This window comes from Dasypus novemcinctus, chromosome 18 (assembly GCF_030445035.2).
Source record: "Dasypus novemcinctus isolate mDasNov1 chromosome 18, mDasNov1.1.hap2, whole genome shotgun sequence".
Classification (NCBI taxonomy): Eukaryota; Metazoa; Chordata; class Mammalia; order Cingulata; family Dasypodidae; genus Dasypus; species Dasypus novemcinctus.
This window is the reverse complement of record NC_080690.1, coordinates 2,309,238-2,420,527: the sequence shown is the minus strand read 5'-3', so window position 1 is coordinate 2,420,527 and position 111,290 is coordinate 2,309,238. Positions and strand designations below refer to the sequence as shown.

The 111,290-nt window shown below is 51.9% G+C and overlaps 1 protein-coding gene across 2 annotated transcripts; it reads right to left on the bottom strand.

Moving 5' to 3' along the window:
- Positions 1-8,029: 8,029 nt before the first annotated feature.
- KLHDC4 (kelch domain containing 4) lies at positions 8,030-83,438 on the bottom strand. Of its 2 annotated transcripts, none has more exons than XM_058279603.2 (12): positions 83,251-83,438; positions 78,473-78,564; positions 75,590-75,668; positions 74,737-74,835; positions 57,953-58,089; positions 35,009-35,101; positions 32,265-32,424; positions 12,249-12,324; positions 11,258-11,466; positions 9,451-9,850; positions 8,710-8,829; positions 8,030-8,246 (listed from the first exon to the last, which is right to left on the bottom strand). In XM_058279603.2, the coding sequence occupies exons 1-12, from the start codon at positions 83,347-83,349 to the stop codon at positions 8,173-8,175; spliced, it is 1,638 nt and encodes a 545-aa protein (XP_058135586.1). In that variant the 5' UTR covers positions 83,350-83,438; the 3' UTR covers positions 8,030-8,172. The 2 variants fall into 2 exon arrangements, with proteins under 2 accessions (XP_058135586.1, XP_058135587.1); XM_058279604.2 differs by having other exon boundaries at positions 75,613-75,668; positions 83,251-83,389.
- Positions 83,439-111,290: the final 27,852 nt, after the last annotated feature.

Below are 111,290 nucleotides of genomic sequence, written 5' to 3'. Positions count from 1 at the left end.
CACACAGACCCCGAGTTCTGCCGTCTGTACCAGCGCTGCCCACCTCCAACCAAAAGCACCAGGCATGCCGGAATGTCCACGCGGCCTGCGAGCCGATGGCGGGGACGCGGCCACGGCGTGCGCGCAGGCTGCGGGCCGGCCGCCGGGGCTCGCGCTGGGGAAGTCCTCGGGGCCGGGCACGGCCCGTCTCGGGGACTCTGCCTTGCTTTGCTTATGTTTAGCTGTTTCTCTGCTACCTTTCAAGCAGATTTCTTTACTACACTGCACTGGATTGCTATATTTTTAACCAGAAATAAACGAAAGATTAGAGCATGTTCCAGTTAAATTCAGTTTTTTTTTTTCATTATCCATCCAACTCCCTGTTCTCCCTGCAATTTGGGCTTTTCTGGGAGGCAGGGGACATGGGCAAGGGGGGAGCGTTAGGTTACACAAATGCGTTTCTGCTACTGCTGCTTTCTAAAAGGGATATTCATCTTTTTACGTCTTACTCTTGTGTTCATTCTTTTTTTAACCTTGAGTGGTAGCTGCAGACCTGAAATGAAGCAAATAAAGAGCTCTGTTCCTTGTAGCTCCAAGAGCCATCCATGTTGGGAGATGGGGTTTGTAATCACGTTTGCAACTCTGTGTGAAGATAATAGAACATTCCAGCACGCGTGACACCGCACCACCCACCGCTGCAGGTTACTTATGCCCAAACGGAGGCGAGACCGAGGCGTGTGAGCGCCACAGCACAAAGTGTGTGTCGCTGGCCGCAGGCACGAGTGGTCCCCGACCGGGGGTCACCTCCCCACACCTGGCTACTGCCAGGGAACACGGCTGCGAGGGCCCAGGCCGGGCCCCGGCGTCCCCCCCGGGACAGGGCAGGGTGACCCTGGCTCCGTGCACGCAGAGCGGTGCGGCGAGACTGGAACTGGGTCTGGAAGACACTAGGGAGCAGGAGCTCAGCTGGCTTCCCGGCGGCGTCGCGCAGGTCGCCCTGGCAGGCCCCGCGGGCGGGGCTCGCTTCCCCCGTGTGCACGGCCCGGTCCAGCCAGGCCTGCGCGCCCCGCGGCTCCTGGTGGGCAGAGCAGGCAGCTGTCCATGGCGTGGGGCCTCTTAACATCTTAATACCCGAAGCAATCTCAAGAGTCGTTCTCTTCCCCAGCAGTGTCTTCCAGGCTCACGGTGTGAAAACTGCGGTACGGAGACATTCAGTGACCTGCAGCCCGCAGCCCAGCGTCTGGGAGGCGGACGGGTGTGAACTACGCTTGCCGCCCACTCGTTTCCTCGCACCATGTCCTAAAAGGCGGACAGCCCCTCCACTATCTGTGGGTTCCGTTAGGAAATGCCCTGAGAACTCTCTGCTCCTTGTGGTTTGTTTCCTGCATATGAGATACACAGATAATTTCAGGCGATGAAAAGTTCCCCTTGTCCATTCTCTTGAGAAGTCCGTAATTGTTGACACACGGTCCTGAGATTTAGGTCTGTGTGCACAATGCCAGCCAGAACCACGGCTAAGTGCAACGGCGTGGCCGTAGGAAAGTGGTGCAGCCCCACACACGCACGGCCAGCTGCGCAGCTCACGAGGGGCCCCCAGCGGCACAGGGCCTTTCTACAAGTCCACGGCTGCCTGGTACAACCGAGAAGATGGCCTCCTCTTCAACTCCACTCAGTGGGCGATGAGTAAACAGAAGGGCCACCTCTGACAGCGGCTGCTCCTGGCTTCCCCAGAGGCCTGAAGCTGGCCTGGGCAGGGTCCTGTCCTCGGGGCCCTGACTGTCCACCCGGGGCATGGCCGCCGTCCTTAAAACCCGAGCTGCCGAGGCCCCTGGGCAATGTCTGGACGCCCAAGATGTGAGGGGCCCGCCAGGGTGGTGGCCACGCGGGGAGTGCTGGTCACGTCTGGGTTCCGGAGCCTGTCGCAGTGCGCAGTGTCACTGCTCTGGCAGGGCCTTCCCGCTCCAAGTGGCTCTCGCTTGGACCCATGGGGATGGGCGAGCCCCAGGACCCACCCCCAGCCGAGTGGCCTCGGACGCCCGTGGCACCAGCCCTTCTTCCAGAATGGCCGCTGACCTCCCCACGTGCGTGGAAGCTGCTGCTTTCATTTCAAATAGGCAATAAAACACCTTCCGAGCTGCACGGCTGAGGGGCAACCTGCTCTTTTCTAGATTAAGCTGTTTCTTCACCTCTTTCTAGGTCTTGTCTTCCAGCTTCTCTTCCCGCTGGTCTCAGAAACTTAACCTAAAGGTGTCTACCGGATGTCAAGGCTTCCGCCGCCAGGCAACTGCCCCGGGGCTCCCGCTTGAGCACAGCACACGCCGCGCAACGAAGGCCCTACATTGCTGCCAGCGAACAGACTGTGATGGGATCACTTCTGTGTCTTACCTTCCACCTCTCCTGGGGCAACAGGCTTCCGATTCAGTTAAGCATGAACGTGGCAGTAACAGGAGTGAGATTTCAAATACAGTAAGAGGTTGGAACTCAAACTGCGGGGGGCTCGGGCGCCTCAGCGGTGCTGCGTCTCCCCTGGCCGGCCGCCTGCGAGGTTGTGCTGTCGGCGACTGAAGAGGATGCTCTGACCCCCAAGTGCCAACAGGTGTTGCTAACTCAGCCTTAAAAGAAGCCGAAGCGCAGGTGCCTTTGCTTAAAAAAACAGAACAAACAACGACGATGCTGTATTCTTCCAATGTCCATATGCCTGGAAAACGCACAATAAGAAGTAGATGGCATGTCTTAAAGGTACGAAAACGTAACGTAAATCCCCAAACATTTGGAGAACCAGCCTGTCCCCCTCCAAGTAACTGGGCAGGTTTGAGGAGCACCTGGCACCTGAAGTGAGCTCTGGAGGGAGGGTCTCGTGGTAGCTTGAGGGAGGTCAGTGCTGCCACGACTCCCCAGGTTGGACAAGAACCTGGAGGCTTCATGGATGGGTGAGATCCCCAAGGGCCACCGGGGCGATTCTTTGGAGGACAGTTAAACGTTCTCCAAAACTTTCGCCCCATGCTGGGACAAACACAGCATTCAGAGTTTCTGCACAAGCCCCCAGAGGGCAGGGCTGGGGTCCATGTGGGCAGGCGCGCTCCGTTCGGCTTGCTCCTGAGCCCGAGGTGGGCGGCCCACGGCTGAGCACCACCGCGTAGGCCTGGACTCGCTCAGGCGTCCGGGCAGTGCCATGGCTGCGGCCCACGGGTGTCCGGGGACGGCAGAGGAGGGCGAGGTGGCCGGGGCAAGGCTGCTCTGACCTGTGACCTCTACACAGCCAACCTTCCCGCGGGCCGTCTAAGATCAAAACGGTGTGTTCCAGTCAAAACGTCACTGCCTTCCCCGCATACGGGGTCGCCGGGCCAGTCACGCCGCACGCCGGGGGGCAGTGGGCAGCAGCCAGGGCGGGGTGCAGAGGGCTTCCGGGGCCTCGAAGCGCTTTTCCTGTGGGTGGGGCAGCCACAGCGCCCAGCCCCGGCCCGTGGCCCTCCTACCACAAGGGCCGGGCCGCTCCCAGGGGGCCACGCAGCCCGCCGGCTGCACGGCGGCATCAGCGCGTCGGAGGCCATGCCCCACAGCAGGATGCGCACTCAGCCCGAGATTCCCTCCAGGAAGTTCCCAGCTGACCCTTTGCAGCCTGTGACCTCCCGCCCCCCGAGCCTGAGGGAGGCGCAGCAGGAGCCAGGAGGGCGCGTTTGCCCGCCTGCCGGGGATCGGAGGGGCCCCGCGAGCCAGCCCAGCCTGTGCCGACCTGCGCCTCGGGGTCCCTCCAGGCCGTCCCCGTCAGTCAGGGGCTGGGAGCGCCTGCAGCCCTGGGCGGCGCCTCCTGGCTCACCAGCGCTCGCTCCAGGACCTCAGCCGCCGCCGTGGCTCCCCGGGGGAGCGCCCACCCTTGCGCACCCAGGCGGCCCTGCTCCTGACCCCCTGGTGCCTGCCGTGGGCCGAGCGGAGCCCGACTCTTCAGCTGGCCTCTGCTCAGTTGGACCATCTGCCCATTTCCAAGGAAGCACCCAACGCGGCCCCACTGTGTACAGGCACGGCACACTCGCCGCCTGGGTGGGGATGTGGCCCGCCGTCCCCATCGAGACAGGAAACCACTCGCTAACGCGGATGCCTCTTGTGAGTTCTCACAAAACATGGTCTTAATCTGAATCTTCTTTTTACAAATTTTTTTTGCTAGTGCATGTCAACTGTTTGCTAGCAGTGCGATTACTTTGCATTAGTGAAAAAAGAATGTTGAATGTTTTCTGATTTTTCTTAATGATGAAGTGGCTAAAGCATTACCTTAGCTTTTTTGTTGTTTTAGCTGGAAAAAAACTGGGTTACTTACAAAATGGAAATAATTTTTTAATGAATATAGCTGTTTAAGTCATACTTCACTATGAGAACATAAGGGACACTGTTGCAAGCCAAGGAAAATTTTGCTCTTTTTAGTAATAAAAGTTTCTTTGGAAACTTTGAATAACTTGTATCATTTCATTATAGATCATTTTTTTAAAAATTCAAGGTCCTCCTACTGCCGAAATTATGAGGGGTAAAGGCAATTTCTCTGGCGGCCCTGAGCGCATGCTGGCCAGCAGCGCCTCCTTGGAGCGCCAGGAGGGCCGCGGTGTCCAAGCACCGAGGGGCCGTGCTCCCAGCCTCTCCCGAGCCGGTGTCTTCGCCCTCACCGCGGGGTGGTGGGGCCCCCTCCCAGGCCCGGGCGCTTCCCTGAAACCCTACGAGGGGACCTGGGGGCTGCGCACTCCCCCAGCACTGTGTGCCGCACAGCCTCGACCACGCGCAGCTGCCAAGACGTAGGAGGATGGGTTTACATCCGGGCCTCTGAGCCGCGGCTTCGACTCTCTGCGTCACGGCTGACGCGTCCCATGCGCACTTGGCCTTCCTCTTCCAGTCCAGGCTTTTCTTTGGCCCACGCTCCCGAGAAGGCCCGGGACAGCTGTGGCTTTCCACGTGCCCCCTCCTTGGGGAGAAGAACCCCGTCCCTGCCTCGGGGTGCTGGAGGGCAGCCGCGGGAAGCCCACTCCCCCATGCCCCCAGGGCTGGCCCTGGTGCGGGTTCAGAGCGGGCACTGGCCCCGACCCAGTGGGTCCACCAGCACCCAGTGCAGCACATCCAGTGGGAGGGTCGGGGGCAGTCGCTGAACCCAGGAGCCCGAGCCGCCTGTCCCAGCGCCCGTGGTACCCGCCTCGCCAACTTCCGGCCGGTGTCTCTTGGGGAGGGGGCAGCGCTACCGAGATATTTGTGAGCTGGAAATGGTGACTGTGAGCGGTGACTAATAACTCACTCTACAAGCAGCGATTATTTTAAGTACTCAGCCCGGCTGGGTGGAGAAGGCGCCCTGCTCTCCCGCAGCCCTGGCAACACGCACAGCTTTGCTTCCTGATGTAAAACACCCAGGCAGCGGCACTGCCCACAAGCTCCCCCGCGGTGCCCGGAGCCGAGATGCCCGCGAGCTGAAGGCTTGGCCGCTCTTGCCCGTGCTGGGCACGCTGCTCTCCGACAGGAGCCTCGGCAGTGCGGTGCCCCTTCCTCGCCACGACACGCTGGAGCGGCGTTTCCTAGGCGTGCTCTCTGCCTCGGGCTGGCTGGCGCCTTGTCCGATTTGGGAGGGCTCCTTGGGGCACACGCTCACCCCAACCGGGAACACGTTGGCAGTTATCTTTCACGACAGGAACCCTCAGGCCCCTTCTTCCAACGTTTGGGCTCTCAATCTGTTTTTAGTTGTCATTTAGCCACTGACTTCTGGTCGTACCAACTCAGTAAAAAATCTGAAACTGAATTGCAGCAGCCACCACCACTGCACTACAAAGGGGAAACGACTGAACAGACCTCCTCGCTGAAGAGCAGTGCCCTCGCTCTCTGCTGAGTCCCCAACCCCGAGAACCCCAAGCCTTTGGACAAGACCCCAGCAGCCTGCGACCTGCAGCTCAGCCTTTCCCAGAGGCAGAGGGAGCCTGGCGTCAGGAGCGGCCACCGCACAGCCTCACAGCGCCCACCTGGGCGCCGCAGGCCTGGCCAGGCCAGTGCGCGGACCTCCTCACCTGCACGTCGATGGGACCAGGAGCCAGGCCAGAGTGCGGCGGCCCGGGCCAGGACCCCCCTCCCCGACGCCGAAGCCAGCCTCCAGTGTTCCAGCTTCAGCGAGGCCCGGGACGGAGGCTACTTATTGGTCACTCGTTGCCGTGGTGACGGCGGGCACCCAGGACCTGCAGTTCAGCGGCTCCTGGGCCTGGGGGTCCCACGTGATCTCATCGCTCCACCCTCCACATTGGTGGCGTTTCTATCATGGCAACCGGACGGCGAAAGCAGCTCATATATTTAATCCTCGGTTCTGGTTTTTGCTCAAACAGCACCTTCGGCAAGAACCGAGGAAGTGGGAGCAAAACAGACTTGTTTGTACAGGAAGTTCCTTCTTCTCAAGTTTCCAACTTAGTTTATTCAAAAATACCTTAATCCTTCAAAGCTCACCTGCTCACGGGCTCCTCTGAAAGAACCAGTTTCTGGAGACGAGCAAGCACGTTGGAGCCCACGCGCCCTCGAGCACTTCCTCCTGGAGCGTCGGCCTGAGAAGGCACCTGCCGCACAGCCTGGAGACCTTCAGCAGGCCAGGCAGCAGGGGAGGGTCTCGGCTGGGGCTGCCTGGAGGCCTGGGCATCCCCGGTGCCGGGTGGCATGTGCCGACTGCCTCGCCAGCTGCACTGAGGCTGGACCTCTCCAGAAAGACCGCCCCGGCCCTTCAGGCGAGGTGCCAGAGCTGGAGCGCCTGTCCCCGAGCACTGACCATGCGTCCGTGTACGTCCCTGTTGGGGCTACCGGGCCTCTTCCCTGCCTCCCACCAGGCTCTGGGAAGGACCCAGCACCGCGCTTAGGGGACCACCACGTGGGCAGATGTGGGCACGTGTCCCAAGGGGTATGATTCCCCAGCCGCCGAAGGGTCCCCATTGCCAACGAGCGGTCACGAGCCCGACTCTCCCCAGCTCAGTTAAAAACTGCCCCCAAGTGAGCGAGGGGCAGTGGGTGGGACCCTCAGGGGGCGGCCCCCTGTGAGGCTCAAGCGTGGCGTCTCCGCCAGAGGAGCTGGGGCTTCCCGCTGCCTGGGAGCAGGACGGGACGCTTCCCAGACGACCGAGAGCCGCGCTGAGGACCATGAGCCGCGGGCTTGGGCAAGCGCTTTGGCTGCGAGCAACGCCGCCTTTCCCGACTGAGCTGGTGCTCTGGGGAGGGAAGGGCTGCTTCCGGGGCCACCTGGCCGCTGGCCGGAGCGCCCCCAGGCCACGCCCCCCTGGCTGTCAGGCGTCTCTCTCCTTTCTCCCGGGGACACTTTCCTATTTCTTGAACGCCAAGGGAACGCGTGGAAGACCTGGGGTTCTATCTAGGAATTCCTAGAAATCCCCTCGTTCTCACTGGCTGCTAAGACGAAAGGAAGAAAGTGGTCCAAGTGGGACCCCAATGATGCACAAAGAACCGACCCCGTCACCCGTCTCAGGCAGGCACCAGCCGGTTGCAGTGAGCAGACGAGATGTCCACCAACCACAGCAGGCCCCCGCTGCGTGAGGTCGGAGGGGCGCCTGCCCTGCCAGTCTCCACGCAGCAATCCCAGGCCCAGCGGGGAGAGGTGTAGACGACCCACGGCCTCCGCCCGAGGGCGGCCGACGGGCTCCCCGGGAGCGCGACGCTAGAGGTGACGGGAAGTAGAGCGGCCGGCTTCTGCCAGCCTCGACGCCCCGGGGACGCCCCCTGAGGATGGGTGGTCATTGCGACACCTGCCTGTGAGACCTCGTTCTGTCCAAGGCAGGACGCCGCACAGGGCACAGCGCCCTCATTTTCTCGAACAGGAGGATCCTTCCTGCAGAACTAAACACGCGGTCTCGGCCCCTGCTGACCTCAGCAGAGGCCCTGGCAGGGACGACGCTGCCCTGCCCCAGCCTTGGGGGAGCCCCCGGAGGGGCAGGGGCGCCGAGCCCGGGAGCTGCTGGGTGCTTCGGGCTGCACACACAAAGATCTTTGCAGCTACCTCGTTACAAGTCCAATTTACTTTAAATAACACCCAGTGATGCTGAGGGAATTCAAGTGTACTTTCTCTTTTAATTATTTTTGTCTCAGCATAGCATCTGAGACTGAACTGTCAGAAACCGCCCTTGCCATGGCGCGGGCCGCTCTCAGCAGCGTCTCCTCCTCGGTGCCGGGCCCCGCGCTCCCGGGCGAGCGTCACCAGCGCGGCTGTGCCCGGGAAGGTGGCTGGTGGACGTCTCCTCGGGCTCCTCTGGGGGGGGGCTGCCCCTCTTAACACGGGGAGGAAGAGCAAAGAAGTCAGGCCCCGGGGGGGGGGGGCCTCCAGCACTCGCGCTTCCCCTGCAGAGCTGGGAGGGAGGCCGTGTCCCCAGCGCCAGCCAGGGCCGGCCTCGCTTCCTGAGGGCTCCGCGCCCACACCCCTGCAGGGAGCACGCCGCCAGCGCACTCCAGCCACAAGTGTCTCCTAAGGTTCGAGCTGGCCTAGGAGGCAGTCAAAAATTAACTCAAATTTAACCAAGTTTTAAAGCTGTCCATGACCGATACAGGCTGGACCTTGGGACGGGCACGCGTGCGTGCTTGGAGGGGGAGCAGGCCGCGCGGCCCCGGGCAGCCCTCCCTGAGCCCTGTGGTCGCTCCAGCCCCCAGCCGGGCCTGCCAGGCTCCCCCAGGCGGCTCCCCAGCGGCTTCCCGCAGAGGGGGCCGGCACCAGCCCCTCCTCGCGTGCTCGGTCACCTGTGTCCTCCCCGCTCTCCTCTCCGGTGCTGTCCTCCTCGCTGTCCTCCTCGCCTCCTGCGCCCTCCATGTTGTCGCTGTCGTCCTCCGAGTCTGTCTCCTCCAACCACTCCTGGGTTTCTTTAAAAGCAAAAACAGGCACAGATGGGTTTCCCAGGACGCCCGGGAATTTGGGGGGACCGCACACGGACCTCGGCTCCCGCTGCCTGGGCGGGCCCCCTCAGGAAGCCCCGAGCACGCAGGGACCTTTGAAGAAAACCAGCCCCTGAACTTCAGAGCGGAGGTGGGGGGGTCCCGAGCCTGACCACACAGCCCCAGGCGCCCCTTTGTCGGGAGCGCGCGGGGCTCTGTCCTGCACAGAGCCGCCCCGGTGCTGTCGTGAGCAGCGGGCGAGCCGCGCACGGCGTCAGGACCGCTCCCTGGCACGGGGGTTCCTCCACTTCCCCTCTCAGACCTTAAGGGTGGGGGCTGCCTGCGTCCGAGGCAGGCTGGTGTGTCCACAAAACGTAAAACGTGAGAGCAAGGACTGGGGACAAAGATGCAGAGCCCTGGACGTCCCTCCGCCAGGGCCCCTGACCGCGCAGGGGCGCAGGTGCTGTGCCCGTCCTTTCCAGGACCGGAAGCCCATTCTCCCTTAGCCCAACTACGGAGGCAAGGAGGCCAGAGCCCGGGAACTGCCAGGCTCTTCCGCTGGGGAGGCACTCGAGGGGCAGGGCCGCCTGGGACCCCAGCCCAGCTTACTCGGGTCCATCTCCACCAGCGCCTTCCAGGCCTCCATCTTGTGCAGGTCGAGGCAGTAGAAGTCGCTGAGCGTGAACTGGCGCTTGCCGGCCTCAAACATGCCCCCGTACAGGTAGAGCAGCCCGTGCTTCACGGCCAGGAGGGCGCTGGAGCGGGGGCTGGGCTCCGGCACGGGCGCACCGGCCTCCTCGGAGCCGCCCTCGCCGTGGCTCTGTGGGCCCCCCGTGGGGCCGGGGGCTGGGAGCGCTTGTCTGATGGTGACCACAGTCCCGTCCTCCGCCACCACCTCCGTGACCACCTCCAGGGGCTGCGCAGCACCGGGGTCCTCGCACTCCTGCGGGCCGGCCCCCGGGGGCTCGTCCTTGCCCCGCCTGCGCCTCCTCTTCTCTGACCTGGGTCCCTGAAAACAGAGGAGAGAGCAGGCGCCAGTCCCGCCAGCCGGCCGAGGCTGCAGGGCAGGGCCCCCGCGAGCACGCGCACCGGCCAGCGCGCAGGGAGGCCTGGTGCTCTGGGCTGGCTGCAGCGGCCGTCACAGGAGCGGAAGGAGTGCCACGAGGGGAGTCACGAGCCCTTCCCAGGACCGCGCTGTGCCCTCCCTGCTCTGCCCTGGAAGACCTGTCTGGGAAAACCAAACGAACCACAGAGGGCCAACGCAGCCAGGAGACACCAGCATGCGTCACGGGGACTCGCGCCGTCAGCCTGGTGGGAGCCAGATGTGTTGGCGAGTCCAAGCTCCCGGCAGACGTCTGCCCGGGGTGGGGGCCTCCCTTACCCGGAGAGGGACAGGGTCGCCTCTGCCTCCCCCAGGCAGGGCGGCGCCCACCGTGGCGCACTTGTGGTCTCTACCACGCTCCCTGGCAGAGTCACCGGGCGTCCCTACAGCTCCGCCACCCTTTCCTCCTGCTGGCAGAGCGCCAGGCTCAAGGAACGCCTGCGTGGGTCCCCCCACGCTCTGCGACGCGCGCTCCATTTCCAGAGCACCACTGCCGCCCAGGGTCAGGCGCCAAGGCGTGGCGTCTCGGCTGCGACCTGCACCTGCGCCGTTGAGCCAGGAGCGCCCTCCGGGTCCTCATAACTCTGAGACCCGACGCCGACACAGAGCCGTCTGCCCGGCGTGGCTCTCCGAGCGCAGCCTCGGAACAGACCCCTCCAGGCCTCTGCTTCGTGTCCTCTCTCAAAAGCCAGTCCCTGGAGAGGCTCGTGAGCCTGGCAGAGGCCGCCCCTCCTGCGCCCCTTCCTGGGGGGCATTGGGCGAGGCGGCAGGCCGCCCCCGGCATGCCTGAGGACCGACCTTGGCGTGTGCAGCTGGTGGCACTCGCCCAGACAGCCCACGCCCTGCCGCCTGCAGAGTGTGCCGTGGCAGCAGGACAGGGCACACGCGGCCTACCTTCCGGAACCCCCACTCTACATACGACGGTAAACGGGGACAGGACCAGTCGCAAGTTGAAGCAATAAAAACGAAGCGGTGCCAGTACCCCCACAAACCCTCTACTGCCCTGGACACAGGGATGTACGGCAGCGTCCGAGGCCAGCGTCAGCCAGCACCAGGAGGGCTGGGGGCCTCCCGGCAGGGGTCCCCTGGGCCCGGGTGTCTGGGGAGGGAGGGTGCCACGGAGGCCAAAGCCATGCAGGTTCAGGGACACCCTGAGAGCGCCCCGCCTCCACGGGAGCCAATGCACTCCCCGGACCAGCTCACCCGCCCGAAGAGCCCCCCCGAGAGTGAAAGGAAGGGTGCCCAGGCCACACCCACGGGCGACGTGCCCGATCACCCATGGCCAAGGGCCTCGGCTCGAGACATGTGCTCTACCTTCAGCTGTCCTGCAAACCAGCGGTTCCTGGTGGCATCGTAGAAGTGCAGGTCGTTGAAGAACTCGCCCTCCAGGCTCTCGTCGTCTTCCTCGTCACAGACGCCCCCGAAGAGCAGCACCTGCTGGCCAGGGGTCACGGCCACGGAGAAGCCCGTCCGAGGCGTGGGCTTGACTCCAGAAGGGTTGATGCGCGCCCACGCCCACCTGCCTGTCGGGAGAAGCAGGGAATGCGGGGAGGGCCGGGGAGAGGGCCAGCGGCCACAGTGCGCAGAGCCACCGCCAGTGCTTCCAGCCCGTTGTCGCGGCTGCTCCTTTGGCAAAGCCCCAGAGAGACAAGCAGTCACCCTGTTTGCAGGAAGCAAGTGCTGTCCTCGGGTCCGAGCTAGACAAAAGCCTCCAGGAAGCTGGAGGCGCTGAATCGGGTCCTGGAACCTACTCCAACCCGGAGACACGCGCCTCCTCTCCCAGCGGTATGCCGCGTGCCCCGGCCGCCCTCTGCCCCCGCCTGTCCCGGCTCCCGCCCTTGTTGGCTGGTGGGCTGCCAGCCCTGGCCCCGACGACATTCCCGGTACAGCTGCTGAAACGCACCTGGGGGAGCCCCTGGCTGCCGGAGCCGTGCAGGGCCACCAGGGCCCCTGGCCCACGGTGCCCGCTGCCGTCCACCAGGACTCCAGCCAGTGTCTTCTCCACTCCCCTCCCCTGCGCCGTGGGAGCCCCTGTGGCTGGAGGTGCTGCCCCTTCGCCCCCGAGGTTGTCCGCAAAGCGGATGTCGTGCGCCAAGCTCACGTGCATTTTAAGTCTGCCCCCGGCCGTCTGCACCCGCAGCTCACCCACGAGGGCCTCGCCACCGTGCGCGATGGCACCTCGACCTTGTGGGGCCACAGCTCTGGGCCCAGACCCCACGTGCCCAGGGAAGGTGTGGGGAGAAAACAGCCTGGCTCTCGGCGCCGCACAGGCCGCCTGAGCCGTGGGGCTCTGTCCAGCACGTACCTGCGTGGCCGTCCTCACACCTGAGCTGGAACATGTCTGTGTGCACCGTGCCCCGGTCCACATCCTTCCTGACTCTCTGCAAAGGGGGAGGGAGGGGTCAGGGCCACCTGCACACCTGTGCGCCGGGGCCCCCAGCCCTGCTTTGCGTCTCGCTCCTCAGGAGCTTGCCTTGGGTGGCAGCCTCAGAGAAGCTGACACTGCAGGCACGCCCTGCTCCCCCTCCACCCTGACCTGCTAATGGGCATGACGTCCACTCGGCACAGGCTAGAAAACGCCTGCAGCCTCGCGGTGCCACGCTGCTGGGAACGCCCCCTCAGCCTCGCAGGCCCCTGCAGGGAGCAGCTCTAGGCAGGAGGGGTTCATAACTACACTGCAGAGGCCCACCCTTCAGCCTGGCCCCTCTCGTTCTGCATTCCAAAGGCGGGAGCCAGGCTTCTGGGCGGGACCCCACGTGGCTGTGCGCAGCGGCCAGCAGCGCCCCGGCCTCTGGAGCACGGCCAGCCTGCAGCCTGGGTCTTCTCCCGGCCAGCTGGACGCTGTTTCCTGAAGCCAGCACCCCCCAGCGCTCCCGCCACACTCCTTTCTTGAAGTTCCACATGCCAAGAAAACTTGGAGGGATTTCTCTAAGTTTTAATTTCTTCTTCATTTTCTGTACTCTAAGTTCCCCTTCTATTCCTAAAACTAACAAGTTCTACATCTACAGACACATGCAGAGACAGCACGGAGTCCCACAGAACCCGCGCCAGGCCCTCTGCAAGCACCTTTTGTGGGGTGCAAGGGTCTCCACCAAGGAACCAGTTCTGATACGCAGCACTCAGACCCCCCATTTCCACCCAACGTCCGTTTTCTGTCCCAGGACCCCTCTGGGATCCCCCCTGACATTTTGTCGTCAGGCTCTTCAGCTCCCCTGGGCTGGGTCACTTCTCGGCTGCTCCTTGGCTGTTCTGGGAGAGCCGGCCAGGCGTCATGTAGGACGCCCCGCAGGTGGGGCCTGTCGCCGTTTCCCACTCGCTTGCACTGGAGTGATGGACCGGGAGCACAGAACGCGCCCCTCACCACCGGCACTGTAGATGCCGACACGGGCCTCCTGGCCGGGGTCCTGAGGGTCTCCCCCTCCCACACTGCACTCCCTGGAAGGAAGTCCCAGGCAACGCCCACCGAGGAGCGGGCGGCGCGTCTGCGTAGCCTACCTGGGGCCCCTCGGCACAGGACGCAGTCTGCTCCTGCGTGTAGTTCTATGTTCGATCACTTATTCCCACCAGGATGGACTCAGGAATAGTTCATGCTGTGAGTCACAATCCAACACCACTTTATTTTCTTGCTCAAACGGTCTTGGCCACGGGGGCTCCTAGGTTGGGCTCCGCATCCTTGTTCTCTCTTTTGAGCACTCCCTCAGTTTCTGCTCCAGGCTCTGAATATTTCCTGCCCTTCCCTGGACTTGGCCATTTCTCTGCAGGGCCCGGCTCCTTTCACTGGGCCAAGACCAGGGCGATGGGGGCGCTCGGTGCTCGCTGGGCATCGCTGCTTCTAGGTCCCCTCAGTGGACAGAGCAAGCAGATGGCATTCTCCTAAAAATGAGCAAGCACCCTACCTCCCAGCATATACAAAAACCAACTCAAAATGGATTAAAGACCTAAATATAAGAACTAGAAGAAAACACAGGGAAGCATCTTCAGGACCTGTGTTAGGCAGTGGTTTCTTAGACTTCACACCCAAAGCACAAGCAACAAAAGAAACAATAAATGAGACTCTATCAAAATCAACAACTGCCATGCCTCGAAGGGCTTTATCATGAGTAAAAGACACCCTACTGACTTCAGGAGAAAATATCTGGAAACCACATACTAATAAAAGCTTAATATCCAGAATATATAAATTCTTCTACTTAACAAAAAAACCCAGTTTAAAAATGGGCAAAAAACCTGCACAGACATCTCTCCAAAGAAGATATGCAAATGGCCAGAAAGGACATGAAAAATGCTCAACATCATTAGCCCCCAGGGAAAGGCAAATCAAAACCACAATGAGACACCAACCCCTCCACACTCACTAGAACGGCTGCTGTTTTAAAAACGGACAATAACAAGCGTGGAGGGTGTGGAGGAACAGGACGCTCAGGCCTCGCTGGCAGGACTGTAAAGTGGAGCAGCTGCCGTGAAGGACAGTTAGGCAGTTCCTCAAAGTTAGGTAAAGAGCTACCATATGACCCTGCAATCCCACTTCTAAGTACACCCCCAAAGTACGGAAAACGAGGGCATGAACAGGTATTTGCACACGTTATTCACAACTGCCCAGAGCTGGAGGCAGCCCAAATGTCCACCAACTGATGGACGATCAGGGAAGGGTGGTTCGTACACACGACGGAGCAGCATTCAGCCGTCACAAGGACGTGACAACATGATGATCCTTGGGGACGCGAGGTAGAAGCAATTAGAAAAAGGGAACGCAGACCCTCAGAACCCGAACACAGGTAGTTAGGGGACAAGGAGGGCATCAAGGAAGGGAAGGTAGAGCTTCAAACGTGCAGGGGTCCTACGTGGAAGGGGAAACTGTTTCCTAACAGAGGGTGGGGATGGTAGCACAGCACTGGGAACACAACTAACACCGAAGCGTCTATTGGAATGTGGTTAAAAGGGGAAATGGCAGATTGTATATATGGCAACAGAATAAAATTATTTTTAAAAACCCATGGAACTGCCCTACACAGTGAACCCTAAGTTAAACCATGGACTTTAACTAATAGTACAATTATAAAAATGTGCTGTCATCAATTCTAACAAAGGTTCCACACCAATGCAAGGTGCTGGTGGAGGGTGGGGGGTGTGGGGGGGTATGGGAACCTGGAATACGGGCATGACTGTTCTGGAAACCCACTTCTCTAATTAAAAAAAACAAAACATGCATTTTGTTTACTGTAAGAGGGAAGAAAGCGCTATTTCCCTTTGGGAAAATGACACACTCTAAACATCAACAGATACTTCAGGTTTCCATCTGGGCCTGATGATCCCAAAACCAAGAGTGATACACGTTCAACACCTAGTTGTGGGGGCAGCCTGAATCTCAGGGGCGTAAGGGGCGGGTCCAGGTCCCCTTCCATTCTCTTCTAGAACACCTGTGCAGCTGGAGCGGGACCCCTGCTCTGCAGCCCGCCGTGGAGACGGGCCCATGCCCCAGCTCCAGCAGGTCAACCCAGGACAGACCCAGTGTCACGGGGCCTGAAATCTCCCAAGGCCTCGTCGCTGGAGGGTCCTTGGGGGAGCACAACCTCTCGAAATTCGAATGGAGCCGAGCTCCTGGCCGCGTTGCTATACCTGCCTTCTTTCACAATTTTGCCAGTTTTTCCTCCTAACAACCAGCAGGTCAAGGGAAGGACGGGTTCTTGTACGCAGAAACACTGAATGTTTCCACACAGGATCTTGAGAGCCAGGCTGCCGAGCACGTCCCACGCCACATCCCGCGCCACATCCCGCGCCACATCCCGCGCCCACTGGCCCAGAAGTCCAGTGACGGTGCCCACTGCCAGCTGAACGGGAAACAGGGATGCTGCATGCACCTCTAACTACAGCTAACCAGTTACCAGGTCCGACCCCCAACAGCTAACCAGAGCTAACCAGTCACCAGACCTGCAGCCCGAACCGCGCACTAGCTGGAGCTGGACGCCAGTCTGCACCCTAACGGCCCTCTACTCCTTTAACAGCACAGTTCCTTTTCTGAAGTGTTGTGACATCCCCCGAATCCAATTCACCTATCTTCAAAGGGAGTAACGAAAAGCAACTTCCTTCATTCTTTAATTTGGTGCTACCTGTGCTACAAATGCTTTCTTTTAATGCAGATCATGCTACCTTTAAATGCACACAGCAGGTCTTTTCATAAGATGGATTCAACTGTTCTGGAAGAGGAAACAGAACCTGCAGGAGTGCCTGGAAGCATTAAAGCTCCTTCTGCAGCCCCAGGCTCTGACCGCAGCCCCCTCTCCTCCTCTAGGAGCTGGCGCAGAGCTGGCGCCCGTGCCACCCGGCCCTTAACTCAGACTTGCTTTACAGAAAAGCAGCTGGCGCTGATGGCAGGTTTTGGTCTAACAGTGTGCTTACTGAACTCAAAGCCACCTGAGAGAGAGATGTGCCAAGTGTTAGAATGCCAGTTTGAAAAACAACCAAACTGCATCTGAAATTTCCTGCAGAGTCTGACGAGACACGAGCAGTCCCGGGAAGGGCCCAGAACAGCTGACGTTACAGGCCAAGTGAGCTCTTGCCAGGTCAGCAGCGTGGAGCTGTCCCCTCGGCCTGCACACGAGTGCTGTGGACACATGCCTCAACCCACGCTTCAGCCCAGCTGGCCTTGCACGTCGAGCTGGGCTCATGTCGAGGGCAAGTAGGAGAGAAAACTGTTTGGGCACTGGAGACCACGTGCCATCGATACGCAGCCACGTTCCCGCTGGCAAGACTTTCGCAGGAGCTAAGACCTGCGCCTCGCCCGCTGTGGACTTCTGAGGTGCCCCTCTGGGTAAGCATCAGCACCCAGGACCGTCCCAAGTTTATTCCCAGAGAGGCATGCGGGTCTGCATGAAGCAGCTACGTACTGTGGAAACAAAATGAAGAAGGCTGGAAGGGACACGCCACCTCCAAGGAACTGCTCTCCGAGGGCCCGTTACACCAGCCTCGGTCAACACCTCCAAGCCAGAGCGCGCAGTAGGACAGGAATGGCCGGGCCCGGCTGGCCGTCCTCTGCGGAGATGTTCTGGCAGCTTCTCAGGGGTCTGCACAGGGTGGGCGTCTGTGTGGCTGTGGATGAGGGCTTGGGGACAGGGTGGAGGCGGCATGGCCCGAGCGGCCTGCGGCCAGCCCTTCAGTCCAGGGAGCCCCTAAGCGGCAGCCACACCGTTCCCCGCAGAGCTTGCTTCAGCGTCCTGCTGGCAGGCTGGGGTGGAGGCGGCCTCCAGCCTCCCCTCTCCGCCCACCGCTGCCGGCCAGCAGCTTCCAGCGGTCCTTGCGGCTCGGGGAAAGAGGGCTTTGCCCTCCAGTGGTCAGGATCTCCCCAGGGACCGTCCACACGCTCAGGCCAGCTCAGGACCAGGTGTGCGCAGCTGCAGGGCTGCAGGCGGGGAGCTGGTGCCAGCGCCTCCTCTCTGCAGCGGCAGCCCAGCCGAGCCATTTTCAAAACGCAGAACGCAGCCCCGGGTCCTCGTGACCCCGAGCTCTGTGGCTCAGGCGGCCCGGGGCGGTGCCCGGCCCGCCCTTAAGGATGAGAAGCAAGGGGCAAGGGCACCGGGCTCCAGCGGCCCCGCTGTGTTCCAGGGCTCGTCAGCAACGCCGCTCAGGCACCTCCACCACTCGGGCAGGGGCAGCCGTGGATGAGGGGCCAGCAGCATCCCGGTGGCGGCCGCTCATCAGCAGGACCATCTGGAAGGCAGCGCGCAAGAGGGCCGCAGCGCAGCGCTTGCCACATGGGTGCTGGTATCTGCACGCTGCTTGGCGTGCCTGCTGCCAAGTATCTCTAGCATCACCGCTGGCTAAGGAAGGTGAAGAACACTCCAGAAAAACAGAGTGCAAAGGGATCCAGCAGGATGGCGTCAGTGTGAGTGGGCACTCACCATCTCTCTTGCAAAAAACGGCCGAGAGGGGGCAAGTTCCTGCCTAGGTGAGTTGTTTGGGAACCCACAGAGCAGAAGGGTTCAGGGCACTGATCTGGAGGGAAACGGACAGAGAGAGAAAAAGCCCAAGGGGAAACCCTGGTGCTGGAGTTGGTAGGCGTACCTTTGGGCTGTCGATGTGCCAGCTGGGCCCTGAGCTGCGGCAGAGTTGCAACACAACTCTCCAGTTCATTGGTCTCACCCAGGACAACTAACAAGGAGATGAAGACTGCCACACCAAGGAACTGAAAGAGTCCACAACTACAAGCAGGAGAGGCCCACCCACCAGCCGTGTGGGGTCGAAGCCCCCTCCCAATGAGAGGTGGAGTGGGCATCACCATCCCAGAATACTCAGGATTGGGGAATAAAATATGGACTAGAGTGGACTTACTGGTATTCTACCATAGAATTATTGGTATTCTAGCAATGGAAGAAATTATATCATGATGTGTAGACAATGGCCACTGGAGTTCTGCTGAAGGCAGGGAGAGGGGAAAAAGAGGTGTAATTTGGGAGCATTTTCAGGATTTGGAGTTGTCCTGAATGACACTGCAATGACAGATACAGGCCATTATATATCCTGATGTAACCTACAGAATGGAGTGGGAGAGAGTGTAGCCTACAGTGTAAACTGTAATCCATGCTTGGTGGCAACGCTCCAAGTGTATTCATCAACTGCAGTGAATCTACCACACTAATGAGGGATGTTAATGTGAGAAAGGGTGGGAGGTGTGGGGAGTGGGGCATATGAGAATCCCTTATATTCTTTTGTGTAATGTTTTGTGTAATCTACACATCTTTTAAAAGAATAAAAAACATACTTAAAAAAAGAATAGTCTAGAAAGTATTTCTGGACATGACCTTAGCTACAGGGTGGGACCAAGCCAGTGCACTTTGCACCCCAGCTGGGAACTTCCGCCAGGCATGTGTGCTCTCGGGAGTGGGGGTTCACCCGGCCTGCTCACTGGTTCACCCCTAAATGAAGGCTGTGATTTTGGGGGACCAAGCCTGGAGCCGAGTCCTATACCCCCGCACACCGGTCCTTCCTGATGGCCCAGGAAATGCTGCACCCCACCCCGACGGCATGGGGCAGCGTCGAGGTGCTCCACCACGAGCCTCGTAGCCGAGACCTTTCAAACCTGGAAACGGTCTGCCTCACCATCTGAAGGGCCCCGCAGGTGCCAGCAGGCGCGGCCCTGGACAGGCGTGCAGGCCGCACGGTCCAACTCCGCAGGGGCTTGGCTTTGTCCCCTGCATGGCGGAGAGCATGGATTTCAGGGCCAGTGATTTCGGCATTCGTGACCGAGGGACTCAGTGACCAGAGTGACAGGTGAGCTGAGGCCTGGGTGGCAGGACGCAGGCGTGAACAGTGCCGCGTGCGAATCACAAACCCCTCGCTCAACCACACTGAACTGTGGACGGACAGGCAACTCCCGAGTGCAGGGTTCAACTGGGAAAGCGGACCCCATCCTCAGTGGTTCCCGGCCCTGGCTGACCAGGACTGTCCCCCGCTGACAGTCTGAGGGTGGATGGCCCCAGAATGTTGCTCTTAACATCACCCCACCCCTAGGGTGTGGACCCGGCACAGGAGGGGACTTGCTGGGTCGCTGCAGTGGGGCGTGGCCAGTGCGGGTCTTAGTCCTCTTCCTGGTCCTCTGTGAACAGGATGAACATGGGGAGGAGGCGCGAGATGCGCACGCAGCTCAGAGAGGAAGCCACGGAACCACGGAGCCAAAGGCAACGCGACCCGGAGGGGGAGGCTGGGACGAGCAGAGGCCGTGGTGAGCCCTGCCAGGGCCGAGGGCCCAGGACTGCCCGGCCGGTTTCGGGGAGAGCAACACTGACAGTGTCCAGACATGGACACAGCTGCAGGCTCAGAACCGCGAGGTAAACCCCGAGGTAAAGCCGACCTATCCCGGGTGCCCTGCACCCCGGTGGCTAGCAGGCTCGCGCACCACGGACGCAGACGACCAGAGCGCAACCCCAACCACCCTTCCGGGGCCGGCTCACACGCCTCGTCTCCTGTAGAAAACCTTCCTGGCCCCCACGGGAGCCTGCGTCCTCCTCCCCGGGAGACCTGACACCACGTCGCCGGGGAAGAGCAGCCGATGCATCGAGAAGGACCCAGGTCAGAGCGAGAACCCCAGGGACCCAGTTAGGGTGGGCGGAAGGTGGCGTCTCTTTAGGACGGTGCCCGCAGGAAGGGCCAACACGGCGTGACATACGTGGGACGTGCTGGGGAGTCACTGGCGGTGCTCCTGGAATGGGAGAGCGCAGGCTCCAGGGCTGTCAGCCGAGAGGAAGCAGGGCGGGCGAGCAGCCAGGTTCCAGGCCACGCGCCAGGCTGCCAATCACCATGAATACAACGTGACGTGAACGTACTGTGAAGGCGCCTCCCGGGACCACCCGGCACGTGGGGTCGAGTTCCTGCCCGAGTCACCCTGACCACGGGCACTGCGAGGCCCAGACACGTGGGCCTGGCCCCCGGGGGCAAGGGAGGCTCCAGCAGGGCGGACGGGGGTGTGGAGAGCAGAAGGCACTGGAAGCGGTCCCCACTGGGCGGGGGGGGCCGGAGGCCTGCCCTGGACAACACTCTGAGCAGGGACGCAGGGGCATGAGTGCAAGGCCACCCGTTGCCACTCCTGGGAGCAGGGGAGGGCTCCGCACAACCAAGGCGGCGCAGAGTGGGTGCAGGCTGGTCCTGGGCGGCTGCTGAGGCCCGAAGGAGCGCGCACGTTGACCCGGGGTGGTGGCCACCGCCAGAGGCGCCAGCAGAATGGGGCGCCAGCAGAATGGGGCACCCGACGCTCTCTCAAAGGTTCCCACTGGCTCGCCTTGAGAAAAAACCATGAGGGTTGAGGACAGAGGCAGGGCCAGTGTGGGGAGCAGCCAGCCAGGGGGGCCACGGACCAGCCACAGCTGTGCACATGGTGGGAGGAAGGGGCTGCCGTGGCAGTGTCCAGGGTGGGTGCCAAGAGGCACACATCAGGAAGGGCCCGGAAGGTCACTCCCCCGAGGCACCTACTTCCCAGTGGACTCTGAGATGCAGGGTCGCCAGTCACAAGGCAGAGGAGGGAGGGGATGTTGGTCCCAGGAAATAAGAAGAGGGCCTGGAAGAGCACCCAGGAGGAGAGCCCCACCCTGGCTGTGAACCTCATGCACCCATGCCAGGCCAGCACCTCCCTGGCCAGCTCCCCGCACAGCTGCAGCTGAGGAAGACGCAGAGAGCTGGAGTGAGCCGAGCCCAGGGTCTCCCCAGCGCATAAAGGGGAGACGGGTGATGTGATGAGGAGGCGGAGGAAGCAGAAGGAGGCGTGCGCCTCCAGTCCAAGGTCCAGAGAAACCTCGTGACGTCCCAGGAGCGCCTCCAGCGGGCCATGAGCTGCTCCACACACTTGCCCACCGACCTCAACTGCCCATGTTAATATTCACAACATCCACAGCTCGGCTCTTCCACCAATTCTGGAAAGTCCCCGTGAATCCAGACTCGCTCTCGCCACCTGAACGTGCCACAGGTGTGAGGTGGCCCCTGGATCAGGTGGACTCAGACGACCAGAAGGGCTGAAGGGTGGCCTGGCAGCTGGCGGGAGAGCAGCAGCTGTCCAGAACCACGCCCTGAGCACGTGGTGTCGGCCTGAGGTCCCCCGCCGCCCCCCTGCTGTGCCGAGCAACCTCGAAGTGCAGGCGTTGGAGCAGGGACACCTCAGCACGCAGCGCAGCCGCTGCTCCCAGCACCCTCCAACAGCCGACGTGTCGGGACGAGGCCGACCAGCTCTAAGCCCCGGCAGGAGACGACTGCAGAAAAGAGCTGGTCTCCTCTTTCCAGAACAATGGCTGTTCAACCCTGGGTCAGCTCTCTTCATTTCCACAAGCTACTGCATCTACCGGACCTCCAGCAAGGTCTGCCCTGGGTGGGGTGGGCGCGGCACAGGCGGGAGAGGATGTGGAGACCCCTGATGGGGGTCTGCGGGTCATTTGGGGATGTTGAAACCAGCCCCAAGAACGCGCCAAAACGTTTCCAAATGGAGAGCTTCCCTCCCCAGCTCCACTCTGTCTCCCTGCTCATTATTCAGAGAAAGAACATCACATCGTCTTCTGGTGCCATATGCCAGGAAACGGTGCTTCTTCATGGAAGTCCTAAAAAAAAGAGTAAAACTGCAATCCAGCAGTCACTGTGTTCATTTGTAACTACCTGAAGCAACCGCAAAAGCCTCCTGTTTAACACTGCCCCCAGAGAGCCAGGGAACTTGATCCTGGACGCCCACCGGTGAAAAGCCACCCGCCAGGAGCGCCCGGCTGAGGACACCCACTGCTCCCGGCGGCCGCGCAGCCCCGACCCAGGCCGCTGCTCCCAGGGACGGAACGGGAAAGCGCGGGCCTGATGGACGACGATGTCCACCTCCCACGTGAGCCCTGACCCAACAGGGAGAAGAGCAGCCCATCTGCCTCCCCGCTGCCCCGCAGCCTCTCCTGTCACCCAGACACCAACACGAAGCCATTGGCCACCAAGTTGAGCTGAAGGGCCATGGCAGGCGGCGCCCCCACATGAGCCTCCAGAGCAGGAGACGTGCAGTCGCACTGGGCGCGGGGACCCACCACTGCATGCTCGCCATTCAGCTCACCTCCCTTCCCACCCCTCTCAAACCCCAACCCTTGCACGGGGGTTAAGTATCTTTTAGAGTCTCAGAAAAGGAGAGGAGGAAAGGATGGGAGAGAAAATCAGGGCAGGAAAAAGGAAAAAAAAAATTTATACACATATATATTTGAAGAAATAACGGCTGAAAATAATACACATTTGGTTGGTGGAAGATAAATTTTGAGATTCAAGAAGGTCAATGAATGCCAAGCATGGTAAGTGAGAAACCCGCAGCTGGGCCTGTCACAAACTGCTGAAAACCCAGGGCGCTGACAGTCGACAGCAGCGAGGAAGGGCAGTGCCCACGAGGACCTCGCAGGAGCCCTGAGCGCAGGGACGGGGGAAGCTGCCGCCACCTCGACACGTCCAGGAGAAGCTCGCTCAGGACGATGGAGGTAAAGGTGAGCGAGAACAGGACGATGGGTCCTGAGGAGTCTTGCACTTGAGGAAATGGCAAAGAAAGCCCTTCAGGGAGAAAGAAAATGACACCCAGAGAGAAGGTGACTGTCGAGAAGGCGTGAAGAGATCAGGAACGGCTGACATCAGGTGAACAGGAAGTGTCGTTTTCCTTTAGAATGTCTTTAAAACACTTATGATATTATGTTATATAAACAGTGTACCACAATTTTTAAGAACTGGAAAAAAAAGATGTGATCTAATAACATGTTTGTGGGATTTACAATATATGTAGACGCAGCTCCTGTAAATACCTGAGTATAAAGGATGGTGATGTGTGTACTCAGATAAGTGCAAGGTTTCCACATTTTACACGACACTTAATTTACAATCCTATAATATTAAAACTCTAAGTAGTCTGAAGAGTTACAGATGTATACTGAAATATCTAGGACAATCGTTAAAAAATAATGCAAAAAGGGGGAAGCCAAGATGGAGGAGAGTAAGGGGCTCCTGGAATCAGCGCACGCTAGGGCAGGGAGTCATCGCCAGAGCCACCTAGAGCACCTGTTTGGGGCCCAGGAGACCAAAAGAGCATCCTGTCACATCCTTCAAGTGGGAGGGACTGCCCATTGCAGAGAGGATTTGTGAGTAGAGCACTCAATGCCGCGGAAGCCGGTACCTGCGGTGCAAACTGCCTCGGGAACTATTCCGTGGCTGGGGTTAGAAACTCCATTTCCCATAAACCATGGAGTAAGAGGCAGCTGTCCAACGACCTCAGCTTCTGATTAGTGGACTCGGTCTACACGAACTTGTTTGCTGAGTGCCTCTGAGTCCTTCTCCACCTCTGCCCCCCATAGGACAGGAGGGGGCTGGTGTCCCCGCAGCCTCTCCGGGCAACTGCAGGTGCTTTTGGCTGAACAAACTTGACTGCTGGGCACCTGTGGCTCCACCCCCACCCCCAACAGGACAAGAGACAGTGTCTGTCCAGCCTCTCTGGGTAACTGCAGGTGCTTCTGGCCCACACAGCCTGGACTGGTGGGAACTTGTGGATCCACCCCACTCCACAATAGGACAGGAGGGGCTGGTGTCTCCACAGCCTCTCCAGATAACTGTCGGCACTTTTGGGCTATAGGGACTGAACCGTGGGGTGCCTGTGGATCCACCCCATGCCCTAAAAGGAGAGGAGGGGCTGGTGTCTCCTCAGCCTCTCCAGGCAAAGGCAGGTATTCTTGGCCTAACAAGACTGAACTGTTGGGCAATGGTTGTTCTGTTTCCTCCCCCAAAGGGCAGAAGGGACAGTACTCCCTCAGTCTTTCAGGGAAACGGCAGGAGTATCTGGCCCACACAGATTAGATTCTTGAGCACTCCAGAGGGCCCATTCCCACCCCCAGCAGGAAGGGACTCTGGTGCTACATCGGTTTACCTGGGAAAGTGGTCATTTTTAACTCACAAGGCATAGACTGCTGCCCACAACTACAGCTCCATCCCTGCCCCAGGTAGGGGGAGACGGGGTCTGAAGCTTCACCAGTCTCTCCAGGCAACTACAGTCAGTCTTGTGCCCAACTTGGATTATTACACACAGCTGCAGCTCTGTCCCTACCCCTGGCAGAGGAGAAAGGGGGGAGAAGCTTCATCAGTTCCTGGAGCAATGTGGGCAGCTTCAGCCTCCACAGCTCACAGCACCAGCTACATCCTTGACTCCTACTACACAACGAGCAAGGGAGAAAAGAAAGCCCTAAACTAAAGGGAGAAACTGCATCCAGAATAAAGGCATCTAGTAATCCAGATGTCAAAACACCAATAAAAAATTACAATCCACACCAAGAAATAGGAATATATATGGCCCAGTTAAAAGGAACAAGATAAGCCTCCAGATGGCATAAAGGAGTTGAGACAACTTATCAAAGATGTTCAAACAAAGCTCCTTAATAAATTCAATGAGATGGCTCAAGAGATTAAGGATAGTAAGAAGAATGTGAAAGCATACATAGAAAAATAGCAGACCTTATGGGAATGAAAGGTGCAAAAAAAGGAATTAAAAATACACTGGAGGCATATAACAGCAGACTTGAAGAAGCAGAAAAAAGGACCAGTGAGCCTGAAGACATGGCCTCGGAAAATGAACATACAAAGGAACAGATAAAGAATGGAAAAAAATGAAACAGGGTTGTAGGGATCTAAATGAAAACAAGAGACGTGCAAAACATACATGTCATGGGTGTCCCAGAAGGAGAAGAGAAGGGAAAAGGGTCAGAAGGAATATTTGAAGAAATAATGGTGGAAAATTTCCCAACCCTATTGAAGGACACAGAAAGCTGTGTCTAAGAAGTACAGCATACTGCCATCCAAGTAAATCTGAACAGACCAACTCCAAGACACGTACTAATCAGAATGTCAAATGCCGAAGAGAAAGAGAGAATTCTGAGAGCCACAAGAAAAGTAATGCTTAACATATAAGGGATACCTAATAGGATTAAGTGCCAATTTCTCATCAGAAACCATGGAGGCAAGACGACAGTGATACATGTTTAAGATACTGGAAAAGAAAAACTGCCAGCCCAGAATTTTACATTCGGCAAGATTATCTTTCAAAAATGAGGGTGAGATTAGAATATTCACAGATAAACAGAAACAGAGAGTTTATAACAGAAAGACCAGTTTTGCAGGAAATGCTAAAGGGAGTGTTACAGCCTGCCAAGAAAATACAGGAGAGAGAAGCTTGGAAGAGAGTCTAGAAATGAAAACTGTATCAGTAACAGTAACTACGAATGTCAAGAGTGGTGAAACTAAAATGACAGATAAAACCCAAAGATCAAAATGAATGAAATAAGAACTGCCTTTACAGTAATAACAATGAATGTTAATAGATTAAACTCCCCAATCAAAAGACACAGACTGGCAGAATAGATAAGAAAATGTGAACCATCTATATGCTGTCTGCAAGAGACTCAACTTAGACCCAAGATTACCAACAGACTGAACTTTCAGTCTTTACTTAAAGGGTTTGGTTCAGTAACCAAAAAGAAGCTGGGGAAGCTATACTTATATCAGATGAAATAAGACTTTAAAAGCAAAACTGTTATTAGAAACAAGGAAGGAGATTACATATAAATAAAAGAGATGATACACCAGGAAGAAATAACAATCATAAATGTTATGCACCTAACCAGAATGCTCCAAGATACATGAGGCAAACACTGGCAAAACTGAAGGGTGAAACAGACATCTCTACAGTATGAGTTGGAGACTTCAATACACCATTCTCAGCATTGGACAGAATATCTGGGTAGAGAATCAATAAAGAAACACAGAGCTTGAATAATATAATAGACTAAACCAAACAGACATAAATATACAGAACAATGCACCCCAAAAAAGCAGGATACACATTCTTTTCAAATGCTTGATGTTGTGTTACAAAGCAGATCTCAATAAGTTCAACAAAATTGAAATTATACAAAGCACTTTCTTGATCATAATGGAATAAAGCTGGAAATCAACAAGTAGCAGAAAAAGGGAAAATTAACATACATATGGAGATTTAAACAACACACTCTTAAATAATCAGTGGGTCAAAGAAGAAATTTCAAGAGAAATCAATAAATATCTTGAGACAAATGACAATGAGACCAAAACATATCAGAATCTATGGGATGCAGCAAAAGCAGTGTTGAGAGGAAAATTTATAGCCCTCAATGCTTACATTAAAAAAGAGCTAAAATCAATGACCTAACTTCACAGCTGCAGGAACCAGAAAAAGAACAGCAAACTAATTCCAAAGCAAATAGAAGGAATGAAATAACAAAGATCAGAGGAGAAATGAATAAAATTGAGGGGAAAAAAAAGAAAGAAAATTAACAAAACCAAACGTTGGTTAATCAAGACTAACAAAATTGACAAAACTTTAGCTAGACTAAGAAAAATAAGAGAGAAGATGCAAATAAATGAAATAAAAAATGAAAAGAGGAACATTATTACTGACCCCACAGAAATAAGACAAATCAGTAGAGGATGCTATGAACAATTTTATGCCAAAACCTAGATAATATAGATGAAATGGAAAAAGTCCTAAAAACTTACAAACTACATTGACCCTAGAAGAAAGAGAAGACTTCAACAAACCAATTACAAGTAAAGAGATTGAAACAGTCATCAAACAGCTCCCTAAAATGAAAAGCCCAGGACCAGACGGTTTCACGGGTGAGTTCTACCAAGCATTCAAAGATGATTTAATACCAATCTTACTCAAGCTCTTCCAAAAAATTGACCAAGAAGGAACACTACACCAAACTCATTCTATGAAGCCACTATCACCCTAATACCAAAGCCAGATAAAGACATTACGAAAAAAGAAAATTACAGACCCATTTCTCTAATGAATATAGATGCAAAAATCCTCAATAAAATACTTGCTAATCAGGAAACGGATGTGGCTCAAGTGACAGGGCTTCCACCTACCATATGGGAAGACCTGGGTTCGATCCCTGGGACCTTTCCGGGTGAAAATGAAGAGAAAGCATGCGTGCGTGGTGAGCCAAGTGCCTGTGAGACTGTGCCTGCATGGTGAGCCAGTGCCCACTCAAGTGAGTCACGCAGCAAGATGATGACGCAACAAAAGAGAGACGAAGGGGAGAGTCAAGGTGAAGCGCAGCAGAAACCAGCAACTGAGGTGGCACAGCTGACAGGGAACCTCTCTCCATGTCGGGGTTCCCTGGGATCAAATCCCAGTGAATCCTAGAGGAAGAAAGATGACAAGAGAAAACAAAAAGAGAAACAGATACAGAAGATCACACAGCAAATGGACACAGACAGCAAAAACAGCAGGGGAGCGGAAGGGGAAGAGGAAGGAGGGAATAAATAAATAAAATAAATCTTTAAAAATAAAATAAAATACTTGCTAATCGAATCCAACAACACATTAAAAGAATTATTCATCATGAGCAAGTGGGTTTTACACTAGGCATGCAAGGATGGTTCAACACAAGAAAATCGATCAGCATAATACACATTAATAAATCAAGAAAAATAGCATGATTTTATCGACTGATGCAGAAAAGACATCTGACAAAATACAGCATCCTTTCTTGATAAAAATACAACAAAAGATAGGAATTGAAGGAAACTTTCTCAACATGATAAAGGCCACATATGAAAAACCAACAGCTAACATTGTCCTCAATGATGAAAAGACTGAAACTTTCCCATTGAGATCAGGGACAAACAAGGATGCCCACTGTCACCACTGTTGTTCAATATAGTGCTAGAGGTTCTATCTAGAGCAATCAGGCAAGAAAAAGAAATAAAAAGCATCCAAATAGGAGAGGTAGAAGTAAAACTTTCACTATTCACAGATGATATGATCCTATACCTAGAAAGTCCCAAAAAACTACAACAAAGCTGCTAGAGCTAATAAAGGATTTCAGTAGTCAGGATACAAGATCAAAACACAAAAATTAGTGGTGTTTATACACAATTGTAATGTGCAATCTGAGGGGGAAATCAGGAAAAAAATTCAATTTACAATAGCAACTAAAAGAATCAAATATTTAGGAATAAACTTAACCAAGGATGTAAAGCACTAGTATTCAGAAAACTGTAATAGATTGCTAAAAGAAATTTAAAAAGATCTAAATAATTAGAAGAACATCCCATGTTCATGGATTGGAAGATTAAACAGCATTTAGATGTCAATTCTACCCAAATTGATATACAGATTCAATGCAATCCCAATAAAAATTCCACCAGCATTTTTTAAACAAATGGAAAACAACACAATTATCAAATTTATCAAGTAAGGGTAAGAATCCCTGAATAGCCAGAAACATCTTAAAAAAGAAAAGTGAAGTTGGAGGACTCTCATTTCCAGACTTTAAATCATATTACCTAGCTACAGTGGTAAAAACAGCATGGAATTGCCATAAAGATAGATACACAGACCAATGGAACTGAACTGACGGTTCAGAAACAACCTTCACATCTATGACCAAGTGATTTTTGACATGCCTGTCAAACCCACCCAGCTGAGACATAAGTTTATTCAATAAATGGTGCTGAGAGAACTGGATATCCATAGCCAAAAGAAAGAAAGAAGACCCCTATCTCACACCTTACACAAAAATTAACTAAAAATGAATCAAAGAGGGAAGTGAATTTGGCTCAACTGATAGAGCATCTGCCTACCATATGGGAGGTCCAGGGTTCAAACCCAGGGCCTCCTGACCCGTGTGGTGAGCTGGCCCACACGCAGTGCTGATGTGCGCAAGGAGTGCCATGCTACACAGGGGTGTCCCTCACATAGGGGAGCCCCACACGTAAGGAATGTGCTAGGGACTGAATAACACAGTGAACCCGGAGGTGGATAAGAATAGTGGTCAGGGGTAAAATGCAAGAGTGTCCTTCTGTGAGCTAGAGCAGATGTACATCACTATTGCAGGGTCATGGGAGTGTGGAGAAGCATGGGAAAAATACAGCTGCAGAGACCTATGAACTATGTTTAACAACAATCCTGTAATATTCATGCATCTATGCCAAAGATGTACTGTGCTGAAAATGGGGGTGTATGAAAAAAGTGTGCCAAATGTACACTATGGAGTGGTAATAGTCTGATGATATTATCTCATAATCTGTAACAACTATTCCACCATGGTGTGAGGTGTTGGTGTACAGTTCACATTCTACACATATGCATGACTGTTTTGTAAGTTCTGTAATAAAAACATATTTTTTAAAAATAGGGTGGGTTGGGAGAAAATAAACCAAATATAAGATAGGGACTATAGTTACTAGTAATATTTTGATGATGTTCTTGCATAGTTTGTAACAAATGTTTCATAACAATGTGAAGTGTTGGTGGAGGGGTGATATATGAGCCCCCTGTATGTTATACATGTTTATTTTGTAAATTCACAATATTTATCATACACTTATCATTTATGCATGTTCAAGTATGAATGATATACTTCAATAAAAAAATACATTAAAAAAATAATGCAAAAAGAAAATCGAAAAAGAACTTGAAAAAACATTCAAATAGTCCAAAAGAAGAAAGGCAGGAAGAGCACAAGAACAGAGAAGAGGGGAAACAACAAGCACAGAACAAAACAGGAGATCACAGCCCAAGTCCATCCCTGCGAGTGAGTGTTCTGACTTCCCTCTCCAGATGTCAGGCCGGACAGAAAAGCAGGCCCAATGATGAGCTTTCTCCAAGAAATCTACGTAGACATAAAGAGCGTGAAAGCAGATGGGCAAAAATGCTAACCCAGGCCAAAAAAGGAGACAGCCCTGAGGTGGCTGGAGCGGCCGTGCTCACAGCAGAGAAACTGACGCCAAGGCCAGGAACATTTCCAAGGGAAGAGCACAGAAGGGCAAATCCCCAGGAGGCAGATCCACTCCTAGAAACTGAGATTCAAAAAACATGAAGCAGAGACTCAAGAATTTCAGGGAGAAACAGACAATTCCAAAACCATGCATGCAGATCTGAGCACCCCTCTTACAACCTGCACTGAAACAGCTGGGGAAACTGCAGCAAGAACGCAGATGGGTGCTTTGACTATGGTACCAGAGTGGGCACCCCAGACATGGCACCCAGAGCTGCGGCACACATCACACGTGCTGCTCTCAGGGCCATGGGGTTTTCACCAACACAGCTGAGTCATCAAACAAAACTCGGTAAACTGAAAAGGACTAGACTCACCCAGAGCAGGCTCCCTAGACACAGTGGACTTAAATCAGAAGTCACTAGCAATAAGACAGCCAAGAACATCTCAAACGTTTGAAAATTAAACACTCATAAAAAAGGCACAGTTCAAAGAAACCACAAGGGAAATTAGGAATTCGAATTGAAGATAAAATCTGTAACATGCAACCAAAGGAGTTTTTAAAGAGAAATACCTATATTCAAAAAGATCTAAGATTGGTTCAACTTAAGGAAAAAAAAAGAATAAAGGGGAAGGATGGAAATAATAAAATCAACAAACTAGAAAACAGAAAATCAATAGGAAAAGTTATGAACAAACCCAATACATGATGGAAAAAAGCCAGAACAGCTTCTGCCTCTCGAGGGGGTGGGGCTGAGGCATAGCTGGGAGGAGGAGTGAGAATGGGGCGTTGATTACACCTGTGTGTGCACGGTCAAAACCAGCAGGTAGAGACATAAAAGATGTGCATCACTGTACATAAACTTTACATTTAAAAAATTCACACTTGGGAGTGGATGTGACTCAAGTGGTTGAGCGCCTGCTTCCCACAAGTTCCGGGTTCAGTCCCCAGTGCCTCCTAAAAACAACCAAAAACAAACAAGGGAACAAACAAAACCAACTCAGGAGAGATGGTGTGGCTCAGTGGTTGAGTGTTGGCTTTACACACATGAGGTCCTGGGTTCAATCCCTGCTCCCGTACTTTAAAAAAAAAAAATCAACCTTGAACTCCAATGATATGTGTATTTTAGTATTTTTCAGGGGAAGTATACAGATGTCTGCAATTCTCTTTGAAGTACACCAAAAAAGACAACTGATAGGCAAATAGTGGTATAGATAAAGGAAGAGATACAGGATAAAACAAGTATAGTAAAGTGTTAATGGCAGAAACGCTTCCCAAGGGGCAACCCCTGGACTAGTGTGGCAGCAGGGGGGCAATAAAAAGCCCGTGCACGGGACACCATGAAACAATCAACTAAAAATGAACACCAGAGCCCACGTGGTGAGGATAAGTGTTCCCTGTCAAATTCTTTCAGGTCAGCTGTGTGCTTGAAAAATTCCAAAATAAAAGGATAGGAAGACCCCACAATGAGATGCCATTTCACACTGCCCAGAGTCACCAAAGCTTCAGAGTCAGTAAAATCCAGTGCCAACAAGGAGGTGTCAACGGGAACTCTCAGGCAGCGCTGACGAGTGTGGGCTGGCATGCCTCGGGTGCTCCACGAGCATGCACAGGCACCAGCAGACACGGTGCCGACGAGTATGCACTGGCACGCCCCGGGCGCTCCACCAGCCTGTGCGGGCACAGCAGTCGCACACGAGACGGCTGCTATCAGCAGTGCTGGCAGGTTCAGAAGCCAGGGGCCTATCAGCAGCTGGAGCAGCACATTGCCGCATGGTCAGACAAGGATGCCCAGGGGCAGCTAGTGTGTGTGGCTGAAGGAGGCCTCAGTCCTTCTGCCATGTCTGAGTGGATACAGATTAGAACATACTCCGGCCTCAAAGTCTTAGGACGTTCCTACAGGAGCTGCCTAACACTCTCTGCCCAGTTCTAACACGGCCCCAGAATTTAGTAACAAGAATTGCTTACACTAAACAAACGTGGTCGTATCTGGCAGTTTCCACCCATTTCACCATCCCTGACCCCAACCCCTCACCTGCTTCGAGTAGCCTCCGTAGACGATGATGCTGCCCTGTGGGGTGACCGACACCTGGCAGCCTGACCGTGGGCTGGGCCCTGTTCCTGCCGGAGACAGTTTCATCCAGGTGAGTGTGTCCAGGCTGAAGGCATGCACGTCGTTGTAATAGACGTAGTCTCTGGGCAGAAACCACAGGAAAAGGGAGTGATCCAAAAAGGTGGACCTTAAAAACATGACTATTTGAAGGTCAATTTTCTACCCTTTTCACTAAGTTATTGTAATTCATATTAAAGGACTGCGAGCATTTGTGCTTGCATTTGAAAGTTAGAAATAATGCTAGCTCAACAAAGCACAGCCGTTAACCTGGATCTGGAACCTTATCTGAAAGTAATACCCTAATTCCTTACATAGGTCACAAGTAAGGAGCTTGCAAATAACTACCTCTTAGACTACTAAGCATCTAACTTTAAGACTAGCTGTGAATTACAGATATAACTGAACAATGAAAATCGAGATATTTACAGCTTGGCAAGACATGTTATGAGACCCTAGGCTGAGTTGGAGAGGAAAGAAAGGAGAGATGAGCTACAAGGAACTAGAAAGCCCGTGGCAGAGCAGATGTCTACGGAGCTGGAGGACACATGACACAAAGCTCGGGCCAACGAATGCAAGCCATGGCCAAGGGGCCTGGCCTGAGGCGTCCCCCAGGGCCCTGGGTACTTAAGTGGCAGCAGAGTAAGGGGCAGAGTGGCGGTTTTGCCCACATCCCATGGAGAAACCGCGGCTCACTGGAAGGCCATGTCCTGACAGGTAGGTTTCACGAGGACTAAGGCATACGCCAAGGGGCTGGGGTCAGAGCAATAACGGCCACTGAAGAGCAAGGGCCACCGGCTGTTCAAAAGGAGCCAAAACAGATTTTATAAGAAACATGGAGGCAGTGAGGAACTTCATCAGAAGTCTGAAGTCATTTTTTTTCATACTGCAAGTTAGTTACTCTAAACTGCAGGTGTGAAATCGTCATTGCTAGCACAGGACTGGCACAGAGCTGTCCTTTGCGACACCACCCAGCACTGCAGGGAACGGCAGGTGTTCGCTTGGCGTGCTCCGCGTCATCCGGCTTGAAGGAACGGCCGACGGCAAGCGGCAAAGGGAACTCCCGACGGCCACGCCTCGGGGGGAGGACGGCTCCTAACGGGAAAACGGAGAGCTCGGGGGCTAGCTGTCTCTATAGGACTTCACAACAGTCCACTGCTGTCTCAGGGTTTCAGAAACTCAGTAAAGAAATCCTATTTTACAAGATAAATAGTAGCTGCTTCAAGGAAAGCTGGTATTGAAAAGTCAAACTTATTAATAAATGTTTTAGTATTTTAATTTTTTCTGTGTACTTGAAATACTAAATAAATATTTTTGAAAAATGATAACCAATACCAAGAGCTCTGAAAACAGGTTCTGCCTTTGAAGAAGCTGCAATTTAGGATTACTCTACACTTGACTCCACGTATGAACTTTAAGTTCAATGATGGGAGGCACTGTGTCGGCCTCCCTCACAGCCCCACACACTGCAGGCTGGATTAAGGAAGGGAAAAGTTCATTAAGCCCCACATCTCCATTTTGAAAATAATTACCTTTGTTAGAAAAGAAGAGAGAGGAGAGGGAGGGGGAGGGGAGGGGGCCTGAAGAATTTACATCTCCTTTCCCAAACTGACAAAAATGTTCTGTATCATGAAATCTAAATTGGGCCCCATCTACCCCACCCTGCCTTGTCCTGAGATGGGGAACAGGTGAAGGCCACGCAGCATTTGCAGGGACCCCCGAAGCACCACTGCCTTCTTTACATAAATGTGTGACGGGTATTTTCATGAGCCAGTAATTACCAAAAGAACATCTGTGCAAATGAGTTCAGAATAGGACAAACATGTGTGTGCTGCCACCACACTGAGTAAACAATGACAAAGTGCTTTTTTAAAGGACTAGGAGCAGAAGAAGAGATCCGAGTTCTGAGGAGGCCCCAGGGGAGGAGGCCAGACGAGGGCACTTGACAGCCGGACTTCAGCACGCTCAAGAGCCTCGAAGACTTACTTACACCGTCACCGTAGGGTGACAGCGACAGCCTGCCCGCCTAGGTCTGGCTTCCTTGGACTGAACTGAGGATGCCGAAGAGGGTCTTACACAGACATCAGCCTCAGAACAAGGCGAGAAGCTGCTACTTGCCCGGGGAATGCGCACAGCTTGAAAGAGTTTACAAACACGACACCAGAGAGAAGCCGAGCCGCCTCCTGAGCACCAGGGCGGCACACAGGCTCGCTGCTCTCTGCGCAGAGGGACGTCTAACTACTGCAGACCAGCGTGCTCAGAGCAGCGGCAGCGCCCGGGAACCTGCTAGACGTGCCAGTTCCCAGGCCCCACGCCCAGCTCACCAGTCAGCAAGCCCAGGGCATGGGACAGGCAGGGCTTTAACGAGCCCTCCGGGATCCTGGACTGGCTAAAGGTTGACAGCCCTGTTTAAGAGATGGTAGGTTACAGCTGCGGGGCCCTGGGCACAGTGAGGCATGGGGCCCCTGCTGGACAATTCCTAAGAATTTCAAGGTGGTGACGTGGAGCAGTAAGCCAAGGAGGCTCTCCTGCAGTGACGCGGGTGTCTGCCCTGGGCCCTGGCCTGGGGGTGGGCAGGCTGTCCTTGTGTACTCAGAACGGTTCTTCCCATGAAAAGCCTGCTCCTCTCTGCTCCAGGAAAGAAAGAGGCCTCTATCCTTGGTACCAACCTTGTACTCTCATGGAAACCACCAAAGACAATTAACTGTCTCTTCCAGGCAACCATCCGATGTCCACTCCGACTGGAAGGGCCCCCTGTTGATCTAAAGTGAAAATAGGATTGGGGGAAAAAGCTGTGAACGCACTTAATATCTAGGTTTAAAAAAAAAGGCAACATGACAAAGGGCATTTATGAGAAGCCACTGCGATGTCACACTCGATGATGAAGACCAAAAGCCTGTCAGCCGCCCGGGAAGCGGCCACTGCCCAGACCTCACCTGCTGGCGCTGCTCGACGGCTGCCCTCCACCCCGCCCACTACCTCCTGTCGGGTGGCACCATCTCTGCTGGGGGACACGTCAGGGTGAAGGAAAAGGCCCAGCCACCTGCCCCTGGTGCTGGCGGGGGTTCGCAGGTGCAGAGTCCCTTGCCCCAGGAGATAAACACCACACTCGAGCAGTAAAGGCTAGCTTCTCTGCTCCAGCGTGAGGTGCAGAGCTGTCACCCATCGACTCTGGCCCGGGGTAGTTTTGGCCACCCAGGGATTTCTTCCCTTGCTCTTTGGCCTCTTTGTGCTATGTAAGCAACAAAGAGACAATCTGCCTCCTGGACTCTGCATTCTGTGCAAGTATCAAAGTGGCCATCTGCTGGAAGCCCCGGTGTCTCAATGCACCGCGGCAGCACCGCCGCCCCCACCTCTCTATGGCCAGGAGCAAGACAAGGAGGCCCCCTGCCACCACTATTACCAGCACTGTCCTGGAAGTTAAAAGAAACCAAAGACCTCCAATTAGAAACGAAGAAATAAAATCTTCCTTATTTGCAGGCGGCATGATCCTATATAGAGAAAATTCCAAAGAATCCAAAAGAAAGCTTCTAGAACTGACAAATTCAGCAAAGTTGCCGGGTTGAAGATAAACACACAGAAGTCAGCTGGGTTTCTATACACAGGTAATGAACAATCTGAAAAGGAAATCAAGAAAACAATTCCATTTACAATAGCACCTAAAATAAGAAAACACCCAGGAAGAAATTTAACCAAGAAAGAGACTTGTACACTGAAAACTACAAAACATTGCTGAAAGAAATTAAAGACCACCTAAATAAATGGAAACACATCTCATATCCATGGAATGGAAAACTTAATCTTTTCAAGATGTCACTACTACATAAAGTGAGCTACAAAGTCAGTGTAATCTCTATCAAAACTCCAGCAGAGGACGTGGACGCGGCTCAGGTGACAGGGCTTCCACCACCACATGGGAGGATGCAGGCTCAATCCCCGGGGCCTCCTGGTGGAAAAGAAAAAGAAAGTGTGCCTCGGCGGCAAGCCAAGTGCCCGCATGGTGAGCCAGTGCCCACAAGTGGGTCACGCAGCAAGATGACGACGCAACAGAAGAGAGACAAGGGGAGAGTCAAGACGAAGCACAGCAGAAACCAGGAACTGAGTGAGGTCCAACTGACAGGGAACCTCCCTCCCTATCAAGAGTCTCCAGGATCGAATCCCGGTGAATCCTAGAGGAGAAAAACAAGAAGACAAGACAAAAAGAGAGACAGATACTGAAGAGCACACAGCAAATGAACGCAGACAGCAAAAAACAGCAGAGTGGGGGGAGGAGGAGAAAAAGAAAAAAAAAATTCCAGCAGCCTTTTTTACACAAATAGAAAAGCTGATTCTCAAATTAAAATGCAATAGCGAGGGGCCCCAAATAGCAGAAACAATCTCGAAAGAGATGAGAGTTGGAGGACTCCCACATCCCGATTTCAAAACTTACTTCAAAGCTACAGTAACTAAAACAGTGTGGTACTAACATAGGCTAGGCATATAGACCAATGGACCAGAACTGAGTGTCCAGAGGTGAGTCCACACATCTGTGGGCAGCTGCTTCTCAACAAGGGGGCCAAGTCCATCCAGTGGAGAAAGAACAGCCTTCAACAAACGCACTGGAAAAACTGGACATCCACACACAAAAGAATGAATGTGGACCCCTACCTCTGACCATATACAAAATTAATTCAAAATGGACTGACAACCTAAATATAAGAGCTAATACTGTAATACTCTCATAGGAAAATATAGTAAAATACCTTCAGGACCTTGGAGTAGGCAAAGGATTTTAGATTTTATACCAAAGCATGAGTAACAAAAGAAAAAATAGATAAAATGGACTTCATCAAAATTGAAAAGTTTTTGTAACTCAAAGAACACTATTAAGAAAGTGAAAAAACTACAAAATGGGAGAAAATATCTGGAAACCATATATCTGATAAGGGTTTAATATCCAGCACATATAAAGAACTTCTACCAAAACAATGAAAAGACAACTCAATTAAAAAATGGGCCAAGGATTTGAATACATGTTTCTCCAAAGAACATATTCAAATGGCCAACAGGTACATGAAAACATGCTCAACATCATTAGCCAATAGAGTACTGCACATTAAAACTATGATGAGATACCACTGCATACCCACTAGGTGGATATTATTAATACTTAAAATAACAAGGGGTGGGAGGGAGGGGCAACATACGAACATGGGAGCGTGTCAAAAGTTCGTTGAGAACTAAATGTTGAGTAAAACGTATCAAAGTATAAGTAGGAGGGTTACCTGGTTAGGACGCTCAGGGGGTATGGTCTGATGCGGGACGGACTCCGGAGGGAATAGCTGAAGGCTCATTTTGCCAAGGTGGGTTCTACCATTGGGTGGGGTGGACCCATATCCTGGGGAAGACTAATGCCGTCGAATAGAGAGAACTGTATCTCTCGTGAGAAAGGACGGCTCCCAGGGCATTAGATTGGCAGGCGTTGTGGGCCCTAAGGGGAGGGGAAAATGGATGTGCAATGGATGGAACAAAGGTAAATAAGGGGGCAAAAGAGGAGTTATGTGAGAGTACACGAGGATGAATATAAAACAGCTAATATTACACCAAAAACATATAGGGGACGACAGACTAATAATGAAAACCATAAGACAAAACATAGGATAACTAAAAAATTTAGAAAACTGTACAACCTAAAGTATGGACCACATAGTAAGCACAAATGTCACCTTGTTTGAAAACTATAGTTTCGGAATCTGTACATCAGTTTCAGGAAATATGATATGAATAAGTTAAAAGATTATTGCTGTGGAAGGGAAAAGGTTTTATGGCGGATCTGGGGAAATACTGTATATTGTATATATGAATTTCGGTGATCTAAGACTCTTCTGAAGCTGACATTATGTTGGGATTCATTTTACGGGAAGTTTTGGATCACAGAGTGGTTCAACAATGGCAGCGGAGGAATACTGATATGGGATGTTATTGACAAGATATATATGGTTGACAGGGAGTTATACAGGGCATATGCCCAGGGTATATGGTAATGTCTATATATACTCATAGTGGAAACAATTAAAAACAACAGCTGGGGGGGTACTGGGCTCCTGGCCGGGGGGTCACTGTTGTGGGCCCTGGGAGAGCAGCGGCAATCCTCCAGGTGCAACGGCAAGAACCAGGAAGGAAGGAGGGCCCAACAGTGGGCTCTTGATACTAATGGCTACACTTTTGAGCCTATACACCTGCAATAAGAACAAGGCCTAGAGTAGCACTGTGCCTGGCGGTTTCCTCCTGACAGCCTTCATGTTACTCAAATGTGGCCACTCTCACAGCCAAACTCAGCGTGTAGATGTGATGCATTTCCCCCAGCGTGGGACACGACACCCGGGGATGAGCCTCCCTGGCACCGAGGGATCACTACCACATACCAGCTGAAGAAGCAACTAGAAAATGACCTTGAATTAAAGATTCAATGCGGAACAGCAGAATATACCTGTCTACATATAATAACATGACTTCGGGAGGCGGTTTGACCTAATGTAAGGGGGAAATGGAAAGGAGAAATGAGATTATAAGGCTGTGAGTCTCTAAAAAAGAGTCTGGAGGTTGTCAGAAGAATACCCCTATGTACAACTGAACAGAGTCTAAGAGACAGATAAGGTAGATACAACTCCAGGTATTGGTTCTTTTGAGGGATAAAGAGACCCACGGGTTCTATGGTCATGGCAGAAGGGATTCACTGCCATGACAGATGGCCCTTCTTTGGAGCTGGTGTTTCTGCGTGATGGAATTGGACTCAGAGGGGATCTCTTTTCACAAGACTTGCATGCTACTTTATTGGAATTGTAGTAGGTGCTGGGTTTAAGATATATGTAGGGGATTTGAATCTCTGGACTGACAATATGACACCCAGGCCCAGAGCCTCAACAGACTTCAGCTCCTACACTTTGATTTATTGGACTTACCCCACTCAGCTAACATGGAGTTGAAGAAGGTCAAGCACCACAACATGGAGCCTAGAGTGTCTACAACTAGAAGCGGGAGGAGTGCATCCAGTACCCATGTGGAATCTAAGCCCTCACTTGACATAGGTGTGCAATGGACACAACCAATCCAATGTCCACAGAGAAAATGTGGAATGGGTGTGGGAACGGTAGCCATGGGGGCTGCTGGGTGTGGGGAAAGGGAGGAAGAGATGAGATGTGGAGGCGTTTTCGGGACGTGGAGTTGTCCTGGATAGTGCTTCACGGACAATTACGGAACACTGTAGATCCCCCCAGGGCCCACTGGATGGAACGTGAGAGAGTCTGGGCTATGATGTGGACCATTGACTATGGGGATGCTCAGAGATGAACTTACCAGGTGCAATGGATGTGTCATGATGATGGGAGACAGTGTTCCTGTGGGGGGAGTGGGGGGCGGGGGCGGTGGGGTTGAATGGGACCTCATATTTTTTTTTTAATGTAATTAAAAAAAAATAATAAATAATTTAAAAAAAAAACAAACAAAAAAAAATAACAAGGGTTGGCAAGATTGTGGAGAAATAAGAACGTCTATACATTGCTGATGAGACCATAAAATGATGCAGCCACTGTGGACAGCAGTTTGGTGGTTCCTTGGAAAGTTAAATTACCATATGACTGGCAATTCCACCCTTAGGTATATTTCAAAAAGAACTGAAGACAGACTCAAGCAGATATTTGGATATCAATGTTCATCGCAGCATTATTCACAATAACCAAAAGATAGAAGCAATCGAGTGTCCATCAACAGATGAAGGGATAAACAAATGTGGTCTAGCCATACAAGGGAACAGCACGACAGGCTTGGAATGTGACAACACAGACGAACCCTGAAGACATCAGGTTGAAGGACATTATCTAGATACAAAAGGACAAACATTGTATGAGTTCTCTAATAGGAAATAATTAGAATAAGCAAATTCAATGACACAGAAAGCAGAATAGTGTTGGAATGGGGAGTTATAGCTAAACAAGTCTGAGTTTTGGTTTAGGATGTTGAAATTGCCTGGAAATAGTGGTGAAAGTTAGAGGATTTTCAGATTTCTTAATGTCAAAGAACTGTCCACTTAAAATGGTTTAAATGACTTTTAGGTTGTCTATTTTTAATTTTTAAATAAAAAATAAATTAAGTTGTAAATTAAACCGCCTGTTTTTAAAGCACCAGTTTCTGTTCTATAAGCAGTAGTTGGGTACCATTTAATCTGGTCCACCAGCTACCAAAAATACTGATAGAGTCGACCTAGTCACTATTTTCAAAATTACACTATGGTCCTCCCTCAATCCAAAGAAGCCAGGTTGAATTAAAACAGGTAGGTTCAAACCAACATTTAAAAATTCCATGTTTTCCAACATGAAAGTTCAAATTATTTAACATTACAGTAAAAAAGATCATGCAAATCTTATCACTAATTTAGATAGCTACAAAGGCATACTAACTACTAACCAATGACCCAAATTAGAGCCATACAAATAAATCACTCTCTTCACATACCAGGTTATCCCCCAAAGTCCTAACATACAAATCATTTTCTCATCTTCTAATAATTCTAGCCGGACAGACAGCATTCTTAACCCTTCTCAGTTTAATATTCAGTCTGACAAAGTATATAAAAGAATTAAGCTCACACGTACTCTCCAGAAGGATATAATGAAGAAATCCTTCAGACTCAGCTCCAGATGTCACTTTATTCCCTCTCCCCCACCCCCACCATTTCATGTAACATTAACCAGGTGTGCAATTAAACTGAGGGGCATACTGAAGGGCAGAATTCCCCCCCAACCGTGTAGGGAAAGCTAAGGTGCTGAGAGCTGTGTGTGCCTGAGAACTTGGAAATGGAGAGCTCCTTGCTTCTGGGGTCAGAAGCCACAAAGCTTTCTTCCTATCACGCTCTGGATCCAGACTCATTTTGTCCTTATGTTTACTCTCTTCCTTCTGGAAGAGCAAAACGACCACCTCGCGCCATGGTGAGGCCTTCTTGCACCCTCTTCACTGGGTACGCCTGCTCCTTTCTGGACACTGCTCGCCCAGGGCAGCAATGAGCTGTGGACGGCCCCGAAAGGTGGAAGCAAAAGAAACCCATGATCTTGGCACCATGGAGGGGCCAAGGTATTCTCTGCTGTGATGTGTCGTGAAGTGCCCAACGTCACCTATGACCGGCGCTAGCCAGAGCTGAGGAGGAGGCCAAGGGGCACCACCAGGGGCAGCCCACATTCAGGAGGGGACTCGAGGACAACCGGCCCAGCCTTTCCGACAAGCCAGCACTTGTTAAAAACACTGCTCAGTTAAAAGAAATGCAAGGAATAAAATGAGCAGATGCAATGCATTGTCCTACTTGAGTTCTGTATAAATCAGACAAACCAATGGATTGTGGTGAATATGGTTTGGATGTAATGAGAAAAAAAAGGACTGTAATGGGACAACAAAAATTAGTGACCGAAAATGTTTTCAAAAAGAAATAAGGGAAGCGGATGTGTCTCAGGCGATGGAGCTCCCGCCTACCACATGGGAGATCTGGGTTTGGTTCTCAGTGTCTCCTGGAGAAGATGTGCAAGACAGCAAGCTTACATGATGGGCTGATGCGATGCGCTGACGCAGCAAGATGACGCAACCAAGAGACTCAGCGAGGAAACACAACGAGAGACACAACAGAGCAGGGAGCGGAGGTGGCTCAGGCGATGAGGCACCTCCCTCTCACAGGAGAGGTCCCGGGTTCAGTTCTGGGTGCCTCCCAAAAAGAGAAGCCCAGCACCCAACAAACAGACACAGTGAATGCAAGACAGCAACGGGGTGGGGAGAAAGAAATTTTTTAAATCTTAAAAAAAAAAAAAACTAGTGCACTAGGCTGTTGGCAGTGGCCAGTGGTGGGGTTGCTTTTTATGTATAGTTTCTAATTTTCTACACTGTGCCTGTACTGCATCTGTAAAAAATTTTTAAATGCACACAAACCAAGAAGGAAATCGAGAGGAAAGAGCACATGGTGGCTAATATTAGTCTTACCCCCTAGAGTAAATCTTACTCATGTCAGTACATGCCAGGTAGTAACAAGCTAAGCACAAACCAGCCTGAAACGGCTTCCCTCTTGCTCTCCAATTATGAACTTGTTTCCCAAGGTTGTGTGACAAGTTCTCATGGTTTGACATCACCTACTTTTCATCCTAGTGCATCGAGAGCTAGGTGAGTGTGAAAAACGAGCCATAACCAAGCTCAAGTCCCCACATAAAACAGTCCACATCTGACGTGCAATGGTAAGACATCAAATATGACCAAATAAGTCACGTCACTGATGACGGAGCTACTACTGTGTCCCCATTTTGCAAAGTCCTGAGATTCCACAGAACAGAGTGTCTGAAAATCCAATAGTCAGCGGAGCCGAGATTTGAACCAATATTATTTGATCCCAAGCCCCTCTTGTAAAGCTAACCCATTCTCTTGCCCTTAAATAGTGGGATTATGTCAAATTTTATCATTAATAGCACAATAAATATCTATAATCTTTCATCTTTTTATGGTACTGCCTTCAGGTCATAATGAGGTCAAAGGGTATAATACTTTTATGACTCTTAAATATATTATCAGATTACTCTTCAGAAAGACTGGCAAAAAATCTTCACATGATGCAGAAAATACCATAAAGGCTCATTATAAATTTCTACAGAAACCTCACACCACACACAAAAACCAACTCAAAATGGATCATAAACCAAAGCATAAAAGCAAAACTAAAATACTTCTAGGAAGAAAATGGGCAAATCTTTATGACCTTGGATTAAAGTTATATAGGACATAATAAACTTGATTTCATCAAAGTAAAAACTTCAAAACACATCACTAAAAAATAAAAGGAAAAAGTAAGTAAAAGGCAAGCCAAAGACTTGGAGAAAAAATTTGCAAACATACACATAGGACATAGGACTTGTATCCAGAATATTTAAAGAATAAAGCTAATGTGAGATAATTATCCTTATAAGATAAACAGCCCAATAAAAATATGGGGAAAAGATTTGAACAGAAATGTTACAAAGATATAAAAATGGCCAATAAAGACACAAAGAAGATGCTCAACATCATTAGTCTTCAGGGAAACTCAAAACACCATATACCACTACAGTATCTCAATAAAAAGACACCAAGGGTGGACAAGGACACACAGAGCTGGTGCTCACGCACTCATAGGCGGTGAGAATGTAAAAAGGTGCACACACAGCAGCAGTTTCTTATACTACAGTCAGGAGAAGTGAAAACACAGCTCCATGCAGAGACCCGTGTCCGTGTCTGCTCCCAGCTCTACTGAGCACCACGAAAAGCCTTCCACGGGTGAAGGGTGAACACCTGTGGTGCAGCCACACAGCAGGCGCATCCCCGTGAGAAGGCGCTGCCCACTGGTGCGCGCCTAAGTCTAAACCATTGGCTGCCCGGCAACGGTAGGCTGGAGCAAGTGCTGCGCAGCCTGCACGGGAGGCTCTGCAGAGGCAGACTTCAGCAGCGGCACGGTCACCTGTGGCCAGGCAGGGCAGTGCCCACAGAGGAGTGGAGGGCACTCCTGGGGCTGGTGGAGTGTTGCACACCTCGAGTGTGGCCGTGACCGTGGTGCAGACGTGTTGAAACTCCTCTACCTGCGCATCTGAAAGGTGTACAATCTTATTGAGTGTAATTATACCTTAATAAAATTGTCATTAAAATACATAGCAATATAAAAACAAAGAAAAACTTGCAAAATTAAAACCTTAAGAATATAGATCACCATGTCAGTTGGCCCTTCTTTGAAGTTTGTGTTTCTGTGTGATGGAGCTGGATTCAGGTGTGATCTTTGTTCACAAGCCTCTCCTGTTACTTTTACCAGAACTGTAGCTGGTGCTGGGGTTTAATGTATACCCAGGTGACCTGAATCTCTGGACTGACCATATGATAGCCAGGCCCTGAACCTCAACAGACTTCAGCTCCTACACTCTGGTTTATTGAACTTACCTGACTCAGCTAACATGGAGTTTAAGAAGGTCAACCACCACACCAGGGAGCCAAGAGTGCCTACAACTGAAAGCAGGAGGATTGCATCCAGCATCCATGTGGAATCTAAGCCCCCTCTTGACATAGAGGTGGAGTGGACACAACCATTCCAAGGTCCACAGGATGGAGGAATAGAACATGGATAAGAGTGGATTTACTGATATTCTATTCATGAACTACTGTGATTAGTAATCGAAGAAAATGTGGCATTGGTGTGGAGAAAGTGGCCATGGTGGCTGCTGGGGGCGGGGAATGGGAGGAAGAGATGAGATGTGGAGGCGTTTTCGGAACTTGGAGTTGTCCTGGGTGATGCTGCAGGGACAGTTACCTGACATTGTATGTCCTCCCATGGCCCACTGGATGGAACGTGGGAGAGTATGGGCTATGATGTGGACCATTGACCATGAGGTGCAGTGGTGCTCTGAGATGTATTCACCAAATCCAATGAATGTCACATGATGATGCAAGAGATTGTTGCTATGGGGCGAGGAGTGGGGTGAAGGGGGTGGGGGGTATATGGGGACCTAATATTTTTTTAATGTAATATTAAAAAATATATACATATATAGACCAAACTGAAAATAAAATAAAACAACCTCACTATTAAAGAATTGCAAATAAAAACAGAGATATCATTTTCTTTTATCAATTTGACAAAGATGAAAAAACTGGGTTCTCTCAATAAGAGTAACTCACAGCACAGGAAAATGCTCATAAACCAGTACGTGAAACAGGCAAGTTACAGAGTAAATCACTACATGATTCTAAACTTTGGGGGTACAGTGCTTGGACTAAGGTTTTTATTCTTTTCTGGATTTTCCAAATTCTCCAACAAACACGCTTCTCCTTTCTCTGGTTCTGAGCTTAGGAGGCTCTGGAACGTGGCGGCACGTGCTACAGGCAGGTGGGCCCAGCAAGCAGGGAGCTGTATGCCGGGGCCGACAGGGACGCTTCCCAGAAACATACCTGTACCAGGGCCCATGCGGTCCCTTGCCTTCCCGCACCGCAAAGCAAGCCTGCACCCCTACACAGAGACCAGCGCCCCTGAGGGCATCCCTGCCTGGCCCCCGAGCTTCAGGCCCACGTCCTGCAGGGTGCACAGGCTCTGGCAACCAACCCCACAATCCAGTCACTGTGTTCACGGGATACAGAGTGTCCCTTCGCTGGTTTTCGAGCACGCCGGGCAGCTTTCCCCAAGGCCAGGTGAAAACCCATCAGCAGGCGGCAGCCTCCCCTCAGCACATTCCAGAAGGACATCTAAACTCACCGGCCCAGGCCCTCTTACTCCACTCTAGAACGCACCCCCATCTTCTCACCGCCCCCCAAGGCTGGGTCATGCTGTTCTCTCTCGTCTGATGACCTCCGAATGACCGTCGTCCTCGCCCGTGACAAGCCAGCCAGCTGGACACCCCACCCCCACCCCCACCCCCGTGAGCGTGGCCTTGGTGGCAGCAGCCTCACAAATGGGGTGCCGACTGTGACTCCGGCTTGCTAACCCCTCTCCTCCTAGCAAGGGCAGTGTTCCAGTTAAACCTCCTTCATCCTATATTTAGATGCAACCCACAAGAGCAATTATCCCACCTAAATTTCACCTTGCTAGACTGGGTTCCAGAAAGTAAACTTGGTTGATAAATTCAACATCTAGAATTTCCTGTGGCACCCCTAACTCGGTACCATCCGTGAATTTAATTTTCTCATCCAAACTCATGATAAGACACCACCTGGACAAGGCTAAGAGGACATCCGCAGCACGCCTGACGCCCACCGCCCAGGCTCGAGGCACCCAGAAAACCCACCTGGCTTAACCACTCAGCACCAAGCCACATGTCCACTCTCAACAGTCTGCTGCTCTCCACAGGAGGCAGCCCTCTCAAGCCAGCTGGTGTCACATCAAAGATAAAGTGGACAGCAGAACATCTCAACCTTCTCCGTGCCAGGTGCTGAGGGGACAGACGCACGCTGCACACGTCGCACAGTAGAGAAATCACAGGCAAGAAGCCAACGCCCCACTTGAGAAAATCCCTGCAACTAACACTGCACAAGAACAATCATGGGGAAAGATTTTCATGTAACAACTAAACTGGTGTGTTTGCCTCAAAAAAGGAGAACCCACCAAATGCTACTGAGGTCGGTCTCCCGGGGTGACCTGTGAAAACAGAGCCAGTGAGCCCACCGTGCTCGAGTTGTCCCCCGAGGCCTGCTCCCCACTCCTGGAAGGGCCCGGCCAGCCACTCGGCAGGAACCCGACCCGGCTCATTCGGTCCTCCCGGCCGAGTCAGGCACGGAGCTCTCCCTTCGCTTTCCATGGCGGCAGCCAAGGACCACTGTGTTTTCTAACTAAAAAGAAAAACGTCGCCATAAGAGATTCTACATACCCCTTTAGAGAAATAAAATCACTAAAACAAAAACTGGAACAGTTTATGTCTGAATCTCTAGCCACTGTCACTCCTAAATACGGAGTCTCAAAATATTAGCATGTCCCTTGCAACCAGAAGTCTTTATTCAGCACAAAACCATGTGCAGCTGTGGGAGTCAGAGCCTCTTAGCAATTCGAGTTGTGTGCAGAACGACATCCCCATGGGGCAGGCAGCCACCCCAAGACCGCTCCCCAGAGCGGCTCAGCGTCCCCCAACAGGCTCTGTGGCAACGTTTGGGGAAATGTTTGGGGCGCAAACAGAATGCCCCTGTTAACCACATGTCACACACACTCCCCCGAGTGACCTTAACATTTCTGCCTCACAGAACTACACAGTGGGGGACCACTCCTGGTCTCCCACCCCAGGGGCCAGAGACGGTCACACGGAAGGGAGGACTTCGCTCTTAACCCTGAGGCTCAAACGACTGGGAGCGACTCCTCTGTGGAGGAGGAAAGCTCTCAGCCAAGGACGTGCCAGCAGGCCCCGAGGGAGCTGTGGGCAAGGGGCACCTTCCCTCTAGCAGCAGCCTCGTTCCAGGCACAGACCAGCCGAGAAGCCGCCTCGGTGGACAGGCCACCTCGTCCTGACATGCACAGAGAGGCAGCCGGGTCCAGAACCCAGGCAGACTACCACGTGGAGAAGCATGTGGTTCTCTTCTCCTTTTACCTCTACTAAATTAACCACCATCCGTGGAGCCTCCCGGCTGAAGGGCGCTGTGCGGGGAGCGCAGTCACTGCTCACCACGGCCTCGAGGTCCAGGCGTGCCATGCCCCCTTCCACCTGAAACGCCAGGACAGCTGGGTCAGCAGTCATGCCACGCGGTCCGTGGGCAGGCTGTGCAGAGCCCCCACCGCCACCACCAGGTACCCGAGCCGACACGAGCCAGAGGCCGCAGCGCGCCCAAGCCTGGCCGTGCCCCGACCGCTCTCCCACTCCCACGTACCCTTTGTCCAAGTCACTTTCTGCCCCTCCTCCCTCTGCCCAGGCAAATGAGAAGTCTGCAGCCCGCAAACTGACCCACAGAGGCCCGCACGCCTCCTTGCCCAGTGACGTGCGGGTGCTGGCCCTTTACCGGTGGTTGCCACTGTCCTGTTAATGACACGACATCAACGTGCAGTCCAGGGATCTTGCCGTCATTTGGCCGACCAGGTCATTTTAGAGATGAGGACACTGAGTCTGGAGAGCAGAGCTGGTAAAAACAGCTCAGCGTCCACACACACCCAAGGGACACCCCAAAACGCAGTGTTCCCATGCCTTCCGACAATGAGGCATCGTCTTATTCAGCTGTCTCAGCACTGAAGGGCATGCTGAATCATTTTGCTCATGGTTCTTCTAAGACAGGAACTTGTGCTTAGACCTGCTTTAAAATACACACACCAAGTAATGGGGTTCAGTCAGAGACCAAACGTTGACCCCTTTTTCAAACTGGAGAAAGCAGCACAAACACATGTACACATACACACATATATACACATTTACACACACACTTTTTCTCACCCAGACTGTTTTTATCGATAGTTTACTAAGTGCTTCTATGCATATAAAAATCTACTTGTGATACCCCAGTGTTCACAGCAGCATTGTTATCAGGAAGAGGTGGCAGCAATGAAGCGCCCACCCACTCAGAGCAGGTGGCTGAAATGTGGTGTGCCCACTGGACAGAACGTCAGCCATAATAAGGACCACAGTGCTGATGCGTGTTACAACATGGTGAACCTCAAAACAGTATGCTGAGGCAGAGGCCAGGCACAATGGTCACACAGTCATGTGACTCCACTCACATGACAGTCTAGTAAAGGGAAATCCAAGGCAGAAAGCAGGCTCACAGCTGCAGGGGCTGGGGAAGGAGGGAGTGGGGAGGGATGCTAACAGGGACCAGGTTTCTTCTGAGTGTTGGAAAGTTCTAAAAGTGCGCAGCGTGGACAGCTGGCACCCCCGTGCACATGCCAGCAGTCAACGAGCGGGACGCTGAAAGGGTGCCATTCCACTGTGTGAACTACAGCCCCGATGCGGTATGGAAACCCTCCCGGGGGTCCTGGAAGCAGCCTGGCCTCCGCCTGCGGGTTGCGAGCCACAGCACTGCCCAGGACGGCACCAGCCTCAGGACGACGTGGAGAAGGGCTGCCCAGACCCTCGCCTCCCCAGGGGCGCTTCCAGGCGCTAGTGGGAGGAGAGCGGGCTGGGTTCTGGACGTGCTGCAGTTGAACTGTGCAGGCTGACCCCACACTCACTCCCCAGACGGCCTTCAGAGGTGAGGCAGCCCATGGGAGGGAAGGACAGTGGGACGGGGGACAGTCGGACGGGGCTCCACTCCCCACGGGGCCAACGGGCAGTGCCTGCCCCTCGCTCACTCAGCTGTTGTGCATCACAGGAGATACAGCGCTGGGAGAGGGGTGCCAGGGCACATGCCTGCCCACCTTGGGGGGCTTCTCAGGCGCCCCAGCATCTCTCCACAGGCACGGGGGGTGGTTCTTGGGCCCGCACTCTCTGGGCTCCTCCTGTGCCTTCTTCACGGGTGAAACCAGCCTCCTTCATGTTCCCTGACTCAACGTCACCACAGCCCCCCTGCCCAGCCCCTCCCTCACCGCAACCCCCCTGCCCGGCCCCTCCCTCACCACAGCCCCCTGCCCAGCCCCTCCCTCGCTGCCGCCCCACCTTCATAAAGGAAAGATCTTTGCAAAAGCCAGCTGCGAGCCTTCCTCGCTCTTCCCAGCGCTCCTCTGGTTCTGCCTGCACTGGCTGACATCACCTAGACCTCCCACCCGCAGCCACCCACCTGAATACACGGAGGGAAGGGATGATTCTTCCCCGTCTTCTCCCCAGCCCCTGCCACGCTGAGTGGGTGGATCAGATGGTCAAGTGCTGACCCTGCCTTTGGCATTTAACTTCCTTCAAACTTACACAAGCGCACACACTGAAAACAAAGAAGTGAAATAAATGCTGTTTGTATACAGAATCTATATTTGCAAAATCAGGGCAGTTTGGCAGGCCCCTCCCACTCAAGACAAAGACTGAAGCAAATCTCAAAGGAGCTGCGACTGGCCACAGGCGGGGCCTGCACAAGGCTGAGGCAGCGCCCCACCTTCCCTCCACACCGTCGTCTTGACATCAGCAATGCTACGACTTCCTGCTCACCTTCATGTGGTGGGGACGTCACGTAAATGCCTCCGGTGCGAGACCGGTGAGCGGAAAGGAGAGGACACTGCCACACAGCCAGAGGATGGAACACGGACTAAGCCCCAGGACGGCCAGCACCAGCAGCCAGCCTCCAGGAGAAAGCAGGCCTTGCCGAGACCTCCATCTCGGCGCCGCATATATAAGGTGTACGCATACGTATGCACACCCCGTCATGTTATGAGGTTTACTGTAGGAATTAGTTCATGCAACCATGGGGCCTGGCAAGTTGGAACTCCATAGGGCAGACTCTGCAAGTTGGGAACGCTGATAAAGGTTTCAAGGAATTCCCCAGGAGAAGCTGCTGCTGAAGAAGAGATGGAAATTGTCTCCCCAGGGAGATCCAGCAGCCGTGCGCCTGCTGCTGCCCGGGAGCCGGCCGAGAGCATCGTGTCCAGGGGCACCAGGCCATCACCATGTAGACCAGCGCCACGTGAGGCCTCTCGCCACCGCCAGACTGCTTTGACTCAGCCAACACCCCAACAGCTCTTTCCAGAGCCACTCGCTCTTCCAGGAGCACTGGCACACTTTCCTTCCCCTACTGCAGGTAAGTGCTACTTTTCTGCCCCAATGAAATAACTGCCTTTGCTGCATTTTCTTATTTTGATCTTGTTAGAAATGGTGTAGCACTAGTACTTGTGCATGCTGCCGCCCCTTTGAAGACCATTTCAAGCAGGCTCGTACATGGGAAGTTTCAAAGCCCTTTATTCCCCCAGTAAAATCCACTTATCGTTACACTCTGTGAAATGTTTTAGTAAAGTTCCCTGAGCCCTCTAACAGGCATTGTCATTGTTACCCCAGTAATGAAGTATCTGACATATTATTAATAACAAAATAGTAAGGAAACAAAGGTCGGTTTCGGTTTCACCTATGCATCTCAGGCCAGTACTGGCTCTTTTTCCGGTGCCTGAGCCTGGATTTGCACAGTTTTATAGGAAAGAAGAAAAGGACAGGAAGGCAGCACCGACTTCCAATCATCTCACTTCCTCAATCAACTTATGCTCGGCATCGACAGCCGATCTAATCGCTGGGCGTTCAATTTGAAATTGGCCATTGGTTTCTAATCTGACCTGATTGTGGATTCACATTTGAGTTCCGGGCAGTACTGTGAGGTCGAAGGACACCTGCCCACAGAAAACGAGAAAGCTGAGCGGGAAGAGCTGTTCCCTGCTGCAGCCACCCCATCTCAGGAGATCAAAATTTGTCTCCCAATTATTACATAAGCAATAATACCACGTTCGCATTTCACGCGAGGCTTCACAATGGCTTCTGGAGCAATGAAGGTGTTCTAACATTCTTTGTGGTGATGAACGCACAACACCGCGACTTTACCAAGCAGACACTGTGGATGAACTGTATGAAATGTATCTCAATAAAACTACTTTAAATAAAATACCGTGATACACGGGCACGTGTCCCTGGAGTCAGCAGCACACAAGGAGGGACTGTCATGGACAGAAAGCGCCACAGAGGCCTCCGGCCTGATGGACCCTGCACCGGTGCTGCCCTCACCCTGTCGGGACCAGCCTCCACGGCCACCCGCAAACTGTGTGGCAGCCCTCGAGGCGGGGATCTGACCCAGCCTGCTCGCTCCCCCCAGGCCACTGTCTCCAGACGAGGCTTCAGTGTGTATGTAGTCAAGGCCAAAGCAACGAACTCACGGGCACAGCACACCAGGCGCTCCCCTTCAGCGCCGTGCCAAGGCGCCCACGCTACAAGCTCTTGCCCCGGTGCGGCACAGCACAACTAGGCTTACCGTGGCGGGGTTAGCACTGTCGCACCAAGAGGCAGCATCTTCCTGCGTATTCAAGAATTGGCTGTTTGTGTTTATTAAACATTTAGAAACTTAGCTTCAACTGGAACATCAACAGAGAAAACTCACATATTTTAAATCACCAGATAAAGAGAAGGAACCCCTCTTACCCTCCCAGGAGAAAAACTTTTAAAAGCCAAGAAAGGCACTAAAGACCAAGGGATGCCCGTTTAACTCCATCTCCACCAGCCTATGCTGATGTTGAAACTTTCTCAAGCTCAGTCTCAACTGTAAAAGCAGCGACCCTCCTGAGAGGTGAGCACAGAGCGCCTGGCCGATCACGCTGATAGCGCCAGTCCACTAGCACACTGAACTCTTCCCGCACTTCTCGGACGACACACGCTCGCGCTGCACAGTCCTCACGGGCTCGGCCACATGACCTGGCTGAACAACCTCCTCCAGAAATGGTGAAAAACCCCTTCATTTTGGTCAACTCTCCTGACCTTTTGAGATTAAAAAAACAAATAAACCAACAAAAACTCAGAAGGGCGTCGGGCAGCAGCGCGTGACCCAGCTTCAAAAGGGCGCCCTACTCCTTCGACACCGTCGGCTGCGCTGAGACCCACAGCGCTCGCCAGCCGAACCGCGTGGCACCTTCCTTTTCAGTAATTAGTAAACTACAAAAGCAGTGTCAACAGCTTTGAATTGTTACCTTAAGAATCGAAGAGGCATTTGCCATGGTTTCTAACCTCTATGAGGGAGGCGGCTGGGCGTGTCCCTGTCAGCAGACACCAGGAGGCGAGCACTCACAGTGAACCTGCCATTGTCACCGGCCACACAGGCTCTCCAGGCCTCCGACTGTGGGAGGAGCCATCCAGGTCAAGATGAGGGGTGGGGGCTAATTAAAATGCAGGCTCCAAGCCCCACTTCAGAATCAGACGTGTGCCAGGGTGGGGAGGGCAGGAAAGTGCATTTCGCGGCGCCCCCGCGGAGTTCCGTGAGAACCCCTTTACTGCTGATAGCCTCACCTGGCCTCTACCGTCCCCTCTTACCCACCTATTCCTTCAGGAGCCCCTTCCCAAGTAGAGATGTGGCCAGAGTCAACCACGTGGAACCGGCAGCTGCCCACAAGGCCGTCCCATCGAGGACGCTCCCCGAGGCACCAACTGCCAGTCTTATGTCTGCTGCAGCTGGGACGTGCACCTGGCGAGACTTGGCACCAGATGAGGGAAGCCAGCGGCCCAGGAGACTCTGGCTGGCAGGGGGCTGGCACGCTAGAGTGGACAGAGGACCAGCACCGTGGGGGGCGACCACCAGGCGGGAGGGAGAGCCCCAAAACACCGACGGCCTTTGACTTAGCAGTTTTACTTCTAGGCATTTTGTAACTAGAAAATAATGTAAACTAGGCAAATGTAAACTAGAAAATAATGCAGCCCAATCAGAATCCCCTGGCAGATGTGGTGAAAGGAGGAAACGCTGGCTTGTGCATGCGGCAATGGGACTGCACTACGCAGTGAAGCCCAAGTTAAGCCGTGGGTTATGCTTAGTAGTTCCATCCTAACAGTTGCTTCTGTCAACTGTAATAAACATCCCACACCAATGCAAGGTGTTAATAACAGGGTGGGACATGGGGATCCTGCATTTTATGCATGACTGGGCTATAAACCCATGATTTCTCTGACAAAAAATAGTAAATGTAAAAAACAAAAATCCCTTGGGGATTTTTAAAGAATAGAACTTGACAAAGTGATTCTAAAGTTTGTGTGGGAAAATAAGTACTTGAAAAAACAAATAAATATTTTAAATAAATAAGAAAAGTCCTCTAGCTATCAAACTGAAACACAGAGCAAAAGTAATAAAAATGGAGTGAGGCTAGAACAGGTGCAAGACATCCAAGATTCAGAAGAAACCCTCAAACAGAGGCGTTACAAATAATTACTTAGGAGATGATAAAAGTGGTATTTTACGAATGAGAAAGGAGAGACAGACAAGCCCTTGAATGATACTAGGGAAAAATAAGACCAACTCTCTAGACACAGAAAATATTCCAGATGCATTCAAGAGCTAGATGTGTGAATGCATTTCAGCACACGCACCATATAAAACAGATTTTTTTTTTCTAATCTTCATGTAGGAAAGTTTCCGAAGCAAGGCATCCATCACACCAAAAGGCCCCTGGGAAAGGATGGAGCTGGCTGAACCAGCAAACGACATGAGTCAGGAGTAGGCACGGGCGGGAGAAGCAGCACGCAAAGCCAGGCTAACGTCCAAACCAGGGCAGCCCTCTACGGAGTTAGGGCCTGAGCACAGGGCGGCCAGAGGCCAGCCGCCCTTGGTGGACTTGGAAAGAGGAGGGCTGCACAGAGTCGGGGGAGTGGGCAAGCAGACCGTGACCCTAAATTCCAAGTTCAGGAAATAGTCCCTCTGTTTTGTACAAAAATACAGACAGACCGATCAAGATGCTGAACAACACGTGCCTGAAAGGACAAGCCCACAACTGCGGGTACACAGATGCACGCAGCTGCATCGTGTGTGCACGTGCAGGTGTGTGAGAATGTGCTGTGGTGCTGAGGGTGCGCAGGCATGTGGGGGGGAAGGACAGCTGTGCAGGGACGCTGTGTGTATACAGGTGTGTGGGTGTGTGCAGGTACACTGTGTGTGCAAGTGTGTGTGTGGGTGCAGGTGTGGGCAGGTGTGTGCAGGTGCGCCGTGCATGCGCGTGCGTGAGCATTCCTGCTGGGAAGGTAAGCAAATGCACGAACAGGAGCCGCTGGCCCCACCGTGCACAGGTCTTCCCTGAGGAGGACAGGCTGTGGCTGGGGGTGGGGCCCTTCTACTCTACTTCAGGATGTAATTTTTAGCGCTGCATATATACGAAGGCATTTAAGACACTTTTTATAAACTTTAGAAAGCAAACAAGCAAGAGGGGGGTGGGGGAGGAGGAGGAAGGGCAAGGGGGAAGGCCGAGTACCAAGGGTTATGCAGCAACTCCTCCGAACTTTCTAAATCACAAAATTGGGAACAAAGTTCAATGCACCTAATTGGTCACATCCTTCCTTCCATGAAACACATATTGCTTGAAAATAACAAATGCTACTTTCAAAGCTTCAGAAGTGGAGGCATAACGTACCTAATGGACAAAGGACTCTTACTGAAGCATAAAGAGTAATGTGCATCAGTAGGAAAAGACCAGCAGTCCAGGAGGAGGCGGGCAGGAAAGCACGAAGAAGCAGTTCAAAGACAAGACAGAAGAGCCCCAAGGAGACCCGGAGGGGCTCAGCTCCACCAGTGGTCAGAACGCACCACGCCGTTTCACACCGGGAGGTGTGTCAGCAGGGACGCGGGCAGGACACCCACCCTGCCTTGGTGCATCAGCTGGAGCGCTGGCGCCTCTGGGAACCAATTCGGGATAATCTAGTGTGACTGAAGACGGACCAGCGCAGCCCAGGAATCTCCTTGAGGCACAGGTGCCAGAAGACATTCCGGTATGTTTGCCAGAAACAGCACTGTTTATGCTGGCAAAAAACTGACGGACCATAAATATCCCTTAGAGGGAAACAGAAAATAAACTACTGTTCGTGCAATGGAATTCATACGATGGAGTTCCACGTAGCAATGAAAATAAGAGCCATAGCTCCAGATGTCAAAAAGGATGAGTCTCACAACCACATAAAACACGGAAAGCTACAGAAAAATGTATACAGTGTGCCACTGTTTACATAAAGTTCAAAAAAAGAAACTCCAAAAATACACAGTTAGGGTTCCACGCACATACGCAGCACGGTGAAACCTGGAAGAAAACCAACAGACTGGTAAACGCAGACGTCACAAGAGTGGTGACAGCCAAGGCAGGCGGGACCGGGCGAGCTGGCTACAGGGGCCTGCGGAAGTGCAGGCCGGGGTCTCATCTGCTGACTGAGTGGTTGGCTTAAAGATGTTTAGTCATTAAAGTACATGGTACCCGCTCTGTGTGAAATATTTTACAGTCATTCTAACAAAAGGAGGATGAGAAGGGTGGAAAGGGTTCAGCTTGGGGAACCCTGGCCCCAGCCCAGGCTGACCCGTGCCGAGGCAAGGCGTCCTCCTCTGCCCTGCACAGGCCACACGCGCCCACCTAACGCAGCACGCCGCGCTCAGGTGCGGACCTCGACCAACGCGTCTGTGCCACCGAAGGCTAAGGAGCAAAGGAGCGGGTAAGGCCGTGCCCCATATGGCGCAGACGCAGGCAACGTGATGCCAGCGAGCGAGAGGGCTCCGTGGGTAGCGCACAGTTACAGCCAGCCCCGACACGGCTGGAGGAGGCCGGGAGCATGACGCCCGGCACGTTCCGTGGAGGCCAGAGGCAGGCACAAGAGGTCGAGAGGGAAAGAGACTGCACAGAGAGGGGAACGGGCGCTTCTCGCCACGCATTACTTCATGCCAACCATTTGCTATCTTGGTATCTCATCAAGGGTCCTTAAAAATGGAACAAGCCTCAAACGCAAAGCATCTTATAACTGTAAACACAGTAAGAAGCAGTAACTGAATTCTGCTGAGCAGCAGAAACACAGAAATTAAAGTATGCATTTAAAATCTCCTGGCTAACAAAGTAAAAGACAAAGCTGGGAGCAGACACGCAGTCTTCTGACTTCCCCATCTGCACCTCTTGAAACAGGCAGCACCTTCCAGGGCTCCCCAGAGACGAGGGTTATGTAAGCAAAACGCACTCACTCCACCTGGCATCCAGCACGGCCGCCCTGGAAACACTGGCGCGCAGGGCTCTGTCTCCAGCACACCCCCTAGCTTCCTGACTGAGGGCCGCCTTGGCCAAGCAGAGCTAGAAATCATCTCCAGAGAAACCAGGCCCAGAAGGCGTGAATGTGCACCTAGGCGTCCCTGAGCAGTCCAGTGCTCCATGAGTGTTCTGGAACCCGAAAGAGCCAATGGCCGGAAAGAAGTGTTCGCCCAGAACGGCGTGCCAGGGCGCCCTGCATCGACATCGACACACCCGGCCTCAGCCCATGGCTCTACCTTAACACTCTCTCGTGGGGCCGTCCCCGCACCATGCCAGTACTTCACGGACAAGAAGCTACCTCGGCTGTTAGAAAGGTTATGAAGGTGTAAGAGTCAGATTACCACGAGGAACAAATAAGCAAGCAAATCACTGGGTTTTAACAGGAACAATGACAGCAAAGCAAGTGAGACAAGAAATATCACACGCTCTGGGCCAGAACCTTCTGAAGTTGAGGGGAAGTGACTGAGTTTCAGCAGATACAGGAGGAAACCAATTCTAATAGAAAGCAACGACCTGTCTGCTGTGCCTGGGAGAACAAGCCTTTCCTGATGCAAGAGAGGAGACGAAGGTCAGGGTCGATGGCACACACCCAGCCAGGTCCTGCATAGCCGTGACCACAGCCGAGCCCTCTTCCTGCAGCCTGCCCGAGCCCGGCGAGTCCACACCCACCGCCCCTCGCACAGTGACCCTCCAGGACGAGGCAGGCAGAGCAAGCCAGCCCAGAAGCCTCATCTTTCCAACACCTGCGCAGTCTCCAGGGAGTTTCCACACCCACTAAGGTCCTGGGCCTTGAGAGCGATTCTGCACCATAATTAAATTCTCCAACACAACTGCGCGTCTCCCTGAAACAGAGAAACTCCTGGGTGCTGCTGGACGGCAGAGAAGATGGCACACAACCAGGGCACGCACGGGCCGTCAGTCTGGGCAGCACCCTAGAAGCAGTCACGCCGGCTCGCTCTACTCCAGCCTGAGAGTGTGCTCTTCTCCCTTGGCAGGGAAACAAACCCGCTGCTGGAGGAGGGCAGCCTGAGCTCCCGGCGGCCAAGGGGCCGGGAGGCAGGAGCTGCGATGACCACCTCAGGGGCAGAACAGGCACCAAGAGCCAGCGGTGCAGCCAGCTGCCGGAAGGACACGTGCCGGAAGGCCACATGCCGGTCTCCCGTCCCTTCCTCCCCTTCCTCCCCAGCTCCGTTTCCACCGCCCCTAGGCAGAGGAAGAGCACTCCCTTTTAGGAGCCACAACTTTAGGAGCGGCCACTCTCAGAAAGCCCCAAACCCTGAGGGCCCACTGGAGAGAATCGCACCTGACCGAGGTGGAGGCGGGCGGGGCTGCCCCGGGGAAGGCGGGCTGCAGCCCCTTCAGCACAGCCAGGCACAGGTTTCCTGGGGCATGGGGGGTCGGCACCCAGCGTAAAGGGGAGCCAGGTCCTGCCTGCGTGACCCTGGGGTTCTGACAACTCCACCCCCCCGAAGCCCCCTGCCCAGCACCGTACCTGACTTGCTCCCAGGTCCTGGTGGCCAAGTGCAGAACCCAGAGATCCTTGTAGTGGTAGAACTGCTCGCCGTCCGGGGACGCAAACTCCCCTCCAAACACCCAGAGCTGCCCCCCGCCTTGTGGCACCACCACAGCCTGTAAGTAGAAGGGGAGAGGATGAGGGACAGTCGCTGCAGCCTCAGCATAGACCCGTCTGGCCCGCTCAGGTCCCACATCTGCACAGACCTTCAGAGACCACAACCCGCAGCTCACAGCCTCCACAGCATGGGCGAGGCCGCCTGGGGCTCGCTGTCATCGACAGCACCTGGACACCTCCTGGCAGCTGAGAGGAGCAGCTGACAGGTGACCAGCCTTCTGCAGGCACCGCAAGCCAGAGGGGGAACCCGCAGCCCCTGGCCTCCCCCGGGACCCTCTCCCTCACTCATCCCACCAACACCTGGAGGATAGGCCCCCACCGTGCGGGGGGAGGCACAGAGCCAGGTGAGTCCTAGAGCTCCCCACTGGGACACCCGGCACAGCAGCAGGCTGCTGCCACAGTCGGTCGGTGGCACAGGGCGTGGTAAAGCAAAGTGGCTGCAGGCCCTGGGCATGAGCTGGTGGGTGAGCGGCCCAGAGCACAGTTGGATCCGCCTGCCAGAGGATTCTTAGCACCCAGGCCAGGCACCCTTCCTTGCACCCTGCCCCACAGGACAGCCACCTCCCGGCCTGCTTGGGGTGCCGCACGGGGCAGCAGGGCCAGCACAGGGACTGCACACCAGAGCCTGCGTTCCCCGGCCTGAGAGCTCTGCATCTCCCGCTGACACAACAGGAGCCACTGAGCAGCGTGGGGGGTGGTGACAGCTCACGCAGGCCCCACCACGCCTGATCTGGGGGCCTGGGCAGGGGCCTCCAGGGAGGGGCCACCCCACTCCCCCCAGCCTAAACAAACACTGTGTCTTCAAGGCCACCCTTGGGTGGCAGGTACGTTTCCACCGAAGCTGCCACGCTGCACCCACCCTGTCGAGCTGCACATGCACACGCGCCCACCACAGCCCAGGGACTGCTGGGCCTGCGCAGGCGATGCTGGGGAGCACCCTGCCGGGTCACAAGGCCTTAGTGGGTGCAGATTCTGCTGACGTGGAAACAATCAGTAGCACACAATGATCCAACGCCATGCTTTACCCCTGACCGCCCATCCTGCGACGAGGGTGAACATATTCCTATCAGCTAGGTGTTTCTAAGCACCCAAAATTCTTAACAAACCAATCGCATGCCTTCCTCCTGACTCACCACCACTGGGCAGCGTCCTTGCCCACAACAGTGGAAGGAGCCCAGCGGCTGGCCATCCCACCGACACACACCTCCAGGTGCTGCCAGAGCAGGGCTGCCATTTACCCTAAAACCCATTTCTCTAGAACCCAGGGGGTTGGAAAGAACAGGGAGAGGTTTACTATTTGACACAACCCTTTTAAGAAGGGTTGTCGGGAGTTAAATAATGGCACATCCAGAATCCACTCCAGAAAGCAAGTTCCTAGAGCTGTGGGAACCCGGGCGGCCGGCTGTGTCTCTGCCGGGCACAAGACCTCACTTCTCCCAGGCTCGCTGCGGGGCTGCATCTCCAGCAGCCCATGCACAGCACTGACTGCAGACACCCAGCGGGCCATTCCGGCAGCTGCCCACGTGCTGGGACAGCTTGGCGCCCAGAGGCCATCGCAGCCCACACCTGCCACATGCCCAAGTGCCTGCCGTCCCTGCACTCAGCCCTCGTTACTTCAATAAAAGACGTCCTAAGCAGGGGTTCTTAACAAGGGGTTTGTGAGCTTAAATTTAAATTCGAAGAAACATTATTCCTGTGGGATGTGTTGGTGTGGGTGTGATATATCTATTCAAGACTACACAGTCTAGTGTGGACTTAGTAAGGGGTCTGTAGACTGGCAAAGTGGTCCATGGAACAAAAAAAGTTAAGAACCCCTCTTCTAAGCCTTGGGTGGCACAGCCCTTGCACTTTCCCGAGAAACGAATGCCCCGCCGAGGGGCTCTGGAAAGTGAGGGAAGGAGATCCTGCACAGCATGCGCAGCAGTGGAGGGCAGGCAGCTGGGGTGGGCACCACCCACCCCGCAGAGGCCAGACTCGCTGCCCTAGGTGAAACTGGTCTCTCCAAACCAGGCTCTGGCTGGCCCAAGGACCAGGCCCATTGTTCCAGAAATCAACAGACCATCCAGGTACCTGGTGTTAGGGCCCTGGGCACCCCCAAGGACAAAGACAATGAACCCTCAGGGCTCCCTCAACCACTGCTCAGCCCCGGGCAAGTGCCGCGGGCAGTACAGTTGCTTTCGGTGACAGCCTGTATGGACAGCAGGCCTCTTCCACCTGTGGTATTTTTTTAAAAGCCCAGTTTTCCATTTCTCCTCTCTGGCCCAAGCTGCTCAGGAGCCTTGGAATGAATACCAGTGGGCCTCTGGCTCCTGTAACAGTGCCTCATTCACACTTCGTTTGGAACTGGCACTCTGTAACGGGTCTGCAGTCACTCCATGTCAGTGCACACGGCTTGCCAAAGCAACAGAAACAGGACCTGGTCAGGTGAGACTGCCTCGATCCAGACCCAGCTCAAGAGCCACCCACAGCCCAAACCTGACCATGCAGTACAGCGCAGCCCAACCACACAGCACAGCGTGCAGAGCATGGCACAGCCCAACCACATAGCACAGCGTGCACAGCACGGCATAGCCCGACCATGAAGCATGGCACACGCAGCCTGACCATGCAGCACAGGGCAGCCCAACCACGCAGAATAGCACAGCCTGACCACACAGCATGGCACAGCCCAACCATGCCACATGGCACAGCCCGACCACACATCATGGTACACACAGCCCAACCATATAGCATGGCACAGCCTGACCACACAGCACAGCACACACAGCCTGACCATGCAGCACAGTACAGCCCAACCACATAGCACAGGGCAGCCCAACCACACAGCATGGCATGCACAGCAGAGCCCGACCACACAGCATGGCACACGCAGCATGACCATGCAGCACAGTGCAGCCCAACCACGCAACATGGCACACATAGCTCAACCACGCAGCGCAGCACAACATAGCACAGCCTGACCATGCAGCATGGACCACCCAACCTCGCAGCATGGCACAGCCCAACCATGCAGCACAGCGCAGGGACCTTACGGGAGTGGTGAAAGAGCCTCCTAAACAAAGGGCCAAGAGCAACTTCCTGCTTCAGCCCATCCATCAGTGACAAGTTCATTGTTGGCTATTACAAGACCATGGCTTTATTTCCTCTCATTTCAGGTGAGAAGGGCACCTAGCAAGATAAGAATGCTGTAACCTAGAATTCAGAGAAGGTGGAAGGCTGAGGACCTTTCCTGCAGCCCCCTGCCGTCCAGCCGCCTGTCTGGTGTCATCCTACCATAGGGGACCCAGGGGACTTAATGACAGAGGTCAAGCCAAAGGTCACATCTGAAGCCCCAACAGTTCTAAGGGGGAAAAAATGATCACTTCAAATCTTGAGAGAAGACAGATGATTAGTACATGCCCAAAGTCTAACAAAGGAAGTAAGGAGAGCGGAGGATTGTGGTAGGTGGAGCTGGATGCTCCAGGAAGTGGTCCTGTCACCACCACCACCAGTGCCCTGGCAGGAGCTCTGAGGTCTGGAGGAACACTGTGTGGCACAGAGAAGAGGATGGTAAACTGCAGTGAGCACTGGTACGTTTCAGCCTCCAGGAGCAGCTACCGCCCCCACCCCCAGCCACGAGGCAGGCAGCAGTGGGGGCTGTGGCCCCGGCTCCTGGAGCAGCTTGCTGGTGCCAGGGTGGGCTGCAGGCACCTGGTTCTCCAAAACCCAGGTGTGTGGTCTGCTCACTGCTCTTCATCAGCTACTCTAGATTCCTGGGGGCTGGCTCCAAGGGAAGCCACTGTCCCAGCCCCCGAGGCAAATGTGGCAGAGGAGTCTGAAAGAGACAGTAACTACATGTTTCCCCTCTTTTCTTTTTGTATTCCCCATTTGGGAACAAAACTAGTTTGGAAAAATCACAAATTGAAAGCTCCAGACTTCAACAACAACAAAAGCCCTAGCAATCCCAAAGCAGCAGCAGAACTAAATTTCCAGAGTTCTAACAACCTAATATTCAGAATTAAAGGTCAACGTGGACCAGCAGAATATCCCTGTCTATATATAATAACAGGAGTTAAAAATGCTGTTTGACTAAAGTAAGGGGGAAATGGAAAGGACAAATGAGTTTATACGGCTATGAGTCTCTAAAAAAGGGTCTGGAGGTTGTCAGAAGGATTGCCCTTATGCACACCTGAGCAGAGTCTCAGAGACAGATAAAGTAGATACAACCCCAGGTATTGGTTCTTTTCAGGGATAAAGAGACCCACGGGTTCTATGGTCATGGCAGATGGAGTTCACTGCCATGTCAGTTGGCCCTTCTTTGGAGCTGGTGTTTCTGCGTGATGGAGCTGGACTCAGATGTGATCTCTTTTCACAAGCCTTTCACACTACTTTACCGGAATTGTAGTTGGTGCTGGGGTTTAAGATATATCTAGGGGATTTGAATCTCTGGAATGACAATATGATAGCCAGGCCCTGAGCCTCAACAGACTTCAGCTCCTACACTCTGATTTATTGGACTTACCCCACTCAGCTAACATGGAGTTGAAGAATGTCAACCACCACACCATGGAGCCTAGAGTGCCTACAACTGAAAGCAGGAGGATTGCATCCAGTATCCATGTGGAATCTAAGCCCCCGCTTGACATAGATGTGGAATGGACACAACCAAGCCAAGGTCCACAGGAAGGAGGAATACAGTAAGGATTAGAGCAGACTTCCTGATATTCTATTCATGAACTATTGCGGTTAATAATCGAGAAAATGTGGAATTGGTGTGGAAAAAGTGGCCATGGTGGCTGCTGGGGGCGGGGAATGGGAGGAAGAGATGAGATGTGGAGGCATTCTCGGGACTTGGAGTTGTCCTGAGTGATGCTGCAGGGACAATTGCCGGACATTGTATGTCCTCCCATGGTCCACTGGATGGAACGTGGGAGAGTGTGGGCTATGGTGTGAACCATAGGCCATGGGGTGCAGTGATGCCCAGAGATGTACTCACCAGATGCAATGGATGTACCATGATGACAGGGGAGAGTGTTATTGTGGGGGGAGTGGTGGGGTGGGGGCGGTGGGGGTGAATGGGGACCTCATATTTTTTTAATGTAATTATTTTAAAAAATGAATAAATTGAGTAGAATTTGAAAAAAATAAAAAATAAATACTTATGTATTTCCATAGTGGAAAAAAAAAAGAAAGAAAATCAATCAATGTAATATAACATATAAAGAGACTGAAGGAAAAAAATCACGATTTTATCTATAGATGCAGAAAAAGCATTTGACAAAATACAGCACACTTTCTTGATAAAAACACGGCAAAAGACTGGAATACAAGGAAATTTTCTGAACATGATAAAGAGTACATATGAAAAACCCACAGCCAACATCGTTTACAGTGGTGAAATCCTAAAATCCTTCCCTCTAAGATCAGGAACAAGACAAGGATGCCCACTCTCTCCCCTTCTATTTACCATTGTCTTAGAAGTACTTGCTCGAGCACTGAGGCAAGAACCAGATATAAAAGGCATTCAAATTGGAAAGGAAGAAGTCAAAATTTCATTATTTGCAGATGAAATGATCCTATACAAAGAAAACCCTGAGAGGTCTACAACAAAGCTTCTAGAACTCATAAATGAGTTCAGTACAGTCGCAGGTTATAAGATCAATGCACAAAAATCAGTAGCATTTCTGTACACCAATAATGAGCAAGGCTCAGGAGGAAATCAAGAAACAAATACCATTTACAATAGTAAATAAAAAAATCAAATACCTAGGAATAAATTTAACTAAAGATGTAAAAAACTTATACACAGAGAACTACACAACACTGTTCAAGGAAATCAAAGAAGACCTAAATAAATGGAAGAATATTCCTTGTTCATGGATAGGAAGACTAAATATTATTAAGATGTCTATCCTACCAAAACTGATCTACACAATTCAATGCAATCCCAATAAAAATCAACACAGCCTTCTTTAAGGAACTAGAAAAACTATGAAATTTATTTGGAAAGGAAAGAGGCCCCGAATAGCCAAAGACATATTGAAAAGGAAAAATGAAATTGGAGGAATCACACTACCTGACTTCAAAACATACTACAAAGCTACAGTAGTGAGAACAGCATGGTATTGGCACAAGGAGAGACACACTGCCCAACGGAACCAAATTGAGAGTTCTGGTATAGATCCTCATATATATAGCCATATAATATTCAATAAAGCCACCAAACCCTCTCAACTGGGAGACAATGGTCTATTCAACAAATGGTGCCTGGAGAACTGGATATCCATATGTAAAAGACTGAAAGAGGATTACCATCTCACACCTTATACAAAGATCAACTCAAGATGGATCAAACACCTAAATATAAGAACCAAGACCATAAAGACTTTGAAAAGCAGTGTAGGGAAGCATATACAAGACCTTGTAATAGGAAATGGCTTCATCAACTTCACACCACAAGCACGAGCAGCAAAAGAACAAATAGATAAATGGGACCTCCTCAAAATTAAAGCCTTCTGCACCTCAAATGAGTTTGTCAAGAAAGCGAAAAGGGAGCCTATACAATGGGAGAAAATATTTGGTAACCATACATCAGATAGGAGACTTATAACTTGCATATATAAAGAACTCCTATATCTTGAAAATAAAAAGATAAGCAACCCATTTAAAAAATGGAAAAAGATTTAAACAGACACTTCTCCAAAGAAGAAATACAAATGGCTAAAAAGCACATGAAAAAATGCTCCAAATCTCTAGCTATCAGGGAAATGCAAATCGAAACTACAATGAGATACCATCTTACTCCCATAAGACTGGCAGCTATGAAAAAAACAGAAGACTACAAATGCTGGAGAGGATGTAGAGGAATGGGAACACTCATCCACTGCTGGTGGGAATGCAGAAGGATCCAGCCATTCTGGAGGACAGTTTGGCGGTTTCTCAAAAAACTAACCATAGATTTTCCATATGACCCAGCAATTCCACAGCTGGGTATATACCCAGCAGTACTGAAAACAAGGACACAACCGATATATGCACACCAATGTTCATAGCAGCATTGTTCACTATTTCCAAAAGTTGGAATCAACCCAAATGCCCATCAACAGATGAATGGATAAATAAAATGTGGCATATACATACAATGGAATACTACTCAGCTTTAAGAACAAATATACTACAAACACACGTGATAACATGGATGAATCTTGAGAACCTTATGTTGAGTGAAGCAACACAGGCATTGAAGGACAAATACTATATGACCTCAATGATATAAGTAAACCAAGCTGCCTCAGAGAGCTAGACTGGATGATAGGCTTACAGGAAATCAGGGGGAAGAGGAAGGATGTAAGCTGCCATCTACATGGGTGAAATCTATGATAAGCTGGAGGTAAGTATGTGTACAAGGAAGGGATAAAATGGGAGCATAAGGTTACCTTTGGGTGGGGCTTTGCAGGCTTGACGGGGCTAGGGATGGGAGGATGGGTAATATTGCCCAAGAAATTGGGGGGAGGGTGTAGCAACATATGAACATAGGAGATTGTCAGGTATTTCGTTGAGAGTATAATGCTGAGAAAACCTTTCCAAAAATATAATAAGGAAAGTTACCTGTTTACGATACTTAAAGGGGATAATCTGACACAGGACAGACTCCTAGGGAATATGTGAATGCTCATTTTGCCAGAGTGGGTTATATCATTGGGTTGAGACCCATATAATGAGAGTGAAGGTATACCCACATCCTGGGGAGGACTGATGCCATCAAATAGAGGGAACTGTATCTCTCAAGAGAAATGGTGGCTCCCAGGGCATTAGGGCAGTTGAGCATGTCAAGCCCTCAACACTGTTGCAAGTATTTCTGAACATGGCTCTTCAAGAAATGAAGACTGACTGTCACTGTGGGCCCTAAAGGGAGGGGGAAATAGGTATTGAATAGATGGAACTAACGTAACTGTGTGGGCAATAGAAGTGTTTCACGAGAGTACACAAGGATGGATACTAGACATGTAAAATTACACCAAAAATATATAGGGGCTGATAGGCTAAAATGTAAATCATAATGTAAAACATAAGGTAACTAAAAATTTAGAAAATTGTATAGTCTAAAATATAAACCACAATGTAAACACAAATGTTACCTTGTTTGAAAGCCAATGTCTCAATATCTGTACATCAGTTTCAGTAAATATGGTATGAATATGTTAAAAGATTATTGTTGTGGAAGGGAAAAAGTTTTATGTTGGATATGTAGGAGTACTGTATATTGTATATATGAATTACTGTGATCTAAAACTCTTGTGAAGATAAGCTTATTAGAAAAAAGAAAAAGATAGGAGATAGGATTTTTCCAAATTACTATGTATTCTATATCTAACCTTTAAACTCATCGCTATATTCCATTTTACTATTAAGGGAACCTGGCAATATATTGGGCTTCACTTTTCATGAAGTTCTGGATCACAGAGAGGTTCAACAAGGACAGCGGAGGAACACTAGTGTGGGATGTTATTGAGAGGGGACACATGGTTGGCAGGGAGTTCTCCAGGGCATATATCCAGGGTACATAAAAATGTTTGGATATTTTCATAGTGGAAACAATTAAAAACAACAACTGAGGGAGTGCTGAGATTCTAGCCAGGGGAGCTCTATCACAGTCCCTAAAGAAACAGCAACAATCCCCCAAGTGCAACGGCAAAGACCAAAAAAGAATGAGGGTCCAACAATGAGCCCCTGATACTAATGACTATGCTTGTGAGCCTGTGCACCTGAAATAAGAACAAGGCCTGGAGCAGCAGTATGCCTAAGAGTTACCTCCTGAGAGCCTCTGTGTTGCTCAAATGTGGCCAGTCTCGAAGCCAAACTCAGCATATAAATTCGTTGCCTTCCACTCAGCGTGAGACATGACTCCCAGGGATAAGCCTCCCTGGTGCCAAGGGCTTACTACCAAGTACCAGCTGATGATGTAACTAGAAAATGACCTTGAATAAAAGGTTCAACTCGGACCAGCAAAATATCTCTGGTCTACATATAATAACAGGAGTTAAAAATGCTTTTTGACCTAAATCAAGGGGGAAATGGAAAGGACAAATGAGTTTATATGGCTGTGAGTCTCTAAAAAAGAGCCTGGAGGTTATCAGAGGGGTTGCCCTTAGGCACACCTGAGCAGAGTTACAGAGACAGATAAAGTAGATAAAACCCCAGGTATCGGTTCTTCTGAGGGCTACAGAGACTCACAGGTTTTATGGTCATGGCAGATGGAGTTCAGTGCCATGTAAGTTGGCCCTTCTTTGGAGCTGGTGTTTCTGTGTGATGAAGCTGGATTCAGATGTGATCTCTTTTTACAAGTCTTTCCTGTCAGTTTACCAGAATTGTAGTTGGTGCTGGGGTTTAATATATACCCAAGGGATCCGAATCTCTGGACTGACCATAGGAGAGCTAGGCCCTGAGCCTCAACAGACTTCAGCTCCTACACTCTGGTTTATTGGACTTACCCCACTCAGCGAACATGGAGTTGAAAAAGGTCAACCACCACACCAGGGAGCCAAGAGTGCCTACAACTGAAAGCAGGAGGATTGCATCCAGCATCCATGTGGAATCTAAGCCCCCTCTTGACATAGATGTGGAGTGGACACAACCAATCCAAGGTCCACAGGATGGAGGAATAGAATATGGATAAGAGTGGACTTACTGATATTTTATTCATGAACTACTGTGATTAGTAATCGAAGAAAATGTGGCACTGGTGTGGAGAAAGTGGCCATGGTGGCTGCTGGGTGTGGGGAATGGGAGGAAGAGATGAGATGTGGAGGCGTTTTCGGGACTTGGAGTTGTCCTGGGTGGTGCTGCAGGGACAATTACTGGACATCGTATGTCCTCCCATGGCCTACTGGATGGAACGTGGGAAAGCGTGGGCTATGATGTGGACCACTGACCATGAGGTGCAGTGATGCTCAGAGATGTAGTCACGAAATGCAATGAATGTCTCATGATGATGGAGGAGAATGTTGCTATGGGGGGAATAGTGGGGTGAGGTGGATGGGGGGTATATGGGGACCTCATATTTTTTGAATGTAATATTAAAAAAATGAATAAAGACAAAAGAAAAAGACCTTATCATAAGATTCCATGAAAAAAAAAAAGACTTATTTATGTACCTTAGCCCCCACCCACCCTGCTGTTTTTGTACTCGCTGTCTGCTTTCTGTGTCCATTTGCTGTGTGTTCTTCTGTGTCTACTTGTTTTCTCTTTAGGCAGCACCAGGAACCGATCCTGGCACCTTCCTGAGTGGGAGAGAGGCACTCAATCTCTTGCATCACCTCAGTTCCCTGATCTGCTGCGTCTCTTATTGTCTCTCCACTGTGTCTCTTTTTGTTGCATCATCTTGCTGCGCCAGCTTTCCATGCAGGCCGGCACTCTGTATGGGCCAGCACTCCTGTGCGGGTCAGCACTCCTGCACAGGCTAGCATTCTGCATGGGCCAGCTCGCCGCTCAGGTGAGCTCACCACATGGGCCAGCTTGCCTTCACCAGGAGGCCCCAGTAATCAACCCTGGAACTCCCATATGATAGACTGGAGCCTAATCACTTGAGCCATAACCACTTCCCCCAACAGTATATTTTAAAGGATTATACACTGTGACGAAGTGGGATTTATTTCAGCAAGACAAGGATAATTTAACATCAGAAAATTAGTCAGGGAAGCGGATTTGGCCCAACGGATAGGGCATCCACCTACCACATGGGAGGTCCAAGGTTCAAACCCAAGGCCTCCTGACTCCTGTGATGAGCTGGCCCATGCACAGTGCTGATGCGTGCAAGGAGTGCTGTGCCACGCAGGGGTGTCCCCCACATCGGGGAGCCTACGCATAAGGAGTGTGCCCCGTAAGGAGAGCCACCCAGCGCAGAAAAAAAAAAAAAGTGCAGCCTGCCCAGAAATGGCACCGCACACACAGTGAGATGACGCAGCAAGATGACACAAAAAGAGACACGAATTCTGGGTGCCGCTGACAAGAATGCAAGTGGATAAAGAAGAACACACAGTGAATAGACACAGAGGAGACAACTGGGAGTGAGGGGTGGGAAAGGGAGAGAAATAATCAATCAATCAATCAATCTAAAAAAAGGAAAAAGAAAATTAATCAAGTAATAACACCACATTAGCAGAACGAAAGAAAAAAGTGTAGCCATCTGAACTGATATGGAAAAGGCATTTGATAAAATCTTGTATCTGTTCTTGATAAAAACATTTAGAAAACCATGAATGGAAGGAAACTTACTAAACCTGATAAAAGGCACATACGAAAAACCCAGCAGTAACATCATACTCAATGAAGAAAGACTGAAATCTTTCCATCCAAGATCAAGAACAAAACAAGGATGCCTACTGTCACCACTGTTATTCTACATTGTCCTGGAGGTTCTAGCCATAGCAGTTAGGCAAGAAAAAGGAATAAAAGACACCCAAATTGGAGAAGAAGAAGTTCCCAGTCACAAATAACATGATCCCACATAAAGGAAATCCCAAAGAATCCACAAGAAAGCTACTAGAACTAATAAATGAATTCAGCGCAGTTGCAGGATACAAAGCAAACATGTACAAGTCAGCTGGATTTCTTTAATCAGTAATGAATAATCTGAAAAATCAAGGAAACAATTCCACTTAGAGGCATAAAATACCTAGGAAAATTTTAACTGAAGAGATGAGAGACTTGTACACTGAAAACTATAAAACATTGTGAAAGAAATTAAAGACCACCCAAATAAATGGAAAGGCATCCCACACCCATGGATTGGAAGACTTAATCTTGTTAAAATGTCAATACTATCTAAAGTGAACTACAAATTCAATGCAATCCCTATCAAAATTTCAGCAGCCTTTTTTGCACAAATGGAAAAGCCAATCCTCAAATTCATATGGAATTGCAAGGGCTCCCAAAGAGTCAAAACAATCCTGAGTAAGACAGAGTTGTAGGATGCACACTTTCCGATTTCAAACCTTATTACAAGCTACATTAACTAAAACAGTGTGGTACTGACATAAGGAAAGACATGTACACCAACGGAAGAGAATTGTGAGTCCAGAATTAAATCTACACACCTCTGGCCAGCAATGGGGAGAGAAAAGCCTTTTCAACAAATGCTGCTGGGACAACTGGAAATTCCCATGCAAAAGAATGGAAATGGGGAAGTGGATGTGGCTCAAGAGACTGCGCTGCCACCTACCACATGGGAGGTCCCAGATTCGGGTCCCAGTGCCTCCTGAAGAAGACGACCAAGACAGTGAGCTGGTACAACAGGCAGGTGTGGCGAACTGACACAACAAGATGAAGCAATAAGAAGATACAAAGAGGAAAGACAATGAGAGACACAACAAAGCAGGGAGCTGAGATGTCTCAAGCAATTAAGCACCTCTCTCCCACATGGGAGGTCCCAGGCTTGGTTCCCAGTGCCTCCTAAAGAGAAGACAAGCAGACACAGAGAGCACACAGCTAATGGACACAGAGAGCAGACAGCAAGCATGAACAAGAGTGGGGGTGAATGAATGAATGAAAAAATAAATAAAAGAATGAATGTGGACCCCTTCCTCTCACCATACACAAAATTAATTCAAAATGGGCCAAAAGCCCAAAAGAAAGAGCTAATTTTACTAAACCCTTACAAGAAAACATAGTGAGCTATCTTCAGGATCTTGTAGTAGGCAAAGGATTTTTAGATTTTACACCAAAGCACGAACAATAAAAGGAAAACTAGATAAAAGGGACTTTACCAAATCTGAAACTTCTGTGAAAAGGACACTACCAAGAAAGTGAAAGACAACTTACAGAATGGCAGAAAATATTTGGAAACCATATATCCAATAAAGTTTTAATATCCTGAATATTTTTTTAAAAAAACTCTTAACAACTCAACAACAAAAGACAAAGAACTCAATTTTTAAAAAGCCAGCAAAGTGATCCAGCGTAAGCATGCTGGACGCATAACTCAGAGGTCTACGGGTTAAACCGGCCTCTGTCATGGTGTTCTTGAGAAGTCAACTTCCTGGGGAGCAGGTGCAGCTCAGTGGCTAAGCACCTGCTTCCCATACATGAGGTCCCAGATTCAATTCCCAGTAGTTCCCAAAAACAAAAACAAAACCAAGAAAACAAACAAAAAATAGACCAAGGATTTGAACAGACATTTCTTCAAAGAAGATATTCAAATGGCCAATAACTATACAGAAACATACTCAATACCATTAGCCATTAGAGAAATGCAAATTAAAATTACATTGAGATACCACTTCACACCCATTAGGTTGGCTATTATAAAAGCTGAAAATAACAAGTGTCGAGGAGGATGTGGAGAAATAGGAACTCGCGTACACTGCTGGTGGCCATGTAAAATGGTGCAGCCACTGTAGAAAGCAGTGTGGCAGTTCCTTAGAAAGTTAAACGTAAGAATTACAATATGACCCAATAATTCCACTCCTCAGTATATACCCAAAAGAATTCAAAGTGGGAACACTCTGACTCTGTCCTCTGCCATGCCTTTTATCTGAGCCCCCACCCACCAAGGGGGGAGACTCAGTGCCCTAATCATAACTCAATCACGCCCAGGTACAGACCAGATTACGAACATAATCCAGTATTTCTTTTTGGAATTCATCAATAATATCAAACTGCTACACTATATTATCCTGATGGTAAAGATTCTTCCTAGAGGAGATAGCAGAAGTATAGATCGCTTAAGAAAACTTCCTAAGACTATACCCTCCAAGGGGGACCAGGTGGGACCATCTCACCCATCTTCAGAGGCAACGTGGCCCCAGACTCTGAGAGATGAGGAGACGGAGGTGTCTGGGCTGGACTCAGGAGGAGGCTGGCCTCTCCCCAAGCCACCATCTGCTTTCCTTCTTCACTGACACCCCTCTGTGCAACCAATTAACTTACACGTGCTTCCTTTATGTATCTTGGAAACAGAGCAACAGAAAAGCATCTCAAAATATAGAGACACATGCACAGTGGTTCTGAAGCCAGTTTCGGCTGCCTTGTGAAGGTGAAGCTCTGCTGCGTGACCAAGTGAACAAGGGACAGCACTTGCACAGTCAGTGGCCTCAGCCGCATCCACTCCCCACTTGTCCCACGATGCTGGGTGCTGCCCAGTGTTTGGGTTCATTTTTTGTAGTTATTTTAATTGGGGAAAAAAATTATACCTTGAAAACCTTGCGTTCACTGCCATTTCCCCATCTCACCTCCAAATACCAAAAAAGGAGTGCAAAAGAATCTGCGAATGGATTCTGACACCTGCTGAATACCTCAGCTGGTGGAAGCAGGGGCCTGGCAGAGCAGGCACCTCGGGGACAAGGAAGCACGGACACGCAGTCCACTGGGAACGCGTCTTCTGTTACTCTCCCAGCACCTGGAACGGTGCCTGGCATGTGGCAGGTTTCCAGAAACACTTCTCCATGAGGGAGTTCGCAAGGACTCAGACAATGCCCATCAGATGGAGGACAATGACGCTCACTGTCACTTTCTGCAGCTCAAATGGACACTGTCGGTGAAACTGCTCAATCCATGAATCAACAGTTTGTATATATTCACTCTTCCCGTATGACTTACTGTTCATTAATGTGGTCAGGTCAATAAGAACACAGTTGGCACTTTTGACCTTCTGGAACTTTCCTGTTTTATTCATTCTTCAGACAAAACGCATTTTTTTTTTACACTGAGTTTTACTTAGTGCTATTGTGGTGAAATGGGGAATAAAGAGACTGATGAACTCAACACCCACACTTCCTCTTTCCAACCCCTCTTCCAATTCTCAACATTCTCCCCAACATCAGCCGACCTGTCCTCACCCCGTCTCCCCCGTATCTGCTGACCTGCCCTCACCGTCTCCCCCTTATTGGCCAACCTGCCCTCTCACCTCTAGTCTCCGCACACCAGCCAACCTGCCCTCACCCCGTCTCCCCTGTATCAGCTGACCTGTCCCTCTCCCCGTTTCCCCAATAGCGCTGCCCTGCTCTCTCACTCACAGTCTGCCACATTAAACCAGTCCATAATGAGGAAACTTCTTTGCCCAAGGAGTTTAATCAGGATTTGTACTTGACTGACCTAGAGATAAAGGACTTTAAAGCCACCTTTCTGCTTCCCTTGTCTCTGGCTTGTCAAGTTCACATACAAACAGCAGAGCACCCCCAGCCTCCCGACACGAGGCAGCCCATGCAACAGGGTCTCGATGAGGCACCCCATGAACTACAGCCTGTGGAACATCCTGCCAAAATAAGTGAATTAAAGATCCCCAAGACTTTTACGATGTTAATTCTCCACAAATGCAGTAATAACTGTGATCAAAATCGATAAGAAAATAGACACAAAAGGATCTCCAAAGCCTGAGGTGACCACAGAGGAGACGTGTGGCTGCCAAGTCCAGGCATGGGCAGACGTTGGGCCTCCTGGGGCGCTAGCGCCTTGGGGGCTACCACCAGGACAGGACGCGCCTGAGCTGCGCCCGGAACGGGCTGTTCTTTCTCGAGACCTGTGCAGTCTCTGGGGCATCAAGGTCCACCTGTTTATTAAAATCCGAGCTCAGGCCCTGGGCTAGCCCATCTCCAAAACAAGGAGCGTCTTCAGCTGCAGGCAGAACAGTGCCATTCCTCTGCCCCGTAACGTCTCCGTCCCTGCTCAGCCTGCAGCCGCCAGAGCGGACCTCGCCCCGGACCCCGCAAGACTGAGGAGTGAACGAGAGTAAGGGGGGAGGGTAAAGACTAACTAAAGCAGACTTATTGTTATTGTAGTGATTATCCCATGTTAACTGAGCTGCTTGTAACACTGACTTAAAGAAAAAAAATTTTAAATAAAAAAAAAATCCAAGCTTATGGAGGTCTGACCTTTAAGGCAGAGAGGCCATGCTCCCCTTGATCTTGGGAGCCGAGCAGGTCCAAGCACCGCCAGCCTTCCCATGGGAGTCCTTCGGGGCAGACGTGTCGGCTACGTTGGGGCAGAGACAGCAGAGGAGGAGCAAGGGGCCGTGGAGCGCCCCACACCGAGAGGCCACTGCGTACTCACCGTGGTTTCTGGGCTGTGGCGCTGTTTGCAGGACAGGGGCCATAATGATATAACAACAGGAAGTAGCACGCCCCAGAACATCTAGAGACAGGACCCCTTCCCCGACAGGAAGGTAATGGCTGACAAGACACCCTCTGAGCAAGTAGTGCTAACGCCAGGCTAACTCGATGCTGCTTCTCCGTTATTCCCTGATTATAACGCGTATCACTGTAAAACAGTTATTTCCTTGGACCATTCACATTTACCTCTTAACATCTCACTTCCTCAAGTCCATTCATCTAGCCGCCAGGCCGTGGGTGTTCGTAACCCTCTTTCCACTCGCCGAGGGGCCACCAGGTGCCGGGCACCACCCTAGAACTTACTGCTTGTGTCCTTTCCTATGAACTGCATGTAGCTGGAGAAGCAGGTGTCGGTCACCTGTTTCAGGGATGACATGTTGACAGGCAAGGCCACTCAGCAGCGAGGCCGGGTCTGCAGGCAGCAGCCAGGACAACCCGTGAGGCCCGGGCTCTGGACCACGCAGCCTCGCGCTTACAAGCTCTGGGAGTTCAGACCAGAATTTGCGCATGCATGACCCCAAGGCGGAAGGCGGCCGAGAGGTGAGTGCCAAGCTAACACCTTACCTGATGCGCACAGCGCCTTGGAGGTGGGTTGGGGATTTCCACTTTGGTCCAAGCATCCTTCCGGATATTGTAGCTATAGAGCTCGTTGTACATGAATGTCTGCAGAAAGGAGAGGGACACTTCAGTGCTGAAAAGAAACGCTTCCGAGCAAAGGACAGTGAGTGGTAAGGAGCGGTGGCAGCCTCACCAGCACGGGGAGGCTGTGGGGCCGACACCCCGGGCATCCGGGCTGGTGAGACAGGAGGAAGACGCCCCCGCAGGCAAGCTCCTGAGGACCCCGGGGCTCCCAAGGCTCTGCGAGCTCCTAATTCCAGCCCAGCTGCACAGGAGAAACCTCCGAGCCAACAGGTGGAGGGGTTGAGTCAATCTCACGCCTCCTCCCAGGCCAGGGGAACAGGGGAGGGGCACCCACTCTGATAACTGTTTCACATAAAACTCTGAAACACAGGTATTTTCAAAATAAAAATTAACTCTACCATTTACTAGCACTTTCCATACTCAAAACAATTTTGTGGGTCGGAAATCTGAAAACCCACCCTGCGGCAGGATGGACAGCACCCAGAGCCAGCTCTGCAAGCAGCATGCTGGTCAACTTCAAGCAGGAGTCGCAGGGGCGCAGGGAACCCCAAGGCACAGGCTGGGGGTCAGGCCCACAGGAGGGCACTAGCTCCTGCCCCCCGGCCGGCAACAGGGCCCCCGGGGGCCTGGACCACGCTGCCTGTGGCTCGGGCGGCGCGGCCCGATGGAGGGAGGTGACGGCCCACGCCCGCCTGACAGCACTGCCTTAATAAATTCTACTTCTAACGAGACCCGTGAAAATGTGGGGGAGAAAAGAAAAAAAGGTATACTTTACTTTTTGGCCATTGAAATATTCACCTCCGAAAAGGATTAATTCATCTCTCTCAGGATGAGCGGAGAGCGACGCATTCAACCTGCAAGAGACCAAGGCGGCCGTCAGCACCCAGGCGAGCCTGTGCGTCCTTTCTGATGCGGAAGCCACATGCCCTTCTCCTTCCCGCCAGAGTGCTCTGGCGCCAGGGCTGCCCCGGCAGGGACCTTTTGGCCGCTGTCACCAGGTCCAGGTTCACCCTCCCCGTGAGCCCTGGGACGAGCTACTTTAAAACAACATGGCCTAAAATCACCGACAGTAAGAAGGCCTGGCCTATATGCTCCAGCTTATAAGGCAAACTTCACAGAACTGCCCTATTTTAAGGGTCTACTCTGTTAAAGAAAATGAAAATAATTCTTCCATTTATTTCATACATGAGGACCAGAGAACAGCTATGAGGAAATTACAAATACTTTCTGACATTTCAGTAGAAAGTAAGGGGAGACAGAGTGCCTGTGAGTAACGAAAGAGCCTTCTTTAAAAGCCACCTGGAGTGGGGATCCTCAAAGGTGTGTGCCATTCAACACGAATCCCGAAAGACCATGCTCAAAGGAAAAAAAGTTTCAGGGCCAAAGAAGTTTGAGAAATCTGAAAACTCTAGTTCCCTTTTGGGGAACATTTTATAGCTGAGAAATCTTAGAGAAACCAGTATTCCCCAAAATTCTTTGGTCCCTGAATCTTTTTTTCACCTAATACCAATTAACTTTTTGTGGAAAAGTACCAAACACAATTGGGGAAACAACAACTGATGTTATATACAAAGTATTAAAATTTTCCTGAGGGCCACTCACCTCACTTTAAAGGTACAGGCATCATGAAGCACGGTGCTACAGCGCCTAGCCTTACTTCCAGCGAAACTGCATCCAAGCCAACTTCCATGGGTGGGGAATTTTTTATATTTTTTCATAATATGATCAAGAGATACTAGACAGGAAGTTTCTATGGTTACCAAGTAAGAGGTCTTAATCACATCCTACCCGAACCTCACTTTCAACAGCTGCTCCCTGCCATCAGGAAGCACGCCCAGCCTGACTTCTCAGGCGAAAATACTCGAGGGAAATTTCTAAAACATTACCAAAAAAAGAAATCCACATCCACAGTGGCTTCCCTAGCAGAATGGTGGCCACCCAGAAGCTAGGAGAGATAAAAAGGATGCCCCTGAAGGCTGCTATCTTCCAGAATTGTGAGACAATAAATTTCTAGGTTTTTTTTAAGTCAAAAATCACCCAAAGTGGCTTCCCTAGGAGTGCTGGTATATACAGTCAACCTTAAAGATCTCAAGGATTTATTTGTTTCAACAGTTCAAAGAAAAACATACTTTTTAAACATCTATGTGTTCAATTTATGCTTTGCCACAATAACTACATGACAAACCTAAGAGAAAAATAAAATCAGATTCCTAACTGGATCTATTAAATGAAGAATGGGAAGTACTCCTGACTTCAGGAGACACCCTGGAGGCGCATCTGTCCCCAGCGACACAAGGGCCTGCTCTTTAGGCTCAGAAGCCAAGGCCTGGCCCGAGGGCCAAGAGTCGCACCCGAGGCAAGGGCAGTGCAGCAGCCACTACTCCCTGCAGGCGGCACCCTGGGCTTCCACTCAACTCCCAGCAGTGAGCACGAGAGGGGGCTCCTCCAGGCTCACTCTCCTGAGCGGAACGAAGCCAACCACTTTTCAACGAAACAACAGTCCCAGGACCCTGTGAGGTGAACACGTTCCCCCTTCTCTGAATTATGTAGTGTCTTTTTATGAAAGTCATTGGACCTTTAATTTCCTAACTCACACATTCCACATCTTGTCTCTACTCTGTCAGCAGCAAATGTAAGGACTAAAAGAGCCTGAAGTCAAATTATAAAAACAGCCAGAATCAGAAGCTTAGAGGACAAGCATCGGCACAAAGGAGTAAGAAGCAAGATTAAGGGAAGAGGACTTGGCCCAATGGATAGGGCGGTCCGCCTAACACACGGGAGGTCCGCAGTTCAAACCCCGGGCCTCCTTGACCCGTGTGGAGCTGGCCCACGTGCAGCGCTCATGCGCGCAAGGAGTGCTGTGCCACGCAGGGGTGTCCCCCACATAGGGGAGCCCCACGCGCAAAAAGTGCGCCCCATAAGAGAGCCGCCCAGCGCCAAAGAAAGCGCAGCCTGCCCAGGAGTGGCGCCGTACACACAGAGAGCTGACGCAGCAAGATGACACAACAAAAAGAAACACAGATTCCCGGTGCCACTGACAAGGACAGAAGCGGTGACAGAAGAACACACAGCGAATGGACACAGAGAGCAGACAACTGGGGAGGGGGGAATAAATAAAAGAAATAAATCTTAAAAAAAAAAAAAGAAGCAAGATTAAGATGAAAGCCTACCCATCCCAGCTCATTCCATACATGTGTGAAACCCTGCAGAATACTCAACTTTTATCACGTAATTTACAAATGCATTTAAAATGACTTATACACTATTTCAATAAACATGTTTCATATAAAGATGTAAAAGCATTGTGAACGTAGCAAAAAGCTATTGGTATTTTCAGCTTTCCACATGTTATATATATACTTCAAGATAACTTCAGAACCAAAGAAAAGCTCATTTGGTGTCACTTTTGTCCAAAGGGCTAAGGGGGAGCTCTGACAGACCTCTGCATGATTTCCTGACTTAGTTTCTATGTTTCTGCATGACAATAAAGCTGCACGGTCTTACTCCAGTTTTTCAGAAGAAAGTGAGATGAAGGTTATGGGAGCTGATTCGGCAAGCCTCTAAAAGTGAGCTGTCCCAGAGGCCTGGTCACTTGTAAAACCGCGCTCCTACTTACAGCACAATCGGGTACCGTCAGGAAAAGGTGCCCCTTCCTTACCTGGGGGAAGGTGGGGAGCACGGCGTCTCCACAGTCTGCGTCTTTCTGGCATCGAGGGTCTGGAAGTGGGCGATCAGAGCCTCGAGGTCCTCCTAAGGGCAGACAAGTGGCCGCGGATGAGACTTCTTACCCATAATCCTACTAGCAGCAAGAACTGGGTCGGTTCTCCCACTGTGCACCCTCATCTGACTAGTGCAATCACACATGTGAACCCTAACATGTTCCGCTTGTTTAAATACATAGAACCCAATGCCCTCAAGGTCAAGGACAGCCAGCTTTAAAGGCAGCTGTTGGGGAGTGTGAGCCCCCACACCCAGGCACTCTCTTGTACCCCCTCCACCCCCAGGGGCCCTCCCCTCAGACAAGCCCACCAGGATCCTGCCGCTCCTTGGACTCGCAGAAGCCAGCCGCAGGTCCCTATGCTGCCCTGTGATGTCTCCACAGCAGGGGCTAACGTTCTTCTTGCTCATTTATTTATTTCCTGATTCCACCCTCCCCCAAAACAAGCACCTGCCCCAGCCAGCCTGCAAGGGATGGGCCCCTGCCCACAATGGTGCAGCCCACTCAGCAGGCACGATGCCGGCCACAGGCCCAGCAGGGCAGTGCTGAAACCCAGGGCTCCTGCCTGTCCGGGCTGACCAGTGGCCAAGTGATGCAAGACCTGTCATCAGGAATGTCCCCTCTAGCCTTAATCTCTCCCCCTAACCCCCACCCGTCACCACAGGCAAGGCGAGGCCTGGGATCTGCCTCCCCTTCACGCACACACAGGAGCCTGCTCTCCCTAGAGCCCTCAGGCAGGGGCCACTCTTTCCCCCATCCTGCAATCCCTGGGGCCTGGAGGCAGGGGAGATGTCCTTCGGGCTCCTCTCCAGCCTCACTGCCCACGCCCCACTGACTCTCCGAGCCGCACCCCTTCACTGAACAATACACCCCTGGGCCGGGGCTCCCAACCCGAGGGCCTCCAGTTTGGGGCTAAGGACAGCTTCAGGAAGCTGGCGAGACACATGCTCTCACAGCACCTGACACTGCTCACCACACGTGGCCTTGTTATATTCAAATCATGAGATATTTAACACAGACAAAAAGGCCCTAAACTAATTCAAAGCAGTCGCGTGCCCCCAAGCCCCAGATAGAAACGGAGCCGCGCTGACACAGCAGATGCTCTACATGTACCCCAGTCTCCCCTCCCCACCTGACACAAACACCATTCAGGATTTGGTGCTTACTCTTCTGGAGCAGTTACGTGTCCTTTTACAGCATCTGTAGGTACTGCTAAGCAATTCTCCCTCGGATCACATTGCTAGATTTCATGAAAATGACATCAGACTGCACATGCTGCTACAACCTGCTGCTCGGCTCAACATCGTTCATGAACAGTTTGATGCACAACAGCTCTAGTTTTGTTCACTTACACTTTTGCACACTTATGATGTGACCACAGCTTACTTAGCTGTTCTGCTGATGAACATCTGGTTCAAATTCAATTTTTTATCTTTATAAACTATACTACATTGGCCATTTTTTATCTGTCTGTGTAGATGAGATGTTCTTCCCAGGGACATCCACAGGTGTCTAACAGCTAGGCTATGGCATCCACTTTTCTAGATATTGACAAACTAGATTTCAAAATGGGTTCTACCAATTTACATTTTTACCAGAAGTCCACCAAAGTGCCTGATATCCTGGCACCCCTACATGGTAAATAATTTTACCAAGGAAACTGGTAAATAACAGTTGCCCATTGACCACTGCATCTGATTCAGAAGACATGTGTCAGATAAGCAAGCCTATTTTCTGAATGGACAGAACTTTACAGAAAGACCTAAGGATGGAAAAATGACCCCGGGAGTCACAGTGAGGTCAAGGGGCTTGGCTCCTGGTCCAGCGACTTTCCACTCAAGGCAGAGGGAAGAAGAGCATAAGGTGGAGAGGCAGGAAAGGACTGGAAGGAGGACTCCAGGATTGAAAGGGTGAGCGGCCTTACTAGCCCTGGCGGGCAGTGGGCAGTGACATCTGCCAGAACAAGCCCATCACCATCGCCCAGCCCACCTCACTCACACGGGGCCCTCTGAGCAGGACTTCCACTGTGCCTCTTGCTGGATTTCCTAAACACATATGGTGAAACCAAGGCCGTCCCAGGAAGGGAGCACTCGGTCTTTAAGAGCAGAGGCTCTGGATTCAAATCCTGTTTCTTCCACTTCTCACCAATTAATCAGGCACCTCTCCCCAAGGCCTTGCCTGCTAAACAAACACCAGGCTATGCCAACATCTGTGAGCTAGGGGAGCACCACTCTGCCACAAAACTGGCTAAGCACCGCCACTGGCTGGGGTGTCTGGGAGGGGCTGGGGCCCAGGCACCCTCATCAGTGAAGGCCTCTCTGGAGTAACAAGGAGCTGGAAGATCAAAAAGGAGCCAGGCATGAAAAGAGGGTGGCTGGGTAGAGGTGAAGACCACAAGTGGGAAGAACTGGGCGTAGATGAGACATCAGAACCGGGTTGATGCAGCTAGAGTGGAGCAGGCTGGGGGGAGTGAGGCTGGAGGGGTGGCAGGCAGGGGTCCATCATGCCAGGCCTTTCAGGTCAGGGAGAAGAACTCAGATGTCAACATGCACAGTACAAAGGAGGACTATGTTTGCCAGACAGCCGAGAGAAGAAAGGTGCCAACTGGGTAACATGATCTATGGAATTCATGACAGGCAGAATTCCAAGCTGTCCCCCAGATACCCTCTGCCCCTGTGTACACAACCTGTATACGCTGAGACTTTATTCCCATGAGGCTTACGTTACAAGGCCTAGCTCCCTTTAAGAAAGGGAGATTATTGTTGGTGGACCTGACCTACTGGGGAATGGAATCTTCCCCAAAAAAAGAGTTCTGAACAGTGGGAGGGATTAACACGAGGGAGATTCTCCACTGCTGGCTTTGAAGATGGAAGGGGCCACGTGGTGAGGAATGCAGGGCGTCTGCGAGCTGACAGGCAGCAGGGAACCAGGGACCTCCATCCTACAACCATGAGGAAGTAAATTCTGCCAACAACCTGAGGGAGCTGGAAAGAGGCCCCCTGGCCTCAAGTGAGGCCCAAGGCCTAGCTGACACCTCACTCACTTCAGCCCTGTGAGACCGAGCAGAGAACCCACTCACGCCGAGCAAGGCTTCTGACCTTCTGTGAGCTGACAGACGGGTGTGGTTTTAAGCCCCTAAGTGTGGGGCCATTATTTACACAGAATCAGAGGACAGAGAGAAATTTGGAGTTCATTGTCCAGGCCAGGGTTAGAGATAAATATCTGAGCATCAGCCCCATGCAGGATGTGCTCTCATGGGAGGAAGTGAGTGCAGTGAAGGAGAATGCAGACTAAGGAGATGCAAATGGAAGGAGTTGCCCCCGGAGAAGAACCAAGTAGCCATGTGTGCACACAGCCAAGAGACAAGTCAGTGACCAAAAAATGCTGAGAAGCAGAAGACTACAAGGACCAGTGTTTGCTGAAAGCAAAGGAGAGTGTGAGCCTGTTCCGCCGATCTCCCGCACCCTGGCAGTGGAGTCAGTTCCCCTCAGCTGGGCGAGCCTAGGGTATCAAACTCTTCTGCTTAATGACGGGAGTGACAGTCAATACTCACATTTCCTACAACTCAACGCCAGTGTGGTGTACTGTGGAAAGATTAAAGAAGCAGACGTTACAGGTTCAAATCTTTGTTCTACTAATTACAGGCTAAGTAGTAACTCTAGGAATGACTACACTGCCTGACTGGGCAAGAACATTAGAGCCAAAGAGAAAGGGAAAAGTCTAATCCCATTATTTTTACAGACAAGGAAATGCAGAAGGGAACAACCCAGGAAGAAAAGTGGTCATGAGCTCTGGATTTAGGATGTACTGCACCAGTTCATGGCTTTGTGACCCTGAGCCATGTAACCTGTCCGCCTCCACATTCCGACTTCCGAACTGTCAAAGGGGGATGCCGAAGCTGACTAACTCACTGGTGGGAGCACTGTGGCCAGTCCGGGGCAAGCAGGCAGTAAACGCCGGCCAGTGTAGGTGTCCCGGGTTAGGGCACCATGAGCGGAAGTCAACAGAAAGCGAAACGCTCAACCCTCATCACCTCAACACTGACCCACTTGCAGACCCAGCTCAAAGAAGAGGAAAGAAAACAGTGCTGGTTACCATTAGGTTTTATGGAATGTCCTACAGTTACAGCCGCGTTTTCACTCACTTATTCCCACTTGATGTTCCCCGCTCCGGCCGGGGAAATTGTTTACCCTCTTTTTGAAAATGAAAGCAGTAAGGCAGTTACTTTCAGATCACACATCCTGCGAGTGGTGGGCCCAGACCTTAACTCCAGATCCTCTTCCATTAAATCCCAGCCTCTTCCCATCACCCTGCCTCAATGTAGTGGGAATAGAAGAGAGGAGAACAAAAAAAAAAAAAAAAAAAAAAGAGCACAGAAACGCCTGGACCAGCACAGGAGGAAAAGCAAACGCTTCAGAAGGGGCAGCTTCTTTGCACTTGGTGGCATGGGGCAGAGTGAGAGTTTGGAGACCGAAGCCTTCACCCGGGAGGAGACGGGCAGGGAACCCGTGAGATACCCGGCAGGACGGCATCCCCCCCGCACCCCCGCACCGGCGCCGCGCTAGGGCGACACGAAGGGTTCCTTCCCCTGCGTGAAGCCGCCCGTGAGGTAATCGCTACCTCCATCGCGCAGACGAGGAAACCGAGTCCGGGCGGGGAGCAGCGGCCCGGCCACCGCCACCGCCACCTGGCCGGGGCCGTCTGGACGCCCCACTCACCTCCTCCTTCCGCGAGCGCTTGCACACCTTCTTCTCCACCTTGGCGGCCGTCTTCTCCGCGCCGCGGCCCTTCTTCTCCTTCTTGCCCTTCTTGCCCATCGCGCCGAGGAGCCGGCGGCTCAGAAACCCGGGAGGAAGCGGTGCGCGCGGACTCGACGGCTGGCCGGGGCGGGGGCGGGGTCCGGGTCCGACGCGCGCTGATGGCGTCACTTCCGGTCCCGCCGCGTTTCCGGGCGAAGGGGCGGGGCCTCTGGCTGCGTACTTGGCGGGGGCTGGCGGTCCGGGTTCGCAGCCCTCGGGAGGCCGCTGCGGTGACTCCAGGGGATGGTCTGTGGCTCGAGCGCCGCTGGGCTGCAAGTGCGTTGCCTCACGGTTGCCTGGAGGCCCGGAAGGTAGCAGAAGCCGGGGTGTGTGCCCAGAGGCACTTCGCTCTAGGGCGCGTTCCTCACCGCGAGCTAGAACGGAAATTCAACAAAACCCTGTTCTCCTGGGGACGTGTTGGCGCGGGTGTGATGTACTTGCTAAATAATACACAGCATGGTGTGGACTTAGCAAGGGGTGCATGGTTTTCACCTGCCTGGCAAAGGGGTCTGTGGAACAGAAAAGACGAACCCCTGCTCTAGAGGGCGAGAGTCATATTTGAGAATTTGGCCCTTTGGAGCTTATTGTAGGAGATGGTATATCTGTGTCTGAGGAACCAGATTTCTTTGAGATTTTCCAGCTCGTTTTTTGATCAACTGCCAACTCGTTCTTTTTTTCCCTTGCGTCGCACGCGGTCTCCTGTTCTCCCAGCAGTGCTAGGGCCCCATAGCTTTAATCCTGTTCTCCATTTCCTTCCAGTTTCCCCCAAATTGCCTTTCTCTTCCGAAAGAACTGGGTCTATAGACAAGGCTTGGGGTTGGTTGGAAAATTATTCCCTCCCCCCCACTCCCCCCCCCGCTGCTCAATGGTTAGTAACTAATTGAATCTAGGGCAATTTCTCTAAGGCTGAGCCCTTTGGCTGTTCACCCACAAAGTAAGAAACAAAATCATCTCATTTGTGCTTTGCCTTTGCCAAGTTTTTGTTTGTCCTGTTTCCAAGCCCAAAGATGACATCTTATAAGTAATGATAAGCATTTTGATTCTACTCTGTCCAAACTTGATGTTTTACAAATCTTTCTCTATCACATTATTTAAGTCAAATCCTAGAGTACCCTTTCCTAGCAACAGCCAAATCTTACTCATCTTTGTTTCTCAGACTGAATAATTTGACGACTCCTGGAGCGTGGTATCATTAAAAAATATTCTCTAAATTAGGACATGTGAGGAAATTCACCTAGGAAGCAGAATGGCAAGAACCTTTTCCTGTTTAGCACAACATCCTTAGCATCAAACAAGTCTCTGGCAGATTTTATGTGTCCTGAGGGAAAGGACTGTTTTGGCCTCAAACCCAAAAATCCTTTTTTTTTTTTTTTTAAAGATTTATTTTTTTTATTTATTTAATTCCCCTCCCCTCCCCCGGTTGTCTGTTTTCTGTGTCTTCCAAAAATCCTTTTAAATGCATAAACATTTTTCTGGGGAGTGAGGGCACAGTATTCCCTTGATTTTCAAAAGGGAGAAGGAAGGTGTATTAGCCAAAGGGGTGCTGATGCAAAGTACCAGAACTCTGTTGGCTTTTATAAAGGGTATTTATTTGGAGTAGAAACTTTACAGTTACTAGGCCTAAAGAGTCCAACTCAAGGTACCAGAGGAGCTGCTTTCTCACCCAAAGTCTGTTGCCACGTGATGATGCAAGATGGTGGGTGATGTCTACGAGGGTTCAGCCCTCCTCTGAAGGCTCTGTGGTCCCAGCTTCTTCTGATCTCAGCTGTAGGTTGGCATAAGGCTTGTCACTCTCCCAGGGGCTCATTTCTTTTGGGGCTCAGCTGCTCTGATCTCTCCAAAGGTCAGCTGAAGGCTGGTCTCCCTACGGAGTTTCCTTGGAGCACTCACTCTCCGCCTGCCTATCTGCTTCTCTCTGTTCTCCTTCTCTGTGTGTATTTACTTCCATGTGAGAGTGTTTTATCAACCCAAGGAGGCTGGGACTTGACTCTGAGTCTCACTCTAATGACACAGTTGGATCAGAGCCCTAATCTTAACATAATTTAATCAGACATCTCAGCTGAATCTAATACAGTCAAAGAGTTATCATGCCAGAGGAACCAACCAGTTTACAAACATAATCTATATTTCTTTTTGGAATTCATAAATATCAAACTCCTACAGAAGGTCAAACGGATGGAAGGAAGAGGAAAGGAGGGAGGAGAGAAGGAAAGGAGGGAGATAGGGAGAAAAGAGAGAAAGACGGAAGGAAAGAAAAAAAGACTAAAGTGAGGAGAAAGGAAGGAAAAGAACCAGAAGGCTTCTTCTACAGTGAACCACAAAACAGTCAAATTCTCAAATGTAACTATTGCACGAGGGAAACGGTAGCTTGGCCTCCAGTGCAGTGTGACTTCACGAACATACCTAATCCTCTGATCTTTTTCTAAGAATACTGGTAGACTTGATGTAATGCACTTGAAGCAAAATGGCCCTTCAGTCACAGAACATCACTGCAGTTTCCTGCTGAGGGCTGTGAAAGGGGAAGTGTGTTCCCCATTGAGGATTTAGAAGGAACCAGTAGATGCATAGTTGAGTAGTGTCATTATCCAGAAGAATTGTGAAGCTAAATTGGGAGGCTCTTGGGTTATATGTGTCATGATGAATTACATGAGGTTGAAATTATTACCGAGAAAGAGAATAGAAAATTTTAAATGAGAACACAATCCTAAAGTAGTAAAGAGATTAAGTACAGGGTCCTATTTTGGAGAAATTCACATTTTTGAAACTTCATTAAGTCTAACACTAGTTTTAGGCTGTATCTTTTATGTGGTCAGGTGCCCTCTGCTACCTTCAAGTTGAAGTACAGAGGGGGAGCCCATGTGGCTCAGTGGTCAGACATATGAGGTCCAGGGTTCAAACCCTGGCCCCAGTACCTCAAAAAAAAAAAAAGACTGAAGTACAGAAGAGAAAAAAACTATTAATAATGGACTAAATTGAAGAAAGTTATGCTCACTTCTAATTACCATCAGCACAAGTAATCAGTGTGATCGGAGAGTTCTCCCAAGTGTAATGTAGATGATGTGGTTTTATGTACATTTCCCATCTAGAAAGTGGAAATAATAAACCCACCTAAAAAAGCAAAATACAAGTTAAATGGGATGTCATTCAGCCTGGAAAAGGAATGAGGTTCTGAGGCTTGCTAGAACATGGATGAACCTGGAAGGCATCGTGCTGAGTAAAGAATAAGCTAGACTAAAAAGGACAAGCATTGCATGATCCTACTTACATGAAATAATTAGAATATGCAAACTCAGAGTCAGAAGTCAGATCACAGGTTACCGAGGTAAAGGGTGGAGGGGGAATGTGGACTTACTGCTTCAGGGCACTGAGATTCTGTTTGGAGTGATGGGAAAGTTTGGTAATGGGTGGTGCTGATGTAGCACAACATTATCAGCAATTAACATCCTTGGATGGTATATCCTTGTGGTCAAAATGGGAAATTTTGTGTTGCATACATGTTACCACAAAAGAATTTCTTAAAGAAAAGTTGAAGAGTTTCTCTGTGTTAAGAAGTGAGGTCATCGTTTTGAACTGGACGACTGTCATTCCATTAAAGAACAGTCACAGAATACCTGTTGCACTGTGTTGTGCTCATCATAAGAGGTATACAAACAGGACCCCAGCTCCAGCTTCAAGGAGGTTTGATTCTAGAGAGACAGAGAAATACAGTAATGACGCATTCCTTAAATACTTTTTGAAATGAAGCAAGGAATTTAAAAAAGGGAGGAATGGAGGAAGGGCGGGTGGGGGTGAAGTGGAGATGAGAGTAATGAGGGACCAGTATACATTTTCCAGGATTTTATGTAAATGAATTCTACAGTATGGGCTCTTCCTTTGGGCAGGGGGATTGTCTGGCTCTTTCATTTTTTTAAAGATTTTTTTTTTTCATTTCTCTCCCCTTCCCCCCCAGCTAGTTGTCTGCTCTCTGTGTCCATTCGCTGTAAGTTCTTCTGTATCTGCTTGTGTTCTTGTCAGCAGCACCGGGAATCTGTAACTCTCTTTACTGCGTCATCTTGCTGCATCAGCTCTCCGTGTGTGCAGCGCCACTCCTGAGCAGGCTGCACTTTTTTTCACGCGGAGCGGCTCTCCTCACAGGGCACACTCCTTGCGTGTGGGGCTCCCGGGTGCAGGGACACCCCTGCGTGGCACGGCACTCCTTACGTGCAGCAGCACTGCGCATGGGCCAGCTCACCACACGGGTCAGGAGGCCCTGGGTTTGAACCATGGGGTAGGCAGATATTCTATCCACCTGGCTTCTTTAATTAAGCAAAATTAATATTTTGAGAGTCATCTATGAGGTTGTTGTATGCCAACCCAACTCCTGAAGGGCATGGGTTGGGGCTGCCGTGAGACCAAAGAATGCCCCCAGCACTGAGTCAGACAAAAGGTTTGTTTGGACTTACGGACAGGAGAGAGTCTCCGGAGGCGGGGGTCTAGAGAATGAAGGTGGCGCTCCACAAAGAGACAGGGAAATGTGGGGTGATAGCAAAGACATCCCATCGGGTATGAGAACAGTTCACGGTTGGGCCCTGTGACACGCACACGGGGTCTGGTGATGCTATCACAGGAATGGAGCTTCACCGCTCTGGGGAGGGTGTGCTTCACAAGACCACCTATACATCCTTGCCCTTCCGGGGAGGGGTATTAACCTTTAGCTTGTGTCTGGGCCACGCAGGCGGCTACGTGCTGAGGGCTTAGGGGCAGCCCGGCCCCAGCTCCCCACACTAGTTTGCTCCTTTTCATTGCTGAGTAGTATTCCATTTTGTCTGGATAAGCTGCAGCTTGTTTATTGCTTCACCTATTGATGGGCATTTTGGTTGCTTCCATTTTTTAGCAATTACAAATTAAACTATGAACCTCCTTTTTTAGACATATTCATTCATTTTTCTTGGGTAAATTCCTAAGAGTGGAATGGCCGGGTCATGTGGGAAGTGTATCTTTAAATCTTTAGGAAACTGCGAGACTCTTTCCCAAAACAGTTGTACCGTTTACATCCCAGTGGTTGTACATCCTCACCGATATGTGCTTTGGTGAGACTTTCATTTTCGCTATTTTTGTAAGTTGCATGTCAGAGTTGTACCTTATTGTAGATTAAATTTATATTCCTTAATAACTAGCATCATTTAATAACTGGTGCTTAATAACTGAGCATCGTTTCACATGCTTCTTTGCCGACTAATACCCTCTTCAGTGAAGTGTTACTTCAAGTGTTCTGCCCATTTTTATTAGGTTGTCTGTTTTCTTTGAGCTGTGTTTTGAGGGTTCTTAGTATATTCTGGCCACAACATTACACATATTTTCTCCCAGTCTGTGGTTTGTCTTTTCATTCTCTCAAGAGCAAAAATAATATTTAGTTCTGATTTATCTATAAGTATCATGCTTTCTGTGTCATATCTAAGAAATAGCTGCCTAGCATAGCCAGATTTTCTCCTCTGCTTTCTTTTAAAAGTTTTATTCTTGTATATTTCACATCTAGATCTGTGATCCATTTCAGGCTAATCTTGTGCGGGGTGCACGGTATGGCTCAAAGTGTTTGGTTTTGTTTTCTTGGCGTAGGGATTTTCATCCATTGCAGTACCATCTGTAGAAAAGGCTATCCTTTATCCAGTAAATGCCTTTTTACCTTTATAAAAATCAACTGACCACACACGTGTGGATCTCTTTCTGGACTCTGGTGCCGTCATCCATCTGGATGCCAATCCTGCACCGTCTCCATTGCTGCATCTTCCTGAGAAGTCTTGAGATCAGGCAGTGTTAGTCCTCAGCTTGGCTCTTTTGTTTCAGCTTTGCTAGGCACCTTCCATTTCCATATGAACTTTGGAATCAGCTTGTCAAATTCTACGGAAACAACCTCCTGGGATATTGCTAGGATTGTGTTGAATCTATAGAGCAATTGGGGAAAATTTGATCTAAACAGTGTTGAGACTTTCAATCCAAGAATATGAACTCTGTTTCCGATTCTTTTTGCCTCTTTTAAAGTTCTCTGAGCAATGTTTTGTAGTTTTTAGGATACAGGTCTTGCACTTCATTTGTCAGATTCATCACAAAGTATTTCATATCTTTCAGTACTATTATAAATGGTGTTGTCCATTTAATTTCAATTTCTGATCATGCATTGCTAGTATAGAGAAATATGACTGATTTTTGTATATTGACCAAGTCTCTTGCAACCTTGCCAAACTCACTTATTAGTTGTAGTAGCTTTTTTGTAGATTCCATGGTCTTGATGGAATCATAAACACTGATGATTATGTTGTCTGTGAATAGAAAGACTTTAACTTTTCCTTTCAACCCGAATGTTTTCTATTTACTTTTTCTTGCCTTATTGCACTGGATGGAATGTCCAGTATTATGTTAAATAGAAGAGGTGAGAATTATTCCTGATTTTCGGGGTAAGTATTCGGTCTGGTAGGCAGAATTCTAGGGTGTACCTCGAGGTTCCTGCCTCCTGCGCTGCGTGCCTTGTGTAATCCCTGGGACTGTGAATATGATGGTTTTCTCTCCCTTGATCAGGTGATGTTATTTGGCAGAGTAGACTTCAAGAAAGGGAGATTATCGTTAGTGGGCCTGGTTTAATCAGGCACCTCCCTAAGTGGGACCAGGCGAGAGAGACTCGAAGCATGAGAGGGATTAGACACAAGGGAGACTGTCCATCTGGATTGAAACTAGGGGGGTCATGTGGCCAGGAAGAGAGGCCTCGAGGAGCTGAGATGACCCCTGCTGGCAGCGAGCAAGGAAATGAAACCTCAGGCCTCTGGCCGCCGGATCCACATTCCCCCGCTGGCACCCGAGCTCCGCCCACTCTCCGAACCCCACTGCACATGATGTAGTACTCTACCTTAAAAGGATTTTTTTTTTGTTTTGAAATAATTTCAAACCTTCAGGAAAGTTGTAAAAATAACAGAGACAGTAGAGAGAACCCAGCATATTATACCCAGAGCCTCCAACAACTAGCAGTTTGACCCATTTATGTGTATTAGCCTGTTAATATGTTGTTGGATTTGATTCCCCAAAAGTTTAAGAAATTTTGCGTCTGTGTTCAAGAGGGATATACAGGCCTATAGTTTCTTTTCTTATAACATCTATATTTGGTTTTGGTAACTGACTAATGCTTTTCTGATGGAAAAGCTTGAAAGTATTCCCTCCTCAATTTCTGAAACGGGATCTAGAATTGGTATTATTTCTTTTTTTTTTTTTTTTTGCTACGAATCCAACTTTTTATCTTTTATTTATTTAATACACATACACACACACAAAACCTCCCCTCTTTATATTTTATTTTTATTTTTTTTAAATATTTATTTATTATTATTATTTTTTAATTACATTAAAAAAAAATACATGAGGTCCCATTCAACCCCACCGCCCCCACCCCCCACTCCCCCCACAGCAACACTCTCTCCCATCATCGTGATACATCCATTGCACCTGGTAAGTTCATCTCTGAGCATCACTGCACCCCATAGTCAATGGTCCACATCATAGCCCAGACTCTCTCACGTTCCATCCAGTGGGCCCTGGGGGGATCTACAGTGTCCCGTAATTGTCCGTGAAGCACTATCCAGGACAACTCCACGTCCCGAAAACGCCTCCACATCTCATCTCTTCCTCCCGTTCCCCACACGCAGCAGCCCCCATGGCTACCGTTCCCACACCCATTTCACATTTCCTCTGTGGACATTGGATTGGTTGTGTCCATTGCACACCTATGTCAAGTGAGGGCTTAGATTCCACATGGGTACTGGATGCACTCTTCCCGCTTCTAGTTGTAGACACTCTAGGCTCCATGTTGTGGTGGTTGACCTTCTTCAACTCCATGTTAGCTGAGTGGAGTAAGTCCAATAAGTCAAAGTGTAGGAGCTGAAGTCTGTTGAGGCTCTGGGCCTGGGTGTCATATTATCAGTCCAGAGATTCAAATCCCCTACATATATCTTAAACTCAGCACCAACTACAATTCCAATAAAGTAGCATGCAAGTCTTGTGAAAAGAGATCCCCTCTGAGTCCATTTCCATCACGCAGAAACACCAGCTCCAAAGAAGGGCCATCTGTCATGGCAGTGAACCCCTTCTGCCATGACCATAGGACCCGTGGGTCTCTTTATCCCTCAAAAGAACCAATACCTGGGGTTGTATCTACCTTATCTGTCTCTTAGACTCTGTTCAGTTGTACATAGGGGTATTCCTTCTGACAACCTCCAGACTCTTTTTTAGAGACTCACAGCCTTATAATCTCATTTCTCCTTTCCATTTCCCCCTTACATTAGGTCAAACCACTTCCCGAAGTCATGTTATTATATGTAGACAGGTATATTCTGCTGTTCCGCATTGAATCTTTAATTCAAGGTCATTTTCTAGTTGCTTCTTCAGCTGGTATGTGGTAGTGATCCCTCGGTGCCAGGGAGGCTCATCCCCGGGTGTCGTGTCCCACGCTGGGGGGAATGCATCACATCTACACGCTGAGTTTGGCTGTGAGAGTGGCCACATTTGAGTAACATGAAGGCTGTCAGGAGGAAACCCCCAGGCACAATGCTACTCTAGGCCTTGTTCTTATTGCAGGTGCATAGGCTCAAAAGTGTAGCCATTAGTATCAAGAGCCCACTGTTGGGCCCTCCTTCCTTCCTGGTTCTTGCCGTTGCACCTGGAGGATTGCCGCTGCTCTCCCAGGGCCCACAGCAGTGACCCCCCGGCCAGGAGCCCAGTACCCCCCCAGCTGTTGTTTTTAATTGTTTCCACTATGAGTATATATAGACATTACCATATACCCTGGGCATATGCCCTGTATAACTCCCTGTCAACCATATATATCCTGTCAATAACATCCCATATCAGTATTCCTCCGCTGCCATTGTTGAACCACTCTGTGATCCAAAACTTCCCGTAAAGTGAATCCCAACATAATGTCAGCTTCAGAAGAGTCTTAGATCACCAAAATTCATATATACAATATACAGTATTTCCCCAGATCCACCATAAAACCTTTTCCCTTCCACAGCAATAATCTTTTAACTTATTCATATCATATTTCCTGAAACTGATGTACAGATTCCGAAACTATAGTTTTCAAACAAGGTAACATTTGTGCTTACTATGTGGTCCATACTTTAGGTTGTACAGTTTTCTAAACTTTTTAGTTATCCTATGTTTTGTCTTATGGTTTTCATTATTAGTCTGTCGTCCCCTATATGTTTTTGGTGTAATATTAGCTGTTTTATATTCATCCTCGTGTACTCTCACATAACTCCTCTTTTGCCCCCGATATTATTTCTTGATTAAATGTTTCAGCGTTTCCAGGGCTTTTCAGTTGTTTGGAATGGTTGGATGGAGGGGCGAATTGTGCCAGCCGAAGGCAGCATGTCTGAGTGCCAACCTGTGGTTGTAGCCTCACCTGGAAACAGGCCTTTGCACAGGTAGTTAAGGCTCTCAAGACGCGTCATTGTGGATTAGGGAGGGCCCCAATGACACCTGGTGTCTTCATAAGAGGACGGACACCGAGGAGGAACCTGGAGACGAAGCCGTGTGACAGTGGAGGCCAAGAGAGAGGGATATGCCACGAGCCACGGAAACCCCAGGAACAGCTGGGCCAGCAGGAGCCGAGGAGCAGGGAGGAGCACGGAGGAGCAGGGAGAAGCCAGAGAGGAGGAGGGAGGAGCCAGAGAGGAGCAGGAAGGAGCAGGGAAGAGCAGGAAGGAGGGGAGCCAGGGAAGAGCAAGGAGGAGCCAGGGAGGAGCAGGGGGAGCCAGGGAGGAGCCAGGAAGGAGCAGGGGAGAGCAGGGAGGAGAAGGGGGAGCCAGGGAGGAGCCTTTGAGGGGCACAGCCCTGCCCAGCCTCGATTTTGGACATCCGCCCTCAGCGCTGGGAGAGAACAGGGTCTGTGGTTTGCAGCCACCCGCATTGTTGTCATTTGTTCTGTTAACCTCAGGAAATTAATAGCAGGTTGGTTCAAATACCCAAGTCTACCATATTCCTGGAATCGCATTATTGCTTTGTTTTTAAGTGATGTTTTCCACTGTGTGATATATGCAAATGAATAACGACTAGATTTTCCATTTTGGAAAATACAATTATAGTAGAGAAAACCCAAAATCACTCATAGCCTTTCCTCTCCCACACAACCACCTGTAACTTTAGGGAAGTTTCCTTGCGACTGGCCTTAAACGAAGCCCGGGGTGGCAGCCTCGTCAGCTGCCAGGACCCTCCCTTCCACCCCGCCTGCTCGTTGTCTTTATCATGGGAGCTCGGAGGCGTCCACGAAGATCCAGGGCATTTGCTGAGATGCAAATAGAGGGGAGAAGGGAACAGCAAAGCCTAAAAAATAGAACAGAAACTGGAAGGGACAACGGAAGCTGCTGGGTGAGGAAGCAGCCTTCACGTCGTATTACCCACAGCTAGTAACCGCAGTGAAACCGCAAGCACCGGCCCGGAGGCGCCCCTCCATTTCCCAGCTAGTGTGTCCCCTACACCTCGGCCAAGGTCTCCAGTTCCCTGTGTGCCGCGACCACTGGCACCAGACTAGAGAGAACAGTATAGGAAGATGAACTTTTCAAAAAAGCAAGCGAGCAGAATGCCTTGACCAAGTAGTTAAAGTGAATGAATTGCAAAACTTCCCTGTGATATCAGTGTTTTAAGGGCCCGGCTCTCTAAAGCTACCTGACCCGGGAACCAGCTCAGTCTTCAAGTCCATTCACCCCACAGTCAACAATTTGTGCTTAGGTTCCTAGCACTGGCCCCCTAAATTCCAGCTGCCTGGCCTTGAACCCCACAAGGGCTTCCTTCACGCTGACTGTTCGCTTGGCCCTGATCACGGGCCATCTGGAGGAGGCAGGTGGCACCTCTTCGTGGAAATGCACTTCTGAAACCCACACTCTGGGCACACAGCTACCACATCCCCCTATTCTGGGCCATGCCAGCGAATGATGCAATTAATGTGGAACATGTGAAATGCAACAAAGACCTCCTCTGCCCGGAATCAGAGGGTTGGTATGTTGTCAGAGGCACTCCCCATTTCATCCTCGAAAAGTGGATTGGAGAATTGGTTAAGTGTGGCCCAGTATTTCAGAGACAGAGCAGGAATAGCATGCCCCTTGTATGACTTCCAAGTAAGTCGACGTTTTCCCATTGACAGCATTTCCTGAATGGGATGGGGATTAATTTAGAGACATTGAATTACATGTGCTCTTTCTCTTGTTTTCTGCATTTTAATGCCCTTTATCCCTTGCCTTACTCACTCTTTGTATCCCAAAACAAGGATTTTGCACTATTTGCTAAATATTATGAATAAACAGCAAATGAATAAAATCCCCAAATGATTCACAAAGGAATGAAGCAAACTTTTAACTGGCATGGTCAGAGGAGGGAAGTAATTTAGCTGGCCAAATATTTCATTTGGTACAATATACCATACACGGCTCATCCATTTCCAAACACCGAGAACCGTACACATTTGATATCAAAACAAGTGAAATAAACATGGAGACTTAGAAGGAGGTGGCACAGCTCCTAGGACATGGCACGAGTCATGGCTGGCATGAGAGCATTCTGAAGGCCCTGCAAGTCTGTCTGGCACGTGCAGGGACCTCGGCCGCCTGAGACACGCGTCTCCTGGCAAACCTTTTCCTTCGACCATTAACGCCCCCATTTGAGAATCTGGCGTTGGGCCCCGACGTGGGTTGAATCGTGTCCTCCCCAAATGCACGTCCACCCCGAACCTCAGAACGTGGCCGCACATGAAAGAGCATTTCTGCGGGTGCAATTCGTTAGGGACCTCGAGGTGAGATCACCCTGGGGTAGGGTGGGACCTAATCAATGGCTGCTGTCCTTGGAAGGCGAGGAGAGGACACCCAGAGACGCGTGGAGGAGAAGGCGCAGGTGCAGGCTGGAGGGCTGCGGCCGCGGGCTGGGGCGGGTCTGGGAACACAGGCTGGAGGAGGGTGGAGGAAGGAGGCCCACCTGCGAGGCTGAAGGGAGCAGGGCCCTGCCGACCCCTTGCTTTCAGGCCTCTGCCTCCAAAACCGCGAGCCCCCAGGGGTGGCGCTCTGTGACAGTGACCCCAGGACGGTGCCCCAGCGGCTCTCACCTCCCCCACCTTCGCACGCCAAGCTTTTGTCTTTTTTCCTGTCTAGTTCGGAGTGGGGTTCTGGAGAACTGCAGACGGGCTCCGGGGAGAACTAATAGACCATGTAGGTTACCCCGGGGAATCGGTCGAGGCTGGCCCGAGGCAACGGCACGGCGCGCGCGCAGTGGCCACGGAGCTGTGCACGGTCTGGTGCGCCCCTGGCGCTGCTGGCCAGTCTCCCACGGTGGACTCCACGTCCATCCCAACGCACCTGGAGTCCCAGCCTCCGAAACGGCTTTTCTAAACTAAGGGGCAGTTAACTGATGACTTTTAAAGTCACGTACAGAATGGTGTCCTCAGTGTACACACGTATAAAAACAACCCTGCGAGGATCAACCCCGCTCTGCCCACGTGGGGCAGGAAGGCGGCTCTGGGGACTCCAGGCCCAGCTGTCCCACAGGGAGGCCAGTGTGGCCTTCAGTGCAGCGGCCGGCCAGCAGGGGGCGGTGAGCACACACTCTTAGTTTTTTCATTTTAAAGAAGCTTGAGATTACACAAATATTACATCAGAAATAGAGGGAATTTCCATATACTCCACACACCCACACGTGCTTCCTCACTCTAACAGCATCCTTCATTAGCGTGGTGTGTTTGTTAAAACTGATGAACACATACTGAAACATTGCTACTCACCGCGGACTGCGGTTCACAGTATAGTTCACACTCTGTCCTGCACAATTTTATAGGTTACGACAAAATATCATGGCCTGTACACATCATTGCAACGGCATGCAGGACAATTCCAATGTTCCCAAAATGCCCCGTCTTACACCTCTTCTTCCCTCTCCCTCCCCTCTGAACCTCTGGCGATCACTGCCTTTCTAGCAATGAGGCAAGTTCTTCCATTGCTAGAATAATCCTAAGTCGACTTTGGCCCATAGCTGCATGCCCCCTTACGTCTGTTCATTCCCCAGCCTTGAGGATTTCCGGACAGTGAGGCCCGCTCTTGCTTCCCACTGCGAGGGGCTCGGATCCCAGGGGCAGGGGGGCGGAGCTGCCTGGCTCTCAGGTGTGGATGCGCTGCTGGCGATGGGCGCAGCCCGTCCTCACCTTTTTTCGCTGCTCTGGGTGAGTCCCGAGAACTGGAGGGCAGGTGTTGGCTGCAACTCTGCTGGGACTCAGGCCTCAACTGGCACAGGAACAGACCAAAGACTTCAGTCTCTGGGACATATTTAACAAGCGTAGTGCTAATTATAGGGTCAAATAAAAGGGGCAGAAGAGCCACGTGCAGGGGAATTATAAATGAGTCTGTTTCCTCGGGGAGCACAAATTCCGAAGCCAGGCCCCGGCGGTGTGGAGTCCCTGAGCTTGCCCGCCTGCCCGCAGCGTCCAGGTGTGCCCAGAGCCCACAGCAGCCCCTGTGCGAGGCTTAAGCTCTTGGCTCTCCTGCACACGTGATGTTTTTGCCTCAAACACCTATTCCATAATAATAATTTTTAAAGGGTCAAGTAAAAAGATCTCAAAGGTCGCGGCGTTTAAGGACTGCTGGGTGCTTTACCGGCGGGGGCCCTCCCACCACCCAGGCCCCCAGGAAGCCCCGAGGGGCCTGCCTAGGTCCTAGGTGACAACTGGACACGGCTTTTCCTTTTGCTCCCGGCAGCAGCGCCCTCTCGGGCGCAGTCCGGGGGCCGGTCAGCGTGGCTGGAGCCCTGTGGCCACCGCGTGGGGACAGCAGGATGTCCGGGCCAAGGAGGAGGTGGGCCCTCCCGCCGGGCCAGGGGAGGCCTCTTCCACGGACCGTGTGGGGACAGCGCGAGGACACCGCTGGAGCTGCGCAAGCCCCCAGGTGGCCTCTCCTTCCAGGCAGGCCTTGCTGGAGGGGCACCTGGGGGACCCTCTTAGGAGGCCGAGGACGGGGCCGGGCGGCGAGGGCGGGGCGGCGGGGGCGGGGGAGCCGCGGCCTAGTCGGGGCAGGGGCTTCTGTGCGGGGGCCACTTCCCGGCTTGCGCAGGGCGGGGGTCTTCACCCTGTCCCCGGGGTCCCGGGGCTGAGCAGGTGCCAGGGCGGGGGCGGGGCTGCTCCCCACCCGGGGCCGCCTCCCCTCCCCGGGGACAGCGGCCCCGCTCCGCCGCCCTCCCCGCAGCCCCGCACCGCGGCCTCCGCGGCTGACGCAACTCCCCGGGGCGCCAGCTCGGCCTCCAGGGGGCGGCCCCGGCGCGCGGCGGCCTCGGGCCCGGAGCGCAACGCGGCGGCGGCGTTGCATCAGCCGGGCGGCGCGGGCCCGCGCCCTAAGGGGGCGTTTAGGGGGCGCGGGCCTGCGCTTTAAGCGGGCTCGGAAGGCGCGGGGGGCGCGGGGGGCTCGAGGGGCGCGGGGGGCGCGGGGGGCCCGAGGGGCGCGGGGGGCGCGGGGCCCTGCGCTTTAAGGGGGCGCGGGGGCAGGGGGCTCGAGGGGCTCGGGGCCCTGCGCTTTAAGGGGGCGCGGGGGCGGGGGCTCCGGGGGATTCGCTGGGGAAGTCGCGGGCCCCTGCTCCCCGCTGCCTTCCCCGGCGGCACCTCTTCCAGGAGCCCAGCCCGGAGGGGGGAGCCGCTGGATCACCCGGAGCCTGGCTCCCCTCCTAGAGCCTGGCTCTAGCCCAGGGGCTCTTAACCCTTTTTGTTCCAGGGACCCCTCTGCCAGCCAGGTGATAAACAACCAACAACTTCTCAGAATGTAGGGGCAGAGTTTTACGGCACTCAACATCAGCATGTCTTAAAGTTAAATTCTAGGATTTTTCAAAATTCCATTTTTATAACTTTCCCATGATTTCAATACCTGATAACCTAACATGGTTCAACAGCAGTACAAATGGGTATTTTTTGGCAATCATTTAGAAATTCAGGTTTTCCCACAGCCTCATAAAACCATCTCCTCCATCCTTACAAACTTTTTGTAGGCAATTATCCACAGTACTCTGAACATGCTCCCTCAAAATGAAAATCATACTAAGTCCACACTTGACTGGGTATTTATTTTAAAAATACATCACACCCGCACCAACACATCCCCACAAGAATAATGTTTTAAAATGCATAAAATAAAATTACAAAGGAAATATTGAACTACAATTACCAAAATAAAAAATGATGTAATACTATACATATGTGCTTCTTCCTTAACACATTAAATAATAATTCAGTACATCAAAAATATAAGAGTGGGGAAGCAGTCTTGGCCCAGTGGTTAGGGCGTCCGCCTACCACATGGGAGGTCCGTGGTTCAAACCCTGGGCCTCCTTGACCCGTGTGGAGCTGGCCCATGCACAGTGCTGATGCATGCAAGGAGTGCTGTGCCACGCAGGGGTGTCCCCCGCGTAGGGGAGCCCCACACACAAGGAGTGCACCCCGTAAGGAGAGCCGCCCAGCGCGAAAAAAAGTGCAGCCTGCCCAGGAATGGCGCCGCACACACGGAGAGCTGTCACAGCAAGATGACGCAACAAAAAGAAACACAGATTCCTAGTGCCGCTGATAAGGATAGAAGCGGGCACAGAAGAATGTACAGTGAATGGACACAGAGAGCAGACAACTGGGGGGAGGGGCGGGGAGAGAAATAAATAAAAATAAATCTTTGAAAAAATATATATATACAGGAGTGAAGTGGATGTGGCTCAAGCCCTTGGGCACCCGCCTACCACATGGGAGGTCTCGGATTCAGTTCCCAGGGCCCCCTAAAGAAGATGAGCAAGTCGGTGAGCTGACGCAATGAGATGACGCAAGGAAGAGACAGAACAAGGAAAGCACAATGAGAGATGCAACAAACAGGGAGCGGATGTGGCTCAAGCCCTTGGGTGCCTGCCTACCACACAGGAGGTTCCAGGTTTTGTTCGTGGTGTCTCCTTAGAAAAAAAAAAGACCAGCTTACAATGAACAGACACACAGAGAGCAGAAGACAGCCACTGCCAACCAGGGGAGGGAGGAGAAATAAATAAGTAAATAAATAAATAAAAATCTTAAAACACATGGGAAAGTTGAATTTTATTTTTAACGACATGTCAATGCACAGCCTGTTGTTTATCTTGAAGAAGAACTATGAAGTGTAGTGTGCTGCTTGACGAGGCAACATGTGCCCGTGTTAAGCAGCTGATCGAGCTGGCTGCAGCTCCAGCGGGCAGACCCGCTGGTTAGGAGCCATGCACGAGGACGTGTGCCCAGCACCGTGCTCTGCGGGTGTCTGTGGAAGCCAGTGAGTCGCTCTTTGCACTGCTCTGAAAACCAGTAGGTGCAGAAAGAGCCCTGCCTGCTGCCTGCCCGGTGAGCACGGTCCGGGGCTGGGGCAGAGGCCGGCTCTGTTTTCTGGGGGTCACCTCCACACCGAGGCTCCCCAGGGAGCAGGCGCCCTCCGGCCCCTCTTGCTCCCCCAGAGGGGTCCAGCCCCTCTCGCCGGGGGTCGAGTCCAGCTCCACAGCCCCCCCATGCCCGCTTCCTCCAGCCTCCTGGATCCTGGGTCTTTCTCCTGTAGCTTTTTTTTTTTTTTTTTTTAAGATACGCTTTCTCTTTTGGAGTAATTTTAGATTCCCAGGACAGTCACCCGGATGGTTCTGAGAGTTCTTGCCTGGCTATCACACGGCACCTTAGTGCATTTGTCAGGACTGAGCCACCGGCCTCCGCTGCCTTCTCGTAACTCTTAACCTGCAGACCTCCCTGGATTTCATGGCTTTCCCCACTCACGCCCCTGCTGCTTCAGGGTCCCTCGGATGTGGCTCGGTCCACAGGGTGCAGATCTGAGGTCCTGAAATAGCCCCGCGACTGGACACGCGGGCTGCACCTGCTGCTGCTGGGGGGACGTAGAGCAGCAGTTCTCTGGGGCCTGCTAAGCATCCTCGCAGCTGGTGGAGACAGCTGGCGCATTCCTTGACTCTGCCCACCCACCCCCGCTGGCCACCCCCGGCCCTCAGCGCCCTCTCTCCAGCTGCCTTGTTCTGGAAGACTCCACGTAAATCAGGCACGGCGGCAGCACCATCCCCGCCGCGACGTGGAGGCGCACGCTCTCTGGGACCAGAATCATCTAGGACCTTGGTCGTCATGGAGATTCTTTCTGAGGGTCCCGTGACTTAGATACGGTTCCCCTCACTCCTTCTGTGGCGGTGGCCCTTCCCGGTCCCCAGAGACTCTTTTCCTGCAGGGCCGCGGGGCTGGGTGCCGCTCCTTGCTACCCACCGCGCCGGCTTCTTCCCGAGCCCCCCACGGCAGGAGTGCCGGCTGTGGAAATCATTTGAGACTCGTTCGCATGCGGTATCTAGGTGCTGGCACATGGAAAATTCTAGAAAATGGAAGAGAAATCTCTCAGGAAGGCAATCCTGAAGCACTGCCCTCCTCCACGGCAGCTCAAAACCGTTGTCCCCATGCCTGAAGAGGATGCGGTTTCCACTCAAAAAGAACTAAATGAGCCCAAGGACAAGGGGTCCAGAAATCAAAAACGCCCTCTGCCCCTGAGCCGGGGGAAGGCCGGTTTCCCCCGGGGGCCCCAGGCCACGCGGACGCAGGGCGTTCTCGAGTCGTTCCTGCGTGGGCGGTGTTGGGTGGTCATCGTGAAAGAAAGCCGGAGCGCTCCAGGCTCTGACGCTGGCCAGGACCCCGGGAGCACCGCTCTTCTGGATTAGCGGTTCTGAGGGTGCCGCTCCCGCCGGCCGGAGCTCCTGAGCCACTCATGGAGCTGCTGGGGCCCAGGACCCGGAGCTGCAGGGCTGCCCCCCGACCCGAGGCCCCCCCCTTTCTACTGTGACCTCCAAGCCTTGCTGGGGCAGGAGAGCCCTCGCCACCCGCATACCTGCGTCACTGCAAAGCTCGGGGAGAGGACGGGCCGCGCCCCGGGTTCCGATGGGGCCGCCGAGGGCCGGGAGCAAGGAGCGTGCCTCCGGAGCCGTCCGCTGGGGTTTCAATCCTGGACAGGTCCGTGCACCTGCCCGGGCCCCGTGTCCTCGTCTGTGAAACGGGCGTCGTAACGGTGACCGCTGCTGGGCTCGTGGCGCCGATTGAGGGGGCCGCTCCGCGAGAGGCACCGCCGCCGCTGTCCCTCGCCCGGGCCGCGCTGGCCCGCTCCCCGCACACCGCGCTCTCGTAGGTGCCGTTCCAGGCAATGCCCCGGTAGCCGCACTCGCCCCGCTTGCCCTCGCTGGCACGCTCGGGGGCAGAGCTCCCAGGGCTTTCTTTGGCAAACGCGCGGCCGCTGAGCCGCTGGCTCGAGGGTGCCCGGCGCGCGGCCACAGCCCCGCGGGCGGCCGGCGCCGCCGAGCTCCAGCCGTAGACACTCAGGCTGCGGGGGCGCAGCGGCCTGGCAAGCTCTCTGTCCCTGGAGGGGGCAGGCACGGACAGTCCTGCCCAGTGCAGCCCGGAGGGGGCCCGCTGCTCCCTCGGCCCGGTGTCCATCCACGGCCTTCTGTCCTTCCCCGCCTTCCTGCGGCCTCCACCTGCTCAGGCCAAGGGGTGGGAACACCCCCTCCCGTCACCCAGCCCAGGAGGGGGCAAACTTGTTTTGAAAAGCTGGGTGGCTTGGCTGGCCCCGTGAGCGACTTGGAAATCGCCCTGGTTCTTGTCCCCATGGCAGCAAGCGCCCCTATCTGGGCTTTCGCTTCCCTTAGAGTCACCCCCTTCTCCCCCCTCTCAGGGCCTTGTCAGGGACAGTTTGCAGACCCCGGGGTCTCGGCAGCCCCTCTCCCCCAGCGCAGGGCCTCCGCGGCCCTTCTTGGTTTCAGAATCCCCCTCTAAAGAAACGGAGCCAAACCTTTTCTTTGTAAACACACAGCAGATACAGAAAGCCACGCAAACCCAGCGCGGGGCTGAGTGTGCGAACGCGCTGCCCACCCCAGCCCGGCTGGAGAAAGCCCTTCGCTGGCGCCCCAAGAGCCACCCTTCTCCGTGGTGGTCATTCGGGTGGGCGGGCTGAGGTAGACAGCATGCCCTTGCAAGGCGCGATTTCGAGTCATTGTACTTCAGGAAAGCTTTCTTGAAAACGGTTTTTGCTCCTTTTTTGTTCCGCTGCCTGGCCCTGGCTGTCCTCTTCAAAGACTCCTCTTATCTGCGTGGGATCTTGAGCTAACACCGGAGTTTTCACTTCCTGTCAAATCCCTTTAATCTCCTTCTCCGTTTCCTTTTGGCTTTTATAGCGTTTCTCCTTTTCATCTCTTTCTCTTGTATTTATTTGCTTTTTTATTCCTCCTGCTTTAGTCTCACTTGTGAATTATTTTTTGCATTATTTATCATTCTTTGCTTGAATTCTGGCTGCTTTCTGAATTTTAAAATCATGACTTCGGTAGGTTTCTTTCGTGTGTTGAATTTTTTTCTCTATGACTTCTAGCTTGTTCTGGAATGGTCTGTGACAGTTCCCATCTGGTTTTTTGTGTGTTTTGAGCGTGTCTTTCTGAGTTGTTCCCTGACCTGTGTGGATGCCCGTCCGTGCACCTGCTCTTATTCTCTTTCACCTTGTGGAGCTTGGTGCAGGATTTCACCTCGATACTCTTCTGTTGTGGATTCTTATGTAAATTGAATGTTCACCAATTTTTTAGCCAGAGGCTCGGTATAGATCCTTTTTACTTCTTCTGTTTTGTGTGTGTTGTATTAAAAAGTACCTGGGGCTCCTTGGCCCCCTGCGCCCCCAGCCCCCTCGCTCTGGGCTGCCGCCGCTGCGCACAGCAGGTTCCCCTCCACGGGGAGCCCTTCCGAGAGGGGGCCCTGACGGCCGGCTCGGCGCCTTCGCACGACCAGGGCCCCGCACATCGCCCGCCGGGTGCGAGCCTCCGCCACCTCTCCACCTCCGCCGCCCTCTGGCTGGGGCGCTTTCCAGGGAGCACCTGTGGGCTCCTGAGCAGCTCTCTGCTCTCCAACAGCCCCCCACCCCACAAGGGCCGGGCACCCGGAGGGCCAGACCCCCCACCTGTGTTTTGGGCTGAGGGTGACACCTGACCTCATAATTTCGTTGTAAATGGTCTTCGTAGGTTTCTTTTAATCTTAAAGATTTATTAAAATAACCATAATAAACCCATTACGAGTTTATGTAAATAATCTATTTTTGCTTTTTTCTTTTAGGAGGTACTGGGGATCAAACCCGGGACCTCGTATGTGGAAAGCAGGCGCTCAACCACTTGAGCTACATTTGCTTCCCAACATAATCAATTTTTATGAGCAATGACTTTATTTCTGAAAGGACAAAACTTAGTGAGAGAATTGGCATTGTTTTATGCTTCTTCAAATGTCCTGAGTGTGTGGCTTATTAGAAAGCGGCTGGATTCTCACATCTGCTTCTGAATTTAACCTGCAGGGCCGCGGCATGTCTTGCGGCCGCTGGACAACTCGGGCGTACACTGACGAGAGAGCCCCGGTCATTTCGTTACCTAGTTTTGCTCTCAGTTTGCATGTGGGGATTTTGGATAACCAAAAACTACGCCACCACTGCCAACCTCCCAGAATCCTTCGCAAACTTTGCAATGGGAGGGGATGTTAAGAAATGAGGGCATTCTCTGTACCCACATCTAGCGCACAGGCAGCCTGAGTGCAGAAAGGCAGGAAAAATAAATAAAAGGCCTGAGGTTTGGAAAAGAAGAAATTGAAATGTCATTATTTGAATGCAACACAATGTAGATAATCCAAAAGAATTTGCACTTAATCTATTAGAATGAATCAGTGAATAGGGTTGGGTTGCCAGCTGCACGCTCACCAGACAAAAAGTGTTTTTTCTCTATGCTGGCAGCAAGTAGAAAATTGAATCTCAAAAGAATACCATTTATAAGAGTATCAAATCCATCGAATGTAAGAATAAATCACACAGAAGGTGTGCATGATCTCCACACTGAAAACTACAAGATATTCATGAGAGCAACTTAAGAGACCTCGATAAATGGAGGGATGGATCAGAGAAACCGACGGAAGCCTCCCACGAGATACTTCTCCCCACTCGGGTCTACAGATCCAGGGCCATGCTGACAAAATCCCAGGCTTCCTGTGTGTGTGTGAGAGTGAGTGCGTGTACGTGTACAATCCAACGAGCTGATTCTAAAGTCTAAGCAGCAATGCAAAGGAAGGAGAATGGCCAGGGCACTATGGAAGGAATGAGTGATGCCGAGGACGTGGAATCCAGAGGGCCAGCTTGGAGGGACGTGGCAGATGCGAAGTAACGCCCGGGCGGAAGCCTGGCCACGTGGTGATTTCACGGGCAACCAGGCGAAACGCTTTCACAATACACCTGCACGTTTCACGCCTAGAGAACTGGAAACAAGGGAGGCGCCCATGGACTTGCCCTGCCTCCTGCCTTCTGGCCTGGGCTCGTGGGGAACTCACCTTGAGGGCCCTTGACCCCTTCCAGGGACCTCCCCCCCCCCCCGTGGGCCTGGGTGAGAACTGACCCACGGCGACCCCCAGCCTTCCCCGTGGCTGCAGCCGCCTTCTCCTGGGGCAGCTCCGGTCCCCGGCAGGGCCCTGCCCAGGCGCCAGGAGGGCTCGATGTTGTCCAAGAGGCGAAGCCAACCAATCCTTCCTTGTTGTTTTCATGAAAGAGTGACGGGTGAGTCACTGGGACCGCGTGGAGAGTCAGGACTTGCCGCTGCCCTTGGCCCGGGGGTGCCCCGCGCCTGCACCTGCCTGCTTCCTGGCGCGCCCCACCTCGCGGGGCTGCCGGGGCGGCCCCCGGCCTTAGGCACCCGCCTGAGAACGACAGGAGGAAAGGCGACGAGCGGAGCCAGAGGGAGCCCTGCTCAGACGTGTCCCGTCAGCTCCCCGAGGCCGTCGGTCCCTCTTGGGGAGCCCGGCAAGCGGGGGCGCCCTCTGGCCGGCTCGTTCCAGGCGAATGAGCACATGGGAAGCCGCGGCGCCTTCAGAACCAGGGAGGGAACGGAACATGCCATGAGCGGCCGCCGGCACGACCCCGTGACCCGCGCGGGCAAGGGAGAACTTGCACGGGCGCGGGGTCCATGGGGGTGGACCGGTCAACTCGACTCACCTGGTGGGATACAAAGGTGGGCTGAGCACCGGGGCCACGGGGCAGCGTGCGCAGCGCAGCTCCCCACGCCCTGCGGAGGCGCAGCGTGGCCCTGGCGGCGCCTGCTTCTAAAGTTCCCGCAGCAACACCCACCCAGGGGCACGGCCCTGGGGGGCCACTCGGAACCCCACCCCCGACAAAGCAGCCTGGGTCCCCCTCCTGGAGCTCTGCTCTTGGGGCTCTCGTGACCTCTGGGGGAACCTTTCCTGGGGGAGCAGATGAGAGGCAACTCTGCTAGGCCCCTCTTCTGGGTTACGCCAGGAGGCTCCTGCCTGGTCTTCCCTCTACTTGGCTATCGCTCGCGTCTTCTCAGCCTGGGGCAGAATCGTGCCAGGCTCACATTCTCCGAGGATAATTGCAGGCTTCATGGCATGACCGCCACACCCAGAGCCGGTGAAGCTCCCTGCCCGCACACGACGGGCATGTCAACCCTGCTCAGGCTCGGCCCTGCTCATGGCCCCGCCAGGCATTGCCGCCCTTGGCCTCGGACGTGCCCGCCCTCCTGGCTCCCCCAGGCTCTCCCTCTCGAGCATGGAGCCGTGTTCTCCTGCCAAGACGCAGGAGAACATTCATCCAGTTGGTGCTTATCCAAGCCCGGCACGCTATGTTCCCAAGCCAAGGAGGAGCGTTCTCTGCTCGGGCTGGTGGTGGCAGGTTAAATAAACAAGATCTACACACGAGGGTGGAAAAGAGCTGGCAAAGCCCCCCGCCCCGGCTCCTTATTCCACTGTGATGGCCTCACGGTTGTGGCTACCCTTGCTGTGGCCGTGGCACCACAAGCGTCCAGAGGCTGAAGCATCAAGCACCCAGTGGTACACAGCACCCTTCTGCTCTCGCCAGCCGAGGCCAAGTGCTCTTTGTGCGGCTAAATAGCTCTGGTTGGGAACTGGACGACGACTCGCAGCCAAGAGACAGATGATGGGGCTGGCTTGAGCTCGCCAGCCTCTGCTGGAGTTCCTCCTCCGTTCTCACGTGTTTGTCGAGCGCCTGCTGCCTGCTCAGCCTGGCCTCGGCCACTGGGGCCTCCGCTGCCCTTGAGTTTACATCCTGTGGAGAGGACACAGCCAGAAAACAGTGAACAAATGCACAAGAGAGTTTTAGAAAACGAGGAAGATGTGAATAAACCAAACAGGGCAACATGTACGAGGGCAGTGCCTGCGGGCTCCAGGACAGCCCTCTTTTGATGCAATAAAACACGCTGGAGGCAGGGGCTGCACGGACTGCAGGGTTCCCAGGAGAAGCACGACAGCAGGAGCCGGCAGGGAGGGGAGGCTTCCGGGGAGAGCCTTGAGGAGCGAGGAGTAGGGTTTCCCTGGACTCGGAGGATGGGGCTCCAGACGCTGGGAGGACGGCTCAGGCCGGAGGGAGGGGGCTGCTGGCAAGGGGTCAGGGCGAAGGTCAGTCGGTGAGCAGGAGCGTCCATCTGGGCTCCATGGATGAGGCCCGCGCATCTTTGGGTAAAACTTCAGGACTTCTGCAAGGCCAAGCCAGTGCCTGCCAGGCTCTCCTCTCCCCTCTTGCTCGAGCTGTGCTGAGAGATGGCTTGTGGCCAAATCGATCCCGCTGTCCTTCGAGAGTTTCAGGTTTCCCCGCTGGATGAAAGACCTTCTGAGGGTCAGAAGACAGAGCGTCTTTGAAACACAACCCGTTAGGGCCCTGACTGTTTTCACGAGATGACCTTGACCGGGCACCTCCAGGGCGGGTGCCCGATCAGCTTCGCGGCCCGCCTCTCGCGGACGCTGCGTTTGGCTGAAACCACAGTCTCAAGTTACTGTCACCCACCCAGATCCAGGAGGACGGCCCCCTGGTGTGAGAGCCGGCGCTGCCCGACCCTGAGGCGCAGGCACGCCTGGGAGGGCCCTCAGCTGGGGCGCAGAAGACCTGGGGAGAAGGGGCATGCGAGCCCCGAGATAGGGACTGAGGGGCTGGAGCCGGCTGCCACTGGCTTGCTGAGACCCAAGGTAAGTTCCCAGCCCTCTGGGCTCCATCTTGAGACACACCACGGGCTTTTGGGGGGACTGAAGGAAGCGGGGTGCTCTCCTGGTGCCTGGTACAGCACAAGTGCTCAGCAAACCGAAGGTGAAGATGTCTTTTGGGGATCAAATACCCGTTGAGCCCTAGAGCTAGGGGCTTTTCTGGCAGAGGTGGGAGAGGGGGGCATTTGGAAACTTCGAGGGGGGCATTTAACCACAATGGTCTTTGTAAATGTTATTTATGAATTCCTAAAAGAGATCTTGATGATGTTTGTAAACTGGTCTGTTCCTCGGGCGTGACACCCTTTGACTGACTGAAATTCAAAGGCTTTATGTTTCCTTGATTCAATCAAGATTTGGGCTTTGATTCGACCACATCATTAGGGTGACCCAGAGGTGAGCCCCCGCCCCCTTGGTGGGCTCTGTACACAGACGTTCAGTCAAGGACACAGAAGAGGAGACACACGGAGTAGATACACAGAAAGGGGCACACGGCGGGAGAGAGCTCCGTCGACGCAGTGAGACGAGCCTTCCGCCTGAGCGTGTACGGCTGACCTTCTGAAGAGAACAGAGCAGCTGAGCCCCGGGAAGAGAGACGAGCCCTGCAGCCGACAGCTGAGACCAGAAGAGGCCCGGCCCACGGAGCTTTAGAGGAAGAGGAAGGCTGAGCCCCCGCAGACGGCGCCCACCATCTTGCTTCAACACATGGCGACAGACTTTGGTGAGGAAGTCACCTTGCGTTGGACTCTTTAGGGCCTTGTACCTGTAAGCTTTTACTCCAATAAACACCCTTTATAAAACCAACAGATTTCTGGTACGTTGCGCCAACACCCCTTTGGCTAATACAAGCCTCTTCCTGTGAAGAGCGTCCAATTCTTTGCTCTCCTTTTCGCTTCCCACCAGGGAGTTTCTAGTTTCACACCAACTGGGAAAATGCAACAATAGCAACTGGACGCAGTTGAACCTTAATATACACAAAAGAGCCTCGAAGTATTTACCACAGAGGAGGGGATGCAGCTCAGTGGTTAAGTGCCTTCTTCCCATTTACAGGGCCCTGGGTTTGATCCCTGGTACCTCCTAAAAAATATATCTATTTATGTTTACCACAGCCATTGGTAAGGAAAGGCGTGTTCTTATCGAGTGACGTTTGCATAGGGACAAGCTTTCCCTAACTGAAACGTGAAAGTTCACATAAGATTATCTCAAGCTCAGCTATATTAGCAACCCAATGTCTCTTTAAGATGTGGATACGGAGAGGCCCAAGGATGTGAAGCAACTATTCTTACAGCCAGTGATGTCAATGAAAATAAGTTTGCAATGAATGAAAATACAGGAAAACTCAGCAAAGAGATAGACAATATAAAACAGAACCAAACACAAATCCTTTTTTCTTTTTAATTTTTCTCCCATTCCCACCACCTCCCCAAATGTCTGCTCTCTGTGTGTTCTTCTGTGGCCAGTTGTATTCTTGTCAGCAGCACCGGGAATCTGTGCTCTTTTTGTTGTCATTTTGCTGCGTCAGCTCTCTGTGTGTGCGGCGCCACTCCTGGGCAGGCTGCATTTTTTTTCCCCATAGGGCGGCTCTCTTTACGGGGCGCACTCCTTGCGCGTGAGCCTCCCCTATGCGGGGGACACCCCTGTGTGGCAGGGCACTCCTTATGCGCATCAGCACTGCACGTGGGCCAGCTTACCACACGAGCCAGGAGGCCCTGGGTTTGAGCCCTGGACCTCCCATGTGGTAGACGGACGCTCTATTAGTTGAGCCAAATCTGCTTCCCCCAAACACAAATCCCAGAACCAAAAAAGTAAACCTGAATTTTAAAAAATTCACCAAATGTGCTTAACAGAAGAGGTGACAGAGGAAAAAGTCAATGAACCTGAAGATAGATCAGTAGAAACGATTCAGTCTTTAGAACAGAGAGAGAAAATATTGAAAAAATCAACAGTTGCCTTAGGGTTCTGTGGGATAATAGTGAAAAGTCTGACATATGTGTAACTGGAGGCTCAGAAGATGAGAAGAGAGATTGGGGCAGAAAATGATTTAAAGGAATATTGGCTGAAATTTTCCCGAGTTTGGTGAAAGATGTATATTTGCAGATTCTAGAAGCTCAGCAAACCCCAAGTAGGATAAATACAGAGAAAACCATGCCTAAGTACATTGGAGTCAAACTACTGAAAACCAAAGGTAAGGAGAAAATCTTAAAAGCAGTCAGAGAAAAATGACATTATCTGCAAGGAAAAATGACTTAAGCAATGCTGAAATGCCAAAGGGCAGAAGACTTAAGAGTAACAGTACTAAAGGGCTGAAAGAAAAATTGTCAACCAAGAATTCGATCCTGGGCATCGAGGTGAAATAGAGGCACTTTACAGATAAAGGGAAACAGAGTTCTTCACCAGCAGACAGGCACCACACACAAGTGTAAATGCTAAAGGAAGCGCTTCAGGCTGCAAGGAGGAAGACTCAGCTCTTGGGAAAAATAAATAGGATTGGAATGGTAAATATTTGGGGAAGCACATAAGCTTTTAAATTTATTTAAAATGCACGTGTCTGTTTCAAGCAAAAACCATGGGTTTATAATGTATTTAGCTTTAATACATATGGAAACCTATTGCATAAAGGATGGTGGTGAACTGGTTACAAGGTTTTTACGTTTTATGTGATATTAGGTTTATGATTCGAACTCTAAGCACACTGTGAAAAACTAACGATGGATGTTAGGGTCTCTAGAGCAATCACTGAAAAAATAACGCAAAGCGGGAGAGCTAAAAAGCTACAATTTTTGTTTCGCAATGACTTGGCTCGGAATAAAAACGCTGGGTTTGGGTCCCAACCTGTCCACTTGGCAGCAAGGCAATCTCAGGCAAATCTCTCTGAACTTCAGATCCCGGGTCTGCGTCAGAGGCAGGAAAACCTGCCATGTTTACTTCTTGGCGTTGCTTTTAGGATCAAAGGAGACTGTGTGTTTCGTGCCTTTTGTGGGCTGCGAGCCGGTGTTTGCACGTAAAGGATTATTTTGATATGACAGCTGTCACGCCCTTTCGGAGATAACAGTCCCTGACCCCTTCTGCAGGAAAAGCGGGTTCTCTCTGATTTCTGGCCAGGAGCTGCCCGGGGGTCGCAATCCCACTGACCTGGAAGACCCACCCGAGCCTGCTGGCGAGGACCCCCGGGCCTCCTGGTGGTCTCAGGGACGGGCACATTGTTCTTCTTTCCTTAGAAGAGACATCAAAGGCCCTGGGACCGCGTGTCCTCCCCAGAGCAGGTGTCACATACCTACACGCCCACCCCCCGCCGCTGCCGACACGGCCCTTCCAGGATTTGGGCACAAGCCCTGCTCTGAGGTTTTCCAGGCTGGTGGCTCCCCGTAGCAGCAGGACCCCCAGCAGGCCCGGGACCCCACGGAGCGCCGGCTGGTTGGGCGTCGGGGCAGTGGGCAGTCACCATGGCCGGGACACCAGGGCCCCTCCAGGTGTCAGCCTGGCCTCCTAGTGTGGCCAGGACGTCAGTCACTTCGCCGAGGAGGGCCCCTCCGCTCGGCCTGTCCACCCGGCTGCCCTCCCTCTGCCTCGGAGGGCCGGGGCCGAGTGCCCTGGGAGGCGTGGCCGCCGCTTCCTGCTGCAGACCCCTCCCCTCCTGGGCCCCTTTGCCTCCCTGGGGACCCCCGGCTGGCCGTCCGCCTGCTCAGCTCACCTGCAGGCTTTGGAAATTGGACACGAGCACCAGTCTACTCTAAAGGTCTGGACTCACACCTGGTCCCGCCCAGGTAGGGGTCCCCCGGCTCCCAGAACGCTGGGACCCAGGGATCGCCCAACTGCTGCCCCCAGGGAGAGCCCGAGGGCTGCAGTCCGCAGGGAAGGGCGGGAGGGGTGGCCTCTGGGGACGCAGTGCCAC

Bases quoted from the DNA above. Each gene is read 5' to 3' on its own strand.
- KLHDC4 (XM_058279603.2), bottom strand. From the start codon at position 83,349: ATGGGCAAGAAGGGCAAGAAGGAGAAGAAGGGCCGCGGCGCGGAGAAG. The intron at 35,102-57,952 runs GTACGGTGCTGG...TTTTCACTTTAG, and splicing joins AGGACCTGGGAGCAAGTCAG to ATCAACAGGGGGCCCTTCCA. The intron at 8,830-9,450 runs GTAAGCTGGGCT...TTGCTTTTAAAG, and splicing joins GCTGGTGGAGATGGACCCGA to AAACCCAGGAGTGGTTGGAG.